A 144,179-nucleotide genomic window follows, 5' to 3' on the forward strand; every position below is an offset into this window, starting at 1 on the left:
CATATAGGAGTATTTGTTTTATTTTAACATTTTGTTTTTGCATAATGCACTATCTTTATAATACATTAATAAAAGAAGGAATGAGCTTAGAGTGTACCTGTAACCATGATTAAAAAGGTGCTATTCCACATATTCTTCTCAGTGCCATTTTATAGTTAGAGGCAGTATAAGCATCATAGCCACTACAGCCTGCTATATTGGTTATTGTGCCAGTCAGGTGCTAGCACCATCGCACGGTAAACAGTCAAATAGTTTGGCACGGACTTGGGTCCCACTGGTGTTAAGAAGGTTCTATAGTCAAATTAGTTTGAAAGAGCCAACCAAAGCATTTTGCCTTAGCAAGGACAGAATTGACACAGCTAATGAATATGAACAGCTTCCATTTTAGATATTTCAGAAATGGAGGCCTGATCACCAAAGGGACCCAGGTACAAAGGTTAAAAGTGTGAAACCATTTGGAAAGTGGGTTGTAGCGGTTATGGTGTCTAGATGGATCCTATTGCTTCATAAAGACCATACATGCTTAAAAAACAAAAATGAGAAGGAAAAAAAAAAAACACCAAAAAAAAAAAAATACACACAAACCTAAAAAGCTTATACATATGGTATTTTCTTTGGACCATATTCAGAGGTGTGGTCACTAATCAGCTGCAATATTGTTGTCCTAGTAGCAAAATAAAAAGGCAAAAGCTTATGTGATTCACTGTACAAGGAATTGTCTTGAAATAAAATTGAATTTTTTCTTTTGCCAATCTGTGATTAAAGTGAAATTTGAGAACTTTGTTGCAAATCAGCTATTGTTGACTAAATATTTTATACAATATTCACTAAAAAACACAAACTGTAATTCATATCTGTGTTTTTGAGAGGGAAGAATTAACAGTCATCTAAAATGTAGAGCTCAGAAAACATTGCAATTAATTATTCATCTACATAGATCAGCTCCTTTACAAAAAGGTACTATAAGAACTGCAGTGGATTAATTTAAAGGATCAAAATATTAATTTTGTTTGGCTTTACAAGTTCTCTAGCAGCATAAGAGGTGACATTTTTCTGCAGGGTTTAAAAGTCCCTGCCCTCTTACACAATATATGCAAAATAGAATAGAAAGGGAGCTATAGACATGATTAAACATGAATAAATTGGAATAATTGTTATTTGCCATGACTAAAAATAGTGAGTGGTCAAAAAAAGTAATTCCATCTGTTTGGACCACCTCCTCATAAAAAGGTATTTTATAATATTTTGGGTAAGAGAATAAACCCAGTGTGTAAGAAAACAGGGATTATGGTCCTCATTTAGGTTCAAACCTCAGTTTGTGGAATAAGCGCAGTGCTCCCGTTCAAAGTTCAATGACAAGGACTGGCTGCGGTTTTAGCCATCTCCTGGTCACTGCAGAAGCAGCAGATCCAAGGGAAAGACATAAGCGCATTTTAACGTATTATACCAATAATGCATAAAAATGTTATAAGTCTACACACAATATCCATGTAATGGCAAACACAACACATTTAAGCATTCACACCAGAACTATGGCATATAATATCAAACTGGACATGTCACCTTTGAATGTTGAAACAAACTCTTGATTTTTTTGAAACAAAAACAAACGCATAAATAATGTATTCTATGTTCAATCCTGAGCTCAGACTCTCCCACATCTTTGTTCTCATTCTGCAGCTGCCAGGGCATAGTAGTTTCAGTCAAAAAGGAATCAATATAAGGGGGAGGCATAAAATTATGCTACTATAGTGAAGGTGACTGCTTTACATACATTGGGCATTTTGAGAAGATGATGGTTCCATTTTACAGTAATCTGTGCTGCTCCATCAGGGGAGAAAATGTACATACTCCTGACCAGCAAGGGGGATAGGGGTGGAAATTATACGGCCTGCATTCAAGAGTCCACGTGACAACTGAAGCAATTTGCGCCGCATCTAATGGATTTTCACGCAGACTGCAAATCAGGCCATCAAGTAAGCTGGTTTGTTTGTACTCTTGATACAGCATTGGAGTCATTTGATGCAGTTAGGTGGAAAGGGTTAGAAGAAAACACTACAGCAGTACAGTGATACTCCAAAACAGGATTGAAAAACCATTAGCATATGCCATCCCTTGGCTAAAGTCCAGTTTGCTTTCCTTATGTTTTGATGAGCTTGAAGAAGTTGCAATTTAATTCAAAGTCTTCCAGTATTGTTTGTAAAGGAGAATGTAGAGAAAGGAACTAGATAGCAGTTGCAGGAATAGGGGGCTCCTCTTACATTTCAAAACTCTTATAAACAAGAGTACTATATAGTCTGTCAATTTGAAATGCATGTTTGACCATTTTCATCATGCCAAAGAGTCACTACTCCTTTAATTCTGTCACACATGGTCTGCTAGGCCTCATTTTCACTCAATACATTTCCCTTGCATTCCTCTTCAAGGATCTTAAGGGTTGTTGTCTGGGCAGGCATCTCTAAGAATTAGAATGAATGATCAGGGGTGACAGGAAGGAATAATTTAGGATAGAACTTAAATATCATAACGATTATGTGCACCAGGGTGACTCTGCCGGCTGTACTGGAAATGGTCAGTCAGCACACTGGTCCGGCCATACTGGTAGTCCCTGCCAGGAGAGAAGGAAGTAATTCCATTCTGGATCTTTTCAGAAGGTCCGCGAGGGTTGTCTATGCCCTGAAGATCATCTGCTACAAGTGGGAGTAGCTGCTTCTTTGATTCCTGGTTTGCATCATACTTAGCCTAATGAAAAGAACAATGAGAGATTGCAACATTCATAAATAGGTGTCGGGTAGGAGAATTTTAAGAAGTGAACTGCAGAAGAAAGGTAAAGTATAACTAAATAAATAAGAAAGCTCCGTTTAAGTTATGCACAATAGTGTGACTTACTACAGTCTACAATTAATAGAACACTGCTACTTAATTCCAGAGCAAAACAGTCACGAGTGAGAAATGAATTGCATTAAATTACATAGTAAACTCACAGCATTCATTCTATAGTTCAGGTTACACAGGTTTTTTTTAAACGGAATCAGCAATTCTTCCACAGAAGTACTGGATAATCACTCAAGGATTTCTTTCCTCGAAAAATTTAGTTTCAGTGAGAGAAAGAATGGGGCATTTCAAACAAAGTAAATTGTGCTTTATTAGTACAGGATAAATATATGTATACTAAATCATATCTACATATACACACACGTATATAGAAATACACAGGGGATGCGATTACATCTCCTTAATATTAATAGAACACAGTAATATAGTGATGTATACCAGAAGCTGTAATGTAATCTCCCGTAGATCTAAACAGAACACATGAGTACTTTATTATAAATGAAAAAGACAGGACTTCAAGGTCAGACCAGTTACCATTTAGAAAGAAGGTCCTAAAAATAACATGCTACTACAAAAGCAGAGCAATACTGTTACTGCACAAAACATACAATGAAAGTGCACTATATAGCTGTGACTTGCATAGACCACTACTTTTGCTTTAGGTGCCAGGTCTGTCTTTTAATAAAAAGCAGTTTAGGGCTGAAGGATGTAACATGGCACATCTCAGCACCACACACACACACACACACTTACAGTTACCTTTATACAATGGTACACAGATCAAAATACTCAGACATGTGTACACATACAGAAAACTAAAACCCCAGTTTCTCGGTTACACAGATAACGATATGTATACAGGCACGCATCAAATCAAACTAATGCACACATCTACATTTCCCAGGAATCCGTATAAACAGACAGAGTAGTCACAGCCACTGTACCAATTGCATGCAGAAAACACATTGGAACTCTGGGCTACTTGAATCCTGTGTTGTGCTCTGTGTATGTAAACTAGAGTATACTGCGTAAACAACCATTGCACAGGAAATGTCTAATATAGAATTTAAATGCTAGCAGCAGTACAGCAGAAGTGTGAACATGGTTTTATCCCATGAGCCTTTTGTGTGCTTGTTTCGAAGACTAGAATTTTTGTACACATAAATATATCCTATGCCATTTACATTCAACAAATCAAGTGATAGGAACCAAATTTGCATTCAGATCAACCTAACCTGTTTTGGAAGTTTTCTGCGATTCCTGACTATATGGTCCACTTATAATGGTGGTGCTCTCCAATTTATATAATCTGGAATATTGTTTGTGCAGACACTGATGACATAAATGGGTCCAAGGTACTTATTACTCAAGACCGTGTTACTGCAACACACCACTCCACCCTTATGCATGTACAAGAAATCTCCTAGTGCCGAGCAATGGTCAAAAACAATATTCATACAATGCAAACCAGGATTGTTTCATACCTCATCAAAGAAATATGTGGTCACTTGCTCGCTTTGGATTCTTTAGATCTCTAAAATCACCCCCCTTGGGAACCTACCGTCATTTAATTTCTTTAAAAACGAGTGAAAGGAACATCCTCCCTTTAATTTGACGTGAACTCCAGCAATGTAACTGTTCATGTAATGACATACTAACCTTATTGTACAAGAAGACTCCAAGGATTGCAGTTAACATTCCTAGAACATTGGTACCGGTCACTGGGTTGCGCAACATAAGGAGTGAGACTGTAATGACCATGATTCTCTTGGTGGCATTGGCTACAGAGTAACTAAGTGGACTGATGAGATTCAGGATACTGAAGGCAATAAGGTTTTGGGTAAAGTTACAAGTACCACTGATAATGAGGAGGAACAGTGTCCAGGACCAGTGAGATACGGAGCTCTAGAATAGAAGAGGGAAAAACAAGGTAAAGAATGAGGAAAATGGTGAAGGCACGCAGACACAATAAAGCCAAAGCTGAACATGCATTTTTGGATTAACAGCAAAAACATATGTGAGAAAGGCTCAACTTGATGGATGCAAGTCTCTTTTCAGCTATGTAACCAGTAATAAATGACAAAGGGTATTATTAGTATAAAATGGGGTTAATCTTCTCAAACTCCCTGCACTAATGAAAAGTCAAACACCAAATGGCAATCTAAGCACTGAAACTTGCTGTAGTTTGATAGAAAAGTTGAACTTGGCTTTTTTCATCCTAGATTACTTAGCAACGTATTTGGGTCCCCCAAGTGCCCGCAGTCCTCGTGGAATTCTGAAACATATACCTGCAGCAGGAAGTGGCAGGTATTGCACAGCTTATAAAGGACCTCACTTTGTTTTTAGTTTATGGGGTATGACGGGTATACTCAAGATGTATCTATTAAACTACACTTCAAGTCAACATATGATATTTCCAGTTCAAAATATATGCACACACACACACAGCACATTTTTATGTTCCATGAAGTGTCCCTTTAATTAGTAAAGATGTACTTCCTACAAACCCTGAATAAAGAACAATCATCAGTAAATCATTATTAAGTCAAAATAGGAAATAGTCTTTAGACAAACTGAAATTACATTAGCCCTAGTCAAATGGTCACTCTAATCATAAAACTACAGCCCACTGTAGTGATGATGATGCCAAGAGTACCCTGGCCTTTTCCCCTTGCACTGTGAAACCTTTTAGCAATGGTTTTCCTGTCCACCAGGGTATCGCGGGCTCTGGGTCTGCCCTGAAGCACGGCTAACAGACTTTTGCAGAGGAGCCTGCACCGGCCAATAGCGTCAGCTGATCGCTCTCAGCCAACGAATGCCATTCTGTGCATAGAAATATGCACAGAATTATCATTAGGCAGCCCAATAATCTTGTTCCGGGCTGGCTAATGACACCCCAATAACACTACCGGAGGTGGAGTTATACCTCCAACAGAATAAGGGTTAAACTCAGTAAATGCAGCTTTTCACAGCGACACAGCACATACAGACTCCAGAAGTCATAACCACTTCAAATCACTGAAGTGGTCATAGTGCTTGGAGTAATCCTTTAAAAAACCCAGAATGCTGCACTTAAAAACACTTGCAGAACTTTAGTGAGAAATGCAAAGTATTTTTGATTTGTCAGCAGGGCAAACCGAGGGTAGTGACCTCCAATTGTGTTAATGCAAATCATACATAGTGCATTAATAGGAAGTACCAACTTTTAAAGGTGTATTCCTGACAATAGCAGTAAAACCATTTTAGGTGACGGGCCCCCTGTTAGTAAGAGTAATTTTACTCGCCTTTATTACAGCGCCATGCAAGTCTTGTCGTAGCTGGCCGTACCCAGTTGGGTCTCCTTGATGGGATTATCAACATTTCCAATAAAAAAGCATTGGGAGGCTGTTGCACATGCACAGCAAATCGCCACACTGTACAAATCAGCATCTCCTCGTAGAAATGCATTGAATCAATACATCTCCTTGGGTAGCACTCAGTGTCTCCACCCAAAAAGCACCTCTAGTGGCCATATGAGTGACTGCCACTAAAGGTGTTACTAGGCAGTAATGTAAACTGCCTTTCCTCTGAAAGGTCATTGTTTACATTAAAAAGCATGCAGAGACAGGATATAGACATTAGCCTTTAGTGGTTATGGTGACTATACTATCCCTTTAAAGCTGTGCAGCTTTGACATATTGTCGTTAGACCACACTGGGGCAGTGACAGGGGTATGCAATACACCATAACCTTTGCAAGAAGCATAAGTTGTTACAGTGCTTAGAGCAACTTCGTCTGAACAGACATGTCTGAAGTGTCAGCAAGGGTCACTGAAGGCTACAAAATAAGCCAACAGCCAAATTATTGAAAGTAGAGCATACCAAGGGACATTTTTTTCCATTCTCTTAGCAAGCCCATTCCTGCCTTATTTCATTTTTCTGTGTACAGGATTCCTGTGAAACCAGAATGTGAGGAAGATTTTTGACCATGAAAGAAGCCATTTCTAGGCTCAGTCTACAAAACCTTCTTACCAAGTCACTCTCCACCAAGAAGGATGAAAGATCCAGCAGCACCCATGTCGGGATCATGAAAAAGACTGCATGACAGCCTAGGAGGTTTAGTAATCGCAAGTGGTGTATTCGAGAATCCCGCAATACCTGAACAGTGGAAACAAGAAGCATGCTATAGACTGGAGCACTTAAACAGAATCCACTCTATGTGATGGAACAATTTACAAGTTATTAGCGATCATGCATCGGTGTTGACAACTATAGGTATACGTAACAGCAACCCTTCAAATCAAAACCTTGGAATTCATCTCTGCAATTCAAAACCATATAAAATACCAGACAAATAATGACCTAGTAATATTGTAAAACGAAGTACTTTAGGGTGCTTGCTCATAATCTCAAAATATGGTTTTGCATTTAAAATATTATGCCTTGAGTACTAACTAGACACATATCACAGTTATTCACTAAAGTGTGCAGTACTGGGAATTCAAATGGAATATCACATTCCAAAATAATCAAATCAGAAAAATCTACCCAGGTCAGCTGTTTCCAGTTTGGCTACTTTGGTCTATAATTTGCTATTCACTTTGCTTTCCAGACTATTCAAACATTAGTAAATAACACTGTAGAATTGGTTTTTAATTACTCAGTTTAGGTAACAAATTTAACTACACAACCTGAAAGCTAACTAAAAGCGTTTATGTGTTGCACACCCCCACCTCCAAATTATTATTATTTTTTTAACATAAACAAAAAAGAAAGCAGTATTAAGGCAATATGAGTTTAATTTCACAATATCAGATTTGTGGGTTTATGAAAAGTGTCTGGCAAACATACGTGCATGATGAGAAGAAAATACCAGAGCACATGTGCGTTAAATATGGCAGGAAGATACTACCATCAGTCCCTGCAGGCAAAGCATGCGTTTTATACTTCGCTGCACACCTCACCTTGGCAAAGCTTTGATAAAGCTACTCAGGTAAGTGAACACACGTAACCTTCCCTAACTCAAAGGGTACAGAGTTTGCTTCTATTATAAGGAAATCCAACATAGGGATAGGGAAATCTATGCTTAATCAGAAACAGTTCTGACATAATGGGGATTTTGTACAAAGACAAATTTGGGGAAAGTGTTAAAAAAATAAAATAATGAAGCAATAAGCAAGTACCATCGATTTTAATATACAAACCCTGCGTTCAAACGCTTACTACTCTAGTACTTTGAGGTAACATTTATTTTGTTCTAGATTTTTTTTAAACGCCTAATTTCTATAGGAGCCACCTTTGCTGTTTATTTCACCAGCATATATCTGCGTTTTAATTTATTTCTGCTTGTATTAAAAAAAAAAAAAAAAAAAAAAAAAGTTTACAGATATAAATGTATAGGTTTATGGGTGTCTGAAATTACTGCTCTGAATATATTAATCAGCGTTCCTAAATGCAGATAAATTCCCTATATGGCCTGTGACATCATGCTCTAACCTTTTTTGAGAAGATATTCTGTAGAGAGAAGCAGAGTGTAGCAGCTAATGCACTGATGAGCCCCCATACGTCAAAGGAGATCTCAGTAACAGTGGCCAGCAGGACTCCTCCAATAATGGGAATGAGGGATAGGTACACCTGTAGAAAGGAGGGATGATCATAAAAATATACAACAGGCATTATGTCCTAGTTTAAGCCTTTCTTTGTCAAATAGGTAAGGAACACATCAAAATAGTGTCTACATGCTGTGCACTCAAATCATCAAGCCTATTCCCCAGTTTAAAGGGCATATTGGACATTTTCATCCCTTATTCAATCTAATTTCCAGTATTGTAATATAAAGAACCTACACAGATAAATACAGTGAATTCAGACAGTATTTAGACCCCTTCATTATTTTATATTTGTTTAAATTGCCTGAAAAATCACATTGTCATAAGTATTCATACTTGTACTTCAGTACTTGGTTGAAACATAGAATGTGATGGCAGATAAGAACCATTCTGCCCATCTAGTCTGCCCAATTTTCTAAATACTTTCATTAGTCCCTGGCCTTATCTTATAGTTAGGATAGCCTTATGCTTATCCCACGCATGCTTAAACTCCTTTCCGGTGTTAACCTCTGCCACTTCAGCTGGAAGGCTATTCCATGCATCTACTACCCTCTCAGTAAAGTAATACTTCCTGATATTTTTAAACCTTTGTCCCTCTAATTTAAGACTATGTCCTCTTGTTGTGGTAGTTTTTCTTCTTTTAAATATAGTCTCCTCCTTTACTGTGTTGATTCCCTTTATGTATTTAAATGTTTCTATCATATCCCCCCTGTCTAGTCTTTCCTCCTAGCTATACATGTTAAGATCCTTTAACCTCTTCAATCCATGAACCAGTTTTGTAGCCCTTCTCTGAACTCTCTCTAAGGTATCAATATCCTTCTGAAGATACGGTCTCCAGTACTGCGTACAATACTCCAAGTGAGGTCTCACCAGTGTTCTGTACAATGGCATGAGCACTTCCCTCTTTCTACTGCGAATACCTCTCCCTATACAACCAAGCATTCTGCTAGCATTTCCTGCTGCTCTATTACATTGTCTGCCTACCTTTAAGTCATCAGAAATAATCACCCCTAAATCCCTTTCATCAGATGTTGAGGTTAGGACTCTATCAAATATTCTGTACTCTGCCCTTGGGTTTTTACGTCCAAGATGCATTATAATGCACTTATCCACATTAAATGTCAGTTGCCACAACTCTGACCATTTTTCTAGTTTACCTAAATCATTTGCCATTTGGCTTATCCCTCCTGGAACATCAACCCTGTTACATATCTTAGTATCATCAGCAAAAAGACATACCTTACCATCAAGACCTTCTGCAATATCACTAATAAAAATATTAAAGAGAATGGGTCGAAATACAGATCCCTGTGGTACCCCACTGGTGACAAGCCCTGTAGCAGAGAATACAGTCTTAAAGGACCACTATAGTGCCAGGAAAACAAACTAGTTTTCCTGGCACTATAGGATCTTTAGGTCCGGCCGCCCCCCCTCAGGGTCCCACTCCCGCTGGGCTGAAGGGGTTAAACTTACCTTTCTTCAGCGCTGGGGAACTCTTCTCTCTCTGCCGACATCAGCCGTGCGTGCAAACAGTCCATTGGAAAGCATTACTCTATGCTTTCCTATGGACGTCCAGCATCTTCTTACTGATTTTCACAGTTTCTCTGAAACTGCTATGTTTACAGCTGCAGAGTTAACACTAGATGGACCTAGCACCCAGACCACTTAATTGAGCTGAAGTGGTCTGGGTGCCTATAGTGGTCCTTTAAATATTTTTGGGTATTATGCAACAAGATTTGCAGACCTGGATTTGGGATGTTTCTGCCATTCATCTTTGCAATACATCTAATTGGATGAAGACCGTCAGCAATTGTAAGGTTTCTCCAGAGATATTTGATTAGGTTCAAGTCCAGGCTCTGGCTGGGCCACTCAACTGCAGTTTTTCCTTAAAAGTAATTTTTTTGTTTATCTTGGCTATGAGCTTAAGGCCATTGTCCTGTTGGAAGGTGAACCGTAGGCCCAGTCTGAGTTCCTGAGTGCTCTGGACAAGATTTACATAAAAGGATTTAGCTGTATTCAGTTTTCCCTCAACAGTGACGAGACTCCCAATCCCTGTCTCTGTAAAAAGACCCACCAAGCATGATAGTACCACCACCATGCTTCATCGCTAGGATGGTATTGCACAGGTTAAGAGCAGTGCCTGGTTTCCTTCAGACATGATGCTTTGAACTGAGGCCAAACAGTCCAATCTTTGTTTCCTCAGACCAAAGAATGTAATTTCTCATAGTCTGAGAGCAGGCTTCCATGTGTATTCTAGTGTAGAGAGGTTTTTGGTCTGGCTACCCTGCCTTAAAGTCTAAATCAGTGGAGTGATGCAGTAATAGTTGTCCCAACCCCACACATGATCTCTGGATCCCTCCCAAAATGATCATAGTGTGCTTGGTCACCTCTGTTGCTCAGTTTTGCCTAGTGGCCAGCTGTAGGAAGCATCCAAGCTATTCAAAACTTCTTCCATTTAACATGAATATGAAGGCCACTGTGCTCTTGGGGACCTTTAACAAGGTATGACTTTTTTCTAGCCTTCCCCATATATGTACCCCAACACAATCCTGTTCTGAGCCCTGTAGACAGTTTACTTGACCTCATGGCTTGGTTTGTGCTCTGATATGCATTAAAAGCTGTGAGAGAAATTGGAGAACTATGGGTCCGTTAGATTGGCATGATATTTGCATACAAGTGGACTATCAAGGTAGGATGGAAGCTGGCATAGTAACAAATAAAGTTTCCAAAGAGAATTACAACGAGATCTGGGCCCCTTGGAATGGATACTTTAACACTCAAAATTAACCCCCCCCTCCCCCCTAAATGTCAATCTCACTAAGGCAAGGTAGTAACCACAAGAGGAAGTGTATGTAGAGTCTTTTGAATGTATTTCTTTGGTTTTTTTTTTTTTTTTTTTTTTTTCTTTTGCGGATTATGTAACTAGAAAGGATGGAAAAATGAGTGAAAAGGGAAAGTAAAGAGGGAAGTGTATGTATATACTGTATGTATAATAATTAACTTTTGATAGTACATCAAACTTGCTTCTTTTTATTTTTCTCTTTGTAAGCGTGTTAAATGGATATGTATGTAATTTTTTATCTAAAATGAAAAATAAAATATTAATAAATGTAAAAAAAAAAAGCTGTGAGAGACATTATATACACAGGTGTGTGGTTTTCAAAATCATGTCCAACTAAGTGAATTTGTCACAGGTGGACTCCAGCCTAAGTGAAGATATTTCTAAAAGATGAACACGACAGAAATGGGATTCATCTGAGCTTAGTAATTTCAATTGTCCTAACAAACAGTATTAATACTTATGTCAATGCAATATATCAGATGATTTTTGTACTAAATAAGAAATTTGCAGAATTTTTTAAATTCTGTTTTTTTTTTGCACTATAATTATGCGGTATAGAGAGCAGCTAAACAAAAAATAAACAATTGTAGCATAAAGAACATGTGAACATATATATAGCAATAAACATGTACATTTGTCTCCCCAGGTTTCTTCTTACCTTGGTGGTCTGTTTCTCTTTCATTATTATCCGTGACAGCAGCACCACCCATATTGGCATTGTAGCCTTAACTGGAATGTAAAAACATAAGTGCGTCACAAAGTATACACAAGAAGCCCAAATGACAAACCCAACCCATTCAGCTCAGTGCTACTGGGAAACCGTCATTAGCACTTTCCCCTCCATTCCCAACGATTACTTTGCCCATAGAAAAAACGCCTTTATTTGACATCAGACTTAAACTTTAGGAAACGGGCTTCTTATTCTAAACAAGGAGCAAAACATATTAAATAAATAAAAAAATACTGCTGTACTGATTCACCTGCTCAAAATCAGCAGAGTGGATAAGCATACCAATTAAGGTGTGCATATAAAATAGAGTAAGAATGATTGGCCCTACAGGAATATTAACTACTATTACGTAGAAATGAGAAAGAATTTTGAACACACAAGGATCAACCAGTTGAATGGTAAATAAAATAAAAAAAAAAAATTTAAAAAAAGTGTCTGAGCTCTTGAGTAGGTTTTGTAGCAAAATAAAGCTTATATAATAGGAACACTTTTCTACACATGACATGGTTTTGTTTTTACCCCAGCAAGTAACTTATGTCAAGCATGCAAATGTTGTTGGATGATTGACAAGTTACTTGCTGGGGTAAAAAGTTGTGCAAATTAGTTAATCATGTTTGTTAACATAATTAACTAAGAAGTTGGACATTTGTGCCAAATATGGTAGAGCTGAACATATGCCAAGCAAACAGACACATGATCATCTGACAAACTTTCCTTTAAATGTCAATCTCTAGAATGTACCGTAAATGAATTTCAGCAGAGCTCTCAACACCCTCTCTTCCTGTGTGTTCAACTCATCTTGTTGCAAATACCTGCCTGTTAGTTCACCAGTACAACACTGTGGAATTTGTTGGTGCTTTATAAAAAATAATAAACCTCTGAGTCCTCTTAAAAACTCATCCTATAAACCTCTAATGTCAATGACCATTTGTTTATCATGTATAACCATCACTAGGCCATCAAAGTCAAACGTAAAAAAAATTAAAATAAAGTTAACTCTTCTTAAGCAGGACCAATCAACTGTGCATAAAAAGGTTAATTGTTCTCATGCCAACACAAAATAGCATTGGAGTTCCAATGAATGCCTTACTCCACTCTTTTAAAAAAAAAATAAAAAATAAAAATATCAATTTAGAACTGACAGTAATTGATACACTTCTGCTTATTTAGCCTTTTTGTATGGGAAGCAAGATTATGTCCAGTGGCTACAGAAAATGATCAATGCAAAACCACAAGGCCCCAGACTCGAACCATTCAACTATATGACACGGTGTCAAACCTTTCTCCAAACCAAAAATGTTATCAGATCATAGATTTTTAAACTGGGTTTCCTTTCACTCTATGCAGGTATCCTTAGCATTTAACCACATCAACTGAAACTCAGACATGCTGATTTCAGAAGAGATGATTTCAATATTTTATCTGAAAATGCAAACATTCTATATTCTTTTCCCAGCTTCAAACATGACTCTAAATCTTTTATGCCATTAGGGATTATATGCTCTTCTAATCTAGAGATAGAGGCCCCTGCAAGCACTCATAGATCAAAATCTAGCAGCTCCACGGCCCACCAGGATCAGCTCCCCTGAACTAAGACCAGAAACAGCCCCAGCACCCAGATACCACCACCTGTCCTACAATACATTCATGCCAGAATAAGCTGATGCCTACATAAGGCACATCCCTAGCTGGCCCATCATGCATCCCGTGCCCCATGCCAGCAGCCCACTTCCCAGGTATCCCATGTCAGCAGCCCACCCCCCAGGTATCCCGTATCCCATGTCAGCAGCCCACCCCCCAGGTATCCCGTATCCCATGTCAGCAGCCCACCCCCCAGGTATCCCGTATCCCATGTCAGCAGCCCACCCCCCAGGTATCCCGTATCCCATGTCAGCAGCCCACCCCCCAGGTATCCCGTATCCCATGTCAGCAGCCCACCCCTCCAGGTACACCATGCCAGCAACCCACCCCCCAGGTATCCCATATTATCCAATGTCAGCAGTCCACCCCTCCAGGTATCCCATATTATCCAATGCCAGCAGCCCACCCCTCCAGGTATCCCATATTATCCAATGCCAGCAGCCCACCCTCCAGGTATCCAATGCCAGCAGCCCACCCCTCCAGGTATCCCATGCCAGCAGCCCACCCCTCCAGGTATCCCATGCCAGCAGCCCACCCCTCCAGGTATCCCATGCCAGCAGCCCACCCCTCCAGGTATCCCATGCCAGCAGCCCACCCCTCCAGGTATCCCATGCCAGCAGCCCACCCCTCCAGGTATCCCATGCCAGCAGCCCACCCCTCCAGGTATCCCATGCCAGCAGCCCACCCCTCCAGGTATCCCATGCCAGCAGCCCACCCCTCCAGGTATCCCATGCCAGCAGCCCACCCCTCCAGGTATCCCATGCCAGCAGCCCACCCCTCCAGGTATCCCATGCCAGCAGCCCACCCCTCCAGGTATCCCATGCCAGCAGCCCACCCCTCCAGGTATCCCATGCCAGCAGCCCACCCCTCCAGGTATCCCATGCCAGCAACCCACCCCTCCAGGTATCCCATGCCAGCAGCCCACCCCTCCAGGTATCCCATGCCAGCAGCCCACCCCTCCAGGTATCCCATGCCAGCAGCCCACCCCCCAGGTATCCCATATTATCCAATGTCAGCAGCCCACCCCCCAGGTATCCCGTATTATCCCATGCCAGCAGCCCACCCCCGGGTGCAGTGTCCGCTATACTCACCGGTATGTGCGTAGGACACGGGCACTTTCCAGATGCTGAAATGCGCAGACACGGAGGCAAAGTACTTGCCGAAGGCCAGCGGGATGATGTACCAGCGGTAATACCTGGCTGGCAGCTGGGTGTGCGGGACCCCCCAGGCCCGGAGCAGCGGGGGCAGGAAGCAGCAGATGGCCAGGATGTGGAAGAGGGAGACGGTGACCGGGTACGGGAAGCTGTTCAGGATGATTTTGTTCACCACGTTCCCCCCGGAGCTCACAGAATACCACAGCATGCACAGCATGGCCACCCGGGCCCCCTCCCTGACACCGACAGCAGGCACTGCTCCCCCGCCCCCAGGAACGGTCACCGCCGCCATGTCCCCCGTCTCTCCTGCTCCCACAGGGGGAAGCCGCTCTCCGCACCGGGATACTCACAACAGAGACGTGGAAGTGGGGACGTCAAGAGAATGGGAGGGGGATAGAGCATTTTCACAATCACGTAACTTCCGCTGGAATTACTCCATTAGCTGGAACGTCACTTCCGCTGAGCTTCAGTGCTGCAAAGTGTCTGTGGATGGACTCATTGATAGAATAGGCAGGGAAGACTATTTACACAGCTTGTACTTGTTATATGTAAAGTGTATCTGGCATGTCAAAAGGTAGATTAATATCCATCTGTGTTAACTTTTTATTTTTGTGTTTTGTTTTTTTTTTTGCACTTTATCCACTTTGATTCGCAGTGCTGTAGTGTCCGTTTTAGAATAAACAAAAATAGGGATTTTACAGATTAGAAATAAATTATACAAATTAAAATATTTAGAATACGGTATTAGGGTATTATAGTGCCCCCCACCCCACTGCACATCAAAGGTTAAAAACCCTTAAAGGGAAACTATAGTGCCAGGAAAACAAAGTTGTTTTACTGGCATTATAGCTCCCTGCAGTACCACCCGCCTTCTGCCACTTACCTGATTTCAGCAAAGATGTCCCTTGGTACTGGTTCAGGCTCTGCCTCTACTCCTTCTCCCCCGGCATTGGCTGAAGTCGGGGGCCTAATACACATGCGCCGCAATCGCATTATGACAACTTCGTAGGAAAACATTGAATCAATGCTTTCCTATGGGATTTTAGCTGACGCTGGATGCTCTCATGCATAGCTATCAATAGTCGCCTAGCGACCAGGAAGCGTCTTTTGTGGGTTTAGTGGATTTTTTTAATTTACACTTAAACTATAGGAAACTGGCTTCTTATCCTATACAAGAAGCAAAAAATAAACTAATAAAAAAAATAGTGCTGTCTGATAAACAGCCACAATAGATGGAGTTAACCCTACAAGATAATTATTGCAGTTTTACAATAACTGCAAAAAATACCAGTTTAACCCTGACACTGTGCCTATAGTTTCCCTTTAATTTTTTGTATATAGTAGTATATATAGTGATTAAAGAGTTTAAAGGGACACCATAGTCACCAAAACAACTTTAGCTTAATAAAGCAGTTTAGGTGTTTATTCTTTTAAACTATATTTTAATTTTGACTTGACAGTTTTGGAGGTTGGACAGTTTTACCAGATTGAAGTTCAGCCTCTCTCCAGCCTGAAGTTTCAGTACGGAGCCCCTGCCTCCAGTAAACTTTCCCTAGAGTATTGTACAATTTCCTCTTCTTTGCCTGGCTTTCTCCTCATGAACTGCCATAATTTTTGATTTCTGCTGGATGCTGGCTTCTGGATTTAGCAGAGCATTCTACGTGTACATAAAGCATCCCACTGGGCTTGAGCCTATCTACCAGTAACGGCAGTCCCTTCAGGGAGCCTTCCTGGTCACATGTAAGATGTAGGATGTGATTAGCTGAGTCTCTTACCCATAGGCGTACGCACGGGGTGTGCCGGGTGTGCCTGGGCACACCCTAATCCCCGCGGCATGCCTATGGTTTGAGTCCTGCAGGAACAGAGTTCCTGCACTTTTTTTTTTTAGCAGAAACGCCGTTCCTGCAGGCACTCAGCGCCCCCAAATACCCCCCTTCCTCCCCTCCGTGTTCCCCCTGTCAGAGGTGATGGTTATGGTTATTAACCATAGTAGTGTTGATATTGTATTGTATTATAGAGTTCACTCTCCACTGGACCACCAGGGATGGCACATGACAGCAAGGATCCCCCCTCCCTACATAAGGTAAGAAGGGAGGGGGGATATTTACTAATCTGCCCCACCTCCACAATCCCTCCAAGCATACAGCACACACACACATACAGCACTCACACACACAGCACCTACACACATACAGCACACACACACACAGCACACAAACAGAACCCACACACGTTCAGTACACATACAGCACCCTCACACACAGCACCCTCACAAACACACAACACCCTCACACACAGCACACTAACAGCACCCTCACAAACACATGACACCCACACACATCACACAAACAGCATCCTCACACACACAGTACACTAACACACACACAAACACCCTCACCCACATAGCACACTACCAGCACCCTCATACACATATCACACTAACAGCACCCTCACACACACACACAGCACCCTTACACACACAGCACATACACAGCAGTGTATGTATGTATGTATGTATGTATGTATGTGTGTGTGTGTTAGTGTACTGTGGCGTGTGTTTGTGCTTTAGTGTGCACACCCTAATGCAATAGGCTGCGCACGTCTATGTTCTTACCCTATAAGTTTCGCCAGTTTCACACTAGCTATATGATAATCCAAAGGAAACCCACAACTTTTATTCTCTGCAATTTTAAAGATCTTCAGGAAAAACAATCTGCTTACCCCTTTCACTAAACTATAATAACAGATACTACTGCTTCACTTAAAGAGTCTATCGATTGCCCTAAATCTTACGAAATTCTACTGGAATGCTGGAGCAGCATTACAGCAGTTTCCAGAACTTTAAAGATAGGCTCCAGAACTTAAAGGAAGTTGTAGACAAGGGAATGAGAAGTTTAATAATTATTAATAGACTAATTATTTTGTCACAGAAGCAGCAGTTGCCTATGCAAAATCAATTGCCATATCAGTGGCTGTCTGCAGAGCCTCTGGCTACATTCCTGGTGAGTAGATGCCTCATCAAAGAATTATTAAGGTTCTATTCCATTTTAAGGCAATCTTTTGTTTGAAAAATATTTTGATGAGACCATCAAAAAGCCAATAAAGGCGGAAATGCTCTTCTTTCTCAAGATAGAAGGGGAAGAATATCGGTGTCTAATGCCTGTAAAAAGCCCATGGTATGAGAGGAATTGACCACCTGTAGGAAACATCTAGTGTTATGCCCAACTTTGCGCTCTGATACAACCATGCTTGCTCGGCTGACACAAATTGCTGTAAAAGGGGATTCATTAATTTGGCCAGGAGCTTAGAATAAAGCTTTGTGTCCACTGTAAGCAGGAATATTGAATGAAAATTGTCTCACAACGTGGGTGGTTTCCCGGTTTCGATAATGTAATGAATTATGTTTGCTTACAACATCTCCTTGTGTATGAAACCAAAGTCTTCTATTTGGTTAAATAATTTGGCCAGATGGGGAGTCAAAAGGTTTGCAAACTTATGACATAACAGGGATGGACTGAGAGCCTTTATGGTCCCTTGTCATGTATTGGTGTTTTTGAAAAAATCCCTAAACACCAAAATATTTAATCTCCTGTGTTTAATAATTGCTTCAATAAACAACCCATAGACATTGTCCATTCTCACCAACTTCATGTCAGGCATTCATTTGTAGCTAGTTACAATAATGAAGAGATGAGGTAGCACTACTGAGTGAGCACAGGCAGCACATGGTGGAGAAATGATGGCTGTAGAAGAAGGGGAAGATTTGTCAAGGACAAAGAAAAAGTTAAACAGACTCGATGGATGGTGGAAGGAAGGATAATAATGGGATTTTATAGGACTTTTAAAATAATAAATAGAAGGCTAGTGAGTAAGGAGAAGTGAGTGGTGATGGAATGAAAGAGAGGAACAAGAATGCAGAAATGCTAGAAAAGGAAGTATTAGATTAATTAAGATGAATAAGCAGAAGATATAGTGAAAAAGAAAGGAGTACTGAAAGTGGAGAATCCTGCAGTGGAGTTGAACAGGCATATAGTAAGACATATGCCACATACTCTTATGTGGCAGCACATTAATATCTAAGACTCTAAGTGATTTGTTGTTTAACATTCTCACAATACTATAATTGCATTCCCCCTATACATTGTGTCGCCAGGATCCTTCTAACATGAATTGGTGATAATAGGCAATAGTTCGTTCAGTCAGACCTGCGAAAGGTGAATTATCAAGTGATACCTTACACCCAGCATTGAAGATAATGGGCAGTGCAAGATACAGATAAATTCCCAGATACTTGGGGATGGGGGTTAGAAAATTAGTTTTTCTTCCATGTGTACCAGTAAATTTAGGAATACAGGTATAAACCTTTAATGGGTTTCAACAGAAAGAGCTTAAAGCAGAAAGATTGCTTGAAAATACCTTTATAGGTTTTGCAAGTTAATGGCAAAATATAGCCAGGAAACAGCCTAAAGTGTTCCAAATGTAAGCTCTTAATTAAAGCTAGCAGTAATTCATACTTAAAGGGACAATCTAAGCACCACGCAGGGCGATGGCTGATGACATCACCGCTCTGTGCAGGAGCCCAATGGTTGGATTCTACCTCCGTCTGACCTAAGGTGTATAAATATGGCAGATCTAGTGTTCTGTGAAAATAGGAGTTAGATTTTAAAAAGAAATGACTTATCTTTTCTTTACATGCTGCACATGTTCTTATAATAATAATAATAATAATAATAAAAAAAATCTGGTGACAGTTGTCCTTTAACCCCTTAAGGACCAAACTTCTGGAATAAAAAGGAATAATGACGTGTCACACATGTCATGTGTCCTTAAGGGGTTAAGGGGTTAAGGTCAGATGATATAGCAATATTATTCAGTGTTAACCAACAGCCAACCTCGCAGTGCCATTTTTCATAACAGAAAGGTAACATCCTTTCAACAATGAGTAAGACAGCAACAGAAAAGAAGAATTGAAAAGAAGAGTTTTGCCACCACAGTGGAAGCTGTTAGTGGTGTACCCCAAGTTTGATTATCGTCCCTGAAACGTTTCCCACTGAAGCCATGTTTTCTTAAAGAAGGAAAGAGTATTTCTAACAAGAGCTGTAAGCTTATCCATTAGTAAGATGTATTTTATTGCAAATAACACTATCTCCAAATCCAGGGGTTTAATTCCAATTGTCCTCATAAGACCTATTATAAAAAATCCCGTATGCCCTCCCAGAATTTGACCACTTTGGCAGGCTGCAATTTTTTTGATTAGAGTGTTACTTTAAATCAGTAAGTTATTTAATGAAATACTCCTAACACCTAAAGCACTTTAGCTTGTTGAATTGTGTGTTCTGTTGAATATTTGTGTAGAGTGTGTCCTTTTTTTCATTTGACAAAAAGTGCAAGTTTTAATAGAAATTGACACTCTTCTAAACTGTTAAATCCCCCAGCTGTCAATCAGACAACTGGTCCTCTTACTTCCCGATTTGTTCATCTCAGTAGCTAAACTCTAAAGGCAGCATCTGCCCAGAGCACTTGCCTTTCAAAGACTTCTCATTGAGCTGCGTTGGGAAGTCTGTGAGTGGACAGCCACAGAAAGTCTGAGCGTGTTTAGAAGGGGAGGGCTTACCAAGGCTTTAGCAGACAAGAGATCTGCAGATTATGTAAGAATTTCTGTGTGTGTCTTTTGACAGTGTGTCTCTTTAAGTTGTAGGAATCCTGGTATGAGCTAATTGGAGGTACTGTTTTCCTCTGTTTAACAGGGATTCACCCCCACATAAAAACAATGTGAATTCACATTACTACTGTCCTACCTGTCCTGTTGGGTAACTGATGGCACAGATCACACCAGGCTCTTATATTTTGTACTTTTTTTTATATTTTAACATTCGAGTATGTGTCCCACCCCCAACCCCCATAAAACTAACCTTTATACCAGCACCAGGGCAATCTCCACAGAACAAACATGTATGCATCCTGTGAATTCATCTGTAATGATGACTTCAGTCCAATGTAATGTTCTACATAAAGAAACATTGTAGATAGCGTGAGTATGCGCGGCAGTTGTTGTGCTTCACCAACTGGATGCTTCCCACAGAGAAGTTTTCACAAGGAAGGTCTGGCTGGGAGTCTGACAGCCACTAGAGCCATAGGACAATTGTAACCATTGCATTGTCTCTAAAAAGAAAGTGCTTTAAATTGTCCAAAAAAGGGACAAGGTCTAATATTTACTTTTTTTTCTTCCTTCTATTATTTAGTTTGGTTTCTTATAGAGCATCCCTTTAACCTTTTTTAAAACCAGTATTGAGGTAGTAGCTTGGTATCCAATTGTGTCACGTAATAGGTAAAACCTAAGGTTCTATACTGTAAGGGTAAGTAATGCTTGGCTCTTACGCTAACATATTACCAATGGCCACTTTCGGAATCCTGCTGTACTATTGGTAATTGCATGTTTGTGTTGATATATTGCAATGATGTTCTTTAAAGGGACATGCATAACTTGACAACAATTTATTTTATTATTTTACCAAGCAAGAAAAATATTGAAAAGTATGTAATAAACATTTAGAAACTTACTACAAACTTGTTTAAATTGTTTTAAAGGCATGCCACTTAACAACAGTAGATTCTTCAGCCACCTTAGTTTCAGACTAGTCCACTAATAACAGAAACAGGGCAACGTGCAGCAGTAGGAGAGAGTGGCTGGAACCAGAACCTGCTCTCTACATGAATCACACTGCTTACAATCCCTCTATTCTCCCCCGTCAGGATGTTGCAAGATTAAGAGATCTTCCAGCTGCACATGTGTAAATCTGTCAGGCATGCGCAATGCAGTTTTCCAGCAGTCCTAGGGATAGGACACTGATTGGCTAAATTGGTACTCCCCACCCTTTTTAAATTTATTTATTTTTACCAGTTTTCCTATATTTCCTACATTACCAACTTCATAGTAGGTCAATTAAAATTATTTCAAATGGTCAAAGAAATTATGGACAACAGCATGAGCCTTTAACATACACCCCCAGGATTTGCGTCTTAAGAAGGGGGTGAACCTAAAGGGGCAGATCCATCAATACTACTGGCAGGAAAGCCTGGCATGAATAAACATTAGGCTGCCTGCCAATCAAGCAGGCCCGCCCACTGAGGGCAAGACATGGAGGTTGCACTGTTTCAGTGTCCTCTGCAGAGTCCTGGTGTAGCACATGCAAGTTCTGTGGTGTCCCCAATTCTACAGTCTAGTAACACCTCTAGTGGCAGTCACTCAGCACTGCACCTACTTTCAGTGCCGAGCATTCCCTATAGAGAGGCATGGATTCAATGCATCTCTATGAGGAGATGCTTATTGTCGCAGTATGCCATTTTGCCGCACATGCGCAATAGTCTCCAAACAGCCACACCAGCACTATATTGTTAGGAATACATTCCTTTAATGATCTAGTGCACGGGTCAGCAACCTTCTGCACTCCAGATGTTTTGACCTGCATGTCACATAATGCCCTTACATCCTTAATTCTTGGAAAAAAATAAGTTAGTGCACAATATTAAGAACCACTGTCAGTGTGTATATAATATATTATATATAAAATGTAAAAAAATACATTAAAGTGACTAAAGTGTTCATCATTTAGCAGACACGTGCCCAAAATATTAGAGCAAAATAGGTGTCTTTAAACAGTAATCAGAGGTTTTGTGATACCCCAAAAATTTTATAACACACAAGTATATTTGCACAATTTTAAAATCCAAACAGAGAATTTAGGAAGGAGACAAAAAAAATGGAGAAATCCTAGTGCAATATTGTAATAAATGTAATAAAATAATCTGTAAGTATAAAACACACAACATTAGAGTGGTTAAAGTGCCACTCTCAACTATAATGGAATACAATACAATGGATACACTTGTGACCAAAATTGTAGGTAATCAAACTTTATTCAAAGGGTAAATAAAAACTAATTAAGCAGCATCAAAAATCAGTGTCAACAATTAGTTCACCAGCCTTCTAACCCGCTCAGAGTTCATCTGGGGTATAGAGACTGTATGAGTGTCCCTCTTTTCTCCGAGGCGTGGTAGCTTGCGCCGATGTGTATTATCTGATCGCTTCCTGGTTCTGGTTCGTGCCGCGTTTCGCCCCTCCTCCTGGGGCTTTCTCAAACGTGAGAATAAGGGGAGATGTAATCCACAACCTCTGGATTGCCAAAGGTTATCTATGCCTGATTTATTGTTACATGTCCTTGTGTTTTACATTTTTTTGATTCTACCTTTAAAATATATTTTGATTTACACTGCCCAACCACATATCTGTTAAATCTGTTACTTAAGGCACATGTGGGGATGGAAAGAAGGAGATTGTTGGGTAGGATCTTCCATTAGGATATTTCTAATTATTTGTAATCCCCTTTCACACAGAGGATCCGGGACAGATCTGGAAACTAAACTCGGGAGTGGCACTGCTAGGTTTTGTGACATTCTAAATACCTGCACACATTTTCTGCTGTTGAAGTGACACCCTAATTCCCACCTGACAAATCAATTCAATGCCTCCTTTCCACTGTATGTGTAGTGGTGGTCCTTTTAGTAGCTTGGATGCAGGTATTTAGTGATAGAGTGGGGACGAACCTTAATTTTGTCCCTGATACCAGTCATAACAATAAAAAATATACACTACTGGCTTCCTCACTGCAGTGGATTTGTGATGAAGCAAGGGTGCATCATCAGTTTCCCTCGAATTTGATTGTTAACCCCTCATCAAAAAGCACTTCAAGTGATGCAAAATGGTAGACCATTGGGTAGTTTCTCCTATTAGGTAGAGGCCCACTGGACTCCCATATAAATTTATTTGTAATCCCCATCTCACCATTGGACCTCTAATGTTATTTTACCCCTCCAGCTTCCATACAGGAATCACATAGCCAGTTTATGAAGAGCCCACTCGACCTCCATCACAAATACTGGTAATACCATCCTACCACACAAGAGATTGATTGCATCAACTCTTGTTTATTGCATCAACACATATTATATAGGTTTTTTTTTTTTTTTTTTTAAATGTCTCATTTGATCTCACATATACAATATCTCATGAATTATAAAATAAATGACAGGATCGCTGGACCTAAACCACTTAATTGAGATTAAGTGGTTTGAGTGACTTTCATGGTAATTTTACCTTCATATTGCCACCATAGGGTGTGAGAAAGTAAGAAGGACCATGTGGTTGCATTATTGCCAGCTTACGTTATGTATGTTTAAATATTTACCTGATGGATGTTTGTGCAACTAGAGTGCAAATACTAAAGATTTATGAGGTTTTGCTGGAAAAGGAAGTTGATGAAATCTCCAACTGTGGCTTTAACTGTTCAGAGTTCTGTGAATTATTTGTATTTCATTAATAAAATATTTTAATGCTATACTTGATATGGAATTCTGATCAGTTCACATTTGTGTTTTTAAGCAGGCACTAATTCATCTGAATTGCTTGGTGAGGTGTATTTAGTACATTGTCTTTACAATTCTCATTTTTGGGGTTCTCCAGTAATAACTGACTGTATTATTTGCACAAAATAACCAAAGCCCACCTTTCATTAAACTTAAACATGCTAAATTACGAGGTCAATTGCTACGTAGCCCGCTGATTGTAAATGTTATTGCTGTAAATAAAAAAAAACACTCATAGCACATGTAACGGTGAGCTTTAGTGCGTGGATATTTGTATTTGTGAGTTTTATTATTGCACAGCTCTGTTATAAGTCTTAGAGGACAGTAAGATGAAGCATGCATTTCATTACTGTGATACTTGTAGACATCCGCACCAGTTATTTGGTTTGAAGCAACACCAGAAACTAATATTGGGGCAAGTGCCTTAAAAAGGGATATAGGAGGTCTCTGAAATACTACTTAACATGCACTGCATATGATCACAATATAATAAACCTCAGCCTGGGAAATAGGTTTGTCTCATGAAGCATTACAAATTATATGTCCATGACTCTATTATTTATTTTACACAAATCTGTGAGAATTGAGAGAGTGGTGAAAAGATAATTTAACTACACTGCAGTGAATCAAAATAGTCCTTGAAACCAAGACCGATTTGATGTAATTTCAATGGCAAGTATTTAGTGCCTCGCATTACAAAGAAGGTTTTAGGTCAGAAGGTGATCTGACCCCATTCCCTACTTCCTCTCTGCATAACATTACAAACAGTAGGAGTATCACAAAGTATTAGTTCTGTAACATTAGTCATTTATAGATTGAGAGAATGTATGAAATACTTTCAGGATATCCTGGCTCCATGGTAAGCTGCAACAGGTACACGGCCTACCCCATACAACAATGGTTGAGTACTTACCCTGGGAGGGTGTCAGGACACTGCTGGCACCATAACTAAAACAGCAGGCCACAGCGGTTATGGTGCTTGGAATATTCCTTTAAGACTGCTGTGTCACAGTGATATTGCTTTTGCATATTTCATAAGCATATTTCTTTTATGAAATAGGTTCATGCTGACTGGAATTTAACTGAAATTAGTAAGAGCCCCACACACACGAAATACATAGATGCCACCATCTCAAAATATGCAAAAAAAAACTAACAAAAAGCAACAGTGCTGCTTTTAATAAAACTCCCATGTCATAGGCATGTGTAAGCAGTGTCTGGGCAAATTTTAATACAGGGCTTCATTTATTTTATACCACCCATTTAGTTTCCTACCTGCAATTTTCATTTAATATCTACCTAAAGATCAACAAATGGGGATATAGTCTTGCACACACCCATTTATCACTAGAGTGGTAATTAGAATAAATAGGAAATATATATATATATATATATATATATTTTTTTTTTTTTTTTAGATTAATCGATTAAATATTGAGCTATTGAGGCAGTTTGAAGAGAATCCAGTGCAAGCCAGTACCACTACTCCATGAATGACTGATTCTGCAGTAAAGCTGTGGGTACATGGACAGCACACAACTGTCTTTTGACATACATTGTAGGAGAAGGGATTTCATCCTGGCACCACTAGCTTCTAAAAAGCACACATAAAACAACTCCCCCTAACTACATCAGGGTTACTATTGGAGTGAAATGCTCCATGCCAGGTGTGTTTTTGCTATTTTAGCTTAGAATGTTAAATCTGCTTTGAATTCCTGAGTCTACAAAGCTGGCAAGTGGTCATCTTTTACTGGCAGACTAGTAAACAATTTGAAAGGCCCCTAATAATCCTCTGGAAACAATAACCTGTCCTTTTTATTCCCACTGCCAAAGAATAGTTATCTACACTACTGGCTGCATCTCAGGCCAGTCTAACAGGGAGGAGATACAACTCCCCTTGAGGTTAGAACTATAGTTCTAACCTCAAGGGGAGTAGTATTTGTTATCTATGACACACACCATCTGCATTTTATAATGCTGTAGGTAAGGTACAAAATACAGGGCACTCAACAGTCTGGCTTTTGGTGGGACAGTATGGATTTAGTTCCGTGGTGTCCGGTATCTTGGGCTACCAGGGAATGCTCCACAGATGTCACAGTGAGTCATCAGAAGTGCTTGTCCAGTGCTGCAAGCCCTAACACCACGCAGAGAGAGCTTCCCTGTGAGCAGGCCGGACAGGACGCAGTCTGTCAGCCTAGTGTGCTTCCTGCTGACATGCCCACTTCAGTTAGCCCAATCCGTGTGTGTTTCTAGCAACATGAGTTGCATTACTGGTGATGCCCCAATTACATATGTCATAATGTTGGGAGATATGACCAACTGTCATTACCCAAACCAGTCCTGCAGCCCAATTGTCCAGATTTTGGCAATAATCCCACAGAACCAGAAAACATTTATAAAGTATGCCATTTCCTTTTTTTTTTGCTACTTTCAAAAAAATAAAAACTGTATTTGCAGTTTTACAGAATGCCTTTTCATTTATATCCACAGATGTGCAATAGTTTGGAGGGATCTCTCCACTAATGAAAACAAGTTTTCTATTTTATACGTAGAGCTGTACATATTTGAATTACTCTGCACTGGTGATGTAGGACATAAATAACTAAATACATGTAATTTTGCATATGTAGGCTTCTGCCCTATTTAGATTTGATTTACTCAACACATATGGCTCTTGCAGAACACCAAATTAAATAAGTTCAGATACTTACTCTAGATGATGTCCCATGAGATTCAATTCTTGCACCTTCGATAACAGCCGTGGCAATTAAAGCTGCTGTGCTATCCAAAAAATTGAAATGCAAATTGGTATCTTGCTGAACTCAGAATGTTTCCTTGTTACAAATGTTTGATCTTCAAGACATAACTAAAATTCAGCTTAAAGTAGGGAGTGGTAACCAAAGAACTGATCTTACAATACATTTTACTAAACCATTCATTTGTAGCAGGCTCCGACTGTACACAACATGAAGAGATAACACACAGGGCACCATAACAACTCCATCAAAGTGGCTATAGGTCAATTTGGTCCTAGACACCAGCGTAACCCAAGGGGTTAAACGATTAGTGAACAGTTTAACCCTGCAGTCTTCCACCCAGCTTCTGATCGCTCTGCCCCTGACTTACCATTACAGTTTGAAGCCCAGGAAGCCTCAGGTTGAGAGGGTCTGACAAAGTTCTATGACAGAACATATTGAGAATGCAGAAATATATAGGTAACTGAACTGGTTTTAGATCTGGGGAAGAGATTCAAAAAAATCTCCTTCTGCATTCAAACTTCACATAAGAATTGGCATTAGTGACCAGGAAATTTACCTTTCCCCTTTTACTTTATTAATAAAGTATGGATTCCTTTTAAAAAGAGGCTTGTCGACTTACTCTGTTTGTTGTTGGGAAATTACCAATCTTCTTTAAAGGGACACTATAGTTACCTGAACAACTTTAGCTTAATGAAGCAGTTTTGGTGTATAGAACATGCCCCTGCAGCCTCACTGCTCAATCCTCTGCCATTTAGGAGTTAAATCCCTTTGTTTATGAACCCTTGTCACACCTCCCTGCATGTGACTTGCACAGCCTTCCATAAACACTTCCTGTAAAGAGAGCCCTATTTAGGCTTTCTTTATTGCAAGTTCTGTTTAATTAAGATTTTCTTATCCCCTGCTATGTTAATAGCTTGCTAGACCCTGCAAGAGCCTCCTGTATGTGATTAAAGTTAAATTTAGAGATTGAGATACAATTATTTAAGGTAAATTACATCTGTTTGAAAGTGAAACCAGTTTTTTTTTTTTTATGCAGGCTCTGTCAATTATAGCCAGGGGAGGTGTGGCTAGGGCTGCATAAACAGAAACAAAGTGATTTAACTCCTAAATGACAGTTAATTGAGCAGTGAAATTGCAGGGGAATGATCTATACACTAAAACTGCTTTATTTAGCTAAAGTAATTTAGGTGACTATAGTGTTCCTTTAAGGTTGGTATATGTAAAATCCAGATGTATACAATTTAAAAAAAAAAAATAGTAATGAAAATTTCGATTTTTCTCATGCTGTACTAGGTGAATTTGTAAAACGACTGCCTCAGACAAACCACACACTTCTCGTCCGTCATTTAGCCTTAACCTACCCCTTTGGGCCTAGAATCAATGAGTACCTTAACCTATTGTATAAGATTAGATACATTTCTTAAATCTTTTATAGAGGTGTGCAGTTCTCTGGGGAAGATTTTAAACACTCGTCCAACTGCACTGCAATCATAAATTAAACAGATTTATTTGAAGGCTGACTCAACCGAATGTGTTTGCCATGTATGTTACACACCTGGGTCTGACTACATGAAAAACAGATGAACGATTTGGATTGAGTAACCTTGATTCTACCCCCAAGCCAGCTGGTTCAACAGTGCACATTCTGTAAAGAAACAAAACAAAAAAAGCAAAGGCTACACGGACTGGCAGGGGGTACCTAAGTCAGTGGTTCCCAACCCAGTCCTCAAGTACCCCCTGCCAGTCCATGATTTAGGGATTACCCTGTTGTGTCTTAAGTATTTTTTCTTCCTTTTTCTAAAAACACAGACTCAATTGGGTAATCCCTAAATCTTGGACTGTTAGGGGGGTACTTGAGGACTGGGTTGGGAACCACTGACTTAGGTCAAAATACTTTGGTGCTCAATAAAACCACTAACATCCCTTTCTCAACAGGACAATATAAAAAAATTCCCATTATAAAAATAGTATTGCCAAAGCAGAAACCTAGCTAAGAGATAAATGTAAGCAAATCTTAAAAGGCCACTAAAATCACCAAAACCACTTAATCTCAATGAAGTCAAACTGGGTGCAGTGGCCCTGTGCCTTTTACCCTGCAATAGCAACAGCTTGCTGAAGGGCTGTAAGAGGGAGTAACCCATTTTAACCGCAGGTTATAAATGCACGATTTCTATGAGAAATCTGCACTCCTAAGAAATATATTATGGAGTATCCCATGGCTGTCAGGGGAGGTTTGCTTCCACATTCCCTTAGCTCCCCTAAGCTAATGGAAGTGGCAAGCACCCTCTACTTGGTCTGAATCATCTTATAGAAACCTCAGTCCAGTGTCTTCAGCCCATCCATAGATGAGACGGGTGCACACACACAAGAGTACGATGAGGAAGGCATTAGTATCCCAAACATTAATATGTACTGGACTGGCTCAAGAATAAAGTTTTCCCTGTTTTCCACGCAATGATTAATCAGACAAGCAAGGGACCAAGAAATGGGCAACACACTGCATTAAGCAGCAAAACATTTTCACTCAGAAGTTTTAAAAAGCCATGTTCATAATTATGTTTTATCTTAAATTATTTAACTCAAGAGTGCCACCGTGTGGGGATACCAAAAGCATTATTTACAAGGCATACAGAGGAGGAAAAAGTTTAAAAGGGACACTTGACATTAAAATAACCAAGTGGTTCTGGAGTAAATCATGCTTCGGCAGTCTCAATTCTCTTCCTTTTAAGAGTTAAAAAAACAAAACACTGTTTATAGAGCCCTAGCTACACCTAAGGTTGGGACACCAACAGCCTCCCTACACTTCCTAAAAGGGTTTAAAATTATTTAACTTTCCTTACTGCACAGTGTGTAAAATACATTATTATATTCTGCTCTATTATTAGACTGCAATAGACTCCTGTGTGCAAATAGAGTGTAATTAGAAAAGCAAAGGATAAGAACGTCTAAAGTAAACACGTGCTCCAAGATCTGTGTGAAAGTGAAATCATTGCTTTAATTGAGGCTGTGAGTTACAGTGAGGGAAGTGTGGCAAGGACTGCACGGATAGAAACAAAAAAGTTATTTACTACAGTGGCTATGATGCCAGGAGTAAGCGGGCCATGTCCTGGTAAGAGCTGTCAGATGTCGTTCGTGCCACACACATTGACTAGAGCAAGCATGTCAAACTCAAAGACTAGCACATGCCACATGAACAAGGTTTAAGCTAATGTGTGCCGCCAAAAAAAAATAAACCCTTAAATTTTCATAGAAACATAGGTTTGTTTTGGAAAAGTACAGTATAAAAAACAAACGGGGGGGGGGGGGGGGGCTCTATGTTAAAAAAAAAAAAAAAAAACCATCCAACAAGCAGACTCCACTCACATTGCTGCTGCCAGTATGCGATGCCGGAGTCCAACCTATGGTATACCCCCAATAGCGCTGTCCGCATCCTGTGCCAAACAGATCCTCCTGCTACTCCTTGCAAACCTGTGAAGATGGAGCACGTTGACATCACGCCAGAATGTGACGTGGCGCGCCTCTGTGCACCTCCAGGTCCTCCACTGTCCAGCCGCGGCCATCGCAACACTGACCAACACACACATTCAAAACATTTTATTTATTGCTCCATACCTTTGTGAGCTGGTGTGGGCCTCTCCCTGACCTTCTTTATGGAGCTCAGTCTTCCTGCTCACTCACGTGAGCAGTTTAGTGATGCCTGGTGCTGGAATGACATATTCCGGCACCAGGCATCACTACAGAGGGCGCGCAAGGGAGCAAGAAGACTGAGCACCCTCGCTGCCACCAGAGACCTCTACTCTCCGGCTGGGTAATTCTGGCAGAGTAGGCACCTGCTCGCCCCACATTGCAGGTGCATACCTGCTTTAGTAAGCATGGCAAACTCATGGCTCCCCGGGCCACAAAAATATCCATTGTGGGCCGCAAGTTTGACATGCTTGGACTAGAGTGTCAGGAGATCACTCTCAGCCAACTCTTTAAGTGTGCATAGAAATATGCACAGAATGGACATGGGCCAGTCTAGAATTCTTATTCCAGGCTGGCTAAGGAAGCCCCAGAGATTACACCTTCAGCAGCAAAAGGGTTCATTTCTGAGGGGAAAAAAATCTGCACATAGACTCCAGTCACCCTGACCACTTCAAATCATTAAAGTGGTCATAATGCCTCTCCGTGATCAACTCCTGAATGGAGAGAACAAAGTACCAAAGACTGCCGGGGCATGATTAATACACCAAAAAAGCTCATTAAGCTAAAATTGTTCTGGTGCTTAGAGAGTGTCTCTCAAACTACAAAGCGAGGAATGTATCTGATCATAAGTTTGGCACTCACGTCTATGGAACTCTGGATAAGAAAACAATAGAAACCAACACAAAGCTTTTTAAAAGGAACACATCAAGTATCATTACAAAAAAAAGGCTGTATAGGCAAGAATGGTGTATGATGGGATACCTTGGCACTATAACCATTTCAGCCTGCTGTCGTAGTTATGGTGCTTGGAGTACACCTTTAAAGGGAGCATGGACATTATCACTACATCACAGAAACCAAAGGGACTGCACGCATAGCCTTTATGTTTTAAATCAGTCAGAAACCACCACTGCAGAATATCACTTTGTTACCTAGGCTAGTAGTGCTGAGATGTAGAAGGATTTGGCAATATCGAACGTTTGTTGATCTAAGAGTTAATGAAAATTCACCACCAAATCCCACTATACCACACTAGTCTAGAATTGCAATACATGCTTACTACCGCTAAAGCTTGTATGCATGAAATTCCTTATTATGGACATCTGAGGCAGAGGCTCTAGGTGCCAGGAAACCCCCTGGCTTTTGTCAAATAGCTTGAAAACAAATAGTTTGATAAAAAAAAATTAGTAAAAACTGCACCCTTACTATCCTTGCACAATAACTAATACACTGTGGTGACAACATTGCTTGGATTAACTCTTAAATGTGAGCTTCTGCAGGGACTTTGAAAATCACTAAACACAGATTTGCAATAAAAAATAAAAAAACAAAATCTAAGCTAAAATAGCCTGTTTGGAAAAACTTTTGTCATAGCTTGGACAGTTTTGCCTACATTTTGCAACTTTGTTTTCAATTCACTGCAATTCCTTGTTTAAATAAATAAATCACAGTGTTTACTATACCCTGAATGGTTATTTGTTCCAATGAAACCTTTTATTTGTTCCAATGAAATTAGAAATTCAACTCAGCTAGGTTTCCATAGCAATTGTGACTAAAATTGTAAAGTACATGATAAATCACAAACAATTCACACTAGTTCAATGAAGTATGAATGGTCCTCTATTTTAACCCTTCAATGTAAAACATGTTAAAGTTTATATTAAAGGGTTAAATGGAAACTGTCACGCTCAATCTTGCTTTCTGCTCCCACACCACAATCTCATTACAGAGGTGGGTATCAACCTTCGGTAATTCCCAACCTTCATGTCCTCCTGTGCTCTAACTTGATTTGCCCTGCTTGTGGACACTTTCCCAAGCAGAGCAAGACTTCTCCATGACACAGGCAGTCTGCCTTTGTTGTCAGCATCAGAATGGAGCGACATCACTCCATTCCTATACTCCCTGGCCATCACTAGAATTGTTGGCTATGAAGATGGCATAACAACCACAGCACATGCACTGTGGTTGCTATGGGTGGAGAGCACAGTGATTTCCTTTTCTGCTATCCATCACCCCTTTCCTGATTTTAAATAGGGTTTTCTACAAATGTATACTTTTGCTAACCTTATGAATAGATGGAATTTCAAACCATTTTAAGAGCTGAAGCAGTTTCACTTTAAATAAACCTCTAGAGCAGTGGTTTCCAACCCAGTCTTCAAGTGCCCCCTACCAGTCCAGGATTTAGGGATTACCCTGTTGTGTCTAAAGTGGTTTTTTTTTTTTTTCTTTCTTTCCTAAAAACACCTTTAAACTCTTAAGGACACATGATGTGTGACATGTCATGATTCCCTTTTATTCCAGAAGTTTGGTCCTTAAGGGGTTAAACACAACTGGGTAATCTCTGACTCATGGACTGTTAGGGAGTACTTGTGGACTGTGTTGGGAACCACTGCTCTAAAGGCTGTTTTCCATCCTTTGTAGAAACTGCAATGTTTACAGGAATACCCCTAGTGGCTGTCTTCCTAAGTGAAAACTCTGTCCTAGAACCAAAGGTTGCCGATCGTAGCATTTAAATGGAGGTGTGTGCAATATAAAAGTTATCTTTGGGCCTACAGTTTCCCTCTGACATGATGTAGTGGTTCCCATAAAATCAGTACTTAAAATGTTAATAGATTTTTCACTTACCTGAAGGCTCAATAATTACAATAGCATAGTAACTATAACCACAAACTCAATCCTACCATTGACATCCAAGTTACCCTATTTAGAATTATTTTTGTAAAATTTCAAAAGGAAGATCTTACCATAAGCAGGGTTATTAGATTCTGAAATAAACTTTAACTCACAAGTTGTAAACTTGGAATTAATAACATTAACAACCCCACTTATTACAGATTTATACAAGCATTGAGAATTCACAGGTACAGTTAGGCAGAATTGAAATGTTAAAAAAATGTAGTTTCCCAAGGAAAACAAAAACAGGTTGTTAGCTCTATCATGAAGTGTGTGTCATTGAGCGGTGAAGTTTAATTGCAAACATGATAAACCATGGAACTTATAAGATTCAAGGAATGAGGTGAACCAACCAATATTAGTGTAATGTAGCATTAAATGTACGGAGATCCATTTACTGAATTCTATCTTGAACCAAATCAAAAAGTCATAGAACACAAGGAGATATCATGTTAGCTCTCCCCAACAACCATTTGGTGAAAGACTGAGCACAAGATTCATCTAATCAACACTTAAAAAGTTAGGGGGAAGAACAATTACAAGGCTATGCACAAATTGTATTTTTTTTTTATTATGGTTTCCACATTTATATCACAAGTCGTCCACTGATAGGACCAAGTTAGCAAAGTTGCTTTCTTCTGCATATCATAAACACAGAAGTCTTACTGTACATTCAACTAAGGCTTTGTTTTTTGCAAAAAAGAAAAAAATTTAATCGCGTTTGATGGATATCCCATAAGGCAGATTACATCTAAAAAGGAATGGTAGCAAGTAGTTTTATTTTTAAGTTTTTTTTTTTTGCTTTCCCCCCAGCATCCAACCAGGCCCTTTCTGTATTCAGTGGATAATTTAGAAGCTGGTAGCACCATCTGTCTACTACTTTATTTAACCTATGGAATTGAATGAATGTCAGGTGTATTCATTATGGGATAAAACAAAGCATGTTTTATAAAAGGAGGGGGGAGGGGTCGAACACAGACTGTTGGATATAAATTGTGGGAATTCTCATTTTTACTGAAAAAAAAAAGGGGGGGGGGGGGGGGGTGGGGGTTATACATAAATTCAAAAATAAAATTGACACCTTAGCCTCGTGTGCTTTCATTTGCAACTGCTTGGAGAGAAGTTGGATATTTTAACCTAAAATGTGGATTGCTTTGGAATGTTCAGGCCTGCCGATAACTATTGGAGACTGAACAAAATCTAATTAAATAAAGAAAAAAATATACATATATAAAAACAAAAAAGGGAGAGGGGAGATCAAATTGAAAACTCACTTTCCCATTTCACAATTAAGGAACCAGTTACGATGCTAGGAATACTTAAGTTTTTGCAAGTCTGCTCTTCAGACGCTTTACTCAATTTTAATGGAAATAATAAAATCTGAAAAGGAAGAAAAGTTAACTCAAATAAATAAATGTATACTTCGCTATGGTAACTTCTCTTCTTTGACTTATTTAAATCCTCTTTCACATAAGCTTTTAGGTACCTGTCATACATATATATATATATAGAATAGATTTTTTTTTATTCCAGTCTATTTGCAGATACTGGAAAAACTCACTTTCTTGCAATTTCAGGGTTGGTTCAGACTTAACACTTTATTTTTATTTATTTTTCTTGTTTTTATTATAGCTCATTTGCTATAAGAGTTTTGAAAACTCCTAGTTTACCCCCTTGCACACCTTTCCAATGCATTTCTTTACTCCTTTCTGTCATCCTTTTATTGTGTTAAACTGGTAGCAGCATATTGCGCAAAAGAATGGGTGCAGCAAACATGGAGGGGAGGGGGGCACTGACGGGACATTCATTCCCAAGATTTAGTAGCCGCAAAACTCATCTCTGCTTTTCCAGGCTCTATTTACCACCCACCAACCCCCTTCCCCAGCAACAGAGGGGAGAGGGAAGGGGGAAGACTACTCATCTAAATCTTCTGTGTTGAGCTGTGGTCGTACGGCGACCCATGATTTTGCAGTGAAAACCGCAGATATGACAAAGCAGATTTGGGACAGGAGCTCAGTCTAGGCAGACATAAGGCAAGATGTTTAATCTACCACCATCACCATGAGGGTCCAAGGAGATGCCTTTCGTCCAATTATACCAGTTGCCATTTGTATCATGACAGCCATTGACACCAGGCCAATGTTGGTTGTGTATTCTGTCTAAGTCAACGCTAGTGACATCCCTGGTTCGTCCAGGCAGGTCACTAGGAAGAACAAGTGGGACTAAAACATGAGTCTTTCTTGCTTCCCTCTTAGTGCATTCCTCCTGTTTTAAATATTCAGACATGTAATAGTGAGCACTCTGCGTTTGCACACCAGAGGAAGACAACAAGCTGCTCTGCCGGTTGAGATAGGATTGGATAATCTCGTTTCGAGACAATTCCTTCCAGTTAGTCTGTTCAAAGGGATTTGGCAGGCCTAGTTTTGGATCCTGCTTGTCTGTCTCAGTTCTGTGCTGTTCTGAAGGGGCTGAACTCTCTGCTTGAGATGGGTCTTTGTTTGTAAGAGGTTTAATTTGCCCAGTCATAAAGTCGAATTTTAGCATACGCTCCCTTTTTACCCGTGCTGGTTTACTAGTCCCATCTGTCAAAAGTCCCTCCTGCTCACCCCGACCCCGAGATTTTTTCCTCTTCTGGCTGTCAGAACCAGATGCAGCATCATCACTGTCCATTTTGGAGGCCTCTGGCGAAAAACCAGTGCGCGGTGTTTGGGTGTCTATATTGGGCAGACAAGTACGAGCCCCATGGGGTGTGTGCTGTTGTGATGTCCGGGGTGTGTGCTGGCAATCAGCTGAGGATAATTGCTCTATCAACCTGTGTGGGGAGGAAACTGCCATCATGTCCCTTCTAGGGGACTCTAGTCTTTTTGCTATGGCAGGGGGTGTAGATGGGTGAGCAGGAGATTGGTAAGAGGGAGCAAGTGCAGCGTCTACACCCGGCAGCCTCTGTGAGGGGCTGGGCACAGAACCCTTTGGTGCATATGTGGTGTGCTGCCGTGCAACAAGTTCTGGCCTATTGCCACGAGGGCTGAAGGAGGCACAGCGAGGACTTCGTGGTTGATGAGAAGAGGCATCCTCCAAACCCCCACTGTGCTGCTGAAGCACTGCTGCTTTTAGCAAGGAAGAAGTGCTTGGGTGTTTAACAAGTCCGGGGGAGTTGGTGTGAGGCCGGACGGCATTCACTGGGATTTTGACCTGTTTGTCATTCTCAGCAGGGTCAATCCGATTTGTCTGTAAGCCTATATCGAATGGGCTAGGGAGACTCTCAGCAGGGCTGCCCCCAATTCCATTGGTTGGAGGGGACAGGGAGTTTTGCAAAAGCTCATGGCTGGCCTTAGCAACCTTACAAGCAGTCCCTTGGGTACCATCTCTAGTTTCCCCTTTCTTCTTTCGGTTGGCAAGCTTTTCAGCTTTTGGCGAATGTGCTCTCAGGATGTCATTCCTAGCTTTCAGCTCTTGGATGGGCTTCCCACTCAGTAGTGCTGTTGGCGCAGTCTCTGCTTTGCAATTGTGGGAGCCACCTCCATTAGCAGAACCAGGAGGATTAGCATTGCCCCTAGCAGATGGCTCACTCTGGGCTACAGGCTCTATCAGCTTTTGCCAGCTCCGAAGTAACTTCTTTGCACGCTTAGCAAGATCCTCGTTGCTGGTCTTCTTCCGAACATCATTGATCAGTTTTCCTAGTCGTGTTTCCTGTGGGAAGAAGAGAAGAAACAACGCAAAAGACATTGAGTAAGGAAAGGCCTTGCTGAAATGAATCCTTTATATCCATTGTACTTCATAAAAAGTAGAGGACATCTAAACAACTAATACCATCATCCGTGGTTCGTTATGTGTAATAAAAATGTCAAAACAGTTTATTTAAGGAACACTATAGGCACCAAAACAACTTTAGCTTATTAAAGCAGTGTTGGTGTATATATTATGTCCCTGCAGTCTCACTGCTCAATTATCTGCCATTTAGGTATTAATTCACTTTGTTTATGCAGCCCTGGTCACACCTCCCTGCATGTGACTTGCACAGTCTTCAGAGTCATCTAGTGTTAACACTTCCTTTATTGCAAATACTGTTTAATTTAGAATGTTTCATCTCCTGCTCTTTTAATAGTTTCCTAGACCCTGCAAGAGTACCCCCACCCCAGATGTGTGATTAAAGTTAAATTTACATGGAGAAAAAAAAAAAAAAAAAAAAAAACACTTTTAAAGTAAGTTACATCTGATTTAAAATGAAACCATTTTTTTTCATGCAGGCTGCGTCTGTCAGTGTCAGGGGAGATGTGACTAGGGGTTCATGGACAGACACAAAGTGATTTAATTCCTAAATGACAAAATAGAGCAGTGAAACTTCAAAGAAATGCTATATACACAAAAACAGCTTAATTAAGCTAAAGTTGTTTTGGGGACTTTAGTGTCTCTTTAAATAATTTTTACAAATTAAAACAATAAATAATCGGGACAGTAATTGCTGTACTATTTACACAAAGAATGAAGTGTATTTTATGGCACAAGACCTACCACATTTTTTTTTCAAACTAGTTAGAAGAGTGGTAATGTCAATACCTTAGAACTTCGGTCAGACCACCTCACCAGTAAGTGTCCTTATGCATTTAGACAGCTAAATATGTGTCTGCCTTCCTGCCTTCCTCAATTTACATCCTAGATTGTAAGCTCGTTTGAGCATGGACTTCCTATCAGTTGTAAAGTGCTGAGAAATAAGTAAAACTTTTTTAGTAGTCGTATTTATGTATTGCCAACATATAACAAAATGTTGCAAAAGATTTTTCTTTTTGCTGCAGTGCAAACCACTCAAGCACATTAGCTACCTCTACTTTTGTCATAAGGTTACAGGCCAATGCTTTGGGGTAAAACGATATAAGTGCATGTTATGCAAAATTTATACTATAGATAAAAATCTATATGTTGACTGTGCAAGTCAAACTGTTAAACACACAAGTGAAATAGTTTACTCAGCTAGAGCTATTTACAGCTGGAATAAAGTTATGACCTAAACTCTACAAACTGCACTGGGTAGAGGCCCCTAATTTCTTTGGTAGTACAAAACCCAAGCTCAGTTAAAGGAAAAGTATAGCATTAGGAATACAAACATGTATTCGACTCCTAATTTAGATTAAGACCCCATTTACCTCTTAGTGACAGCGGACGTACAGGGTACGTCAGACAAAAAAAAGTTTGTTAACTACCGCTGACCTCTGCAAATATGATCGCTTCCAGCCACTCTAAGGGTACTGCAGCAATGCCTCGATGTCGAGGCATCCTGCAATAACCCCCCTGACTGTCGGGTCGCCCAGACAGCCCCCCGAGCCATGTGATTGCTCTGAAAGAGCGGTCACATAGCCACAATAGGAGTCCAGGCATCTGCCTGCAGGAGGACTGCCTGAACTGACAGGCAGTCCCCCTGCTGGAGAAAAAAAGTAAAAAAAAATAAAAAAAAAATTCTCAGAGATAGATATAGAGATATATCTATCATATATAACATCCTATATATATATATATATATTTAATTAATACTTACATATATTAGTATAAAAATACACAGATTATAAAAAAAATAATTTTAATTAAAAAAAATTAATTATATGTCATTTTATTCTAACTGTATTTTGATATTTATATCAAAATACACGTAGAATGAAATTATATTAATATATAAAAAATACATAATATACAGATGTCCATTTACATAATTACATAACTAATTTCATAAATATACACGTAGATATATATATAAATATATATATATATTTTTTAATTCTACATGCATATTTATGTAATATTTTTACATAAGTAATTTTATTGATTGCAATTTGGGGGACCTGCCTGACAACCCTGGCTGAAAGTACAGATAATTTAATTTGCTAGCACTATATTTAACCTTGTAACTTTCCAAGACACCCTAAAACCTGTACATGGGGGTTACTGTTTTACTTGGTAGACTTTGCTGAACACAAATATTAGTATTTCAAAACAGTAAAACATATCACAGCAATGATATTGTCAGTGAAAGTGTTGTTTTCACTGATATTGTTGTGATACGTTTTACCGTTTTGAAAACACTAATATTAGTGTTCAGGGAAGTCTCCAGAGTATAATAGTACCCTCTCATGTACAGGTTTTATAGTGTTATTGAAAGTTAATCAAATAAGGCGTGGTTTTCCATTTTTTCACATTGAAATTTGCCAGATTAGTTATGTTGCCTTTGAGAGCATATGGAAGCCCAGGAATGAGAATTCACCCCCTGATGGCATACCATGTGCAAAAGAAGACAACCCAAGGTTTTGCAAATAGGGTATGTTCAGTCTTTTTTAGTAGCCACGGAGTCACAAACACTGGCCAAAGTTAGCGTTCATAATTGTTTTTTGCATTTTTAACACACAAACAAATATAAATGCTAACTTTGGCAAGTGTTTGTGTAAGTGGCTACTAAAAAAGACTGTACATACTCCATATTGAATACTCTGGGTTGTGCACTTTAAAAAAAATAATGTACATGTGAGGTGTGATTCAGAGATTTATGACAGATAGTGTTACAATGTCACTTGACAAATTTTAAAGATATATATTTCGAAACACCGATATCCTACGTGTACTTATAGCCCTATAACTTTCCAAAAAAAAGCTAAGAACATGTTAACATTGGGTATTTTTAAACTCCAAAATTTAGAAACTATTTAAGCACGGGTGTTTTTTGGCTACTGTAGAGGCGCAACAGATTTTGAGGGTCAAAGTTAGAAGAGGTGTCTTTTTTTTCTTTCATTTTCTCATCATGTTTTATTAAAAAAAATATTTATAGTAAATTATATGATATGATGATCACAAAATTGCTTCTGACTCCACAACTCTGCCCCACACACTGACAAAGATTAAGAAAACGGGAGGGTCTCCATAAAACACAAAACATTATAAAGAATGGAAGGCATGGTTATAGTGACAGATGAGAAGGGGCAAGTTACATTTAATAAAAGGGAAAGAGCAATGAAATATATATATATATATATATATATATATATATATATATATATATATATATATATATATATATATATATATATATATATATATATATATATATATATACTCCACTGATTATCCTGTTAATTAGTAGCAACCTGGAATTCTTTCATCAGTTCTGGAACAAACTGAGGTACCCAGAGTGTTCTCCATAAGATCAGTTATCAAAGCCATGCAGAGAGCACAGCAACATTAAAGATGGAGAATGGGAGACCAGGATGCAGTTTATGTGACTGAATCACAAACTATCAAAGCAAAACATATCACAAGTGCCAGCAACCTGCCCTGTTAATAGCTCCCGACTGATTCCTCTTCTGCAACTGTCATTAGTCTAATACTATCCTTACCTTTTTGTGTCATTTTACCCCACTCCCTCTAGCATGTGAGCTCATTAAGCAGGGCACTCAAGCTCTCTGTTCCTGTGTGTCCAGCTTGTCTGTTCGTCCACCCATTGTAAAGCGCTGCGGAATTTGATGGTGCTATATAAATAACATCATCATCATCATCATCATCATCATAATAGGACAGAGACACTCCTAGAAGAGGATTGTCAAAATGCTAGTAGGTTACAACTTTTGTGACCTACCGTATTGAGGTAGTATCCACACTGCTACACACATCAAATTAAGATTGGGTGGGCAAGTTTTGCCTGGCTCCTACATTTTGTGAAAGTTTGTGAATACCTTATAAAGGACAATGTAGATTAGATTCACCATCTTTAATAAATGCTGTTTAAAAAAAAAAAAAAAAAAAGTTGCACCATCTTTTACAGCAGCATGTGAACTTCCTTGCAAATCCAACTTTTTGGGTGATTAAACATAAAAAAACAAAAAACAAAGATAAAAAACAACACAAATATACTCTCCAAGATGCCCGAACTATCTTAAAGGACCACTATAGGCAGCCAGACCACTTCAGCTCAATTAAGTGGTCTGGGTGCCAGGTCCATCTAGTGTTAACCCTGCAGCTGTAAACATAGCAGTTTCAGAGAAACTGCTATGTTTACATTAGCGTTAATCCAGCCTCTAGTAGCCATCTCATTGACAGTCGCTAGAGGCGCTTCCGCGCTTAGTGAGAAGACGCCGACGTCCATAGGAAAGCATTGAGTAATGCTTTCCTATGGACTGATGGAATGTGCGCATTCAGCGCTGATGTCGGAAGAGGGAGGAGATTTCCCCAGCGCCGAAGAGACCGAAAAACCCTATAGTGCTATACTGGACCTTTAAATAAGATGATTGCAGCTTGAGGTAGATCCTTCCTTCTGTGTCCTGCACAGAACTATGGGGTATGCAATTTACCCCCTAGTTGAAGCTTCATTTACAACACAGGATGAATAAATCAGACAGCAGCCATGCATGTCAGTATCAACTTATACATAGTTGATCAATACTATTGTGAAATAGGCTGATCAGCACAGCTGTCAGCAGAGAACGAAATGTCTGCCGGCACCACTTTGACAAAATCACCACACTGCACCCATCAACATTTCCTGAGTCAATACATCTCTATAGTGAAAGTTTAGTGTCTCCATGCAGGCAGCCACTAGAGGTGGATTTAGGTAGCAATGCAAAAATTGTCTTTTCTGAGGCTTCAAGGATCGTCTATATGGCCTGAAACTACAACATTAAGATGCAGTGGTTCGGGGGCCTGTAAGTGTCCTTTTAACCCCTTAAGGACGCAGCCAAACGTACAAGTTGTGATCAAAACAAAACGTAAACAAAACCTGGCATTTGTGCTACATGTCTGTCCAACCGTAATTCACCTCATATTAAAATGCACCCACACTTGGAAACAGGGCTTTCATCAAATATTTAGGTATGGAACATCATTTTTTTTTTTTTTCCTCAATCGTCTTTTTATTGAACATTTTCTTATTTAGGGTACAGAGACAGAAAAGGGGAGGGGGACAAGTCCACATGCGGTTTGGTACATTAAGTTCCCATACACGTTCCCCAGGTCATGGGGTTACAATTTCAAATGTGCATTTTGTTCAGTACATCATTAGTGGATTAGGGTACACCAACTCTGCCAAAGGGCGCCACCCCACATCTCTAATCACGATCTGTTAGTTGTGTGGTTCTGGTGTTGCCGCCTTGACATTAGTGGGGCTCCGGTAGGTATGGAACATAATTTAATATGAATAAAATATAAAAATATGGGAGAAAATAAGATTTTTTAAAAATGTTCTTAGTTCTACGTGACATTTTAACTGTGAATGTCAAAATACTGTTTGCTTTTACTGCAATAAAATACACATTTGTATTCAGCGATGTCTCACGTGTAAAACAGTACCCCCTATGTACAGGTTTTTATAGTGTTTTGGGAAGTTACAGGGTCAAATATAACATGTTACATTTTCCAGTTTTTTCACATTGTAATTCACCAGACTGGTTACGTTGCCTTTGAGACTGTATGGTAGCCCAGGAATGAGAATTACCCCCATGATGGCATACCATTTGCAATAGTAGACAACCCAACGTATTGCAAATGGGGTATGTCCTAAACACTGGCCAAAGTTAGTGTTAATATTTGTTTGTGTGTGAAAAATGCAAAAAAAACTCAGTCACAAACACTGGCCAAAATTGGCGTTCAAATAAGTGGCTACTAAAAAGACTGGACATACCTCATATGTAATACCTTGGGTTGTCTACTTTTGCAAATGGTATGCCATCATGGGGGAAATTCTTATTCCTGGGTTACCATACGGTCTCAAAGGCAACGTAACCAATCTGGCGAATTTCAATGTGAAAAAACTGAAACGCAAGCCTTATATTTGACTCTGTAACTTTTGAAAACACCATAAAACCTGTACATGAGGGGTACTGTTATACTCATGAGGCTTTGCTGAACACAAATATTTGTGTTTCAAAACAGTAAAAGGTATTACAGCAATAATATCGTCAGTGTAAGTGCCGTTTGTGTGAAAAATGCAAAAAACATCACTTTCACTGACAATATCATCGTTGTAATACATTTTACGGTTTTGAAACACAAATATTTGTGTTCAGCGATGTCTCCTGAGTAAAACAGTACCCCCCATGTACAGGTTTTATGGTGGCTTGGAAAGTTATAGGGTTAAATATAGTGCTAGCAAATTATTAATTTTTAATTAATAAAAGGACCTAATTATGTAAAATTCTTACACACATAATATATATATATATATATATATATATATATATATATATATATATTCTAAGTATATTTTATTTGTAACTAATTTATTTTGTTTTTAACCTAAGGGGTTCAGAGGGGAGGAGAGGAGCAGAGACAGTGTCAGCCAGTGATTTGAGATCATTGGCTGACACACAGGATAAGTGATCCCAGCGAGCTGTCTCGGCGATCAAGCTGAGAAGATCGCGGTCACTGCCTGGGGGGCCAGGCATGTTCCCCGACCACAACCTGCACTGGAAAATGCTGCGGCTCCAAGTGTCAGCCAATTTTAAAATCGGCTGAGACATGGTAAATACCGATCGCAGTGACAGCCTGTCACTACGATCGGAGTCTGCCTGGGGGGCCAGGCATGCCCCTGACCACGATCTGCAGCGCGGTAATGCTGCCGGCCACGTGAGCGGCAAGGACGCCCAGGACGTTTTATGCCATCCTGCGGCGTTTAGAGCCACCCTCTTAAGGACGGCATAGAACGTCCTGCGTCCTTAAGGAGTTAATTGACTTATAACTGCAAATATTTAACAAATAATTGCAGTTATATCCCATCATCAGAATGCAAGTGTTACCTTGTTTAGAATGACCTGTTACACTGAATCCATATAGATAGAGATCTATATAAATATAAACAGATAGTACTCAATGCTTTCCTATGGACATCCAGCGTCTTCTCACTGATTTTCAGTGAGAATCGCGGAAGCGCCTGTCAGTGAGACAGCCACTAGAGGCTGGATTAACCCTCAGTGAAACATAGCAGTTTCTCTGAAATTGCCATGTTTACAGCTGCAGGGTTAAAACTAGAGGGACTTGGCACCCAGACCACTTCATTGAGCTGAAGTTGTTGGATGCTTATAGTGGTCCTTTAAACATCCTTACAATATAAAACAGTAAAACTAATTTTATGGGTAGCTTGTCATCAAAATTTGAGAGCAAGTTTATTTATTTATTTTTTTAAGTTGAAAAAAGTCAAAACCAACCTCCAGTGCCTCTTTGGTAATTGGATACCTCTCCAGACTGGAGATCACTTCAAGCACAGCCACCATGTTACGAATCTGTAGAAAGAGTAACAGGTTACAACATTAAACTGGATTATTACAGATTAGCATGTATGTGAAATTCAGAAATTCTCATCTAGCTAGTGGATTTTTAAAGAAATTTAGAAATCATTCATGAAACACTTTCAAAAGACTTCTGTTAGCATAACAATTAAGCTGTCCCTCTCCCCCCACATAAACTACCGGTAACCCCTTTCAAAGTGTTTTTTTGATACCGAATATTGACTGCACACCCCAAGCACCATAATCATGTATGCACATGACAGGTTATGGTACAATGATCTCACAATTTTCCCCCCTGCCCAGCAAAATAAAAAATAAAAATACCCACACACAACCTGACACCATATGTATTATTTTACACAACTCTAATGCAACAGCAATATGATGTAATTCACCAGGTAAAATATGAGCAGTAAAAATCTCTACCCTGGTCTACAGCATGAGTTAGCATTTATTGTTTTGTGTTTCATTGTAAGACATTGATGATTTATGGGGTTTCAAAAAGCACTACTTCTGGACAAATAATCATGATTTTGATAGACACATCTATCATCATCAGACCAATCAACGCATCAATCTCATTTAACCATGCAATACTACTTACACATTGTACTCAAAATAATGAGAACAGTGGAGAAACAGGTCTTTCTTGCACAAAGCAAGACACTCTCCTACTACAGATCAGCTGTATGAATCAACATCAGACTGCTATAAGCACCACCACTGCTACTTCTATGCACTTCTGAACAGAGTTATAGACTCAGTGGGTAGCTAGGACAAGGTTAAAAATCAGTACTCCATCCCTTACACTGTTTACAGTTCAGGGTTGCTCTCCCATCATGCCCTGGGTCAAAGCTCTATAAATAGTGAGCTGAATGCTATTCATAGGCTGGCTTGTCAGGAAAGCGATCAGGTTATAACTGATTAGCAGAAACAAGGGACACAGTTTCACAACTTCTTCAATTGCCTTTCTTGCAGAACAACAGAAATCAAACTTACTAACGAAGCATGGGACCATTATTATTTATACCAGTGAAAAGTATGGATGATAGGGGGGGAAAAAATAGCTTTATGTATTCATTGACCTTTTTTTTTTTTTTTTTAAAGAAATCAGGTGTGTTTAACAGGCTGGATGCAACTAAACCCCTATTTTTGCCTGGGTGAGTTATTTTTAAATAAAACACATTCTGTGAGCCTTGAAATTGAGGTATAATGAATGAGTGAGTGCGCTAAATCTTGTATTTTATATACGCACAAAGTACAGAGAATGATTATTATTTATAAAGCGCCAACAAGTTCTGTAGCGCTGTACAACAGGTGAACTAACACCTTTTTTTTTTTAACAAGGCAAGTTGGACGCACAGGAACTGAGGGATTGATGGCCCTGCTCAATGAGCTTACATGCTAGAGGGAGTGGGGTATAGTGACACAAAGGGTAAGGGTATGGTAGAAAAGTAGGTTGCTAGGATAGTATTCATTGAGGGCTTACTGTTTTGATGACGGTTGCAGGAGAGGAATTAGGGTGCGGGGAGGGAAAGCTGTTCACAGTTTAATTGACATGCTTTCCTAAAAAAGTAAGTTATCAAAGATTTTTTTAAAGGAGTGGATGAAAGTCTCACACAGAGGGGAAGGGCGTTCCATGGGAATGGTGCAGCCCTAGAGAAGTCTTTAAAGCCAGCATTAGGGGTAGGAGTATGAACAGAGGTTAGATGTAGGTCTCTGGCAGAGCGGAGGTGCATAGATGAGACATATTTGTGTATTAGTGAGGATAATTAGGTCGGAGCAGCATTGTGCAGAGATTTGTGAGCAAGATCAGGGACCTTATATTGAGTCCTAAATCTCACAGGAAGCCAATGTAGGGACTGACGAAGGGAACACCTAGGCAGCGAGCTTGAGAGGTAGAGCGGATGGTAGCACCATTGACAGACAAGGGAGTAGCAACACTTGATGGAGGAAAGACCAGAAGTTCTGATTTGGACAGATTCAGTTTGAGGAAACGAGCAGCTACCCAGTTGGAAATAGCAGAGAGGCAGCCAGAGACACAAGTCAAGAGGGGTGGTGAGATATCCAGGGAGGACAGGTAAATTTGCGCCATCTGCATAGAAAAGATACTGGAAGCTGAAGGAGCTAATGAGTTTACCAAGGGAGGCAGGGTAGATTGAGAACAAATCAAGGACAGACCCTTGGGAAACACCAACAGAGAGGGATTGGGCTGAAGGAGCACCAGGAGAGAGCGGTATCTCGTAGACAGATTACAGAGGATGAGAAGAAGCTGATGATCAACTGTCAAATGCAGCAGAAAGGTAGAGGAGAATTAGGATAGAGTAGTGGTCACAGAATTTTGCAGTGATACCATCATTGTATACTTTGGTCACAGCTGTTTCAACAGAGTGACGAGCGTGGAATCCAGATTGAAGCGGGTCAAGCACAGAGTTGGAATCGAGCAAGTCTGTCAATCTCGCATACACAATTCTCTCAAGGATCTTGGCGACAAACAAACGGTAGCAAGATAGGGCGGTTGTTGGAGAGGGAATTGTGGTCAGATTTTTCAGAATCGGGGTTACGATTGCACGTTTGAAGGGTAAATGAAGGGTGCTAGGAGAGATTGAAAATTTTAGTGAACTGCAGAGCAAGAGAAGGAGACAAAGTGCGGATGAGAGACAAGGGAATATGATTGAGGGAACAGGTGGTGGGGCGAGAGGAACAGAGCAGAAACCTCTTCTGCTGTAGCGGGTGCAAATGAGCATAGGACAGCTGAGGGAGTGTGGTTAGGTGAAAAGTTGGTAATGGATGGGGAGAGTTGAGCGATCTCCCGATTGTAGAAATCTTCTCAGTGAAGTGAGTTGCAAAGTTTGTGGTGGTCAAGTTGGTAGAAGGAGGAGGCACAACAGGGCGAAGAAGAGTTAAAAGCATGAAACTGTTGTTTGGGCTAATGGGAGAGTGTGGTTATGAGTGTATTGATGTAGTTTCCTTTTGAAGAGGAAAGTGCCAGACTGTAGGAGTGCAGCATACATTTATAGCGGAGGAAGTCAGATGCACTATAAAGCAACATTTTTGGAGGAATCAGATCAGCTTGCTGTGTTTAAGTGTAGTAGGTGCAATGATATCTAGTTGAGAGGAAAGAGTGGAGTTGTAGAGGGAGGTTGCAGTGTTAGGGCAGGTGAGATTTGTGATAGGTGAAAGGAGACTGGAGGTTGGTGGAGAATCACTGTAGGTCAAGAGAATTGAGGTTTCAGCAAGACTGATGTGGTGAACTGTGGGTACAGGGTATGTGGATGTCAATGGACAGCAGATGGTGGTCAGATAGAGGAAATGGAACATTTGAGAGATTAGAGGTGGTACAGAGATTGGTGAAGATAAGGTCAAGAGTGTTCCCACGTTGCTGAATTATACCACTGAGAGAGTCCAACAGAGGAGGTTACAAAGAGCAGACAAGAGGCATCAGGGCAGTTGGGGTTGTTGATTGGGATATTAAAATCCCCAAGAATTAGGGAAGGAGTGCTAGAGGACAGGAAATAGGGTAGCCAGGAAGAAAAGTGTTCAATGAATAGCCTATGATGACCAGGGGGTGGATAAATGATGGCAATTCTTGGAGGAGTGGGTTTAAATAGACTGACAGTGTGAACTTCAAAGGAAGTAAAGGATAGGACAGGGAGGATAGTATGAAAGGCACATTGAGGGGAGAGAAGGAGGACTACACCATCACCTTTACAGTTGATTTGGCCATTCAGCTGAACAGAGTTCTTAAGCAACACTTCCACAACAGCAATATAAAGTCCATCACTATTTCTGTTCAGGCAATAAATGGACCCAAAACTGGCCAAAATTGACATTACAAATGTGAAATCATAACTGCTTACCAGGAGCAGTCTGACAATATTGCACTTTGGGCACAGCACCAGGGGCATATTGCCACCATAACCAATACCGTGGGCTAAAGTGGCTATACTGCCTAGAGTGTAACTTTAAATTAAAGGGACAAAACAAGCTTTAGCTTAATGAAGCAGTTTTGATGTATAGATTATGCCTTTGAAGTTGCTCTACTCAATTCTCTGTCATTTAGGAATTAAATCACTTTTGCTTCTGTTTAGGCAGCACTAGCTACACTTTTCCTGGCTGTGATACACAGCCTGCAAAGGAAAAGATAAAGGGTTTCATTTCAAATCAGATGTTAACCTATTTGTTAAATAAGAAAATAACTTATTTAAAAGAACATACAATGTACAAACAGAATATACTATAAAGGAAGTGTCTAGTAAGACTGTGCGCATTACTTGCAGGGAGGTGTGACATACTGCATACACAAAGTGATTTAACTCCTGGATGGCAGATTTGAGCAGTGAGACTGCAGAGTCATGATGTATGCACCAATATGGCTTCATTAAGCGGAAGCTGGTTTGTCGACTATAGTGTTCTTTAAATGTCGGACATGGTACTGTAAAAAAGAAACAGCTGAACTATAACTCACAGAAATCAAAGTCATGACATGCACAGTATTTTTGAGGTGGAAACAAACGTGGAACAGTGCAGGTTGGGAAGAAATGGTGGACTTATAAATACTAAAGATATCAGATTAAAAAAAATAAACAACCAGCATAACTATGCCTGTAACACAAAATTTATATACTGCTCTAGCATCATTGCTAAAGGACAGGGAATTTTAAGATAATTACCCGGGCATCTGCCTATGGATTAATCCCCAAATGACCAGCCATACTCCAATATCACACCAGACAATGCGAATACGTCAGATATTTGAAAATATGTACAGAAATATGTACTGCAACTTTAAAACCAATAAAACGAAATCTATTCATTTGCTAGAACAATTTAGCGTTGTGTGACGAGTTTTTTTTTTCTTCTTCTTCAAAGGTGCAAACATGTATTCCTGACCCTATAATGTTTAACCCGCCATTTAGGTGGCTTGCCCTCCCCCCCACCCCTCCCCAATTAAAAAGTTTAAAACTCCCCTTATTGACCCGCCAGCGCTGGCTCTGCACCCTTTGTGACATGAAAAATGGGCAAATTTTGGCCAATCAAATGCTTTCGCTAAAATCAGCATGGGGCGGGACCACACAGTGTTTTGGCCAATCAGGACCTTCTCATAGAGATGCATTGAATCAATACATCTCTATGAGGAAAGTTCAGTGTCTGCATGCAGAGGGTGGAGACACTGAATATTTGGATGCATTTTTGGCAGCCATGACCCAGGAAGGAACTCCGTAACAGCCATTTGAGGAGTGGCCAGTGAAGTTATCACTAGGCTGTAATGTAAACACTGCATTTTCTCTGAAAAGACCGTGTTTACAGCAAAACACCTGAAGGTAATGATTCTACTCACCAGAACAAATTCAATAAGCTGTAGTTGTTCTGGTGACTATAGTGTCCCTTTAAGTATGCGAAGGTAGTGAAAGGAGCCGAACGATGCTTGCGTTCGTGCGGTTGAAAGGACTAAAAGTCAAATCAAAATCGGCATGGGGCGGGACCAAACAGTGTTTTGGCTAATCAGGACCTTCTCATAGAGATGCATTGAATCAATGCATCTCTATGAGGAAGATTCAGCGTCTCCATTCAGAGCGTAGGGGCGCTGAACGGCAGGGCTGCTTACTGTGCAGCCCTGAGCCAGGAAGCCCCTCCAGTGGCCAGCTAAGGAGTGGCCACTTGAAACAGTGGCCCTTGGGGCAATGTAAACACTGCCTTTTCTCTGACTAAGGTAGTGTTTACATGAAAATGCCTGAAGGGAGCTATTATACTCACCAGTAAGCTGTAGTTCTGGTGACTATAGTGTCCCTTTAAGGAACATTATTAAACAAAGAAAACACAAAAACACCATGCTCCAGCAGAAATCATTGCAGCTTCATTAGTATGAACAACCTTGGCATGATGAACTGCACCAGAGGGCAGAGCCAGAGCCAAAATCGTTTCAGACCCAAAAGGTCCTAACTTATAGGAATAAAACAAATTAGCCACTAACCCTTTCAGTTGAGCAGTGGTTTTGCTTTTGTTTCGTATTGGATGGCAAGCCAATTCTTAGCATTAATATTTATTTTTGGCAGAGTGCAAAAGGAACAAGGAATTTTTCTTGCATGGTCAGGTGCTAGTTCTGATCTGTCTTGAGTGCAGGTGGGCATAACTAGTTAGTTACATGGCAACCTATACTAGGACAGTGACAGCTAGAGCAGCCTGATATTGCCCCTCACTGTTAGGTTTATTGGACTTAGCAACTTCTCTCCAGCCAGTGGCAGCTCTCACACTACCTTGGTTGCCATGGTAACCAATAATGCTCCCATTGAAACTTGAGATGCTGCTGGTTAGAGATTTGAGTGAATCAAAGTCAATAGTAGAGACCAGCTGTAACTGGTATCCCTCTTTCGTGGTACATATAATCATTTCATATATACATTGTGCTAGAATGTTTGCTGGAAAATGTATGGATTGGGAGAAAAAACATTTAAAAATAGGTCTTTCCCACAGCTGTCAGTCAATTGATTGGCATACACTATACCAAAGAGGTGACTGGCAAGTGAGTAGAAAAGGCCTCCCACAGGCAGTCTTTCTATTCTCCACACACTGCAGGCGATTTAGTTGTTATGATAACCCCTTAACCAATGCAGACATCACTCTACTCTTGTCTGCATGCTGGCAACAAAGCCAGTGTGTTGGCAAGGCAGAAGAGGTTCGCCTTTCTTGAATAAGCGTCCCTAAGCTGGGCAAAAAAAAAAATAAAAAAAAAAATAAAGAAAAGCACTCCCTTAACTAATAAAATACATTACAGGTGCACTTTTAAATTGGTAAGAAACCCCTTCAGCTCTGGGCTCAGTTTTAAAGGAATTCTCCAAACACCATAACTACTACAGCCTGCTGTAGTAGCTACACCTCCCAGAGTAATTGGTCAAACCATTTTAGGGTGCACGCATCCATAGCCCTGCTTTCCACTGAGATAAGCTATATTAGAACTGCTTCAACTCAATGAAGACAACCTTTTGAGGCCAGATGTGGCTCTGGTACTATGGAGATCCAGGCAAGATTTTTTTTGGGGGGGGGGGGGGGGACAGAGCAGGGGCACAGCTCCTGGCAAATGAAGGTCCGGGAGCTTTAGAAAGAATATGATGGTGCCTGTAATAGAGAGATTCAGGTAAGGATAACTCCACTTCAGTTGCACCAACACAAAGCAAGTGTGGATGTCATCTTAGAGGGTCTTTGTAAAATAGTCAAAGAATGCCAAAGGTGACAAATCTGCCTTAAAGAAACAGTCTCCAAACACTACAGGAGATTTGTTTAAGAATCTGCCAGGTTGTTGTAGCTAGCAGGTCTCCTGTAAATAGCTCTAACTCATGTTACAGCACTACGACAGTTCTGCTGGTTAGAGAAGACTCAATGTAAATATACTTTTACTTGATTTCTCCATTCTAAAACAGCAGGGAGGATGAGGAGAGACCTGCAAATCACAACGTGTAGCATTCTTGTAGCTCGCCTGTGAAGGCAACTTTGGTCTTTATGCAAGGATTAAGAGGCTGTCACTCACGGTGTTAAAGAATGCCACATAATGCAACGTCTACAGCTCCGATAATGTCCCACAATTTGGAAGCTGTCTGACAACATATGCCAAGCACACTGCCGCTACCTATGCTGCATTTACAATGCAGAAATTTATACTTCCACATTATCAATGTCACATTTGTCCAACTTGGACAACAGTAATTGGCCGACTGTGCATGGCTAACCTGACCAAAATACCAACAACCTATCAATGCAGCCCAGGTTGGTCTAAACCACATTATTAGTCTCGGTCGGGACTGACCAATCAAGATCCCTTTGCCTGTCCCTATTCTACCTTTTACTTTTACTGACAATTGAAGAATGTTGGTTTGGCAGTAAATCAATTCAGGAACACTGTTCTGACTATTGGATGACCAGAAAAAAATAAAAATAAAAAAAACAACCACCCACCCATAAAACATGTTACATCTATAGCCATTTGAAATGACCTGTGATTACAAATACGTTGTTTATTGTCAATGTCTATGTTTGTTCAGAAAATATTAAATAAATAATCTACATATTTTCTCATCATATTAAAGCTTTTTTTTTTTTTTTTTAATTCTTTATTTTATTTGTGGATTTGCACATGCAAAAAAGGTACAGTAATCTTGTTATCCACTTTTTTTTTTAAATGGTAAGTATGTTAACAAAAACATGCATATTTAACTTTCATAGATAACTTTACAGCAGCAAAATAGCGTATATGCGGTTAGTTTGCATGAGTTAAAGGACCACTCTAGGCACCCAGACCACTTCAGCTTAATGAGGTGGTCTGGGTGCCAGGTCCTTCTAGGGTTAACCCATTTTTTCATAAACATAGCAGTTTCAGAGAAACTGCTATGTTTATGAATGGGTTAAGCCTTCCCCCTATGTCCTCTAGTGGCTGTCTCACTGACAGCCGCTAGAGGCGCTTGCGTGATTCTCACTGTGAAAATCACAGTGAGAGCACGCAAGCGTCCATAGGAAAGCATTATGAATGCTTTCCTATGTGACCGGCTGAATGCGCGCGCAGCTCTTGCCGCGCGTGCGCATTCAGCCGACGGGGAGGATCGGAGGAGGAGAGCAGGAGGAGATCTCTCCGCCCAGCGCTGGAAAAAGGTAAGATTTAACCCCTTTCCCCTTTCCAGAGCCGGGCGGGAGGGGGTCCCTGAGGGTGGGGGCACCCTCAGGGCACTCTAGTGCCAGGAAAACGAGTATGCTTTCCTGGCACTAGAGTGGTCCTTTAAGTTTTGCTATTGTGTTGTGGTATCTGAACTAATCCCTCTGGGGCTTAACTTGTTTTATATTCTTTAGTAAGGTTAATAAGGTAAATACAGTAAATAAGTAGACATAACATACCTAAATAGCTAAGTATTAACAGTGATAACATTTTTATTAAATTATATATGGGCTGGTTTTCTCACATGTACTGTGCCGTCTTAGTGTCTGACCCTCTGGGACTGTGGTTAGTGCCTCAGGAGGTTGACTGGTGGTTTCACAGGGCCGGCATTCGACATGTATATAGGGCTTGTTGGGGTGGGTGCTGGCGTTTTCTGGGGCTTTGGGTTAGTGTATAAGGAGGGTAGTTACAGGGTTCCAAGTTGTATGTGGCGTGTGGTGGGGCTTAAGGTGACCTGCGTTCTCGTGAGGTGGGCGCTCATGTATCGCTGCCAGCAGGGAGGTCATCCTCTACGGAGCCATCTCGTGTTTCATCTGGGGTTTACCCTTGAAAATAGTATTGTGGTAAATGTTTAGCTGTGGGTGTTGGCAAATTGGCATGTGCTGCTGGTGTAAGTACTGTCTGACCCTTAGTTGTTTTTAAGTGGTAACATTATCTATGCGGTAGTATAAATGTAAGAGAAGGGGAGTAGCTCACGTAAGGCTAGCCTGTGCTGTGTTCGGTCTGGTCCTAGCTAGGGAGGGTATGTAACTTGGTAGTGTCCAGTGCCTCTATGAGGCTTAATGTTAACAGTCTCTATGGATCAGTCCTCTGAGTCTGCAGTGGCCGTGTGGGGACCTCTGCGCGGTTCAAACGGGGTGATGTTGTCCACATCCCATTGCTGTCGTCGAGGGCTGCCTCTTCCTGGTTCCGCCTGTGTAGCGATGCCCCGCTGGGTTATGAACCGTTGGCCCTCTGCTGGTGAGTGTAGCTTGTGGACCGTTCCCTCCAAGGTGACTTGCAGGGAGCGTGGTGTGCCCCAGCGGCACGGTATCTTCTTCTGTCGTAGTACGCTGGTGACCTGGCGCATTGTTTGTCGCCATAGCATGGTGGTCCTGGAGAGATCGTTATAAAAAGTCAGAGTATGTTGTTCGAATGACAGAGAGGGTGTTTCCCTGACCGCCGACATTATTGCCGCTTTATCCAGCTGTGTGACGAGTTGCACTATAACGTCGCTGTGTGTTTGCTGGGGCTGTCTGCCCTGCCTGCTTGTTCTGTATATGTTGTCCACCAGGATGCTTCTGGCTTGCTTGTGGGGAAGAATATGCTGCAGTAGGCGTCTCACGAATTGTGGCAGTTCTGACCTCTCCACCGTGGTAGGGATGCCTCTGATTTTAATATTTCTGCTGCGACTGCGATCTTCACATTCAGCCAGTTTTTGTGTTAACGTAGCTTGGGAGTCTGTTAGTTTTTTCTGTTCTGCGGTGAGTGAGGCCTGCTCAGCCTGGAGGTGTGTGGATGTCTCCTCTGTGGCTTTAATACGCCCGGTGAGCGTAAGCATGTCCTCTCGCAGGATCGCGAAATCTGCCTGGAATATCTTGCGTATGTCCCGGAGCAGTGTTTTAATGTCACCCTTTGTAGCTGGGATGTTGTTCTCCTCGTCGGAGGATTCGTTATGTAGGCCCCCGGCCGGGGTGATCTCATCTAGCGTGTCCAGAGAGGGTTCCTCATCGGACGACGAGATCCCTGTTTGCTGGTCCGCCATTTTGGGCGCCATGCGCTGGAGGCCTCCCTGCATATAATCGCCGATATTTCGGGATCCTGAGGCCAGGGCTGTTTTATTCTTCTTGGCCCGTTTCCCCATTATGTTGTGGGGGTGTATAGTCGAAAACCGGTGGTGTGACACCCGGTTCGCTGCGGTTATTGGGCTTAGTGGCACGGAGCTTCAGCTCTGCACGTCTGCTTGGTTTGCTGGTCGGCTCCGCCCCCCCCCATATTAAAGCTTTTTTTTTTTTTTTTAATTCTTTATTTTATTTGTGCATAAAGATAACAGACATGTTTGCACTGCCACGACAGCTGGTGCAAGCAGATACATAGACATTTTATATCACAGGTATGGCATGAGAAAAACTTTGCACTTTTTTGTTATGAAAATCAGGATATGAACAAGTTGAGTATTAAACGATATGTGTAACCAAGCTGATCGAAGTTCCGCTTATAGGCGTTAAGACTAACATATAAAGGGTTAAGGGTAAGTCGAGTGTAGTGTACCACGCTTTCATGTTAAATGTACATTTATTGTACATTTTGCTTGTCTATAGGTCTTCTCTTGGAGTTGATCTAGGCATGAATATTTGCATATTATTACAGTTGCTTAAGCATGTTATAGACGTTTACAATATCCCACTGAGTTAAGACCAGACGTTAGTATACTCAAGGGCTAGTGGCTTGCTTGTGTTAATGCTTTATACTATGCTAGTCAATTTTAAACTTTGTGTCTCATTAATGCTTAGACCTAGGCAACAAAGGTTTAGACCTAAGATGACACATCAGCGTGTTAAATTATGTTTAAAGATATAAAACAAAAAGAGTAAGCAGAAGGTGCTTTCTGTACCGGTCGCTGTTCCCAGTTACGGCGGGTCACAGCAAGACTGGGTACCATGGAGGTCATAAGCACAGGGCTGTCCGGAGTGCAGGTAAACGTGCAACGAGAGTCCACCAATTGTAAGCCCAGTTGGGTGTGGGTCGGTGTTGGTCAGGCAGTCCTCTTTAGCCAATTCCCACTCTGTAAGGGGGCCACTGGGTGTTCTGAGAAGGCGTCCACAGAGGTGGGTAAGGGTGATGTGGGAGCTGTAGTGGGAGTCTTGCCGGATATGGGTCTGGCACACAGGACACCCAGTTCTGGGTCGGATCAGTGACCGACTTCGTGAGGCTGCATGCTCGGGCCCCCTGTCTTGAGGTCATGGCTCTGTGAGAAACTTGGCAGCCGGAGCTCCCGTTGCGACCTCGCCGCTTCTGTTGGTCAGGTATCTTGGGGGCTGCGGCCTTGCCTGGAGTAGAGCGCCTCTTCCCTCCCTGCGCGTCTCGATGCTTGCGTTCCGGCTGCCGGTGCCGTAGTATTTTTCCCGTGTTCCTATGGGGACGACTCTGCTTGCCTTTTTTTGTGGTGGTGTGCTGGGCTGCCGGGTGTGCGTGCAGCTTTTCGTATAAGTTGTGCCAAAATCGGGCAAACGCAGCGTCCACGCGCTGCATTATGTCGTTGTGAGTCCCCCTTGCAGGTGCACCGTTTAGTGCACCTAATTTAGATGCCGCCGCCATTTTGGTTGCACCATGTGTTCGGCTGCCCGTGTGCTGCGGTGTGCCAAGCTGTGATGTCAGCCCTCGATTGCCCCTCATGTCGCTTTGTGCGGACCGAGATGACCCCCATCGGTCCATAGGGGGGGGGGGGGGGTAGGAGATGTCGGCCTCGAGGAACCAGTGTCCAGGTCAGTCAGCCCGGAGAGCGCCCGCCTCCCCGAAGCTCGATCTCCGGCAGGCCTCAGGGCTTGTTGTCGGGTCCCGGGGGGGTTACAGGCTTGTTTTTTGTGTTGGGTGAGTCCCCCGGGTATCCCCTTCATGATGGCTTCCCTCCAGTGGGCGATTGTGCCGTTTTTGTCGGGGTTTTACCCCTAAAAGAGTAGATTAGAGCGGGAGCTGAGGTTCAGCACAACCGCTCTGTCTGGATGCCAGGCTCCGCGCCCCCATATTAAAGCTTTTTTAAATGGAGACTTCCGTAAAAAGAAACATTACAGCATTATGAATACTTTATTTTTAAATGGTGGAATGTTCTATAGTTTACCGTATACTCGAGTATAAGCCGACCCGAATATAAGCAGAGGCACCTAATTTTACCACAAAAAAATGGGAAACGTATTAACTCGAGTAAAAGCCTAGGGTCAGAAATGCAGCAGCTACTGGTATCAAAATGCAATGCAAATCTTCAGATTATCCCATGACTAATGGGAGTTACAGTCCCATTACAGACTGTGCACTTATTTGCTAAAACCTGATCTAAGAAAACACATTTAAAGCAAAAGGAAAATAGTCTTTGCTGATTTTTTCTCCCCCCCCCCCCACCTTCTTAGTGGTCCCTTTCCACCTTCTCCCCGCCCCACCCCTCCATAGTGGTCCCTTTCCCCCTTCTCCCCGCCCCCCCTCCTTGACCGATATTGATTTTTTTTAGAGTTGATAATCTGAACTTTCAGGCAGATAACTTGCCGATATTCTGTACATTTACCATTTTGAAAAAAATTAACTATTTTACGGTAAATGCACAAAATATACATGCCACATGTAGTGGATGCAGTGTGTTTAGACAGGGGAGCTGTGTGCGCGCGCGCATATAATGCAGAGTGCGCATATAATGCAGAGTGTGTGTGCGTGCGTGTATATAATGCAGAGTGTGTGCGCGGTCTGCGTGGTGCGCGGTGCGTAGCCATGGTAACCCGGTCACCGAAATCTAGCGCCCCCCCGCTAAAAAAATTGCTGAAAAAGTCGGCTTACACTCTAGTATATATGGTACTTAGATTTCTGGGTTCCTGAAAAATAAACCCCTTACCAGTAATCCAGTAGTAAGACTTGTTGAAGCTCCTGTAATTACTGATCACCCAACAAATGCAATTTTTCTCATAATTAGAAGGAAGGGCACATGCATGCACGGCAAACTGCCACCAATGCTTCTCTATGAGAAGCTTTTTATGTGCGCCTACCTAGAAATCTTAAAAAAAAAAAAAAAAAAAAAGTGATTTCTTTTAAAGAGATACTGGCTGTAGGACAGTCATATCAGACACTGGTCTTATTAACATGCAAGATAGGGACTGGAGACATCAATATTAAGTCCTGGTAGGTGCTCACATAAACAGCAGTTAATACTATCTTCAAAAATCTCAGTACAATCAAATTCTTGGAATTAATGTATTGGTCACTTGACAAAGGTCTCATTGTGAGATGAAACATAATTTGTTCTAAGATCTTTAAAAAAGCTGCTCCAAACAGTGGCGTACTAAGGGGGGGCAGGTTCACCAGGAGGGGGCACGGCGGCTTGCTCGATATGCCGCCAGGTGAGATGCCCCTCCTGCACCCATCGCAGACACTGGTCTGCAGCTCCACAATGTGCAGAGCTGCAGACCATGTGTCTCGCGAGCCCTGATCAATCAGAGCGTTGCCACGGGTTACTACGGCAACGCTCTGATTGTGTCTCGCGTGATTCATGGTCTGCAGTTCTGCACCAGGGAGCCAAGGTATTTAGTCCCCGTCTCCCACTATACAAGCACACGCACTGCATTCACTATACAAACACACTGCATTCATACAAACACACACACTTATACATGTGTGTTAGTATGTGTATCTGGGTCAGTGTGTGTATGTGTCAGTGTGTCTGTATGTGTGCCTGTGTCTGTGTATATGAGAGTATATGTGCACACATCTCAGCATTTCGCCTACACAACACACAAATACAACCCTGCATCCAAATGTCAACATTACATAAAAACACACCACCATATTCAAAAACCACACTACAGAAATATGCACACTTGCATTCAAATGTCAATACGTGCAAACACACGTACATTCACTCTCACATACTCCATACCAAAAACATGCTTACATTCAAATACACAAACACTGCTTGGTGCTAAATAAATGTAAAAAAAATTGCAGGTGTTTAAAAAATTTTTAGCTATGGAGGGGGTGCCAAATATCGGATCCGCCCCGGGTGCCAAATGCTCCATGTACACCCCTGGCTCCAAGTAAGTTGGGTTAAGGCGGTTACCTGGCATTCGGGCAATAGAATGTGCAACAGGAGCTTGCACACTATACAAGGAATGATGTGATGAGCCAGAATCCACTAGCCGTTCACATAAAAGGCAATGATTTCACGATTAACAGAACACAGGAATTAATACTTCTAGACAGCTGTAGCTCCGCCCAGTGTCTAGACTTGTCTGGTGTAGGAAATAAACAGGGACAAAGAAGTCCCTACTTTGTCTCAGTATCTCTCGACACGGTTGTAATTTCAGTGAATTTCCAACAGTCAATATTTGTAAAGATTCTACCCGAAATATACATTTTTCAGAAGGGGGTGGTGGCAGTTCTGCTCTAAGTGTTACTCACCAATGTAAGTCTGGAAGATCCATGGCACAATTGAGCCCTGGGTAGAATTATGCATTTTATGTTTAGCAATTGTGATCATTGCAGTCTAGGGCTAAGGTTTTCTTGTCAATCAAAACACAAGTATAGCTTGTCACAAACTGTATCAGCCAATAATTACACTATTTACAATATGCTAATGCAACCTATGATGATTTGAAAAGTTTCCATAATTAGAAAATACATTAAAACAAAACACTTTAAAATCAGCATTTCAGAAAACATAATGAGATGGTACATCAATGATGACATGAAGGTACTTTTAGCTACCTATGTACTAATAGACACTGCACATGGCCATGGATACCAAGTATCAATCTTCAAAAATACAGGTAATTCCTTGGAAATGCTGGTAACTGGGTGTAAACATCACTAAGCTCCTTTTGCATCTGGGTACAGACAGCATGCTTAACTCTCTGACTGGTGGTATATCCAGCAATCAGTGACTCCCCATTCATAAAACAGTCTTAATTTTTTTTTCTTTTATTTTTTAAAAAGCCATATCCAGGCCAGTGTGAATGGGAGTCACTGATTGGCTGAGAGAGTTAGCTGACCACTCTCAGTCAATCTGCGGAGTCTTTGATGGTCATTCAGAAGCTAGTTCGAGAACAGTTTAACCCTCTAAAGCAATAGCGCGCCTGGGGGCCTCCTGGCACCATAACTTTATTTATATGACATTGTTATGGTGACTGAGCTGTCCCTTTAAATTCACATTAGATATCCTGATAATGGCAATTATATTAATAGCCAGAAATTGGAAATCAACTAGAGTTTGCACAATGGCAGATTTTGAGACCCAGGTATCACTCTTGTTCAGACAGGGATAGGGTAAAAAAAAAAGCAAAAAATAATGAAGGCCTGTGAATTGTGGGACGCCTACCTCCAATCTTGAGATGTGAGGATCCTGAATAAAGCCAAAATGTGATATGCAAGTTTATGAAATAGTTGAAAAGTAAAACCGTATATACAGCAACGATTGTTCAAAATGAACATTGGAAGAAACTTTTTCACCTGCTTATACAAATGTAAACGCATGATCAAAGAAAAAAAAATTAAGAAATTTATATATATATACATATATATATAACACACACACACACACACACCTGTAGTTGTGGGAGGGGCTTTGATACCCTTTAACCCCTTAAGGACCAAACTTCTGGAATAAAAGGGAATCGTGACATGTCACACATGTCATGTGTCCTTAAGGGGTTAAAAGGGCTGCCAATCCTCTCCCAGTTTACCATTGTTGGTCTGGCGAGTTGAAAAAAAAAAAAAGTAGCCATTTTGCGGTCTCTAACCAGTTTTCCTAGTCCCTGGCTCCTGTCTCTGTTCTGCTTAGCTGACTGCTCAAACGCTACAAGCCCGCTGCCTCCTCCAGCTTGCTCAGAGACTGGTGTCGGTGCGGATCGTTGTCAACCGTAAGTCAGACCCTTACCGCCAGGCCGCGGTCGCACTCTTCAGCGTCATCACGGTTTGGGTCTATTCCTATTCAATTTGTATATTCTATAGGCGTTTGGCACTGTTCAAATTACCGCACGTACAAAATTAGTTTGCTCCCATGGGTACAGGCTTTTAGTTCTTTCAACCACACGAACGCAAGCATCGTTCGGCTCCTTTCACTACCTTCGCATACTTAAAGGGACACTATAGTCACCAGAACAACTACAGCTTTTTGCATTTGTTCTGGTGAGTAGAATCATTACCTTCAGGCGTTTTGCTGTAAACACGGTCTTTTCAGAGAAAATGCAGTGTTCACAATACAGCCTAGTGATAACTTCACTGGCCACTCCTTAGATGGCTGTTAGAGATCCTTCCTGGGTCATGGCTGCCTAAAATGCATCCAAACATTCAGTGTCTCCTCCCTCTGCATATAGACACTGAACTTTCCTCATAGAGATTCATTGATTCAATTAATCTCTATGAGGAGATGCTGATTGGCCAGGGCTGTGTTTAAATCATGCTGGCTCTGGCCCTGATCTGCCTCCTTGTTAGTCTCAGCCAATCCTATGGGGAAGCATTGTGATTGGATCAGGCTACCACTTTTGATGTCAGCAGACAGCTCGTTATTCTGAGACAAACACCATGCAGAGGTGCAGCTTCAGGCTTGAATACAGTAAGATTTTGCTATATTTATGGAGGCGTGAGGGGCCCAGGGGGTGCTACATTGTGGTTTTAAACACTATAGGGTCAGGAATACATGTTTGTGTTCCTGATCCTATAGTGATCCTTTAATCGTTCACCATGATTCATACGAACATTTTCGTGATTTGTATTTTGAAATGTGCGAACAACTAGGTAAAGGCAGAGACAGTTCGCACAATTCTACCCCAGGTGTTACCAATTCTTCTCTTACACAAATGAAGACGAATTGTATGTATATGTCACGTTGAGTCACGGTGTCCCCTACTGGTTACAAATGATATTACGGGTTTACAAATAACGGCATATGATTATTTCTATTTTTAGATTTGTTATTTCTGGTATATCACCCTGCCATTGAGTTGACATTGTACGTCGTGATGTTCTTCCCACAGGTCCGTTCGGGAAGATTAGTCAGGAATTGTTCCTGCTTTGACAAACTTGTCCTTTTTAGGCTGGTAATTTGGTTGAAGTTTGGCTTATTTAAATAATTCCTTCTGACTTTACATTTAGCATCTCAAATTCCTTTAGGTCTCTGTTAGACCGGACTGTAGCATTTACAAAGGTTCTTCCATTAGTGTCAGTTTTGGACAATTTCACTCCTCGCACCTAGATTTTAGGTTAGGTTAATTTATTATTACTTGGGCCCACGACCTGGCCACACTCACATATATATCAATATGCTCAGATACTTATTACATCTTCTCTATAGGTCACAGCTCGTATCTACTGCCACCCTCTTTACCCTAATTCTGCAAAAAATCATCATTTCTGATTCGGACTCTCTCGTATGACATTTACAATTCCTTCACCTTACTCCTGTTAGCAGATAGTACTGGCCATCAGGGATTTAGGTGTCCAAATAGGTTATGTTTTATGGTCTTAAGCCATAGGCTAGTGATCATGCAAGGCCAACACCCATCCTCATACTCCGAGGTATACGTCCATCGGCCCAAAGCAAAGTTATTCACCTCACATGGTTGCATAGAGAGGGCATCACATAACATATCACTCCCATACCATCTTATGCTTTAATTATCACGATATGCCAACGCCACGCCGTTCGGTGCCCTCAAATCCCCTCGGGTCAACGCTTAGTTAGAGCCTCTCATGCAGCTTGGCAACTAGCAGGGCCTTACCTGTCACCGTGTGTTAGTATAATTTTTTTTGCCATGGGGGGGGGGGGGGGGGGGGAGAAGAGAAGAGAGAGAGAATTTTATTTTTTATTTCCCAGTATGTCTCAAGTTCCTGAAGTACCAGAAAATCTGTTCCTTCCTAGCATCCCTGTAGGTCCTGTACCCCTGCCCACGGAGCTGATGTGACTAGTCCATCTTCACTTAGATCATGGACTATTCCACGCCTCACAGCAGAGCTCCATAGAATATTTATTCCTTTCCCAGGTACTGTCAGGAAAGCGGAGTTAATCAATCAGACTGCTCAATACTAAAACAACTCAGATGCAGGGGAAGGGCCTAGTGGGACTCAGATGCCGGCTCTCCATGCTATGATGACCTCGTTGATGTCTTCTATTGGAACTTTAAGTGTTAGACTGGAGAAATTATAAGCAGTCTGTTCCTCCAATGTGCCTGCTATTCCTGATTCTGCAGTATCAGCTGTCACGCCCGGTAACTCTCTTGCCACATTTAAGGTCCCCAAGAGCATCAACCCATCTGTGGTCCCTGTAGCAGAGGGCATTGGGCTGTCTGCAAAAGTGTGTTATAATATGCTTTCTTTAATTTTCTGCTTTGTGTGTTCCTATTGTATGCAGCATTCGTATGATTGTTCGGTAAAATCACTCAGTTCATCATACAAATGAAACTACCGAACAATCAGAGCACCCCAGGGATAAGTGTGCCTCTCGTTGACTCCTTAATTCCCTGTAACCACAAGCTAATTGGCAATTGACTAAACCCTCTGTGTGGGCTTGCTGGGTGGCCGCTGTTCGGCATACGAACACGTGGTGGCGGCTATTTTACATATGAATGTTCAGCGGTGTTTTGTCATCGAGTGCCTGGAACCCAAATCGGACACTTGATTACCTGAACACCGCTAAGACCTCCAGAACTACCGAACGAAACCATGAATCAGTCCATCATCCGTTTAAATGAATCTCCCGAACAAGGGGATTCACCCGAAACCCAGCTCAGCACTGGATGGCAGGGTTATTCGTGCTTTTTATGTACCGAACAAATACCGACCACAAGGCCCAAACCTATGGAACTGCTTTCGGCTACTGCCTCGTGTGCGGTCGGTCAAATCTCTACTTCCACCTAACTTCCGAACCCCTGGTTCGATCTGGGTGATTTTTGAATATGTTGCTCACCCAGATCAGAGCTATCAGGTGATATAAAATGTATCACTGTATCTTGCATATTTGGGGTACATCTGAAAACCGGGTAAAATCCTATACTGTATAAGTGGATTGTGTGTCATACTAAGGGGAGGAGATGTATGGGAGGTAACATATACATGATTGGTTACTGTACTAATTATTGTGGGTGTCTCCCTTGCATGGGAGAAATGCTTAAAAGAAAGTTGTGTGGATTAAAAGTTTAGTTCTGCTCCTGATGCTGTGTGTCGTCCAGTCATTAGGAAACGTTATGGGATCTTCTTGGATTATTTTAATTGCTGTGGATACTATTCTCCTGTGTTTTATTACTTTTTCCTGAGCCTCCCTTGGATTACTAGAGGATATAGGCTGTGAGAGACCAGCTTTCCGCTACAGTCCCGGCTAATCTTAAAAAAAAAAAAAAAAAAAAAAAAAGGACCTTTGCATATGGGGACATTTCAGTGGTGCTGAGGGCAAGGGATCCTAGGCTGAACAACAAACTGTCTATACCTGAATTTGTGTTAGGTTTTGGGATTTATAGGGATGTGTATTACTCTGTATATCCAGAGAAAAGGGAAGAGTTGGACTTATAGATACACAAACTGGTGGATCTGGGGCACAAATACGGTGGGACAGCCTTCTATGAATGCCACCATTCCTTTTCTACAAAAGTGGCTGCAGCTCTATTTAACTGCAGCATAAATGAGAGTAAGTTAAATATGGAGTTATTCTGCAGGCATTTTTCTGGCCTCAGGACTCCGGCTTGTGCAGTTTGTGCATCCACAGCACATAGTACCAACCTACGTCCTAATACAGCGGAAGTTGAGCAGGGCCACTCAGGCCCTAACTCTGCAAGATTAATCAGAGGTTTGAAGGATAAGCCGGGTTGGGACATCGTCTTTCTGGGCAAATCCCAAATAGCAAAGTTTTAATGCGAGCACTTGTGGTTTTTAGTTCCTGTAGATTGTTACACGTTTGTGCTCAAAACACTTTGTTAACTTTCTCACCGAAGGATTGTCTTAGCGGTTTCACACGGGTATCATGCACTTGCCATCTGGTACACTGGAATGCAATAATCTACAAACAGCAATGACAGATCCAGAGTTAATGAGTGATCTTCTAAAAAAATTGAATTAGAACAGGGTTTTATGTTAGGTCCATTTGTTCCCCCACCTTTCACTTCATGGAGAACTAATCCTATTGGGGCACTCACGGGTTAAACTTCACATAAACCCAGACTGATCATAGATTTATCAGCATCACATTCCTCCACTATCCCCAGTTTCATTTCCCTCATACCCTCTGCAATATGCCACTATTGACAATGCCATCTGGGCCATTTTGACTGCAGAGACAGGGGCATGGCTGATTAAAACGAACATTGTGAACGCTTTCAAGTTACTTCCCATTCACCCCTCACTTTGGCATCTGCACGGCATTAAGTGGCAGGATTTATATTATTTCTTCTCTCGGCTCTAAGAGCAGCCCCAAAATATTTGATATTTTCGCTGAAACCTTGTGTTGGTTGCTACTTAATGTGTGCAGAAGTCTAATTCACTATTTAGATGACTTTCTTACAATTGAAAACAACTCACTACTCCCTAGCAGCCTCAAACACATGTTGGCTTTTTGAGTCCCTGGGTATACCCGGTCTGCCGTAAAAAAAAACGGTAGGTCCGGACACGGTTATGCATTTTCTGGGATTCAACTAGACTATTCACGTGCAGGCAAGTCTTCCTCAGGATAAGATACAGTGCACTCTAGCGAGTATTGAGCTGTACTTACAGCTAGGTTCTTGTAACAGGAAAGAACTTCAATCTCTGCTTGGGTCGCTCAAGTTTACCATGAAGATCATTCCCCAGGGTAGATCTTTCATTTCCCGCCTACTTTCTTTGTTTCCAGGCCTCACCTCAGACCAATCACTTTGGACATTCACGTAACAGCTGACTTATGTGGTACATTTTTCTCACATCTTGGAATGGGCAAGCAATGTTTATTCCCCCTCTTTCCGACAATTCACCTACACTCTGGACAGATGCTGCGGCCAACACGGGCTTTGCAGCCATCTGTGGCAATAAATGGCTTTGGGGTCTATGGCCCAGAGAAGTTAAATCTCTACACCTAGCTTATCCACTACATCGGCCATGTTTGAATTTTACCTAATCGTGGCCACTGCTATTGCCTGGGGGCAATAGTGGGCTGGTCACTCAGATGTTTTTCTGACAACCTAGCCACTTGCCACATTGTTAATAAAGTCCGGTCATCATCTTTGGCAATTATGAAGTTTTTAAGGAAACTCACATTGGTAGCGGCCACCTGCCAATTTTTCATCACCTGCATTCACGTTCCAGGTGTCGCAAATATCAGCTGATCACTTGTCTCGGTTTCGATTTCTGGCCTTCCTCCAAATTTTGCACACAGCTTCCCGGCTGGCTACCCCAGCCCCTTCATTCCAAGACATGCTCCTGGATTAGATGTCTTATTGATTCTTGCACGTAAATCTTTCCCACCTTGCACTTTCAGTTAATTATATGAAAATCTATGATAGGGCCTTTCACATTTTCACCAAGTTCACAGCGGAATTTCAAGTTCAGGACATGTTTGCTTTGGAAACTATATTGGGGTTTACTTATTTTTGCCGCCTTAACTTAAAATGATCTTTTAACACTATCAAACTTTAACAGGCATCCAACACCAAATGTTATTACAACATCCTAATAAAAACAGGATTCCTTTCATCATACCAGATAAAGACTTTACTAAAAGTCTTTTTGGTCTCTTTACCAAAAAAACAGATGCTGTACACATCTACCCCCTCAAAGACTACCTATCCACAATAAAATATTCCTATCATTATCCAACTTGTTAGATACAGCACCATTCGAACATATAACCAATATGGTAATTAAGACAGCCATCTAGCCTTTTATGGATTTTTACATCCAAAAGGAATTCACCACCAGTAATGTAACGGCCACATACTACATTCATTAACCCCGTAAGGACCAAACTTCTGGAATAAAATGGAATCATGACATGTCATGTGTCCTTAAGGGGTTAAATAACCGATATCAACAAATCCTTAGACCATTACATTCTGTCACTTCATCACTCTAAAACTAGCCAGATAGGACGCAAGGTTGACATACCTCTTTTCCCTAGCTGTAATAAATGGTGCCGTTATGATTTTGGACACCTATTTCGGCACTTTCCATAAACAACCACACCAGCCTCTATTAGAACTGCATGGTTCCATTCTCACTACTACTAAATGTCCATATGCGGTTGACTAGACTTGGCCTAAATGTGAATCATTACTCAGGACACTGCTTTCGCATAGGGGAGGCATCATCTGCTTCCTCCAACCCATTCCAGCTCATATAATCAAAACTATGGGACGCTGGAAATCTTCTGCTTACACTCTATACATACCAAAACCCAGTTAGAGAGTTACGGCAAGCTTTTCGTGATAATTGAGGTTTGTATTATGAATACATTTTTGAATGGTACACTTCTTTTTGCCCGCTTTATTACAGGCCTACTGCATTGTTCCTGCACACCACAACCAACTGGTGTTAGTTAAATATGTTATTGTTCATGAATTATATATAACCTTACCATCACGGTAATATTGCCCCGACCACAAATATATATATATATATATATATATATATATATATATATATATATATATATATATATATATATATATATATATATATATGCCATTTACATAGTTACATAGCTGAAAAGAGACTTGCGTCCATCAAGTTCAGCCTGCCTCACATTTGTTTTTTGCTGTTGATCCAAAATAAGGCAAAAAAAAAAACCAGTTTGAAACACAATTTTGCAACAAGCTAGGAAAAAAAATCCTTCTTGACCCCAGAATGGCAGTCAGATTTATCCTTGGATCAAGCAGTTATTACACTACATTGAAAGATTATATCCTTGAATATTCTGTTTTTGCAAGTATGCATCTAGTAGCTGTTTGAACATCTGTATGGACTCTGATAAAACCACTTCTTCAGGCAGAGAATTCCACATCCTGATTGTTCTTACAGTAAAAAAAAAAAACCTTTCCTTTGCCTTAGACGAAATCTTTCTTCCAGTCTAAACGCATGGCCTCGTGTCCTATGTCCGGTTTGTGAATAGATTTCCACACAATGGTTTGTATTGGCCTTGAATATATTTGTATAATGTTATCATATCCCCTCTCAGGCGATGTTTTTCTAAACTAAATAGGTTTAAATTTGTTAACCTTTCTTCATAGCTGATATGTTCCATTCCTTTTATTAATTTTGTAGCCCGCCTCTGCACGTTTTCTAGTGCCATAATATCCTTCTTTAGAACAGGTGCCCAAAATTGCACAGCATATTCAGTATGTGGTCTTACCAGTGATTTATAAAGAGGCAAAATGATATTCTCGTCCCGAGAATGAATGCCCTTTTTCATGCATGACAATACCCTACTGGCCTTGAGAAAGGTCCCAGAGAGGACCGATACGTTGATCTGCTCGTTTACTATATGGAATAAAAGAACCTTATAGAAGAAAGACAGTGAGTGCAGCCCATATGTTTAATATACATACACACACACACACATAATATATATATATATATATATATACACACACACACACACACACCACTCAAATACAAACCACAAGCAAATGGTTATCTTTTTGTTTTCTGTCACCAACCTTGTTTTAATAGATGTATGAATAATGTGTATTATGTTGGCTTCTGTTATATTATGTATACAGCATTAGATTTAGGTTTATCACTACTGATGACAGGGTTAACCAATCCATTGTAACATGATTAAGTTTTTATCTATTTCTATACAACACAAAATTCCATATTGAAAAAAAGGCATGGAGTTTACTGCCAACGTCACCCAGAATGAAGATTTGCACTGAGGGTAAAATCAGGATACACAGACCCACAATTTTACCAGCTCTGTGCTATAGGAGAGTGCAAAAAAAAAAAAATCTTGAGTTTCTCTCAATAGCCATTTTTCCCACAAAAGACACCTTACTTGGCGTGTGTTTTTTTTTTTTTTTTTTAAACAATCCATATTTTTAGCCAACTGATCTAAATTGGTATGTGGCAAAACTCATACTGGAGACCAATAGTATTTAATCAATACTTTGACCGCCCTAGAAACTTCAAATTTAGTGGCACCAAGCAAACTGATTATCTATGTACCTAATCAGGAATTCAACTGATGATTCAAGGGTGACCATTAACTCTGTATTGAACCCTGTGATGAACCATGATCTAGCCAGCAATAAAATGAAAAAACTGGACTATGATATAGAAGTACAGAGTGATACATCATCTTTTAATGCTATCACACAAGATGGAGTGCTGTACACCAGTGAAATTAATTTGCTGACAGCAGAGGATGTAATCCTCTTTAAGGTGTGCACCCTCTAAACTACTCTTTAAAACACTCTGTAAGCTCCTGCTGTAGTGACCAAAAACTGTTGTACCCTGTATCATTACAGCTGTTCAGATGTCCAAAAGGCAACGCTAGTATAATCAGTCTAAGAATAACAGTTTATAAAGAAAAAGGGACGCAGCTTCATGACAAGGTTTAAATAGACCATGAGAGATTCCTTTAAATGTATACTTTTGCAAATAGCAAGACTGAAGACATATGCCCAAACAGCGCTTAATATTTCAAGTCCTACGCTACTAGACAGGCCTTAAAAGTTACTCTGCAACCGCAAGCCAGGATAATCATTCTATAGCATACTCACTAGGTATGTATATGAATTCACCGGGGATAAAAATCACTGGTCAATGGCTAGTAGAAATTTTGAGCCCTGTGCCCAAAACATTAAAAAAAAAAGTATATATATATATTCTGTTCCTTTTTCCCAACCAGCAGTTTTTCCACTTTGTTGATCATATACATACAAAAAGCCGTTCATACCTTGCAGTTTAGCTACTACTAAGCACCATGGCCATTTGACTGATTCGAATTGGTCATGGTGCTTGAAGTCCCTTTGAAAAGCCTTTCTATTTGATATAAATATGCTAGGAATACCGATGCTGTGCCAATCAAATAGTCTCCACGAGACATACATTTAAATAACAGAGCTTGGCTGTTATGGAGGTGAAAGCACCTCTACTGGCCTTCAGGAAAATTGAGTAGAGATGTATTTAACCTTTCCATGTAAGCATTGCAGTTTCTATACACACACAAAAATTACAGGACCACTTCATTGCTGGCGACAGATGACCAAAACGTGGGTTCCTATTACGGGCCGCCCAAGTCCTCCCCCTAGCCTCCATGGTCACTTCTGCTTTTATAAGTGTTCATGGAGAAATCAACCTGTATGCACAGCAATTTTCTATTAAAATCGTTGTCTATATAGAAATATCTCCACCTTTTTGTGACTATCTAGTTGTACCACCAGCGCACGTTACTTAGGCAACTTATAACTGTTCCAGTCTTCCTAATGTTTAAACAAATTATGTCTGTCATCACATGGTGCGCTGGCGGCAGGTGGAGAGGTATTCTTCACTTGCACGCCTGCTAGTTGAACTGGTTTGGACTATATGTGCGCTGCTTTTGTACCCTCTTTCTGACCATTGTTCCTTGATTCCTCCTCCTTCCCTCCCTCATTATGAAAAACAAAAAGTCCTTTAATGCTTGCCTATGAGAAGCATTTGATTGGACTGCGACGAGGGAAATGGTGACGGGGTGTTCGAGGATAACTTTACCCAGTGCTGGATTCCAAGTACCACTAAAGACACACAGATCACTACATCAAAAGGAAGTGGTATGGGTGCAGTGGTCCTGTCATTTTAACCCTGCAATGTAGAGTAACTTCGGCTGCACTAAGCGAGTAAAAAAATAAATAAATAAATAAAACGATCACGTGATGCGGATTAGATTCAATGCTTTCCTATGAGAAGTATTGAATGCACATCAGGTCCCCATTGCTCCTCTAAGGGGGGGCATTGTATTACACGAATGATGAAGAGGGCTATGCCTTCATTTTGGGAGACAACTTGGGACTCACAGCCCCAAGTGCTCCTATCACAACTAGGACTACTACTGCCTTCACTTTCCACATCCTTTCTAGTTCTTTTAGTCCTTGGTATTTCTCCACCTTCTCATGTTCCTTCTTCCTGACGTTATAGTCACTTGGTATTGCCACATCCACCACAAGTGCAGTCTTTCGTTCCTTATCTACCACCATTATGTCTGGTTGGTTGGCCGGCACTTGCTTGTCTGTCTAGATCTTTAAGTCTCACAGGATCTTAGACTTGTCATTCTCAACTACCCTTGGTGGGATCTCCAATCCATATTCTGTTTAGATGTTTCGGTACACAATCCTAGCAACTTGGTTGTATCTATCCGTGTATGATGTTCCTGCCAACATCTTGCATCCGGCTACTAGGTGCTGGACTGTCTCAGAGGCCCCTCTGCACAGTCTGCACCTTGGGTCTTGCCTGGTGTGGTAGACTCCAGCTTCTATTGATCTGGTGCCGAGTGCCTGTTCCTTTGCTGCTAGGATGAGTGCCGTCTTTCAGTTCTGCCTTTACCAACCACTGTTAGGAATTTTGTCATGTGAGCCACATCCACCATCTGCAGGTGGTACAGGGTGTCTTGCTAAGGAACCTCTTTTTCTGAATCCTCCATCTGTGGAAGTCTTTTTATATTTAAGAAACAAAGCAAACAATGACAATACATGATAAATGGCAATGTGCAGAAATCACTTGACTCAAATGTCACATTTTCATGAACCATACAGAAAAAGAAGGAAAAATAAAAAGGGGGGAATGGGGGATACCACCCGCTGTGATGACTAGAACAGGGTTGCCATGATATAGACTTGTATTCTGACCGATGTACACACAAACTAGAAGTCCCACATCTTTTTTTTTGCTTTTTTAAATAAAAAGGGCATTGCGGACCATTGCTTTCAGCATGTCCATTTGTCAATGGTCAATTACCTTAAAAATGACCCCCCCCCAAATTAAAAGGGTCAAATACTGGATCAACAGGTGTCATCCCTCCTCCCCCCAGTTGAGTCTCATGAAAGAAATTACATTAATATGGCTGAAACTTTTGATCATTATTAAATAGACACTATAGCAGGCATATTCAACCTTTGGCACTCCAGGTGTTTTGGACTATATCTCGCATAATGCTGGCAAAGCATCATGGGAGGTGTAATCCAAAACATCTGGAGTGCCGAAGGTTGCCTATGATTGCTATAGTGTCTGTAACTCTTTAATAAAGTACAAAAGTGTCAGCCATATTAATGTAGTTTCTCTTTAACAAGACTCAAATGAGTCTTTCACTCGTAAGTGTGGATAACGAGATCTAAATGTTAATTACTTGTATTTGTACCCCAAAGTGGCAGCACATGGAAGTAGCAGCCAAATATTTGGTTTAACCTTATATGATTCTTAGCACGTAACTGTAGTAAAGACCCCAGAACAGCATGGTAAACGTTATTGGATGAAGAGGATTTGTGCAAAGCCACTACAGAAGCTACGCTTGTAGTTTTTACCTTCACAGACAAAGTAAATGCTATGAATACAGAAATGAAATGTGTGTTGGCATGCTAACAATTTATATGCACTAAAAAAAGATTAAATGGTTTTCACATGTATTCTATAAACCTCTAAGAACATACACAACCAGAGAGTCAGACACACACAGTAAAAATAGGTTTTGGCCAAAATATGCATGTGGCATCTGAATACCACACACTCAAATGGAAAGTATATCTCCTCCTCGGATAGAACTGAAACACAGCAGTCTGTAGCTTTGTTGACTGCTGCAAACAGACATTTCTACAAAACTGTGAACCAGGCTGTGTATATGCGGGTAGCAGCAACTGTATGGCTGTTCTTTATTGAGTTGTTCTACTAATCCTACAGCCAGAAAGAAAGGCTCCTGATTGCTGGAGCCTCCGTCGGGTGAGGGAGGGATCTGTTGTTGGAAACTGCTTCTCAGCTATGCTACTAGAGAAGTTTAAAGCAGGGATGTGGAGTCAGTAGGTTTTTTTCAGTTTCTATACAAATGTGTGATACAGGGAGGTTTTTTTTCCTGAGTTAATGCAAGTTTAAAATTTTAAACCAACGTAAGTCAAACTGGCAAAATCTTCCAATTCAGCAATATTCTCAAATTGGTTATTTTGTCCCCTAAAACTTGAAATGGATTTAAAATTCCAGACATTTCACTTTTTTTAATTACTCTTGTAAGATCTTTGTTACCAGTGGAACTGGCTGCAACATCCTTACTTTTATTTCCTACACTACATGAGATTTATTTATGACGTCTTAAGTTGTTAAAGCCATGAGCTCATAATGACACCATCAGGTCAAAATATAAATGTATAGGACTTTCTATACGTCTTCTCCATCCAATCTGAATCTTCTGCACTCACCAACAAAACAAAAAGAACCAAGTTACACGATATATTATCCAATGGAGCCGATTAAAGTTTGTTTGTGCAGACTTGGGAAAATAAAGCAGTACATATGATGCTGCATGTTTTAATCTACATCATTCTGTAGATGCCCGCTCTGAGTACAGGAAGGGCATTGCAGCTTAAGATAAAAATCAGGTTTCGGAACAATTGACCTGGTCTCAGATTGCAAGACACAAGAGAAAGAAAAAAAAGAACATAAGAAAAGTTTATCAAGTACATCTACAAAACAAGTTTTACTAAAACAAGAAATAAAAGGGAAACTATAGTGCAAGGAAAACAACTAACTATAGCCCCCTATCGTGCACCCCTATATCAAGTCTCGGCATACGCTACTCCCCTGACATTGATTTTGGGGGGGGGGGGGGGAGAGAGACCTAATGTGCATGCGCGGATGGAGGAGCAGCAAAAAGGTAGATAAATAAAGGGTTCTTAACCCTTTATTCGCCGGTAACAGGGCCACAAAGGAGGGGGGTGGCAGAGGGAGCTATAGAGCCAGGAATACAGCTTTGTATTCCTGGCACTTATAGTATCCCTTTCACCCACAAAAGGTAATTATTGCAGTTTATATTATAATATATATATATATATATATATATAAAAACCAACGCAATAGTTACATTTGCAGTGATAAGAAACCAAGGAATATCCACCCATACCATTTCAATGAGCTGAAGTGGTCTGAGTGCATAGAGTGCATCTTTAAGGCCAGAGAAGATAAATTAAAAGCATTGCTGACTCCGAGGATGTTTCCAGTTTGGCTAATCTCACCATAAGTTGTAAATTTACCCTGTAGAGTTTATCAAAAAGCACAAAGGCCAGCTTTGACTTGGTCACTGAATCAATTACAGTCTATCAATTTATAGAATATTTGCACGATAGAACCTTGTTTTCCCTGTATGATACCTTAAGATATTCTCTTTTAAATATAAGAATAAAAACAAGTTTTAAATCTCATTTTTTTTAATGTATTTTTTCTTCATCTATATATCTGAAGGCAATGTTCTAGTTTTATCTAAATACTTATTACCAAGGGTTACTCCCTTAACCCCTTAAGGACCAAACTTCTGGAATAAAAGGGAATTATGACATGTCATGTGTCCTTAAGGGGTTAAAAAGCCTGCATCATAGAGCTCACTTTTCTCTCCACATTGACTTGGTCACTCATAACAACTCCAGCTGCTTAAAGGGACACTCCACTACCCCCCCCCCCCCCCGCCCGCCTGCAATGAAAAAGTTGTGTGTGTAAAATTACATTATATATACACACATACACACTCCTGTTCAGCAGATACACTCCCAATGAAAACATGCACTTGTGCATTTTTTATTTGAGGTAGTTCTTACCTTCTTCCCTAGGCCAGATTATCTGTGGCTGTTCAATTACAGACTTCCTAATACAGCTCAATAAGAAGTCATTGCAAGGCAGGTGCAATTGCTACATCTTGGGTTAGCTCAACTAAGCTAATCAACCAGGAAGTAACAAGACATGTTAACTGACTGACAGCCAGGGCATGTAACAAGGTTTAAATGGGAAACGGTCACCATTTAGCTGTCCCTGTACAAGCTTATTAAAGAGGTGGGTGTTACACTTCTGTATCACTCACCTAAGGTACACTCACACTTCTCTTGTGCTCACAGTTGACATGCTCTATTTTGGGACACTTCCCAAAGCAGGGCAATACTTCTCCATGATGCTGACTTTGTTCCCAGTGTGCTAGCATCTGAACAGAGTGACATCACTCTGATTCTATTGCCCTAGTCCTTCTGCTATAGATGGAGAGCAGAGAAACCTCCTCTCTTCTGGTATCCCTGTATCTCAAATTCCTCAGCATGAATTTATGTCAGGAAACAGAATCAGATAGAAGAAAAAAAACTATTTTTAAGTGATAATGAAGCTTAATGAAGCAGTTTTGGATGTATAGATCATGCCCCTGCAGTTTCACTGCTAAATTCTCTGGCATTTAGGAGTTATTATAGCCATTTATATAGCGCCAACAGATTCCTAAGAGCTTTACAATATTATTAGAGGGGGGATTTAACTATAACTAGGACAAGAACAAGAAAACTTACAGGAACGATAGGTTGAAGAGGGCCCTGCTCAAACAAGCTTACAATCGATAGGAGGTGGGGTATAAAAACATATCAGGACAGGAGTTAAGAAACTTGATTCAGTTTATGCAATTGTAGTCATTGTCCCTTTAAACAAATATGCAGGGATAGCATACAAAAGAGTGTAGAAAGGTTTCTCTTTGAAAACCTACGATAGAAGAAATCCTGTCACTAACCAACAGTCAAACTACACTAATGATACCCATTCCATTGGCTTGTTCATGCACAGACAGTTTTTGCACATTTATAGCTGGGGAGCTACAATGGCAACCACAGACCAATATAGTGTACGGCTATGTCAATATTAAACTGTGTTTTATCCGCTAATCTGTAAATATCTAAACAAAATTAGCCTGAAATGGCTGACGTGGAAAGATTAATCCTTTCCCAACAACCAGTGCTTATATGAAACGGTTACCTAGCTATAGGTTTCCAACTTTCATACTCTGAGAATTTGCGTAACACTTTTGTTTAAATGCTTGGTTCAACAAACAACTGAAATATAATATAACATATCATAAATTGTATATCATAGATTTTATGTTTACAACCAAGACATTTAAATTTTTACCAGAATGTGCTAGACAAGGTGTCCCTAGTTGAAAACCAAGACAAACCATTTAAAAGACAGTATTTCTCCTTTATGAAAGAGTGAATGTATCTTGATCAAACAGTTGCCAAGCTGATGGAATTGAAGGTTTAATCATAATATGTCTGCATGCAAACCATGGATGAATACCAATTGTATATGTACATACGCACAGGTGTCTTGCCCCTATAAAATGCACGGAAGACGTCATCATAAAAGTGGTCCAAACCCTTTCTGAATGTACAAGTTGGATATCTACAGAGTAATACAGGAAACATCTATTAAAGTATTTATAAGCACTAAAAAGGTGGCAAAAAGTTGATTTCTAGTTGCCAAATGGCACAGAGAACACTGTCTCCGCGTACACAAACACACAAGTGAACACGGTCAGTGTGGGGTGTATATGACAAAGTCAGTTTGAAATGCACAATGGGTAACTTTAGAGCTATTATACACGGTGAGTGAGGGCCTCATGTTTCATGAGTTAGTATTTCTTCTACCATTCAACCTGTATCTCCAATCAGCCATCTCTACAGGAAGAGACACAAAGTGTTATAGGCATACAGCTGGTACAAACCACCATTGCTCTGTGCCCTCCACACAGGTCACATCTCCTCCGGCTCCCAACAACCACAGATTAAATTGTATTTATTTTATCAGACTAGCTGCTCGCCAAGGACAGTCAGCCACGTCCAGCCTGTAGGAAGGCCTGATCCCCGGCCTCGCTTACACAGCCGGCCCCAGCAGCGGTGGGGGAGGGGCAGCTGGTCGGGGTGGGCTGTGAGCACACCACTTTCAGGCAGTTTGCGGCTGTAGCTCGGGCCCAGGGAGAGCCTGCCAATACTGGCTACCAGGGCTTCATACCAACCGTCACCAACCCCCAGCACTCCTAGTCAGCAACACTCGCACAGCAGACAACACCCCCCCCACGTCTGGTCCCAGAGAGCCCCCTACCTTTTCCCCGGCCCGGTCCCAGGACAGACCCCCCCCCTACCCGGTCCCAGAGAGCCCCCTAGCTCCCCTCAGCCGGGTCCCAGGACAGACCTCGGCTCTCTCTCTCACACCTGTTCCTCTTCCTGTCCGGCAGCTCACACTCAGAGAGCACCCCCCCCCCCCGGGTCAGTACGTGGCCCCCGGACACCCAGTGTGAGCCGCCGGTTTCAGTCCATAGCGGTTACCGAGGGTCCGACTTTACCCTGTGCCCAGCCAGGCCCTCCCGGCATACCGAGCCCGGGGTATCCGGCACAGCAGCACGCCGCCCGGAGCCCTCACCGGACACATGGCCCCTCACTCTCGCCCTCTCGGTGCCGGTCTGGGCCCGCTAGCCGCCCTCCCTCCCCCCAGTCCCCGGTGACTCACGTTGCTTTGCGGATCGATGGCCTGTAGCAGCCTCTCCCTGATCTCCCGCGGGGTTACCGGAGCCGCTGTCATTGCCTCTCGTCCAGGAATCACTGCGGAGGTCGGCGCGGCATGTTCCCGGGTGGGGAGGGACGCGGTGGCCCGAGTACCGGGGCAGGAGGACACCGGAGACTCCCAGGCGCGTCTCTCCTGCTGGAGTCGAGCGACCGGGAGCCCCGAGGCACGACGGGAAATCCGTCGCCGCACGCTTTGTGACGCCACTCTGCCTGCGTCCTGCGTCACGATCCCTCTGGGCAGCACGCACGCAGCGTCCGCGAGCTCTGGCCCCGCCCCCTTTCCAGGAAATGTCAGGAACAGCGTGCACTTGTCAAAGCCGTGTCCTGTGTAGGACGGGCAGCATGGGCTGGGAACCACGCTGTCTGTGATACCTATATTGCTGGCTGTAGCTGCATTCAGGGCTAAAAGGCCCAGGAACTAAACACTGGGCCTAGTGAGAGTAGCTCCATTTACATTTCAATTGTTACAGTACTTTCTGTGGCACACAGCAATCCTATCCCTCATCCAAAGAGCTGCCAGATGTGCCATTTGAGGCTGTGATGATGCCCATTTTGTTTGGAGGTTTTACACAATTGCCACCACACACAAACACTACATACAGACTGAGAACTATTTAGCAAAAATAAAAAATACTGTTCAAACACTGGCGACGGCAACCATTTCCTAAAGGGACACTATAGTCACCTAACATATATTTAGGTTAATGGAGTAGGTTTGGTGTATAGATCATGCCCCTGAAGTGTCACTACTCAATTCTCTACCATTGAGTAGTTAAATCACTGTTTATGCAACCATAGGCACACCTCTCTACCTGTGACAGCCTGCATGAAAACAAAACATACAGACGCTAACTTGCTTTAGAAGTTTTTATCCCCCTGCTCTGTAAATTTAACTTTAATCACACATAGGAGGCTCCTGCACACTGTAGCAAGATCGTAACAGTACAAGAGATAAGACATTCTAAATTAAACAGAATTTGCAATAGAGTGTAAACATTAGATCTCACTTTACAGGAAGTGTAAGTCACATGCATGGAGGCGTGACTAAGGTTGTATTGAAGTGTTTTATCTCCTAAATGACAGAGAATTGAGTTGTGACACTGCAAGAGCATGATCTATACACCAAAACTGCTTCATTAAGCTAAAGTTGTTTTGGAGGCTATAGTGTCTCTTTGATAAATGTAAAAAAAAAAACAAAGAAATAAGTCTGCACGTGACCTATTACAAAGCATAGCCTGGAGCTGCTGTTTCAATAGCACCTATGCCAATACTGATCTGCTAACACAGAATTGAATTAGTGTAATATCTGAATCAGTATCTTTAAGAGGGAGGGGGTGCATTTATAGAAATGTAGCTTAGCTTGTCTTATTTTAAGGAGTGGGGATTTATAATTAAGAGCATGCCGTCAGAAAATTGATGGTTTAGACAAAACGTTTGTTAGTATATAGAAGAATTTATATAGTAACATTTCCCAGTCATGGTATTTACAAAATATCTAGAATTCATACAGTAGTTTAATTTTTACTCTCATTTTCATTGAAACAATTGTTCATCAGTAAGGATAACCTCATATTGTGGCCTGGTAGTAGATCCTATGGGCAGGTGTGAGGAGTACATAACTATTGGAAACATCTGAAGTGCAGTAGGAGTAAATGGCAAATTATGCCTACTGCTAAACTTTCACATAAATATTAAGGAAAATCAATGTTTTGGGAAACTTGGCCTCTAATAACAATATGGAAGAGGCAGAACTGGAATTCCTCCTTGTGCAATATAAATTAATAGAAGGGCTTGGGGTAGGGATTAGCTGACTCTCAGCCAATTCCCCAGTATTGTGCGAGTATAGATCTGCCTCTGTCGTTTGGTCATTGCGTGCCAGGGACTAAGAATCTCTGGTAGACTTTGAGGAAACAGTTTATTAATAATGCCAGCACCTATGGATTCCACGCAATATCACCACTTAAATCCATTAAAGTGGTTACAGTGCCTACAGTGTTTCTTAATCAATATTGTTCAATTTGCTACTTTGTCTCAAACAATATGTCTCTTAATTTTTCAATTTATAACAAACTGACCCTCTCTAAAAACATGAGATTATATTATTAAGAAATGTTAAATGTGCACCCTTCCACTTTTCACACCCAAGTATTCAAAAAAAAAATAATACCACAGTATGGATTAAAAACATATATACTTTACAGAATATTATTCTTACAGCATGGCTGCTTTTGATGAATTAGTTAACAAATTACAAGCTATAGTTAAGAATATATAATTATGGCATTTAGGATGTTAGGCGCAGGGGTAGGCAACCTTTGGCACTCCAGATGTGAACTGCTGTAAGAGCATTACAGGAGATGTAGTATACATCTGGAGTTCCAAAGACTTCCTACCCCAATTTGGACAGATGTTGAGCACAGGCCTGGCCCAGAAAAAAATAAAAAAAAATCTTGAAACTTGTACATTTTACACACTGTTACAACATTTATGCATAATGGACAGATGATAGACAGAAAACAAAAAAAAGACACACACAGGAAAAACTTATTTCCAGCATGCCTAAAGGTTAAAGGTCATAGTAACTTACACATTAGAGATATATTTTACATCTTAAAAGCTTGTATTTTATTTATTCCACAGCAATGTGTACAGGGAATAATTATATAAATCTAAAATTGTTTAGAATATGCTTTGGTGGGCAAGTGGGCAGTTCTTCATGTTGTACCTGCAAACACCTAAGCGGCTGTTTGCCTTTCAGAATTGGTGATTTAGTTATGAAAAGTCTGGTATCAATGTAACTAATTTCCCTTCTAAAAGCAAAAGTGGTCATGGTGGTTGGAGTAACCATTTAATCGGTCATAGTGGTTGGAATTTTTATGTGCAGCGTTTTTGCTTGAAATATGCACTTTTCTGCCAGGGGCTAGCTGCACCCCTAGTACATGTGACTTAGGCAGCCTGGAACTCTGTTCTGGCCTGCCTGTCAATTCTGTGCACAAATGACGTCTTTCGTCAGTGTGCAGTGCACGCTTACGGCACACGTGAGTTTCTTACCCTCACAGGACACTTGAATGTATCCCTCCTAATTTATCTTAGCCCTCCTTGGTAGTTTTTATATGCCCTCCATCTACTGTCCACCCCAATTACCTCCCTCCCCAAACTGGCTCAGAGGTTGCACGTCACTGTGAGGCGGTATTTATGTTTTAAAGATATAAACATATTTCAACATAACTCACTGTACCATAACTACTGGAATGTAAAAGAGATAAGATAGCTCATTCAAGATATACAAACATGCGCAAGCATATTAATGCAGGTTTACAAGTAAAACAAACAGGTGACATCATTTTGTTGATGTGTTATAGTGACTCACCTGTGTTCAAGCAGAGTGTAAATGGGATTTTATTTGTGAGGTCTGATAATTTTGGAAGAATAATACGATTGAATGGGAGAGCAGGAATTTGCACAATTTGGCAATGCGAGTCAGGCCGGTTGTGCATGTCCTAATATGGTACATGTAAACAGAGACGCATTCAATCCATAATGGCAAATGTAACAGTAAAACTGCCATGTCCTAAGGTGACAAATATTGTGGAATATTTATTGCTATGCGTAGTCAGAACTTTTTGAGAACTACATTGACTGAGAAAGCCATTATCCACCATGCGATAGCAAAAAAACAAACAAGAAGTCCGAATGCGCAGCAAGAGCCGCGCGCGCATTCAATCAGTTTATAGGAAAGCATTTCTCAATGCTTTCCTATGGACGGCAGCGTCTTCTTACTGTGAAAATCTCAGTGAGAAGTGCGGAAGCGACTCTAGCGGCTGTCAGGGAGACAGCCACTAGAGGCTGGATTAACCCTAATGTAAACATAGCAGTTTCTCTGAAACTGCTATGTTTACAGCTGCAGGGTTAACCCTAGATGGACCTGGCACCCAGACCACTTCATTGAGCTGAAGTGGTCTGGGTGCCTATAGTGGTCCTTTAACACAACATTAGGTATAAATAAAATGGGGGAGGAGGAGCAAAGAACAAAAAATCATGCACAGGTTTGCATCTAATAATCTTATCACAAAGTGCAACTCAAGTATAAAAACAAAGTAGATTCATGCATCGGCCCTAATTATTAAATGCTTCATATGTCTAGGATCTAAATTAATTTTTGGTAGTCAACACTAACCCTATACCAACCTTACCTGAAAAATTATATTTTACACAAGCTCTAATTGTACACCTGTGCTAACTTTAACCTTACTCTAATACTCCCTCACCCTACACCTAATTCAGAGGGTTTTGCTCTGCTGTCAGCAGTGGGATTTCCCAGGTCACACAGTGTGATTGCAGCATGTGAGTGACCTTTCAGACACTAGGGGTCTCCCTCAGACTGGGGGAAAGCTAATAACCACTACGACTGACCAAGATCACTTAGCCCGGGGATATAAATGCATTGAAATGGTTGTATGCAGTGCTCACTTTGCTCATCTGTCAGTCTGGTGCCACTAAATGTGACCCAGCTGTCAAAAGGGAGCCCTGGCTACATGGGTCTCCCCTGTCTGAGCAGGGTTTTAACCCTGCAAACACCAACATAAAAGGAGGGTTCATGCCAGAGTAACAGTGTTAAAGCCCAATATTTTTAGGATGGCATGGAATATCCAAACATCCTTAACCCCTTAAGGACACATGACATGTGTGACATGTCATGATTCCCTTTTATTCCAGAAGTTTGGTCCTTAAGGGGTTAAGGGATTAATCAAATGTGCATATCTATACTAAACCAACAATAACATGTATATACATCTTTTTAGCTCACATTTAATGCGGATATATTTCCAGCACTGTGCTAGTTTGTCCACCTTATTGGCAAACTAATAATGAATGAAACCTGTGTTGGTTCTCCCAGGTATTCATCAGGCACTCGTGCTCTCTCGCTATATATATTATAAAATATATAAAAAAACAATCGGGTTATGGTGGGTGGAAAAAAATTGGGATTGAAAACGCCTTCCACCTAAAGTCTGTGGACAGTTAATAAAATGTTAAACAAAAATCTGCACACCAGTCAAGCCATAAGACTTGCTTTTCCCACAAAAATCCCAAATGTGCAGTGATGTTACTACCGCAAAGGAGTCTGGGTGCGCATATGCAACTTAGTTTAACAAAGAATCACATTTTTGTCTCATTCCATTTCAAACATGGATTCCTTTGAGTCTGTGTTTGCTGTATACAACAGCCTTGAAACAACTTAGGGAAAGATTAAAAAGCCAGTGAACCACTCATGGACTGCTGTTTCATTGTTAATGCACATCAGCAGCATGAGGTTGGTTACTGGTTTGCTTATTGAGGCTTGGTAGTGCTTGGGAAAAAAGAAAAAAAAAAACTCAGTGGGTTAATGCATCATTAGTAGAATCTGTTCAACCCTTGGTTCGCAGGTTCAAATCCCAGCATGTTTGACTCAGCTCTTCATCCTTCTGAGGTAGATAAAATGAGTACCATTAAATTGGGTAATAGTAACAAACCCTGGATGTTTGGAGTATTGTACGCAGTACTGGAGACCATATCTTCAGAAGGATATTGATATTCTAGAAAGAGTTCAGAGAAGGGCTACTAAACTGGTTCATGGATTGCATGGAGAGAATAAAAAATGAAAATACCATTCACTCTCCGTTATTTATTATATACAAAACGAATGTATTATGAACAAAAACAAGGTTTTGGTAGAAAAAGAAAAATTCATATAAATAATCCACTGAACAAAAAATACATTTATTAGACGCTGCATTATTTCCTTAGACCTAAAAACCTACCTTTTATTAACTGCAGAACTGTCCTCTGCATCTAATGAAGATTCACTGCCTTTTTGCCCAGCAGTTCCATGTTAGTGCTGGGTACTGTCCAATCAAATGCTTCTCAAAAAGAAGCATTGATGACAAATATCTAGTCCAAAGCTTCTCATAAAGATGGGTGGTTTATTGAGATGGGCACTCGTATCCCTACAAAATAAATCATACTTTAGGACCGCATTACTTCAAATGCCATTTTTTTTTTACTATTCATTTTTCTGTGTCCATTAAAATGGTGGCTTGCTATAAACAGCTATTCTGGACTGAATTATTATCGGGCTCAGTCAAAATCTGGATGAAGCTGGAGTTATATCCACATACGTTGTTTAACCCCTTAAGGACACATGACATGTCATGATTCCCTTTTATTCCAGAAGTTTGGTCCTTAAGGGGTTAAAGAGTGGTTGCCTCACTCACTACACTATTACAGCAGATGTATATTTTAACTCCCACCAGCCTTAGCCAGGATCACATGGAACATGATAGAAGTTGTAGTGTAGCAAGAACAGGCAATTTCGTACACTCATTTTGACAGGACACAAATTCCCAACAAGTGGCTTGTGTTCTTCTCTGCAGCTCAGAAGAGCAAAGATTTAAATCATAACAGATATAGAAGTTTTTCTTGATCAGTGAGGTGGAGAGTTAAAACTCAAAATTGACAGGAATTCAAATTGAATAAAAATTTAGGCCAAATTGAAAACATTTTCCAAGTCAATTATGTTTTTTATATATATATATATATATATATATATATATTTTGGCCTTTATTATAAATTCACACTTTAGTAAATGACTGTGTGTTAAACTCAACCACGGGTAGCCTGTCCAAAGAATCTAGGGCTAGTATGCGGAGTGAGATGTAAAAGATACACAAAACGGATATTGCCACCCAGGAAGAGACTATTCCAGTGGGCTGAGTGACAGCCCAGGCACACAGAGATAAAATAATAATTTAAAAAATTGCTTTGCATCATAACCCTTGCAGTTGGATTAACTAGTGCTTATGGTGACCTTTTGCTATACTCTATCCTCAAGGGTCACCTGTAAGTTTTCAGAGGTTATCACCCAGACTTAACCCTTAGGTTTCAGTGCAATCTGCAATGTATCAGTATTTCTGCTACAACATGTTAACACATTGAGTATAACTAATATATATATATATATATATTTTTTTTTTAAATCAATTGCAAGGTAAGTGCTAGCATCCTTCATGACATATCAGACATCCCCATTAATATAGAAAAAGGAAATTATAAATACAGGGGTTCCTCGTTTTGCGACGGCTCATACTTACCACCAGCTCTCTCGTGGGGTGGTAATTGCGAGCCGTCGTGGGAGTTAGAGGGATTCCCTGCTCTGTTGCATTTGTCAATGTTCGGGGAAATATCCCCGAACATAGAGAAGCGCATCAGAGCAGGGAATCCCTTAACTCCTTACTTACCGACCAATTCGTTCTACAACCGGGTTTTAGTAAAGGGAACCCAGTCGGTGAGGAGTACCTGTACATCGGTAGTAGGGGTTTTACATTTGGTTCAGCATTTACTAGTTTGTTATGTAGTATCCACAGTCAAATGTGTTTATTGATTTTCTTTCCAATCAACATTCACAATCTCCTAACCAATTACCTTCCTAATATTTTATACTACTAAAGATCTAAGTTGGTATCTCAAATAAAATTTGGCAAAACATTTTATTTTTAACATTATTACACTGCAATTGTTTTATACACATATATATATCATTTCTTGTTTGATATCAATACTACAAACTGCCACATTAGAATATTCTAATGCAAGACTGTTCCACACTTGGTTTGGACATATTGGAAAAGTTATCAAGTGTGTGCTCGGCCTGAAACACAACCCTAGTGCCTCAGTATAGAACCAATGTGGTTTATTCACTAAATACAGAGGTGAGCAAAAAGAGGACTTAGCAAAGTGTTGAAGATTATCCAAAAAATATATTCTTGATTGGTATATTTCGACTTTAATTTTACTAGTTTTTCTTTTTGCCGATTAATCCAAATACAGCTCACTGTTCAGTTAATAATAAGCAAACTGATTTCCTCTTAGGGTTGAGGAGAAAAGTGTCTTGGGGAAAATGTTGATGAAACAATAAAGGAATTCAAGTAAAGAGCAGGCAAAGAAAGAGTGTATTGGTCTGTAGTGTTTAAAACGATCATCCAGAATTTACAGTTTGTACAATTGGATCTTATAGGAAACTAAGGTAATTGGCCCTTTGTAAACCTGTAAGTTTTACCTTTAGTAATGAGAAGCTCCTCTTTGCCCTGTAAGGAACAAGTCCCAGTAACTCTTGTTAGAGTTCAGAACAAATAACATTGCTTTCACACTATTTGATGTAAAATTAATTTTCAGTGAATGGACAGACTCACCATTGTTAATAAAACACACTTTGCATTAAACTATACACGAGATTTGGATTTCAGGTAACATACAAACATGTTGGGCTATCACCATGTCCCCAAATACAATGATGCAATGCAACATATTCTACTAAAATGGCATTGGGAAAGGAAGAATAAAATGCAAAGATAAAAACAGGATGCTTCTTGTGAATATTACTCTTTGTAATTGTTTAACTAATGTACAGACTTTACTCAATGACTCATGTGTTGGGATTGGAATGGAAGGATTAAGTTGGTTTACCTATGCTCTAGTGTGGTGTGCAAAAGCTAAATTTGTGGTCCTGTTGCTGTCAAGCTATAATTCCAAATCGGTAAAAAAAAATAAAAAAATTTAAATGATGGGAGTTGTAATCCAAAGAGAGTCAGACTTAAAAGTTCTACTTTGCACTAGCTAGCTGTATACTAAAATGTATTTGTATTGAGAGGTGTTACTTTCTGTGTTCATTTATAATTGGAGAGATAGTTGGTTATGCCAAGTCTACTTAATCTCTTTGCCATTAATGAGATCAGAAAGCGGATATATACATATATTTTCGAACAGGATGTTCTCTTAGAACTGGGTAGAGGAAGCAGGAGGGACTTGAGACTTTGGGTATTACACGGTGGTCCAGTACGAAACCAACAACACTTTCATGATCCAAATAACCTGTAGACAAGAAAAAGTTCAGATAAGTACTTTTTACTAAGTACATAATTTTACTGTTGCTCAGTGCAATAATCACAAATTATTTAATAATTTAAGTTGCCAAATGATTGTATGATACTATTGATATGACTGAACTTGGAAGCACAACTGTGTTTTGTTTCTATAGTAAAAAACAACCTACATTGCACTGCTGTAATGTCTGCTGGATGCAAATAAACATGCGTGAAAAAAGGAGGTCAGATTGGTGGTGGTTCACATTTTAATAGCAGTTCTTAGATATCCAGACCAGTGTCCAGAATGGAAGGACTTTTAGTAGTCAAAACCACAAACACTGAGCGCAAAGAGGACATTTGCAGTTTTTCTGCAGATAATGCACAACAGGCCAATCTGAACAAAAATGACTAAATGAGGAGGGTGCCAGTTCAGAACTGGATATACACAAGGAATAATTTGACACAGCCCATTCTCCACCTCAGCCAGTTTTGAACTCTGCAACATGACTCTCTTATGTCTGCAGGAGACATCCCCATCCACATTAAAAGGCAACTATACTACACAGCTGCAAGAAATTGTCTCCTACAAGTCGTAGAAACACCTTTTGGAAATGGTGCCCCCTTTTTTTGGAGTGGTTCTGAAGGTAACTTGACCATAGCCATACTGCAATCTCTTTGCTCTAAGCTGCTCCAGCAATGCTGCGGTCCTTAAAAAAAGCTATGCACTAGGGATTGACTGATTATTGGTCTGGCCGTTATTATTGGGCAATATTCAGTATTTCGGTCGATATCGGTATCGGCCTATAGTGATACAGATATTGCCGATAATGCAGACCAGGACTGCCCCTGTCTAAATCTCGCGAGTCCCATGGCAACGCTCCACGCAGCATGCTGGCCGCGAGATTTAGACAGGGGAGCTGAAGGGAAGGTAAGTAAGAGCTTGCTGCGGGCCCCCACTGCACAGTTCATGCCACCGGACCACCAGGGAATGCCATATCCCCCCTCCCTGGCCAAGTAAGAAGCAGGGAGGGGGGACTAGAAAAAATTTAAAATTAAATAAAATAAAGATGCCCCCCCCCCATTTTACACACACACACACACACACACCATTTGCTACACACACACACACACCATTTGCTACACACACACACACTGCATTCGCTACACACACACACACTGCATTCGCTACACACACACACACTGCATCCGCTATACACACACACACACACTGCATCCGCTATACACACACACACACACACACACACTGCATCCGCTATACACACACACACACACACACACACTGCATCCGCTATACACACACACACACACACACACACACTGCATCCGCTATACACACACACACACACTGCATCCGCTATACACACACACACACTGCATCCGCTATACACACACACACACACTGCATCCGCTATACACACACACACACTGCATCCGCTATACACACACACACACACACACTGCATCCGCTATACACACACACACACTGCATCCGCTATACACACACACACACTGCATCCGCTATACACATACACACACACTGCATCCGCTATACACATACACACACACTGCATCCGCTATACACATACACACACACTGCATCCGCTATACACATACACACACACTGCATCCGCTATACACATACACACACACTGCATCCGCTATACACATACACACACACTGCATCCGCTATACACATACACACACACTGCATCCGCTATACACATACACACACACTGCATCCGCTATACACATACACACACACTGCATCCGTTATACACATACACACACACTGCATCCGCTATACACATACACACACACTGCATCCGCTATACACATACACACACACTGCATCCGCTATACACATACACACACACTGCATCCGCTATACACACACACACACACTGCATCCGCTATACACACACACACACACTGCATCCGCTATACACACACACACACTGCATCCGCTATACACACACACACACTGCATCCGCTATACACACACACACACTGCATCCGCTATACACACACACACACTGCATCCGCTATACACACACACACACTGCATCCGCTATACACATACACACACACTGCATCCGCTATACACATACACACACACTGCATCCGCTATACACATACACACACACTGCATCCGCTATACACATACACACACACTGCATCCGCTATACACATACACACACACTGCATCCGCTATACACATACACACACACTGCATCCGCTATACACATACACACACACTGCATCCGCTATACACATACACACACACTGCATCCGTTATACACATACACACACACTGCATCCGCTATACACATACACACACACTGCATCCGCTATACACATACACACACACTGCATCCGCTATACACATACACACACACTGCATCCGCTATACACATACACACACACTGCATCCGCTATACACATACACACACACTGCATCCGCTATACACATACACACACACTGCATCCGCTATACACATACACACACTGCATCCGCTATACACATACACACACTGCATCCGCTATACACATACACACACTGCATCCGCTATACACATACACACACTGCATCCGCTATACACATACACACACTGCATCCGCTATACACATACACACACTGCATCCGCTATACACATACACACTGCATCCAATAATCAAATACTCTCACTGCATCCACTACACACACATATAGTCTTGAAAACAAAGAATTCTGATAAAAAAAAAAAAAAAAAAGATTTGCAAAAAAATAAACATGTTCAGTTAACAGTAGATTTGTGTAGAAATAGTTTATTTTTTCAAAATGGTAAATGTACAGAATATCGGTAAGTTATCGGCTATCAGCCTGAAAGTTCACAGATTATCGGTATCGGCTCTTTAAAAAAAAAAAATCAATATCGGTCGATCCCTAAAACCGCAGAATCTTTCATGGAACTTATGTTTGTTAACAATGGCTAGTTTGGGAGAGTTTTCCCAAAATAACAAATAGTTAACACAAGTTATGGGTGATTTTCAATATTTTCTTCTGTTGTATCATTTCCAAAAAGGTGTCAGTTTCCCTTTAGACATAGTACATGGACGGGACAAAGCCAAGTGTTAGAATGTAAATACAACCGACCAGTCTTCATGCACAGCATTACATGTATGTATTTCTGTATGTACGTACGTATGTGGAGATATAGAAATATAATTTGCTTATACTCACACGACCATGCAAAACATCATGAAAATATTCCATAAAGCAATGAAAATTCTGAAGTATCGAAGGCTGAGGAGAAACTCGCGGATATTGTCACCTGAAGAAACAAAAAAGGAAAGGAAAACTAAGTGCATTTTATTTCTGACATTTAGCTCACCTGTGAGGAAATATGGTAATTAAATATTACCCTGTCAGTCAATGTTAAACGCTCTGTCCTTTGCAGCTAGTAATGTAGGTAAAGCATACAGAGAAGCTCATGGTTTGCCTGGTTTGAATTTATGATGTAGTTGACTAACTCTGTAATTTATTTCAAAGCATGTGGACATCCAGCGTTAAACTCCGGTAGTGCCTTTAGTTGCTGTCTGGGAGACAGCCACCAATGGTGGAGTTAACCCTGCAATGTAATTAATGCAGTTTCACAGAGGGACTGAATCCAGACCACTTCAATGAGATGGTGCCTATAGAGTCGCTTAACACAAGTTATAGGTGATTTGTTCTATTCAATGACGTTTGAAGTGACAGTTTCCCTATAAAAGCATAATATATAAGAATAGACAAGGCAAAGCATAAGAGAAAGGAACTACAACTCCAATGCTGAATTGCCAGATAGAGCTTTTTACACCCCTGACCCTGATATAAGTATATATTTTTCTATAAATAGCTATGACAATGTATAGTTGCAAATAAAGAAGGCACTATGCCTTTTTTCCCACAGGAGGTGCAATTGAATACTCTAGTCTACATGGTTATTAGCATTTATATAGCGCTTTACCAGTATAGAATGGGGGGGATATTTGACAAGTAATTGACATACAGAATATAACAGACAATGGGTGAAGAAGGTCCTGCTCAAACATGCTCACAATGAGGAAGAGGTTAAAAAACAAGAGATGTAAAAGCATGTTGGAGGGGAGCAAATATATATGGATAAGATGCCTGTGTTGAAATAAGCTAGTAAAAGTGGTGTGCTGAAAAGACAAACAGTAGATGGAGAAGGAGGACAGATATGTCGTTTGAAGTAGCTAATGAGAAGAAAATTGAGACTGGAGAGAGGTAGAGAAGCAATGCAGATCTAAGAAACTTGGATTTCGAATAGTCCAAGATGAGCTAGATTTATGATGTTCATATTGACAGTACAGGTTAACAGTGTTTCCCAACCCAGTCCTCAAGGCACACCTACCAGTACAGGATTTAAGGATTACCCAGTTTTTCTAAAAACACCTTAGACAAAACTGGGTAATCCTTAAATCCTGGACTGGTAGGTGTGCCTTGAGGACTGGGTTGGGAAACACTGGGTTAGAAGATGGCTGCTGGCTATGTTGTGTAGGAGAGTTAGCCCAATGAGTAAAGCCAAAAGGAGGAGGTGAGAGAAATCTAGAGGCTACTGAATTGTTGTGTTGGTTAATGGGGATTCTGAAATCATCAAAAATGAGGGAAGGAAAAGTAGAGGGAGAGCCTGGGGGACAATAGATAACAGTAACGTAGACTTAGAGGATTGCAGAGACAGATGGAGTGGACTTCAAAAGAGTAAAAGAAGAGAGAAGAACAAGGGGGCAAAGGTGGAAAGAAACAATGAGGGGAGAGCATAAACCATACACCAACACACACAGCATCACAAGGCCTAGGAGAATGAGATTAGTGCAATGCACCATAGGATAGAGTGCCAAGGATAGCAGTGTCAGAAGGTGAGAGCTAGGTTTCAGTCTGTGCCAAAAGGAGATTGTGAATGGCAATAACAGACAAGTTAATTTAATTCTAAATTATTTATGTGGCAACATAGTTTTAAAAGTCAAACAGCATAGAAGTTGTATTCATCTTCAAAGATACTTTCTGCCCGTAATGTGTTTTATAAGGCAATCTGACAAACTCTGCTTAAAATTTCATCTTTATTTCTAGTCCTAAATAACTTTAGAAAAAGCTGTTACTACCAGTAGATTACCATGCATAACAAAGTAAGCAAGTGACCATGTCTAAATTCATCCTGACAGCCGAGTAGGGATGGGATATTTCAACAATAGGATTACTCTAAGCATGCTAACGACTTATCGTGGAACATCGCCTTAATGCACTATCAACAGTCTATATGCAAAGAGATATAGCAGAGAAGGATCACTAAAAAGCCCATTCTGTAAGTGTACCTGTCAAATAAGAACTATAATATATTATATTTAGAAGAAAACTGCAGTACATTCAGAAAGTATTCAGCCCTTCATTTTTTTTACGTTGCAGCCTCATGCTACTATTAAAGGGATACTATAGTGCCAGGAATACTAAGCCATATTCCTGGCACTATAGCTCTCTCTGCCAAATCCCTTCCCCACTGCGTCGGTGAATAAAGGTTTAAAAGCCCTTTATTTACTTAACTGATTCCAGCGCCGGTGTCCCTCGGCACTGGGTCATGGCTCCACCTCCTCCAGCGTTGCTTGTTGAGGGGGTGCTAATGCGCATGTTCGGCGAGTGATGCGCGCGCATTATACGATAATCACAGGAAAGCATTGAAACTACAGGAAAATAGCTGATGCTGGATGTCCTCGTGCACAGCGTGATGATGTCCAGCGTCAGTTACCAGACCAAAAGTCTGTTAACATTCAGGAAGCGACTAGTGGCTGTCATTGCAGCACTAAGTGCAGTAAGGACATTGTACACAGACCACTTTAATGAGCTGAAGTGGTATGGGAGCCTATAGTGTCCCCTTAAATAGTTTTTTTCCTTTTCACATCAATCTCCACTCAAGAAAAGGCAAAAAATCTGATTTTTGAAGTTCTTGTATGGAGTGTGCAGCCACAGACATCTTTAGTAACGTCTATAGACTCACTCTGTGATACAGCCAGTTCAGCAGCTTTATAAATGCACAGGCTCTAATCCTTCACTCACAAATTATACTAAGTAAGCAATGTAGTAAGCGAATACCATTAGATTAAACTGCAGAGCACTTAAGAATAAACTAGAATTCCTTATGGAATATCCAGAATGTGAAATATCACCAAACTTCAACTGTAGTATAACTCTATAGTGGTTTTGAGTTGAACTGTACATGAATTATAGTAGTATTGCACATTAGGGACAATCCATGAAGATTCTAGTTCAATAATTAAGTGATCAACATTTTATGCTTAGGCAATTCACAAGTTATTTTTCACTATGTTAAAAAAAGAAAAAATTACACAAAAGTGGTGTAGCAGCTGTGTTTTATTGTTTTAACACAATAAAAGGAAACGCAGAGCACCACAACCACTACACACCTTCCCGTCAGATCAGTTACCTGCCTCGGGCCCTTTACATGCTGGGGTGACGAACGGCATGTGCCTGCTCTGAGATGGTTAGAAGTGACTGCGGTGTGAGGCGCAGAGGAAGTTTGCTTGGATCACTATGCACTGATTTCCCAGCTCCCTTGCATCTGTTACTGTTGCTGGAGCCAGGTGTTATCATATGTCCGATAACGTACTGTGTACTGAACTGGTGTTCAGGCAACATCAGAGTTTTAGACTGGTGGGAAAGTATTCTTAATTCCATTCTACTCCCTACCCCATTCTACCACCTTTTTTGTTCTCTTCTCCTCTGATGCTCCCTTAAGCCAACAGGCAATAGTGGCCCTAGATGCTGCATTACCCTTTGTTTGTCCTTTGGAATTGATAAAAAGGTAAGTTTGAACAGCCCTTTTAACATTCAAGGAGTGAAGTTTGAATTTCTTCGGTGAAGATGGATTTGAATAAAATGAATGTAGGATAATTGTCTGGTCAATGTTCTCCTTGCTTAAGACTTTGGGGAGAAAAGAAGGTTCCAAATGCAGGATCACTTTGTCTTGATGGAAAAATGGTGTATTCCTCATCGTTTCAATAAAGCTTGACTCTCCCCCACTCTCTTGGCTCAACGGATTGCAAATAAGAAGGCGACTTTAACTGATAAGAACTAGTGGTAACTCTTGATAATGCCAACTAAAGTTGGAAAAATACTTTTTTGTGGAGGGCATAAATGTCGAACGGCATTAACTAATTTCATTATGAGGATGTGAGAAGCGAGATCTTGAAGCAGAATATGACAGAGTCCTGATATGTGCACTTTAAGAGTGGAGACGCGTCAACCTTTTTTGAAACCAGATTTTAAGAAATACAGAATGGTAGGAATCAAACCATTATAAACCTTTTATACCTCTGTACTGCACCACAGGAGGAATTTATTCTACATCTGCAAATAAATATCAAATGCGGATTTTCTTGTTTAATTAATAATTACTATAATTCTTCCTTAGAAAAGGTTTTTTTCTTTCTAGAATCACCATTGCAGAAACCATGCCATGATCTTGAACATTAGCAGCATTTCTAGTGGAATATCCTTGTTGTCCAATAGCTGAGGACCTTTGGGAAGCTGCCAGACCCAGTCTTCTCCCATTTGTAGGAGTTCCGAGAACCAGCATCTGTTTGTCCAATAGGGGATTATGGCTACTATCCGAGCTCTTTTGTGGCAGATCTTTCTGAGGCAAATCGGGATGACTGCAATCGGTGGAAACACATATCCCAGTCTGAAATTCCATGTTATGGAGATAGAATCCAGAGAGTCTGGAAAATCTTATTTATGTAGGGACGCAAATCTTTAGTTTCCAGTTTCATCTGCTGGCCATCCAATCTTTTTCTGGCACGAAAATCTCTATGATCATGTTGATTACTGCTGAGGGACAACTGTCCATTTTCCTCTGCTCAAATCAACTTCCAGAAAGTTGTCTATTCCTCTGAAATGAATGTCTGTAATGTCCAAGATATTTCTTCCTGCCCAGAGAAAGATTTGTTTTTCTTCTTGGACCTCCTTGTCTGTTTATTTATGCTACTGTTGTGAGGTCAGTGAATCTCAGAAATTTGTACAGATTTGTGATGTATTTCTTATCAGAAGTTCTCTGAAGTTTGATGCTTTTCAGCATTTTCTGGAATTCCATTTTCCTTTTCCCATGTGAGAGTCCATATGGGCACCCCATCACAGGTTTAAGCCATCTGTTGTGATTGAGATCCAGTGTTTCAGTGTGCTGGATAGGCATGCTGTAATGAAACTGGACTCCTTCCACAAGTTTAGAAGTAACAGCATCTAGTGATATTGTCATGCTTGTGTCCAGATTTTCTTCATCTTTTGACCAAGCTTGTAAACTTTCTCCTTGCAGTGGTCTTATTCTTGCTATTGCCCATTGTAAAATATTCTATATTTTGGAACGGTTTCTTACATACATTTAACACTGAGGTGTGGTTGATCTTGAGTGACATGAACAGATTACAATAAGTGTTGCAAGCTCTTCTCTGTTTCTGAGTGTCCATGGAACATGGGATGACCCAATAGGGAATTGCCAATAAGCATACTGTATCAAAAGCATTGACTTGTAATGCCTACACAGCCATTTTGGTGGTATATATGTAGAATGTATTATTTGTGTAAGGGAGTTTCTAGGAGAATGAGACACAGACACAGAACATCAAGGGCAGAGTGTCTTCCCACTCTGAATATCCAGCATGTACCATCTGCTGTTGACCTATTTAACATGACATTATAAGTACTGACTTTGTATTTTCAAAACAAGAAGAATAAATCTCTTAATATGAAAAGCCAGGAAAGTCTGATTGTGTCATATTTTTAAGTGACACAGAAGAAATATCATATGCATGATACAAGGCAAGCCACCCAACAATAAGAAAGAAGAATTGAATAAGTATCAAGCAGAATAATAATTTTAAGAATCCACCTTTTTCTACATATTGGATTTTACAGGTGGTATAGTCGAGGTTAGTAGACCCAGAATGCTCATAGCGCTTCTTTCTTTCTTAAACTTTGTTTCTGACATTGTAGATATTTCTTCATTTCTCTTATTTCCATTACCAGAAATGTAATTCTGGATGCAGGGAGAGCTCAGATTTTTTTCCCCAGTTATGATCCAGCCATGAGCCTTGAGAGTATGGATTGTTAGTTGCATGTTCCTGTACAGCTATCTTTTGAGTTTGCTGTTAAGAGTCAATCGCCTAGATATAGGATTAGGATCAACCGCCTGTTGCCTCTGTTAGGCGACAAATGGTAGTAGGATTTTCGTAAATATTCTTGGCAGACAAAATGGTAGTGCCTTGAATTGGTAGTGTAGAATCATGCAACCTGACATAAATCTCAGGAATTTTCTCCATAGAGGCCATAATGTTTCCTTGTTGTACAATATTTCCGAATTCTTCTTTGACTGGTACATTTTCTATAACTCCCTTTCTTAGGAGCTTGAAAGTATTTGAAAGGAGTGCTTGTTTTCTTGGGCTGCTGGTGTTTCTGTAAATCTTATTTTCTAGCCATTCCTGATGGTTTCTAAAATCCATAGATTGTGTGTTTCTTTCCATCTGTTAAAAAAAGTTTGTAATCTGCCCCCCACTTTTCCAGTGGCATTATTATTTCCTCCTCTTTTCGCTTCTGCCTGATATGCCGGAGTTCTAGATTTGGACTGTTTACAAAAGGGGCAAGATCTTTCTTCCTTATAGAAGTAATTTTGAATTATTCACGGTAGAGTAGTTTCTTGTTCCATCTCATTTTTTCCCCCTGAGGTAAAGTCTTATTTGTGTCTGATATTTGTATAATTCAGTCATTCAAAGCAGATCCGAAAGCCTTGTCTCTCTCAAATGGGAGTTCGCATAGTGCACTTTTGAAGACTAAATCTGCCAGCCAGGATTCTAGTCAGTTTGTTCACTGGCTACTTACGGGAGGTCCATGGTTCTTGCTCCTAGTTTAATGGAGACTTCCATCATTTCGGTTAAGAACGTTAGCCAGTTTGACATTTCATAGCAGATATACTGGGCCTTCCTTAGACTCCCCTGTTAAAGGAGCTATAGGGTCAGGAACACAAACATATTTCTGACCCTAGTGTTAAAACCACCATCTAGCTCCCCTGACCCCCTCTTGCCTCTCTAAATTTAGTAAAATCTTACTTGTATTCAAGTCTGCAGCTGCTACCTCTGCCCCTGTTTGCCTGTGAAACTGTCTGCTGCCTGCGGACCTCATCAGAAGCGGTAGTCTGAGACAATCACAATGCTTCCCCAAAGGATTGGCTGAGACTGTCAAGGAGGCAGATTAGGGGATGAGACAGCACAAGTCAAACACAGCCCTGACCAGCAATAAACTGTAGTTGTTCTGGTGATTATAGTGTCCCTTTAAATGAGTCCTTAGTGCTTGAAGCCATGCATTTATTTCCCCATTAACTGCTTCTAATGTCAGTAGAGCTTTGCTCTAGAAAGCTGCTGTCTGGAAGATTCTTCTACATGAGTTTTTTTCTACACGTTTATCCATTATTTCTTTTAGGGCCGCTACTTCTCAATTGTGCTATAGGTACCTTTAGAAGATGTTCCATGTGTCAATTTCAAGAGAGTCTTAATTTGCATAGTAATAAATGCATGTTTCTCTGGAAGTTTCCATTCTCTTATCTCCAAGTATTTTCCCTTCATTGGAAAACCCCTTTACCTCATCAACTGAATATTCTGCAATTTAAATGTTTTAGAGACCTACTTAAACCCGTTTCTTCATCCGAATCTTTGCTTACAGAGTCTGAGACAACTGAGCTCATTGAACACTCCCCAGAGAACAATTCAGAGGAAAAAGGAGACCTGTTGGCATTTTAATCTCTAACAGTACTTCTGAATTCAGTAGAACGTTGTGTTGCTCTCTCTTCAAATTCAGCAAAGGTCTGATGTAAATTATCTTGGAACCAAGCTAGGAATGAATACATTTCTTTTTGCTTAGATTTTTCAAGCAATTCCTTTGAGCATGGATTACAATATTTATTTTTGCAACCGTAGTGGTATTGCAACGTCTGCACATACTAAATGTTTAGACTTCTGTGTGGCTTTTGTTAGGATGTGGTGGACCTGCACCAATATTTTCTCGTATCTCTGGGGGCACTGTGCTGAAATTCAAATTTGTCTTTGTTTGTGCATGTGCAGTAGAGCAACAGATCCACAGTGGAACATATGCCTGCCTGGTCGGAGGACTGCACCCTGGAGCTGAGGCTATTACCTGGATAGCTCAGTTAACTCCTTCAGCAACCCGTGCTATGCTGCTTGCTCCTGGAAGACAAAATGGCTACTTGTCCATCCCGCCTCCGGGAGGCTTGAGTAAGAACTGACAGGCTTTCTCAGACTAAAGTATTTAAGTGGTTTTGAGAAGGGATGTGACTTATTTTTAAACATTTAATTCTGCAGGTTACCTGTCCCCATGAATGAAGAACATCACTTTTGGTACGGTCGTTAAATGTAGGGGGAAAAAGAAGAGAATTTGAGGACAGGAAGAAGAGCCGCACTAAAATCATTTGCTTGGAAAAAAAGAGGTATTTCATTTTAAGATGATATATCAAATAATGAAGTTAGGGACATAACATACTGCATATATATTTTGTAAATTCTTTATTTTTTTAGTGCATTGCTTTAATTTTTTAGTGCATTGTTTTTTAGTGCATTGCAAACAAGTATACTCAGACATTGACCAAAAGATGGAGATGGCATGAGCCTTGAGTACTGCACTGTTTCTAGTAAATAGGAGAAAATATCAGGAACACAGTGCTTTGTTGAAGAATCAGGGAGGGAAATAAACATGCTATGGCATAGTACTGTGGAGAGATGCCGGTTATAGGAGAACCACTGGCTCTTAAGCATGCAGGGAATGGAGGTGGTTCTCCACAGGATGGCATGTCGGCTCTCAGCCAACCGTCATTTCTAGCAGTCGGGATTCCCACACAACTGGTAACATGAGTGATAGGCCACCGACCTGCAGGTTGTTGCAGTGTTGTGTGGGATCAGTGCGAGTTGCAGCAAAGGTGAGGGCCTGAGTGATGGGGTGCCTCCTCCGCGGCACCAAGCTATTTCTCCTCTTAAACGGGTGTAGAAGAAGTAGAGGTGAACGCTGCCTGGGATCCCCACCCAGTAGAGGCTATTCCTTTCTCTGTTTTCCATTCAGAGGCGACTTCTGGGAAGCCTCACCTCGCTGCTGTAATGTCGCCCAGAAGCACCGGTGTAACCGCGGCTGGTTCCCTTATTTAGCACTATAACGTCTTTAAACATAGAACTTAGCAGGGCTAACCATACAAATATCTTAGCCATAGTTGTATATAGTTAGTAAGAGATCCTCTATTTAAAATATATCAATAATTGAGAATACAATATAAATTAAGGATTGTCTTGGAAGCAATAAAGTTTTGTCTTTTTAGATATTTATTATGTGGAGAGAGAGAGAGACATAAACTCTGCTATAACTTATTGTAATGGATTTTATAAGATTAAACTAAATGCTTGCAAATATCAATAATAGATTAACATACCCTCCTGAACATGTCATCATGTCAGCCTTTCTGTCATTTTAAGATGGAGCAGCATCTGTCCCTTAACATTTAAAAGTACACCTATTTATACCTTAGGTGTCTTCATTTTAGGGTCACCGTAGTTCATATATGAAAAAGTAACCTTTTACTTTTATTCATTTTAGGACCTCCCTTAACTTGGCTAAAATACAAGGCCATAACTAAAGGGTGTACACATCATGGAAATTTTCCTGACTTAGGTCAAGATGGTATCTTAAAGTCTGAACATCTTTATCTGCTTTGGGTTACCACAGTATATTATGTACTGAAAGAGTCGCAGCGTAGCCTTGAAGCTTGTTTATGCATTATTGTTATTGTATTTCATCTGGGACAAAATGGCGTAAACATATTATGCACTGACGGCAAGTAAGCGGTTATTGCTTAAAGAAACATGTATGGAAAAACAATACGTTCCATTTCTAACACCATGTCAGTTTGCAATATCTCCTAAAGACAAAGTACACAGTTTGAGGAACAATATTTGCATTTGCCCATAACACAGGAATATCTCCTACAGTCGCTGAAGGCAAAGATCTGTGGAGCTGTAATGTTTGGTCGTGCAGCTTTGTCTGGTAACGGCTGATATCAGACAGTAGAAGCAGCTGAGCAAATCGGCAGCTTGCCAGTAGGGACCGGATGACCCCCGCCGGTCCAGAGAGGGGGAAGGTAGGAGTGCTACAGGGCGAGTATTGGAGTAAGAGAAGCGGCCGCCTCCTCCCAACTCCAGTTCAAGTAGGCCGCGATGCAGCACGTCTGGCTCCCAGCAGTGACAGACTCGGTTGGAGTCTCAAGTGGATCGTCGGTGCACTCCCGACGTGGGTAGTGCCCCAGGGTGAGTTCTTGGCTTGAAGGCCGGTGTTATAACCACGATTTTAGGGATACAGATGGGAGTTCAAGCTGCACCCATCCGACCAGCTCAAAGGTCAGGCTCCGCCCCAGACTGCATATATTTAATAGAGACTTCCAAGAGGTGACTGACCCCTATTTTTAAGTTATGGATACCATTATTTACTTATAAGTAGAATTACATCCAACACAATTATCTATTGAAGTTATCTCAACCAGAACAACATGCAGGGTTATACACCAATGTAAAAAATCAAACAGGGTTATTTACAAATGTGAGAGTACAAAGTGAATTTCAAATTTGACAATAAAATAACTAGAAAAAAAATTGTCATCAAAATGTCAGTCTGCAAAAAAAGTCAGCTATGCTTCCAGATCAGCTAATCTGGCCTAAAATGTTAAAATGTAAAATTTACTACTAATTCTAACATTAGTGTATTCTATCTACAAGGAGATTATTTAAAATGAGCATTTGATATTATTAATATATGTTTATCATTTTCAAAATGTTACTGTTGTAACCAATGTAGTAGAATTCCTAATATAGATAAAGAAAAATTAGTGTTAGGAATACAAAACTGCCACCATGTAACAGTCATGCAAAGATTACTTAAAGCGGCACTGTCATGTCGAGCTTACCTTTCTTTAATCGACTCATTTTCTCTCCCTCTCTCAGGATCTCTTCTTCATTTCTTCCTGTCTGCTCTAGTTTTCTTTAAAACATAAGACAAAGTAGGGACTATTTGTCTTATGGAGGTTTCCTATGCCTGACCATTTCTGACCAGCGGAAGAGCAAAGTGTGCTCCATTTCCGGTGGTCAGAGAAATTTTCCCACAATTCTTAGCTTTCCTCCCTCTTCCCGCGATGCTTCCTTTCACTTTTCCCGAACGTCCTGTCACTTAGACAGGACTCCGGCGAAACTACCGAAATTGCGTCCTAACGGAATGAGAACAGTTTGTTCATTCATGTTTGGACGCAATTCGGGACTTTGTTCGTATTGGAATTTCATTTGAATGAATGAAACTCCGATCCTATTCGTGCCATGGCTGCATCTTGCAGCCGCTTAGTAGATAACTCCCTAATTCCCACGGTACTAGGGAGCTATCTACCAAAAGGCTGAATTTCAGCCAAATTTACTAATACTAAGAAAAGATTACTTAGTATTAGTAAATAATCTGCCCCTACTCACTATACCGCGAATAGAGGCATGTCTAGTAAACAGTAAGCAGCCTGTGGTAGCTATTAAACTGAAGGGGGGGGGGATCTAGAGTCCCTCCCCGGCCCACAACCCTTAGCGGCAGGTGGGGGCCATAAATAACCATAATGAGGGACGACGACCTTATGTCCTCCCACACGGCCCCCACCCCTGAGTGGCGGCCATAAATAACAATGAGGGAGTGACGCAATCTATTGTCCTCCCCCACTTGGCCCCCCCTGTCACCTACCCCTAAATAATGTATCTCTCCCCCCCCCCTCCCAAAAGGTGACTAGGGGTCCCCAAGCCCCAAGTTTCCCCCCCCCCTTTCCCCCACCCACATAGAAAATTAATAAGCCCCTACCTACCCCCCTCACCCTAAAAATAGTGAGATGGAGTAAAAGAACTAAGTGCCTGTAAAAAAATAAAAAAAATAAAACTTACCATTTGATGTCTTCTTTTTTCTAAAATCTTAATTTTCAGCCCCAAAAAAGACCAAATAAAAACCATAATACCCGTTGAACTTGTAAAAAATAAAATAAAAAACCTGAGCGCAAAAAAAATAAAAATCTGATGAAAAAGAAAGCCTGATGCTAAAAAAAAACAAGCACTCTTCACCCATGGAGGGCACGGCACAAACTGAGCTCGGCAGGGCGAGGAAAGGCTTATAAAGCCTTCCCACGCCCTCCAATTAGGCTCAGAGTGCTATGATTGGCTGGTTTAACCCATCCAATCAGAGTGCTCTGACAGTTAAATGAAGAGACTGACAGGTAAGTCTCTACATTTACCTGTCACAGCACTCTGATTGGTTGGCTTGAAATCCAGCCAATCAGAATACTCTGTCATTTTACACAGCGTGGGAAAATTCCAAAGAACTTTCCCACACTGTGTAAAATGACTTGCACTCTGGTTGCATTCCAAGCCAACCAATCAGAGTTCTTTGAGTCAAATTGCAGGGTGTGGGAAGGCTTTATAATTCGGCATGACAGTGCCGCTTTAAGATATACGTATTATAATGGCTATGGAGATAATGCATGTAAATGTAATATGCAAAGAAACAAAAAACAGGGACCTGCCAGTGTATAAGGATTTTCTGTCGACGTAAATAACGTAATTCTTTTTTGTTTTTAATGAATTAAACAACTTGGTACAGGTGCTCTCATTGAAAGTTGTGATACCCATGTACAAAGTTATTTAGAACTTGTATACTGTGTGTGCACATTCCATTTCAAACATTTGTTCAAATCTCTGCAACTAAAATTGAAAGAGTGAAGTAAAACAGCAACCACATAGCATTAAAACCTATACAAATAACTTAAGTAGTTATGGAACTATAACTAAATTAGCCAATGATATCGCCAGTCACTATAAAAATAAATTAAGACATTATATCCTGTTAATCCAGTTGAATGTAATTTTCACACCAAATATCTGTGTTGGGACATACCTGTAGTGGCCTCTGCAGGATCATCTCCAAATCCCTGTGATTCCTTCCTCTTGCTTTAGAATAAAAAGTAAAAAAAAGAATGTCGGGTAGTGTGAACATAAATACAATCTATTGCAAGCAGTTCAGGATCAAAAAAACACTACTATAGGCACAAGACCACTTCATCTAAATGAAGTGGTTTGGGTGCAGTGGTCCTGCACTTTTAGCCATGCAATGTAGAACATTATTGTTTAGTAGGTAGGGCAATGTTTTAATTGCAGGGGTAACACACCTCTTATAGCCGTCTTCCTGGCAGTCACTAGAGATGGTTCCGCTAAATAACAGACACTGTTATTCAATCAAGTGTTGCTCATATAGTGTATTTGATTGGTGCATTCAGCACATGCGCACTACTCTACTACTCTAAGTATTGTATTGCTGAGATCACCAATATTGATGATCTCAGCCAAATAAGCAGTGCAGCAGAAGTAAGATCAGCACACTGTGCGATATAAAGTGAGTGGATCTTTGAATATGCTTTTTCTAACCCTTGCTGGGAGGGATTGGGGGGAGAGGAGAGTGTGAATATCTAAATAGTGAGGAAAACACTAGAGCATTAGGAATACATGTTGGTATTCATAACGCGATATTGTACCTTTAATGGTATTGCTGCTATAACAATCATTTGTATGAACTTGCCAAAGGTTCAGGAATTTAGAGGTTTACAAACTGGTCAGTTACATACTCTAGAAGGCAAACAAAAACTAGTTCAAAGCCATTGCCACAGTAGGTGTGATCACAGCTTTTAACAAGTTCAATGAATAATTGAAAGATTATTGCCTAATGCATGTGTTTCACTTCTGAGAAGCATTCACATATACATTGACAGGTGGACATTGCCCAACTCATCTCCTTCTCTCAAAAGCAGTTTAAAGGAACACTATAGTCACCTAAATTACTTTAGCTAAATAAAGCAGTTTTAGTGTATAGATCATTCCCTTGCTATTTCACTGCTCAATTCACTGTCATTTAGGAGTTAAATCACTTTGTTTCTGTTTATGCAGCCCTGGCCACACCTCCCCTGGCTATGATTGACAGAACCTGCATGAAAAAAACAACTGGTTTCACTTTCAAACAGATGTAATTTACCTTAAATAATTGTATCTCAATCTCTAAATTGAACCTTAATCACATACAAGAGGCTCTTGCAGGGTCTAGCAAGCTATTAACATAGCAGGGGATAAGAAAATCTTAATTAAACAGAACTTGCAATAAAGAAAGCCTAAATAGGGCTCTTTTTACAGGAAGTGTTTATGGAAGGCAGTGCAAGTCACATGCAGGGAGGTGTGACTAGGGTTCATAAACAAAGGGATTTAAATCCTAAATGGAAGAGGATTGAGCAGTGAGGCTGCAGGGGAATGTTCAATACACCAAAACTGCTTCATTAAGCTAAAGTTGTTCAGGTGACTATAGGGTCCCTTTAACATAATTTTCGGTTTACAAATGAAAATCCATTGAAAATAATGCCTCGGTTTACAATTTTGCTTTCGCAATACAAAGCAAGTTTCACCAGGATGCATAGCACCTGGGAGGTTTCGATTTTTCTCATGCTGTACTAAGTGAACTGTACTATAGTGTTCCTTTAACCGAGTCGTTTGTAAACAGAGATCCCACTGTAATTTAATATTACAGGTTAAATATATGCATGTTTTCATTGGGATGGACAGAAACTTATTTAGACAGTGAAGTGTCCCTTTAACATGGCTGTTTACAATAGCAGTCAAAAAATAATTTGATCAGTGACTTTATGCACTATTTAAAGGAATACTCCAAGCACCATAAGCACTACAGCACACTAGAGCGGTTATGGTGCCAGGAATGCCCTGGCACCTCCCTAGTGTAAGAAGTAAAGCGGTCTTAGAACTGTGGAAACGCTGGCACCGCTTCCTAGGTGACATTGAAGTGGGATTGGTGACAGTGGAGTGGGGAAAGCTTTCTATCTGAGTTAAGCCTACCAGTGCAGGTTATGGCTAATTGGCCAATACTGAACAGCTGGTATGCTCAGCCAATGAGCTAGCCCTACAATGCAGGAGAGCTAACAAAAGCTCCCGGCTCTCCCTATGAAATAGTGGAGGTGGAGGTGGAGGTGGAGAGTGGCACATGGCAGATCCAAACCGGTGTAAAATGGGCATGGCACTCCTGACAACAAAAACCATTAGTGTGCTTGAAGCGTTCTTTTAAGTCAGCAGAGACTGTAGATATTAATCAACACAAATGGGTTTTGTGTTTTTGTACCTTTATGATTACCACTACACCAAATATCTCTATTAGGATTATTCACTAAAGTGAGAATGAGAATTTAAAGTGAATTCAATGTAAATGCTTTCAGCTTGCCTACTCTGGCCTGAAATTTACTTTAAATTCTCACTCTAGTAATAATAAAAAGTATCAAGTGCAAGCAGCATTTCACCACTTTTTTGTATTTACATCAAACATAACTTATGTGAATATGAATACTTACAGTTTAAAATTTAGAACTGCACCTGCATTCACCAGCAGTGTCCTGTTATGTGTGCAGAAAGAATAAGCAGAATTAATATATATTTCTAAAGAAATTACATTTACTTTACACTTGACTATTTTAAAGCTAGCTCTCTTTTAGAATAAAAGGAAGACACATAATATATATGATACACACACATATCTATCTCCATCTATATATAGTTAATACAATGTTAAAAAAAAAATCTGCACACTAGTCAAGCCATAAGACTTTCTTTTCACACAGCAATCACACATTTGCAGTGATGTTACTACCGCAAAGGATTCTGGGTGGGCATATGCAAATTAGTTCAACAAAAATTAAAATTTTTGCATATACATACATACCTATATATATATATATATATATATATATATATATACACACACACACACACACACACACACACATACATTGTGGGACAAAATTCAGAATAGGGTTTGAGGAGTCAATAATTTTCTTTTACATTTTTTTAAATAAACAAATTTCAATGATTTTATTGTGCTCCATTTCCCAGCTCGCAAAGTTGGGCTCTTTTCAATTGCATTGTTCATAACATTAATGTTCAAGACTCTAAGCCAGGCTTCCCCAAACTCCAGCCCTCCAGATGTGGCTGAACTACAGCTCCCATGATTCTATGAATGAAATAGATAGGCTGAGAATCATGGGAGTTGTAGTTCAGCAACAACTGGAGGGCCGGAGTTTGGGGAAGCCTGCCCTCAGATAGCAGGGAAGCTTGTTTTGCTTTTCTAGATGATCAAGCAACAAGAGAACGAAGATAAGTGAGCAGCAGAAGACAGTGTTTTTATGTAGACCCAGCTCATGTATTCAGTTATTTTTTTTAAAGATATTTTGTTTAACTACTTCGGTTAATAAACATCGATGTTTAAGCAAATACAAGAATATGTATACTATATATGTTATTGTTTTAGTTAAATAAAACTAATCAAAAGGGACACTAGAGACACCAGAATGACAGCTTATTGTATATGTTCTGGTGAGTATAATCATTCAGGGCTTCAGGGCTGTGTTTGGCGTGTGCTAGCTCTGCCCCTTATCTGCCTCCTTGACAGTCTGAGCCAATTCAATGCTTTCCTATGGGAAATTATTGTGATTGGCTCAGATCAACATTTCTGATGATGTCAGCCAAATAGGCAGATCAGGGGTACCAGCAGCAGACTGGAATACATGTATTATTTTACTCTATTTAGGGGGCAAAGGGACGACAGGAGGGCTAGATGGTGTTTTAACACATATTTGTGTTTCTGACCCTATAGTGTTCCTTTAAATAGTTCTCCAAATATGAGTGATTAACCTATTAAACTAAAATCTATAACAGTTTTATCTGAATATGAAAAATGTATCTGGTTGCAAACATTAAAGATTATAACTACTGGCGGGGCGTTTCCTGGACTCAAAACTGATCAGACGCATGTGTTAGTAGCTCCGTATCTAGAGGGCTATTAATGAGCAATTACAGCCCAATCTAATAGAAATCTCCTGGCAATGTCACAGCCTAAGGGGAAAAGAACCAAAGAGAGGGGGTAAAAAGCTAATTTCTTAGCTCCAAAGCCTTTGCAACAGCCAAAACAGGCCCAAGATGGTGTAGACGATGAGCACGAGCTTACCTTACAGTGTGCAGAACAAGACACCACCCTGACTCACAGCTCACTGAAAAGCCTCCTAGATGAGATGTCCAAGAAAATCTAAATTGGATACAGCCATGAAAGCTCTACGCAAAGATCTACATGATCTGGGCAGCCGTACATCACATGTGGAGGATCACTTAGCGCAACTGGCGGAGGCGCAAAATGATATTGCAAGCACAGTAGAAGGCTTCAACTCCAGACTGGATGAACAAGATGTAAAGCTGGGGGACATGGAGGATCATGCCCGCCGCAATAACCTGCACATTCGGGGCATCACCAAAAGTGTGGGCACAGCTGATCTGACAGCCCATGTCATGGGCATACTAAGAGAGCTAGTACCGGACTTATCCCACGACTTGTTCCTCCTTGATAGAATCCACTGCACCGCCAAACCATAATTCCTACCACCGGACACACTGGGCGATGTGCTGATCAGGATGCACTACTTGCACGCCAAAGAGACGGTTATCACCGCAAACAGAAAGCGCAAAGATCTGCCTGCTGCTTACAGAGGGACGACCATCTTCGCGGATGTCTTGGCATATACCGTGAAGCGCGGGCGGGAATTCAAAGCGATCACAACGCAGCTGAGAGAGCACATCTTCCCTACAGATGGGGGTATCCCACCAAACTCCTGGTATCCAGAGAAGGAAAAACCATCATCATTGGAACACCGGAGGACGGAAACTGCATACTTAGATCTTGGGATGTTGCACTGCTTGATCAACCCAGCTCAGAGAGAGACAAGACCAGGGTGTCACCGGAGTGGAAGAAGGCGAGGAAAAGATAAGACATTCGGACTAAGAATGTATACACCCTAGTACTTCTCGTTTCCACACTCCTGGATGTCCAACACTTACCACGTCAGGGTAACGTAACCATATGAGAGGGTCAAGGGGCATATGGGGAAAGAGAGACCAAATATCAGCTGATCAGAGGTCCAAGTGGGGCCTAAGCCTATAGTTTGAATTCACAGACCAAATTATATATATATATATATATATATATATATATATATATATATATATATATATACACACACACACACACACACACACACACACACATACATATACACATACACACGCCCGTTGGTATGGGGAACATGGTCACTGGTTAAAAACACCACCGCAAGCTATCCACAAGCCCCAAAGTTAATTTTCCCAAAGTGTGCTTCAATTAAGAAAGTTACCAACAGAGGCATTCAAATTGAGATAAGGGGGGGGGGTGTAGAGGCACTATTTTCCGTGGTGCCGTAAGTACTAGGAGGTTGCATAATGTGCGGGTACTCACGTACAAGTGCTTAAACTTTTCTAAGAACTATACTGAGAAGATGTTAATTTGTCAACAATTCTGAAGTTCCTAACAGAGCTGGAACACCTAGATGTAAATTATGTAAAGCCATCGAGGGAGGGAGCTACCGGAGGACGTGAGGCACTAAGCCTCTACACCCACGGCAGGACTATGCAGTGCCAAGCCATTGTACTGGCATGTGTTCTTGTATATACTTTATTTCTTGTTATTCATTTTGTTTTTGGGCCTAGCCTAATGCTTTATGTTTCTTATAATGTTATATTCAGAGTAGTGGGGTTGGTGGGTGACCCAACGCTGCCTCTAACACAGACAAAACTTCTACCACTAAAGAGAAATCAGAAACACTATTCCGCTGACCCAGAGAGGATGACATTAAGAGTACTGAGGGTTCCACAGCTCTGCTTGTTCAGGCTGGGGAGAGCTGTGACCCTCACAATAATGACCTACTTTACACTATCCACCGAATTTCAACCCAGATAACCACTGTGAAGATATGTACGGGGATTTAATGTCCCAGTGAAAAGTGATCTTCTCAACCGAGAAACCAAAACCTTCAGTGCAGACACACTGTGTTTACAAGAAACTCACTTTAGACACAATGACCACCCCAAAATACTTGCCACAGACTTCCCACATCAATTTCATGCTACCTCTCCCACCAAGTCCAGAGGGGCATCCATTTTATTAAGGTCACATGACATGTGTGACATGTCATGATTCCCTTTTATTCCAGAAGTTTGGTCCTTAAGGGGTTAAGCAGAAACATCACGTTTACGTTGCAGTCCGAGGAAACATGCCATACACTATAGCGAACGTATACTCACCAAATACTAACCAACGAAATTTCTTACACAAAATCCTACAATGGGTAGCTAGCGTCCAAAAAGACATTACAGTACATTGTGGGGATTTCAACCATGTTTTTGATTCAAAATTGGACACGACACTTTCCCAACAGAGCCGCAGGCATCGCCATCTGAAATGGCAATGCTAGGCCATTGTAAAACTCCTCCACACTTACCACCTCTACGGCGCAAGGAGGACCACACACCCCACAGAGAAGGCATACACACACTATTCCACAGTCCATAACTCATACTCAAAGATAGATGGGTTCCTCCTTTCAGGATCCAACTTGTCTCGTGCAAAATACAACAAATCACATGGTCCGATCATGCACCGGTGACCTTAGAATTAAAAACTATGTATGACTTTAAAGGACCACTATAGGCACCCAGACCACTTCAGCTCAATGAAGTGTTCTGGGTGCTAGGTCCCTCTAGTTTTAACCTTTGCTTCTGAAAATATAGCAGTTTCAGAGAAACTGCTATGTTTACACTGAGGGTTAATATAGCCTCTAGTGGCTGTCTCACTGACAGCCACTAGAGGCCGCTTCCGCGATTCTCACTGTGAGGGAGCCCGGCGCTGGAGAAAGGAAAGTGGCTGAAGGGAGGGGGGCATTAGGGTGGGGGGGACCTAAGGACTACATAGTGCCAGGAAAACGAGTTTGTTTTCCTGTCACTATAGTGGTCCTATAACCCCTTAAGGACCAAACTTCTGAAATAAAAGGGAATCATAACATGTCACAGGTCCTTAAAGGACCACTCTAGTGCCAGGAAAGCATACTCGTTTTCCTGGCACTAGAGTGCCCTGAGGGTGCCCCCACCCTCAGGGACCCCCTCCCGCCCGGCTCTGGAAAGGGGAACGGGGTAAAAACTTACCTTTTTCCAGCGCTGGGTGGGGAGCTCTCCTCCTCCTCTCCGCCTCCGTTTCTCCCCGTCGGCTGAATGCGCACGCGCGGCAAGAGCTACGCGCGCATTCAGCCGGTCACATAGGAAAGCATTCATAATGCTTTCCTATGGGCGCTTGCGTGCTCTCACTGTGATTTTCACAGTGAGAATCACGCAAGCGCCTCTAGCGGCTGTCAGTGAGACAGCCACTAGAGGAAATAGGGGAAGGCTTAACTAATTGATAAACATAGCAGTTTCTCTGAAACTGCTATGTTTATAAAACAATTAGTTAACCCTAGCTGGACCTGGCACCCAGACCACTTCATTAAGCTGAAGTGGTCTGGGTGCCTAGAGTGGTCCTTTAAGGGGTTAAACATCGCAGACTTTGTAACAACACTATCCAATGACCTCAAGGCCCATTTTGATTCTAATGACACAGGGGAGGTGACAAACACGGCAGTGTGGCTAGCCCACAAGACGGTAGTGAGGGTTTTACTGATCCGAAGGGCGGCTTACTTGAAAAAGATTACCCACACTAAGCTCAGAGCTTGGCAACAGGAACTTTACGATTTAAACAGACAAAACCAGAACAACCCATCTCCCAAAGTGAGGGACCGCATTACACAATTAACCAGACTCGTACACCAGCAAGTAATTGAACAGCTAGGCACATACATGCAGAAACTCAAAATTACCCATTACTTACAGGGCAATAAGGCGAGTAAGCTCTTGGCGTGCCGTCTAAAAATGAGACAAGCAAATCAAAAGATCTCCTACCTAATGGACCATAAGGGTACAAAAGTCATAACGCCTAAGGGAATTAGTGAGGTCTTTGCCAAATATTATTCTAATCTGTACACCTTACAAGATGACACACTAACTAGCCAACCAACAGATATGGGTATTAACGACTACTTAGACGGGGTAAAGTTACCAAGGCTCACACAACGCCAGCAGGAAGACCTCCCCAAACCGATAGAGGACCAAGAACTACTAGCCATTATTAAAGCCGGACAGCTTAGATAACTTATACTATAAAAAAATTCAGCTAGACTTTGACGTCGTAGCTGGTTAAAACATTCAACGACGCGGTTCTCAATGGAATATTCCACAAGGAAATACTACTAGCGCACATTGCAACACTGCCAAAACCGAATAAACCCCTGAACTCTCCACAGAATTTTCGCCCCATCTCGCTCTTAAATACTGATGCGAAAATATTCGCTAAACTATACGCGAATAGACTGGGGACTATACTGCCACATATTGGACACAACTGTGACGAAAGCCACTTCACCACTGGGCTTTGGAGAGGACTACCTTTTACCCTATGACTATGGCCCCTTTAATTTAATTTGGCTGAGAGGCCCTAATTGTGCCTATTGGGACTTTAAACATTGATTCTTCGAACTCCCGAACACTCGAAGTGGCCGCCATTCGAACACGTGGTGGCGGCCATCTTGTTCGCATGGGCTAAAACCGTGAATACTTCAGGGGGACTTAGCCGCGAATGACCTGGAACTATTTTCGGCATGAAAACCTTGCAGTTCCTGGTCGGTCCTCCAGCGGAACTTAGCTGTGATTCTATGGAACAGTTTTGGGCATGAAATCCTGCGTTCGCCTGGGCAAAACTATGACATAGAATTTCTGAACCCCTGATCTGATCTGGGTGATTTATGGGGGTGTTATGTTTTGGGGTACTTATGGGACTTTATAAAAATGTGTGTTTTTTTTCTGCCTGTGGATAATTAAGATAATGCATTAACTACCTTAATTATATCACAGGCAGAGGGGAGGGATTGTTTACTGTATGTGGGAGTGTCGTACTTTTAATTACGGTTTTCATTGTTTTACGTCCCTTGTGTCCCTGTCCTCCATCAGGTCCAAGCGGTGTGCCTCTGGCCTGAAAAACTGTATACAAATCCATCCTGTACCATTTAACTCCGAGACCTTCTTACCCTCAACCCGCAGCCTCGTCTCGTGTTGTAGGGAACTGCTATATCACTACAAGGGATTGCTATGATCATCATACTCCCTTAGATAATCACTAGCTCCTCTTGCTGTTCCTGCTACGCTCTCTGAAGGAAGAGAGGTTCACCCACTGGAGCCTGGAGTCTTGTCGTAGGTCCAGGGTGGGTAGGAGACGGCGAGACCCCAACCAAGCTGCAGCGGATCGTAGGATCTGAGGTGCGTATGGTGTCTGGTGCGGTGCTGATGGTCCTTGGTGAGCACTAGGAGCATCGACTGACGGAGGGTCCGTCACAATAACGATCAGGTGGGCTTTGTAAATGGCAGACAGGGGTCGGACAACACAAGAAAGGTCATCGACCTCCTGCATTGGTGGGGACTGTTGCAGCATCGGTGGGGGACTGTTTGTCTCTCTCGATGCTGAAAAAGCCTTTGACCGACTGCATTGGGGTTTCTTGAAGGCAGTGCTGTCTAGATTTGGCATCCCTGGGGGGTTTGTGTCAGTGATAGAGGCATTGTACAGTTCACCTTCAGCACATGTACTTAATTCAGGGTTTTTGTCCGAGCCATTCCGGCTCACTAACGGCACGAGCCAGGGTTGTCCCCTCTCCCCCCTGCTATACGTATTGGCATTAGAGCCCTACGCAATCAAAATCCGGGAAACACCTCGATTCATGGCATTCAAGAGTGAGAGAGATAGTATAAGGCCAACCTGTTCGCAGACGATGTACTGATAACACTCACACAGCCACAGGTCTCTGCCAAACCTTCTACAGGAAATACAATTATATGGGGAACAATCCTATTTCAAATTAAATGTCACGAAAAACACAGGCAACGGAGGTGGGAGAACCCAGCCACATTATTGACCAGTTGAAAACCGATTTCCCGTTGGACTGGAGAGAGGATTATCTCATCTTCCTGGGACTGCGAATACCCAAGGATCCGATGGGTCTCCGAGACCTTAACTATAGGAAATTATTGAATGAGATTGAGGATACCCTAAAGGCAGGCTTCCTTAAACTCCGGCCCTTCAGATGTTGCTGAACTACAACTCCCATGATTCTATGAATGAAATAGATAGGCTGAGAATCATGGGAGTTGTAGTTCAGCAACAACTGGAGGGCCGGAGTTTGAGGAAGCCTGCCCTAAGGAGATGAGGTGGCTTCCAGCAGTGAAGATGGTGTTGCTACCAAAATTCCACTATCTAATTAGAACACTACAGATCTATTGTCAGGGACCAGGAACCAGACAGAGACGGAAGTAGATGCAAACACACCTTTATTAATAAATAACAAATAAATAACGAAAGCAAAGTCCAGGAATCAAGCAGGGGTCAGTCACCAGAGCGGGTAGTCAGACAAGCCAGGATCAGGAGCACGGAGAGCAGCGGAGTCAGGAACAAGGCCGGAGTCAGGAACCAGGAACAAACAGGAAACACAGGAACAAGGAGACTTCTGGGAAACAGGAAACCACGCAAGGGCAAGGAGGTTCTGGGATTTGCTGCTTAAATAGGCAGAACTGATTAGCAGCAGGGTTGATTACTACTCTCAGGTGAGTAACCGTGGTAACAAGCAGAAGGATCTCATAGTAATTGCAGCTGAAAACTCATTCACTGAAACAGAAAGGGTTGCTGTTTAAAACAGCAAAGAAACCCTGACAGTACCTCCCCCTCAACGACTCCCCCCATCTCTGCTGGTGGGTCCGGGCTTCATGGGGAAGCGGGCGTGATAGGAACGAAGGAGGGATGGTGCATGGACATCAGAGGCTGGAACCCAGGAGCGTTCCTCTGGACCGTATCCTTTCCAGTGCACCAAGTATTGGATCTGTCCTCTGAAGACCCGTGAGTCAATGATGCTGCGAATTTCATATTCCTCATGATTGTCAACCAGAACAGGACGTGGACGTGGCACTGAGGTGCTGTAGCGATTACAAACCAACGGTTTCAAGAGGGAAACATGGAAAACATTTGAGATGCGCATGTTAGCAGGAAGGTCAAGTGCGTACGCTACAGGGTTAACCCTTCGAAGTATACGAAATGGCCCAACGTATCGGGGGGCCAGTTTTTGTGAGGGAACACGGAGGCGTAGGTTGCGGGAAGACAGCCAGACCCTCTCTCCGACCCGATAGGTAGGTGCAGGAAGGCGTCTGCGGTCGGCCTGGAGTTTGTAGTTCTGCATTGCGCGTTGCAAAGAATTCTGAACCTGCACCCAAGTGGAACGGAGTTCCCTGAGATGTTCCTCCAATGCCGGTATCCCCTGTGGCAAGAACGTATCAGGCAACATGGATGGTTGAAACCCATAGTTTGCCAGGAATGGGGATAGCCGGGAAGAGGCATTAATCGCACTATTGTGGGCAAACTCCGCCCAGGGTAGCAGATCAGACCAGTTGTTCTGGTGGTCAGAAATGTAGCAACGCAGAAACTGTTCCAGTGTTTGGTTGGCTCGTTCCGCTGCACCATTGGATTGCGGTTGGTAGGCCGAGGAGAAGGAAAGCTGAATTCCCATTTGTGTACAAAAGGCTCTCCAAAATCTGGACACGAACTGGCTACCCCTATCTGAGACTATCACTTTGGGTAACCCATGCAAACGAAAGACCTCCCGAGCAAAAATTGTTGCAAGTTCCTGGGAAGTAGGTAGTTTTTTCAAGGGAATGCAATGCGACATCTTCGAGAATCGGTCAACAACCATGAGAACGACTGTATTGCCACGGGAGACCGGAAGATCTACGATAAAATCCATGGACAAGTGGGTCCAGGGTCGTTCACCATTAGGTATGGTTTGCAGGAGACCCATTGGAGGGCGTCGTGGGGTTTTATTTTGAGCGCACACAGGACAGGCAGCTACAAAAGCGGTGACATCCGAACGGAGACTAGGCCACCAAAATTGCCGGGAGACAGACCAGATTAACTGTTTTTTGCCTGGATGTCCAGCTGCTTTGGGGTCATGGTATGTACTCAATAGTTTCGTACGGAGGTTAATAGGTACAAAACAACGGCCATTAGGTTTCTCTGGAGGAGTATTAATTTGTGCAGCCAGAATCTCCTCGCCTAGGGGTGAGGTGAGGTTAGTACGGATGGTTGCCAGTATATGGTCCGGAGGAATCACAGGAGTTATCTCCTCTCTAGATGGAGGGGAGAACTGTCGAGACAAGGCATCAGCCCGAATGTTTTTAGTACCGGGCAAGTAAGAAACCACATAATTGAATCTTGATAGGAAGAGAGCCCATCTAGCTTGCCGGGGGGAAAGCCGCTTAGCTTCGGAAAGATATGTAAGATTCTTGTGGTCTGTGAGAATGAGGATTGGCACTGAAGTACCCTCAAGAAGGTGCCTCCATTCTTTGAGAGCTAAAATTATGGCTGGAAGTTCTCGATCACCAATCTGGTAATTGCATTCCGCTGGGTTCAATTTCTTCGAGAAATACCCGCACGGATGCCTGGAGCTCTCAGGGTTAGGACGTTGAGACAGGAGGGCGCCTACTCCTGTCTCAGACGCATCGACTTCAAGAATGAATGGTAAGGCAGGGTTAGGGTGTGCCAGTATATGAGCAGCAGCAAAGGCGACTTTGAGAGACTCAAAGGCAGTAATGGCTTCTTGTGACCAATGCTGTGGATCAGCATCTCTCCTGTTCATGTCCGTGAGAGGTTTAACCAAGGAAGAAAAGTTGCGTATGAACTTCCGATAATAATTGGCGAAGCCCAGAAAACGTTGTATAGAGCGAAGACCAGTAGGTCGAGGCCATTTTAGTACAGCCGAAAGTTTCTCAGGATCCATAGAGAATCCAGCATCTGAGATAACATATCCCAAGAATGTGACCTGTTTGCAGTTAAATTCACATTTCTCCAATTTGCAGAACAGATTATTCTCTCTAAGTCTCTGTAGAACACGAGAAACGTCTGCGTGATGGTTCTCGAGAGATGTGGAATGGATAAGAATATCATCAAGATAAACCACCACACATTGCTGCAGCATATCTCGCAGGACGTCATTTATAAATTCTTGGAAAACCGCCGGAGCATTGCAAAGACCAAAGGGCATTACTAGGTATTCGTAATGGCCGCTCCTGGTGTTAAATGCGGTTTTCCATTCGTGGTCCTCTTTTATCCGGACGAGATTATATGCCCCTCTCAGATCAAGTTTGGTGAAGACCGTTGCTCCCTTGAGGCGGTCAAATAACTCCGTGATTAATGGAATGGGGTAGACATTCTTAATAGTAATGCGATTGAGACCCCTATAGTCGATACAGGGTCTCAACTCGCCATCTTTTTTTTTTTTACAAAGAAAAAGCCGGCCCCGGCAGGAGAAGATGACTTCCGAATAAAACCCTTAGACAGTGCATCGGTAACATACTCCTCCATGGCTCGATTCTCTGCTACAGACAGTGGGTAAATCCGGCCACGGGGAGGATTGGCACCAGGTTGGAGTTCGATACCACAGTCATACGGACGGTGTGGTGGCAGAACGCTGGCTTGACCTTTGTCAAATACATCTTGGAATTCTTGGTACTCAGCGGGTAAGGAAGAGGCAGAACATGTGCCCAAAACTTTGACCGGTTTCTGGAGACAGGAAAATGTGCATTGCTGGGACCATGATAATATCTCAGCTTTGCGCCAATCAATTGTGGGGTTATGCTTCTGTAACCAAGGGTATCCCAAAACAACCTGGTAATATGGAGAGGAAATGACCTGGAATTGGATCGTCTCATGATGTAGAGCCCCTACAGCCAGAGATATGGGCACTGTTTCTTGGGTCACGTGGGTTGGCTGTATTGGTCTGCCATCGATGGCTTCGAAGGCTAGTGGAAAATTGCGAGACTGTAAGGGTATGGAGTGCTTTGATGCAAATGCACAATCTATAAACAAGCCTGCGGCCCCAGAATCAAGAAATGCCCGGGTTTTAATGGATGAATCAGACCAGGAGAGGATAATAGACACCAAGGGTTTGCCCACACATATCTCTGGGTCTGCAGAAAGACCACCCAAGATCTGCCCCTGACAGTATCTTGGGTGCGGGCCCTTTGCCGGACGAATCGGGCAAGACTTTAACATGTGACCGTGGTGTCCGCAGTATAGGCACAGACCCTCCCTCCTCCTAAAGGCTCTCTCCTCGACCGAGAGGCGTGAGAAGCCTAACCGCCTTGGCTCCACACAGACAGAGGACTCAGGATCAGGAGGCATGGGAGGTGAGGGAGGTTCGGGTGGGCAAGAAAAGCTTGGTGCCAAATCTACAAGAGGCCTCCGCAGGCGCTCCCTGGATGAGGATCTCTCTCGGAGTCTGATGTCAATGAGGGTGACAAATGATATCAGTTCCTCGAGATCTTTAGGTAATTCTCTGGCTGCAATCTCATTTTTAAACACATCGGAGAGACCCTGTGCAAAGGCAGCCACGAGAGTCTCGTTGTTCCAGCCACCTTCTGCTGCCATGGTACGGAATTCACTGGCATACTCGACAATAGTTTTTGTGCCCTGAGCATTAGACATGAGTAGTTTGGCAGTAGGGGTGGAGCGAGCTGGAATATCAAAAACCCTTTTGAAGGACGCAACTAATTCAGGGTAATTGTAAATAATAGGCTTCTCTGCCTCCCAGAGAGGTTTTGCCCAAGCTAGGGCCTTTTCAGACAGCAAAGAAATCATGAAGTGAACTTTGTCACTGTCTTTAGGAAATGCCTGGGGCAGGATTTCAAGGTATCCTTTAACCTGATTTATAAATTCTCTGCACGGAGCTGGGTTGCCCCCAAAATACTGAGGGAGCGGGACAGACCCAGTCATTCCTCTAGCCGCTACAGGTTTGGAGGCTACAACCGGTGCTAGAACAGGAAGTGAGGCAGAGGCGGCCACAATTGCAGGCTGGCTGGGTACTGGATCCAGATGGGCATACTGGTCCAAATGGTGGTTCTGCTGGTCCCACCGGGTAAGTAGGTTAGGTATAGGTGTCTTGCCTGTACCATCTGTATTCATGGCCCTTGCGTAATGTCAGGGACCAGGAACCAGACAGAGACGGAACTAGATGCAAACACACCTTTATTAATAAATAACAAATAAATAACAAAAGCAAAGTCCAGGAATCAAGCAGGGGTCAGTCACCAGAGCGGGTAGTCAGACAAGCCAGGATCAGGAACACGGAGAGCAGCGGAGTCAGGAACAAGGCCGGAGTCAGGAACCAGGAACAAACAGGAAACACAGGAACAAGGAGACTTCTGGGAAACAGGAAACCACGCAAGGGCAAGGAGGTTCTGAGATTTGCTGCTTAAATAGGCAGAACTGATTAGCAGCAGGGTTGATTACTACTCTCAGGTGAGTAACCGTGGTAACAAGCAGAAGGATCTCATAGTAATTGCAGCTGAAAACTCATTCACGGAAACAGAAAGGGTTGCTGTTTAAAACAGCAAAGAAACCCTGACATCTATGTACCCAACACATGCTTGCGAAAGCTTTCAACAAACCTACACTAAATTTGTCTGGGCCAACCACAAGATTACGGTAGCAACACAAATACTGAGTAGGTCACAAGAAAACTGGGGGCTGGGACTACCAGACATGCCTAACACTACAGAGTTACTCATGAAAACATGGGATGCAGCAAAACCGCAAATATGATATAAGAAAACCTGGACATTGGCAACACCCATCTATAGCCTCCACATAGCCAACCCCACACTACCCTACCGACCATGGATAAGGGGAGGGTGTACACTGGTCAGACATATTTACCACCACGGTGCCCTAATGCTGTTCCCAGTCCTAAAGAGGAAATATGGTCTACCAAATCATGCACTGTTCTCCTATTTACAGCTGAAAGCAATCTTGGTGCATTCGACTGAATGCATGGAAAGACTATGTGAGTCCATGGTTACACCCAAAAAAAAAACACTCGTTTGTGTATGCGCTATTAAACAATCCAATACTCACCCCGACAGCCAAATTCATAGAGGCATGGCAAACTGATTTAGGCAAACTCTTTACCAAAGACCAATGGCTACAAGCATTCATAGCTCACAGGTAGATCCAGATGTGCGTCACATCCTGGTGCTTATGCGTAAAATCCATTATAGGTGGTACCTGGTACTAACTAGATTGGCGAGCATATATCCTAATACTTCAAAGCAATGCTGGAGGTGTGGGGCAGACGAGGGCACGATGTAGCACATATGGTGGACTTGCCCGAATCTCAGGGGATACTGGAGGGAGGTAGAGAGGATTATCACTGAGGCCTTGCACATCACGACCAAATTGCAACCTGAATATGGATTACTGTTTATGACACTTGATTCCTACATGAAGCCCCAAGCTTGCCTTCTGTTTCATATACTGATCGCGGCAAATCTTCTGATTGCTAGGCAATGGAAACAGGTTCAGGTACCAGAGAGAGCGAGGTGGATACAACAAATCTCAATGTACCTAGACTATGAAACCAAGATCAACATACACTTCAATCCAGCGAAACACAGGAATTGGTGGGAAGCAAATCTTAGACAATGGTTGGGTGACAGGGAGAGGGGAAATCAAGAATAAAAGCTGATGGGAAATCGGTGCACGGCAGCACGCAAAAAAAAAAAAACATCTATTTGCCATCAAGGAAAATAGGGATACTTAGGGCTTGATTGAGGGTTGTCAATCAGGTGATCTACTTTCAGACAAATGTACCCCCCCACCCATGAGCAGCGTGTGGGGGCCCTAAATTATAACGAGGGGGGGAACCTATTGTCCTCACCCCCAGCCCCCACCCCTGAACAGCGATTGAGGGCCCTAAATAAAAATAGGGGGGAGATGCGCAGGTGGGGGCCCTAAATAACAATTAAGGGGGAACCTATTGTCCTCCTTCCCAGCCCCCACCCCTGAGAAGCAGGTGGGGGCCCTAAATGAAAATGTAAACCCCCCCCCCCCAAGCGCCTAGTCACCCCCCCTTATTGTTATTTAGGGCCCCCACCTGCCGTTCAGGGGTGGGGGGCTGACAATAGGTCACCCCTTATTGTTATTTAGGGCCCCCACCCGCCACTCAGGGGTGGGGGCAAGACAATAGGTCCCCCCCTTATAATAATTTAGGGCCCCCACCCGCGCTCATGGGTGGGTGCTGGGGGGGGGAGGACAATAGGTTTCAACATTGTCATTTAGGGCCCACACCCGCTGGGAGGGGGTGCAATAGGTCCCCCTTCAGTTTAATAGCCCCCATTCGCGCTGCACGTGTGGGGGAACACTAGAGTTTTGGGTGTTTAGTAGTTGTTTTTTTGTTTTTAACAGTGAGCAGCCAATGGCTGCTCACTGTTTAGTAGACATGTCCCTACTCGCTGTATAGCAAGTAGGGGCAGAAATTACTAATACTAAGTAATCTTTACTTAGTATTAGTAAATTTGTCTGAAAGACCAATTTAGGTCTTTCAGCCTTTTGGTAGATAGCTCTCTAATACCGGCACAAATAGGATCGGAGTTTCATCCATTCGAATGACAATCCCCATAGGAAAGGATTGAGTCAATGCTTTCCTATAGGGAGGGCCTAATGCGCTTAGGTGCAAGCCTGCATGCGCATTTGGTTCCCCCCTCGGATCACGTCTGAAGAGGCGGCGTGCCAAAGGATAGCGGTGCTGGACTCAGGTGAGTAAAGATTTTTTTTAACCCTTTAAATGCAGAGGAAATACATATTTGTATTCCGAACAATAAAGAATCCCTTTAAGTTAGATTGCCATTTTGGAGTCAAAAAAGATTTTCCTCCTGTCTGTGGCGCAACTGGAAATATCTCAATTTTGTGGAAGGTTGAGACTGATAAACTGGAGTACCTAGCTTACCTAATAGAGGGGTATTCAAGCTTCAGCACTCAAGATGTTGTTAACTGCATCTCCCATAATGCCCTTACAGCTTGAATGCTGACAAAGGATCCCAAGATGTAGACCACAACATCTGAGTGCCAAAGGTTGCCTGCCTCTGACCTAGTTACCACATACAGAACAATGCTTCTGTACTACAACATCCAAACCCTGCTTGTACTGGAGTTGCTAGGCTTGGGGTGTGTGTGCCCTGTTTCTCCCAGGACCAGCTAACCTGTATGTTGACGACTTATGACCATGTACCATATGTGCCATCAGTTACGGTTTTTGACTTTTGGAGGTCCAATCTTATGTTTACTAACATACCCTGTAGCACCACAACAGGAGGGTTACAGGTAAATAACATCTTTGGGCGCAATGTTTACGCTAGAGCAGGCATAGGCAACCTTAGGCACTCCAGATGTTTTTGGACTACACCTCCCATGATGCATTGCCAGCATTGTTGGTGTAAGAGCATTATGGGGGATGTAGTCCACAACATCTCGAGTGCCAACGGTTGCATATCCCTGCTCTAGAGTCTAGACATATCTGCCATAACAGCTGCTGTGGACTCCCACTCCAGAGACACTCAGCCAGCCCTCTGAGTGCCTTTAGTTACAAGGACCATAACATGACAGTATGACGTCAGCTCAAACCCCTCAGACGTCATAAAACTAATTCTCACAGCACCCCCTTCTAAATCTGTCCACACGTTTTCTTATCCTCACCCAAACAGTAACAGGTCCCCGATCATGGTACTGACAGAACCGCCACCTCACCGGCTGCGCTGACACTTCCTGCTTCCGGGTGGCAGCGCTCGGAGCCAGCCAATCAGCGAGGCGAGGCGGGGGCAGGTGACAAAACATTGCGGCGATGGGTGTGTGAAGCTAGCTGGTGGGTCACGTGACGCGTGCGGACAATGTGTGCGCCTCGCACGAGACATTGCAGGAATCGCGTACGAATGTAAACATCAAGGCGCCGTTACCAAGCTAGCCACTAGAGGGCAGTGTAGCGCCAAACTCTCTCTATATAATGACCATATAATGCCCGAGATAGCCAGCTAAAATAGCATAAAGAGGGGTACAGCAACCCTGTGCCTGGCTGCTAAGGTGTACCAGAATTATATGGATTAGCCTGTGAACTACTGTATAGTTAAAACACTGCCAGTCATATAGTATCAAACATAGTATAGTAACTGACTATGGGATGTAAAATGAAAAGGGAAGAGGGTAAACATGCCCATTATAATGCTATTCAGCAGAGTCCTCCTACCACCTGAGAGAAAACAAATTAGTAGAAACAAGCCGGAAAAAACGTGATCTCATTATATTGGAGGTCCTGTATGTTGACTGTATAAAGTACACCTAAGTTTTGTGAACAGTGCTCTCATTATTATTATTATTATTATTATTATTATTAAGTACCTCATGCATAATGTATAACGCATTGCTACAGGCTCTAGCACGCTAAATGAGGCACAACAGCTAATGATATGCGAGGCTATACTGTTAAATGTTATTTCTTCAGGTTTAAGAAAACCCCACATCCTAGTCCCCCCCCTGCCTCGGCCCACTCGGTGGCACAGATACTACTACTGTATATTGTTTAGTTAGCATCTCCCTTTTAATATTATTTTAGATTTAAACACAGTTGGTTTCTATGCAGATCTGCAGTGATAAAACATCTTAAAAAGTCTAAGCCAACATATATGCCCTATCCGGCAAGCTCAGTGACTCGCTGCCCCCCTGTGGTAAAGTTTAAGCAGTGTAGAGAAATCTATATGATGTTATTCTACATAGCCTGTAACTTAATAATCTCATAATAACTACTTAAAGGACCACTCTAGTGCCAGGAAAGCATACTCGTTTTCCTGGCACTAGAGTGCCCTGAGGGTGCCCCCACCCTCAGGGACCCCCTCCCGCCCGGCTCTGGAAAGGGGAAAGGGGTAAAAACTTACCTTTTTCCAGCGCTGGGCGGAGAGATCTCCTCCTGCTCTCCTCCTCCGATCCTCCTCTTCTCCTCCCCGTCGGCTGAATGCGCACGCGCGGCAAGAGCTGCGCGCGCATTCAGCCGGTCACATAGGAAAGCATTCACAATGCTTTCCTATGGACGCTTGCGTGCTCTCACTGTGAAAATCACAGTGAGAAGCACGCAAGCGCCTCTAGCGGCTGTCAATGAGACAGCCACTAGAGGACATAGGGGGAAGGCTTAACCCATTCATAAACATAGCAGTTTCTCTGAAACTGCTATGTTTATGAAAAAATGGGTTAACCCTAGCTGGACCTGGCACCCAGACCACCTCATTAAGCTGAAGTGGTCTGGGTGCCTAGAGTGGTCCTTTAACTAAGCATGCATAACTCAGCTATCACAGTTTTATTCCCTTGTACCAAGCCTGTTATTTCTTACAAAAAATGTAAATGTGCTGTTTAAACTACCAGGACATTGTTTGATTGTATGACACTGAAAAGCATGTACATGCTGTTGTGGCGCTACAAGCATGTTGTAATTACACGCACAAGAAAAATAAAGAATTATAAAAAAAAAAATAAAAAAAAAAAGCACTACATTTTCCAGGCCATAAATCCAGTCCATCATTCCCCAACTGGCATTATTTCATCTATATTTGAAGCTCATGATTTCTCAGTTATTTGCTGTGTAGCCAAAAAATAATATGCTGGGGGAAAAAACAGAAAATACGAATGCTTTACAGATAGTAAAGCACTAAACAAAGAAGGGGACTATCACTTAAAGGGATACTATAGTCACCAGAATAATTACAGCTTATTGTATTTGTTCTAGTTAGTAGAATCATTCCCATAAGGCTTTTTGCAGTAAACATGTTTTTTTCAGAGAAAATGCAGTGTTTACATTACAGCCTAGGGATACCTCCACAGGCCACTCTGTGGTGGAATCTCTGTAAAAATAAATTTAGTAGGCCGAGATTACCACGTGGCATGTGTACGTGCATATGCTGACGTATCGATCAGTTGGTTGCACGAGGCAAGATACGATCAGTAGTGTACGGAGCATGTGCAAGAATACAGGATGTAGTATTCCCCCTCCTCCATTGTGCTGGACAGGCCATGCGGTCAAACAGGAAGTTAATTCTTATTTGTGTTGATTGGTCAAGAGAATGTGCGGGTGGAGCTTAATATAGGAGGAGTTATGTGCCTATATAAGGAGCCTGCACTATTGTCCGGGGCTCAGAACTTGCTGTATTTTGGTGACATTAGTCCCTCTGAGTCCCGATCGGTGATCCAATAAAGAATCTCTTCCTTCCTGAAGAAACCTGTGTCCATCTCTCTGTGCTTTGCTTCCGTCAGTTTCTCCGGTATCATTTGGTGCATTGGCCGGGAAGCTCATCGTTCAACGGTAGCTGAGAGGCAGAGGCGTGAGACGGTCTATCTTTGCCCACGTTCTCTACGGCTGCACCCCTGAACTTCTGCGTGGACCTCCCTTCGTCTCGGCGCCACTGGTCTGTTGTCCAGGAGATCATCGGCCTCTACGTGAGAAGTGCTGGGGTGTCCCCGTCGATGAGTGTGAACTCAGGTTCAGGAACGAGGAGGTAAGACAACTGCTGTTTTAGACGGCAGGACCCACTAGGGGTATACCGATTGTGCGGTAGGCCCAAAGGGGTTTGAATCTGTGTATCTGCCCCCTCTGTCGGAGGGAAGGAGCGAAGGCGCACCGCTCGATCGAACGCTCTTTAGTCAGACCGTTTGATTTTGTTAGTCAGGCGGGGCTCTGGTGTAAATAGCCCTAGCCGGACACCGGTGTCTTGTCTAGACTAGCGTTCTAGGGTGTATATTTTGTTCGCTAGGTCGGAGGGACCGGGAGACTAAGCGGCGTCTGTGTAAATTCGGTTCGCTAGCTCTCAACCTATCTGGGCTAAGTGGGAAGGCGTGTAAATTTGGAACCCACTAGACTTTTGATAGTGCGACTAAGAGGCGTCTGTGTAAATTCGGTCCTCTAGCTCGCTATATATGGTGATTGGGCAGTGTGGCTAACCAAAACGTATGTAGATTGTTTTTAGGTAGTCCATTCAAGGTACTGGCCAATAGTTTAGTTGGGAATTGTAAATGTGATAAAGATTGTTTAGTAAAGTGTATATCTTGTTAGATAGCGCGAGCTCAGCCGTCTAGCGAGAGTGTTAATAGTGTGTTGCTGTATCATAGTGCACGGTACCATAACCCTGTATATTTACTGACACTGTATATAAGTACTAATCATTGTCGTCCATTGCATGTTTAACACCATAACCACTAATAATTGTATTGTGACCTTAACTTGTGCTTTGACCTATGCTAACCGTACTGTAACCGCTATTTGTAAAAGACGATGTTACTGGGGTGTGTTATAGACGGGTAATTCGTATATAGAGAATTATAGCGTGGGTGACTGTATAGTTACGCCAAAGGGCATAATATTGATTATTTAGTGACTGGTGTAACAGCTGTGTGTGTACGGGAATTCCCTGAGTGTTTATTGTTATTGTGTACGTTTCACTTGGTAACCGTACCACGTGGTGCTGTTGCCAGAGGAAACGGGTGTGACTGTTGAATAAGTACGCGTGTATAGTATTCGTTGTCGACGACGTTCCATTGTTAAGTATGGGTGCGTCGCAGTCAACGATTCCGGATCCCTTAGGTTGTATGGTGAAGAATTTTAAAAAGGGATTCAAAACTTGTGATTTTGGGGTTAAAATGTCTCCTGTACGTTTGGTCACTTTGTGTACTAGGGAGTGGCCTACTTTGGTTGCGGCATGGCCGCCACGTGGCAGTTTGGATCCAACTCTGGTACAGCGCTTACACGTGGCTGTATCGGGTAGGCCTGAACTTTACGGCCAGTTTCCTTATATTGATTGTTGGAGACAGGCCGTAAATGACTCGCCAAAATGGCTCCAGACATGCCACGAGGAGCAGTGTCGCCTCATGGTAGCTAGGACTTGTTTGTCCACTAGGACTGGTGTTAGGCCCATTTTGGACACGCCCCCTGAGTCCGAGATCCCTTTGCCGCCCCCTTACTTTCCGTTAAGAGGAAGTGACGCAAATGCAGGAAGTCCTGCAACCCTCCCCTCATTGCCCTCATCCACTTCCGCTTCCTCCTCCAGTACAGGATCCACCCCCCCTCGTACTAAATCTCCCCTTCCGGAATCAGAACCAACCCCCATTAAAAACGAATATCCTGATTTGGCGCCACTTCAGACTTCCGGTCAAGCTTCATCTAGCTCGGCTCGAAGTGTTTTATTTACAACCTTTTTCCAAAACCAAGCTCCCACATCCCCATACCCTATTTCTCCCCGACTGGAACCTATGACTGACGCCCCTCCACGTAGCCCCATACAGACCCGACAGTTGACCGGTGCCCAACAATTAAAACACTATCAGATGCCTCTTCGTCTGAATCCTGGGTCAGCCTATATCGATGCCGCAGGCCAAATGGCACATGCTGACCCGGTCTTTGTATATGTCCCGTTCACGACAACCGATCTCTTAAATTGGAAGACCCACAATTCCTCGTATACTGAGAAACCACAAGCTATGACTGATCTGTTCACCTCAATAGTACAGACACATAACCCGACATGGGCTGATTGCCAGCAGTTATTAATGACTTTATTCAACAATGAGGAAAGGACAAGAATTAATCAAGCGGCCATTAAAGCACTAGAGGATAAAGCCCGTACTTTAAACCAAGCCAATCCATCAGCATGGGCCGCAACACATTATCCCAACACCGATCCCGATTGGAATGTAAATGGTGCTGATATGGTTCAACTCAGAGCCTATAGAGACGCTATAATTGCTGGCATGAAAGCCGGAGGAAAGAAAGCCATAAATATGTCGAAGACAGTTGAGGTGATTCAGAAAAGTGATGAAGCGCCCAGTGTCTTTTATGACCGATTATTGGAGGCATACCGCTTGTATACCCCCTTTAATCCGGAAGACACAGACAATTCCCGAATGGTGAACTCCGCCTTTGTCAGCCAAGCTTATGGAGATATTAAGCGCAAGCTACAAAAGTTAGAAGGGTTTGCAGGTATGTCCATCACCCAACTAATGGAGGTAGCGAATAAGGTATACATGAATAGGGAAACAGAAAGTAAGAAAGAGGAAGAGCGCAAGATGCGTAGAAAGGCAGACATGCTAGCGGTAGCGATCGCAGGCGTAGATAGACGGGGCCCAGATAGAGGCGATAGTAGATGGAATGAGGAACCTCTAAGTAGAAATCAGTGCGCATACTGTAGGGAAGAAGGGCATTGGAGAAATGAGTGTCCTCGAAGAGAACAGTGTGAGAAAGACAGACCTAGGATAGGTTATGGAAACTTTAGAGGCAGAGCGAGAGGTAGAGGAGGCCCCGGAGGGAGTAATGGTAATAGAGGGAGCAATGGGAACAGAGGAAGTGTTAGGGAAGACAGGTATTTTCCAGCAGCGCAAAGGTCCCGCGATAGAGAAGGTAGGGACTTTGTAGGATTGAATACAAAAAAAAACCACTATTTAACAGATCAGTGCCAAATTAGTGAAGGTGCGTAGCGCTAAAAAGTGGATTACTTACTCCCAGCTTATTGGGGATATAGTAGTTGTGAATGGCTGTATAAGAACAAAAGGGAAAAGTATATAGTGCAACACTGTTGAATTAAAAAATGGAAATATATATTCCAAATTGGAAGCACTCACGTGGTTTAGAGCCTATTATGGATTGGCTCTAATCACTTGCGCCGTTGTGCACTTAAGGTGGCACACACCTTCTAGGTCCACGTGTAAGATGTTCCTCAGAAGCATGTAAAACAAAGGGGTGGGGGGAGACAGGGAGAATTGCCCTGGTGCAGAAATCCTTAATCAGGTAGGGTATAGTATAAACACATACAGATGGCTTCTCACCTTAAAGAGAGCCTATCACTTGGCTCTGAGTGTATAAGCAGATGAGTCCAATTCTAGGGTGACTCTACCCTTCTTTAAGCAGGATAAAATGGTCCACCAAAGTGCAGATTCAATAAAATTTATATTTATTCCATTAGTATAAAACTTTAAAAAATAAATTGCAATACATACACAGTGGTGTTAAGTCCAAAGTCCAAAACGCGTTTCGCCGATTCTGTTCGGCTTTTTCAATTGGTGATTTACTTCCTGCTTTCTAATACATATATACCCCTGTCTGAACATTTAATTGGTTGCAGGAGATCGTGATACAGCCAATCACGAGTGCTCCTGTTGAAGATGGGTGTGTAGTTCCAATATGCCAGTAATCTATCCCTTATACGTGACGTCATCACGCACGCACACGCGTGCGCGTGTCGTCACTTCCGGGAACCTGAAAGTTGTGTATATACTTCTATAGTCCTTTTTAATCCGATCCCATTGAATCCAGAACAAAGATCTTTCTTTGTATCTTGCCTCTATACTTCATAATGCTTCGTTTTCTTGCATCAGTATGGCGGATGGTTGTGTCGTTAGTGTCTTTACTCGTTCAATCATCGTTATATCGATGTCCATGTCTCCATTTTGATTATGGGCAAAGTCCTGGCATCATTTAGTCATTTATAATGTGTAGTTCCTAAAGCCATATGCTCGTTATCAGAGCAAAACAGATATAATAACATAAAAAAAGGAGGTATTAGTATAGGCACTATTCCACTAATATGCTCTTATAAAAACATATATAAGTAACCAAAGTGGTGATGTGCAGAAATAATATCTATAATTAAAAGCATAATTGATATTCGTAAGTTCCTATACAAGCCAGACCATACCAATACAAGTGTTGGTCCACCCATTATTAGAATCCAAAATAGATCTAGACCCAAAGGTGATTGAATGAGCCACTGTTAAAATTAGAAAGTTATTAAAATAAATATAGATATTAATAGAAAAATTAGTTCAATAAAAAATTGTTAAAAATTGTAAAAAATCTATATATTACTTATAAGAAGTGGCATAATTCAAAATCGTCATTGAGTCCATGTGGTTGCATGGTATTGAGGTTAAAAATCCACTGCATCTCTGTTTGTCCAATCAATTTTATAGGGTCCCCTCCTCTCCAATTACCGATCACTTTCTGGATTCCCATAAATTCCAGTAGTGATGGGTCACTATTGTGTTTATTCTTGAAGTGTAGGGACACACTATGTTTTAGGAAGCCATTTCTGATATTTCTAATGTGCTCCTGAATTCTTGTGTTGAGTGTCCTCATCGTCCTTCCTATATAGGTCAACCCACATGGACAGCTGATCATGTATATTACTTTAGTGGATTGGCAGGTGATTACTTGTTTAATTTTAAAATTTCTATTTACATCTTGTGGGTGATGGAACTCTTTTATCACTCTTCTTCTACTCCTCGAGTTTTTACATGCTCCACACATGCCACAACCGTAAAAGCCATTAGATTCTTTAAAAAACTGACTTGTAGATTTTTTGGGGGGTATGTGATTCTTTACCAGAGTACTTTTCAAGTTTTGCACACCTCTATACACTATATTAGGTTTGTCCGGCAATATAGAATTGAGGACAGGGTCATTTTTCAGTATTGGCCAATATCTCTGAATGATCTTTTTCAAAAGTCTACTGCTGTGGTTAAAGTCGCAAATAAACTTCAGATTTTGTGATTCTACATTGTCGATTTTCTCTTTATATTTAATCAGTTCATTTCTATCCTTTCCTTCGACCTCTTTGAAAGCTTTACTTAAAAGATCGTCATCATAGCCTTTTTCCCTGAAATCGTTTATTATCTTCTCTGATTGCTCTCGGAATTTATGTTGTTCTGTGCAATTTCTTCTTATCCTTAATAGTTGTGCTTTTGGGGCGTTTAACAGCCACGGGGAGAAATGACAACTCTTCTCCCCTATGTAGCTGTTAACATCGACCTTTTTAAAAAATGTACTTGTCTTTAAAACATTCTTTTCAACATATATATTGAGGTCTAAAAATTCTACAGAGTTTTTGCTAAAATGGCTCGTAAGTTTAATGCCCCAATCGTTGGTGTTTAAATGAGTTAAAAATACATTCAGTGACTCCTCGTTCCCTTCCCAAATAAAAAATATATCGTCAATGTAACGGCGATAGGACACGAGGTTCGCATCCCATCTATGGTCTCCATAAATAAATTGTTGTTCCCAATGGGACATAAAGAGATTTGCGTAACTGGGTGCGAACCTCGTGCCCATCGCCGTTCCACAAGTCTGCAAATAAAATTGTTCTCCGTACCAAAAATAATTATTATTTAAAATCCAATATATTCCTTCTATTATAAAATCTACTTGTTGGGGTGGGAACTTGTTGGAAAGTTCTAAAAAGTGACGTATTGCTTCGCATCCTCTTGTATGGGAAATTATAGTATACAGTGAACCCACATCCGCTGTTACAAGGTAGTAGTTGTCCTTCCATACAATATTTTGAATTATCTGTAGGACATTAATGGTGTCTTTGAGGTAGCTTCGGCACGTACACACTATGGGCTGAAGACATTTATCGATATACTGGGATAACTTGCTAGAAATAGATCCTATACCGGAGACAATGGGTCTCCCGGGAGGGTTACTCTTATTTTTGTGCAATTTTGGCAAATAATAAAAAACAGGGATTTTAGGATATTGCATATTTAAAAACTTATATTCTTTTTGGTTCAGAACTTCTGTCACTTTTCCTTTTTCAATAAGTGCATTGTAACTAGACTTGATGTCTTTCGTGGGGTCCTTACTCAAGACTCGATATGTCTGGTCATCATTCAATAACCTAAGTATTTCCTTATTGTAATCGTCAGCATTTAGGATGGCTATGCCTCCCCCCTTATCCGCTGGTTTAATCACCAAAGTTTGGTCTTCTCTTAACTCTTTTAGAGCCTGTCTCTCATGAAAGCTAAGGTTATGGTACTTATTTTTAGGTTTTTTTATTTTGTCCATATCTCTTAGGACCATCTTCTCAAAAGTTGTCATCTCGTCAGAGATGCAACTTCGAGGGAAAAAGGTAGAATTTTCTCTCAGATTAGTGTGGATTATGTCGTTATTTTGGTCGGTTGTTAAATTGTGGGTCACCGTCTGTTTTAGAAAGAATTTTTTTAAACAAAGTTTTCTCTTAAATCTATTTAGATCCAAATAGACACTGAATTTGTTAATCGGCTTTGTGGGGGCAAATTTTAATCCCTTCGCCAATAGACTGATCTGGGATTTCGTTAGTTCTTTTTTGGAAAGATTGAAGATTCCGTTCGATTTGGGTGCCTCTCTCTCCTTTCTTTTCTGTATGAGTGTTCCTCCCCTAGTTCCCCTTCTTCTATACTGCGTCTTCGCTTTGCTAGTGATGTTTGATAAATGGGGGATTCCTTGCGTCTCCCTCTTGTTTGTCTGTGCCAAAAATCCTCCTCTGTAGGAGCTGTTGTGAGTGGTTGGAATCTATTCTGTATTGGGATGTCATCATTATTCTGGGGGGATCTACATGGCATTGTGGGTTCATTAGGTGGTGTGGTTGTGGCGGGTCTTAACCCTCTTGGTCTCTCCCTTATTGGTGATCTGGGTTGTTTCCTTCTAACTACCTTCTCCCACCCTCCCCTACTACGTGTCGGTGTATAGTGGGTTCTACGTGATGTTTGTATGTAGTGGTTCCTTTGTGGTGATCGTGTATGATAGTTCCTCCTTGGTGATCGTTCCCTAGGGTGATAATGGTCAGAAGTCCTTCTTATTTGGTTTGTACCCCTTCCTCTGTCATTCATATAGGGCTCATACTTATTCATTCTTTTCCCTTCATTATATTGGGTATTGAAATGGAATGGTTCCTTTCCTTTAGTGTACGTCCTGACCTGATTCTTTGCATAATCGTCTTTATCACGTAAATACTTCTTTTTCTTAATCTCAATTACATTTTTCTCCGTTCTTTCTAAATTTATCTGAATATCATTCATTGTACAGGTGTATTGTTCAGTAGTCATATTTTCAATTAGAAAGTTTTTAATTTCATTTATCTCCACATCGAGTTTATGTAGAGAATTCCCCCGTCTTTTAATTATCAAATTCATCATCCCGAAGGAGAAACTTTCCAAGAGGTCAGTCCATTCTTGTATAAAGTCTTCCTCATCTTGATCGAATGAGGGACTTTTCGTGAATCTCAGGCCTCTTGGAGTAATTTTCTCCCTGGTATATTTATCCAATGTTGCAACTTCCCATTTAATTTTTATTTCTTTGGTCAGTAATTTTTCCAATTTGTAACATGAATTACGTAATCTTATTTTTAATTCTTGTTCATTATTTCCTCTTGGTGTTGTGGGATTATTAAATAGAGCGTCTATGTTTTGGCCATATTTAGACCTTTTCTCAAACAGAGACATATTGGGTTTAGCAGCACACACAGAGATAGAGAGTGATATAGGACAATAAATATACAAAGTGTTCTGTGTTATAAGGCGCTTAAAATAGTGAAATTTAAAGTGCTCTCAGTTATAGCAGCTTTCACACAAAAATAGGAACTCTCTATTCCTATTACATTGAATACAAAAAAAAACCACTATTTAACAGATCAGTGCCAAATTAGTGAAGGTGCGTAGCGCTAAAAAGTGGATTACTTACTCCCAGCTTATTGGGGATATAGTAGTTGTGAATGGCTGTATAAGAACAAAAGGGAAAAGTATATAGTGCAACACTGTTGAATTAAAAAATGGAAATATATATTCCAAATTGGAAGCACTCACGTGGTTTAGAGCCTATTATGGATTGGCTCTAATCACTTGCGCCGTTGTGCACTTAAGGTGGCACACACCTTCTAGGTCCACGTGTAAGATGTTCCTCAGAAGCATGTAAAACAAAGGGGTGGGGGGAGACAGGGAGAATTGCCCTGGTGCAGAAATCCTTAATCAGGTAGGGTATAGTATAAACACATACAGATGGCTTCTCACCTTAAAGAGAGCCTATCACTTGGCTCTGAGTGTATAAGCAGATGAGTCCAATTCTAGGGTGACTCTACCCTTCTTTAAGCAGGATAAAATGGTCCACCAAAGTGCAGATTCAATAAAATTTATATTTATTCCATTAGTATAAAACTTTAAAAAATAAATTGCAATACATACACAGTGGTGTTAAGTCCAAAGTCCAAAACGCGTTTCGCCGATTCTGTTCGGCTTTTTCAATTGGTGATTTACTTCCTGCTTTCTAATACATATATACCCCTGTCTGAACATTTAATTGGTTGCAGGAGATCGTGATACAGCCAATCACGAGTGCTCCTGTTGAAGATGGGTGTGTAGTTCCAATATGCCAGTAATCTATCCCTTATACGTGACGTCATCACGCACGCACACGCGTGCGCGTGTCGTCACTTCCGGGAACCTGAAAGTTGTGTATATACTTCTATAGTCCTTTTTAATCCGATCCCATTGAATCCAGAACAAAGATCTTTCTTTGTATCTTGCCTCTATACTTCATAATGCTTCGTTTTCTTGCATCAGTATGGCGGATGGTTGTGTCGTTAGTGTCTTTACTCGTTCAATCATCGTTATATCGATGTCCATGTCTCCACATCGATATAACGATGATTGAACGAGTAAAGACACTAACGACACAACCATCCGCCATACTGATGCAAGAAAACGAAGCATTATGAAGTATAGAGGCAAGATACAAAGAAAGATCTTTGTTCTGGATTCAATGGGATCGGATTAAAAAGGACTATAGAAGTATATACACAACTTTCAGGTTCCCGGAAGTGACGACACGCGCACGCGTGTGCGTGCGTGATGACGTCACGTATAAGGGATAGATTACTGGCATATTGGAACTACACACCCATCTTCAACAGGAGCACTCGTGATTGGCTGTATCACGATCTCCTGCAACCAATTAAATGTTCAGACAGGGGTATATATGTATTAGAAAGCAGGAAGTAAATCACCAATTGAAAAAGCCGAACAGAATCGGCGAAACGCGTTTTGGACTTTGGACTTAACACCACTGTGTATGTATTGCAATTTATTTTTTAAAGTTTTATACTAATGGAATAAATATAAATTTTATTGAATCTGCACTTTGGTGGACCATTTTATCCTGCTTAAAGAAGGGTAGAGTCACCCTAGAATTGGACTCATCTGCTTATACACTCAGAGCCAAGTGATAGGCTCTCTTTAAGGTGAGAAGCCATCTGTATGTGTTTATACTATACCCTACCTGATTAAGGATTTCTGCACCAGGGCAATTCTCCCTGTCTCCCCCCACCCCTTTGTTTTACATGCTTCTGAGGAACATCTTACACGTGGACCTAGAAGGTGTGTGCCACCTTAAGTGCACAACGGCGCAAGTGATTAGAGCCAATCCATAATAGGCTCTAAACCACGTGAGTGCTTCCAATTTGGAATATATATTTCCATTTTTTAATTCAACAGTGTTGCACTATATACTTTTCCCTTTTGTTCTTATACAGCCATTCACAACTACTATATCCCCAATAAGCTGGGAGTAAGTAATCCACTTTTTAGCGCTACGCACCTTCACTAATTTGGCACTGATCTGTTAAATAGTGGTTTTTTTTTTTGTATTCAATGTAATAGGAATAGAGAGTTCCTATTTTTGTGTGAAAGCTGCTATAACTGAGAGCACTTTAAATTTCACTATTTTAAGCGCCTTATAACACAGAACACTTTGTATATTTATTGTCCTATATCACTCTCTATCTCTGTGTGTGCTGCTAAACCCAATATGTCTCTGTTTGAGAAAAGGTCTAAATATGGCCAAAACATAGACGCTCTATTTAATAATCCCACAACACCAAGAGGAAATAATGAACAAGAATTAAAAATAAGATTACGTAATTCATGTTACAAATTGGAAAAATTACTGACCAAAGAAATAAAAATTAAATGGGAAGTTGCAACATTGGATAAATATACCAGGGAGAAAATTACTCCAAGAGGCCTGAGATTCACGAAAAGTCCCTCATTCGATCAAGATGAGGAAGACTTTATACAAGAATGGACTGACCTCTTGGAAAGTTTCTCCTTCGGGATGATGAATTTGATAATTAAAAGACGGGGGAATTCTCTACATAAACTCGATGTGGAGATAAATGAAATTAAAAACTTTCTAATTGAAAATATGACTACTGAACAATACACCTGTACAATGAATGATATTCAGATAAATTTAGAAAGAACGGAGAAAAATGTAATTGAGATTAAGAAAAAGAAGTATTTACGTGATAAAGACGATTATGCAAAGAATCAGGTCAGGACGTACACTAAAGGAAAGGAACCATTCCATTTCAATACCCAATATAATGAAGGGAAAAGAATGAATAAGTATGAGCCCTATATGAATGACAGAGGAAGGGGTACAAACCAAATAAGAAGGACTTCTGACCATTATCACCCTAGGGAACGATCACCAAGGAGGAACTATCATACACGATCACCACAAAGGAACCACTACATACAAACATCACGTAGAACCCACTATACACCGACACGTAGTAGGGGAGGGTGGGAGAAGGTAGTTAGAAGGAAACAACCCAGATCACCAATAAGGGAGAGACCAAGAGGGTTAAGACCCGCCACAACCACACCACCTAATGAACCCACAATGCCATGTAGATCCCCCCAGAATAATGATGACATCCCAATACAGAATAGATTCCAACCACTCACAACAGCTCCTACAGAGGAGGATTTTTGGCACAGACAAACAAGAGGGAGACGCAAGGAATCCCCCATTTATCAAACATCACTAGCAAAGCGAAGACGCAGTATAGAAGAAGGGGAACTAGGGGAGGAACACTCATACAGAAAAGAAAGGAGAGAGAGGCACCCAAATCGAACGGAATCTTCAATCTTTCCAAAAAAGAACTAACGAAATCCCAGATCAGTCTATTGGCGAAGGGATTAAAATTTGCCCCCACAAAGCCGATTAACAAATTCAGTGTCTATTTGGATCTAAATAGATTTAAGAGAAAACTTTGTTTAAAAAAATTCTTTCTAAAACAGACGGTGACCCACAATTTAACAACCGACCAAAATAACGACATAATCCACACTAATCTGAGAGAAAATTCTACCTTTTTCCCTCGAAGTTGCATCTCTGACGAGATGACAACTTTTGAGAAGATGGTCCTAAGAGATATGGACAAAATAAAAAAACCTAAAAATAAGTACCATAACCTTAGCTTTCATGAGAGACAGGCTCTAAAAGAGTTAAGAGAAGACCAAACTTTGGTGATTAAACCAGCGGATAAGGGGGGAGGCATAGCCATCCTAAATGCTGACGATTACAATAAGGAAATACTTAGGTTATTGAATGATGACCAGACATATCGAGTCTTGAGTAAGGACCCCACGAAAGACATCAAGTCTAGTTACAATGCACTTATTGAAAAAGGAAAAGTGACAGAAGTTCTGAACCAAAAAGAATATAAGTTTTTAAATATGCAATATCCTAAAATCCCTGTTTTTTATTATTTGCCAAAATTGCACAAAAATAAGAGTAACCCTCCCGGGAGACCCATTGTCTCCGGTATAGGATCTATTTCTAGCAAGTTATCCCAGTATATCGATAAATGTCTTCAGCCCATAGTGTGTACGTGCCGAAGCTACCTCAAAGACACCATTAATGTCCTACAGATAATTCAAAATATTGTATGGAAGGACAACTACTACCTTGTAACAGCGGATGTGGGTTCACTGTATACTATAATTTCCCATACAAGAGGATGCGAAGCAATACGTCACTTTTTAGAACTTTCCAACAAGTTCCCACCCCAACAAGTAGATTTTATAATAGAAGGAATATATTGGATTTTAAATAATAATTATTTTTGGTACGGAGAACAATTTTATTTGCAGACTTGTGGAACGGCGATGGGCACGAGGTTCGCACCCAGTTACGCAAATCTCTTTATGTCCCATTGGGAACAACAATTTATTTATGGAGACCATAGATGGGATGCGAACCTCGTGTCCTATCGCCGTTACATTGACGATATATTTTTTATTTGGGAAGGGAACGAGGAGTCACTGAATGTATTTTTAACTCATTTAAACACCAACGATTGGGGCATTAAACTTACGAGCCATTTTAGCAAAAACTCTGTAGAATTTTTAGACCTCAATATATATGTTGAAAAGAATGTTTTAAAGACAAGTACATTTTTTAAAAAGGTCGATGTTAACAGCTACATAGGGGAGAAGAGTTGTCATTTCTCCCCGTGGCTGTTAAACGCCCCAAAAGCACAACTATTAAGGATAAGAAGAAATTGCACAGAACAACATAAATTCCGAGAGCAATCAGAGAAGATAATAAACGATTTCAGGGAAAAAGGCTATGATGACGATCTTTTAAGTAAAGCTTTCAAAGAGGTCGAAGGAAAGGATAGAAATGAACTGATTAAATATAAAGAGAAAATCGACAATGTAGAATCACAAAATCTGAAGTTTATTTGCGACTTTAACCACAGCAGTAGACATTTGAAAAAGATCATTCAGAGATATTGGCCAATACTGAAAAATGACCCTGTCCTCAATTCTATATTGCCGGACAAACCTAATATAGTGTATAGAGGTGTGCAAAACTTGAAAAGTACTCTGGTAAAGAATCACATACCCCCCAAAAAATCTACAAGTCAGTTTTTTAAAGAATCTAATGGCTTTTACGGTTGTGGCATGTGTGGAGCATGTAAAAACTCGAGGAGTAGAAGAAGAGTGATAAAAGAGTTCCATCACCCACAAGATGTAAATAGAAATTTTAAAATTAAACAAGTAATCACCTGCCAATCCACTAAAGTAATATACATGATCAGCTGTCCATGTGGGTTGACCTATATAGGAAGGACGATGAGGACACTCAACACAAGAATTCAGGAGCACATTAGAAATATCAGAAATGGCTTCCTAAAACATAGTGTGTCCCTACACTTCAAGAATAAACACAATAGTGACCCATCACTACTGGAATTTATGGGAATCCAGAAAGTGATCGGTAATTGGAGAGGAGGGGACCCTATAAAATTGATTGGACAAACAGAGATGCAGTGGATTTTTAACCTCAATACCATGCAACCACATGGACTCAATGACGATTTTGAATTATGCCACTTCTTATAAGTAATATATAGATTTTTTACAATTTTTAACAATTTTTTATTGAACTAATTTTTCTATTAATATCTATATTTATTTTAATAACTTTCTAATTTTAACAGTGGCTCATTCAATCACCTTTGGGTCTAGATCTATTTTGGATTCTAATAATGGGTGGACCAACACTTGTATTGGTATGGTCTGGCTTGTATAGGAACTTACGAATATCAATTATGCTTTTAATTATAGATATTATTTCTGCACATCACCACTTTGGTTACTTATATATGTTTTTATAAGAGCATATTAGTGGAATAGTGCCTATACTAATACCTCCTTTTTTTATGTTATTATATCTGTTTTGCTCTGATAACGAGCATATGGCTTTAGGAACTACACATTATAAATGACTAAATGATGCCAGGACTTTGCCCATAATCAAAATGGAGACATGGACATCGATATAACGATGATTGAACGAGTAAAGACACTAACGACACAACCATCCGCCATACTGATGCAAGAAAACGAAGCATTATGAAGTATAGAGGCAAGATACAAAGAAAGATCTTTGTTCTGGATTCAATGGGATCGGATTAAAAAGGACTATAGAAGTATATACACAACTTTCAGGTTCCCGGAAGTGACGACACGCGCACGCGTGTGCGTGCGTGATGACGTCACGTATAAGGGATAGATTACTGGCATATTGGAACTACACACCCATCTTCAACAGGAGCACTCGTGATTGGCTGTATCACGATCTCCTGCAACCAATTAAATGTTCAGACAGGGGTATATATGTATTAGAAAGCAGGAAGTAAATCACCAATTGAAAAAGCCGAACAGAATCGGCGAAACGCGTTTTGGACTTTGGACTTAACACCACTGTGTATGTATTGCAATTTATTTTTTAAAGTTTTATACTAATGGAATAAATATAAATTTTATTGAATCTGCACTTTGGTGGACCATTTTATCCTGCTTAAAGAAGGGTAGAGTCACCCTAGAATTGGACTCATCTGCTTATACACTCAGAGCCAAGTGATAGGCTCTCTTTAAGGTGAGAAGCCATCTGTATGTGTTTATACTATACCCTACCTGATTAAGGATTTCTGCACCAGGGCAATTCTCCCTGTCTCCCCCCACCCCTTTGTTTTACATGCTTCTGAGGAACATCTTACACGTGGACCTAGAAGGTGTGTGCCACCTTAAGTGCACAACGGCGCAAGTGATTAGAGCCAATCCATAATAGGCTCTAAACCACGTGAGTGCTTCCAATTTGGAATATATATTTCCATTTTTTAATTCAACAGTGTTGCACTATATACTTTTCCCTTTTGTTCTTATACAGCCATTCACAACTACTATATCCCCAATAAGCTGGGAGTAAGTAATCCACTTTTTAGCGCTACGCACCTTCACTAATTTGGCACTGATCTGTTAAATAGTGGTTTTTTTTTGTATTCAATGTAATAGGAATAGAGAGTTCCTATTTTTGTGTGAAAGCTGCTATAACTGAGAGCACTTTAAATTTCACTATTTTAAGCGCCTTATAACACAGAACACTTTGTAGGATTGGCTGACACGGTCATGGAGGACTATTGATACCGACCGGGCTCCATCCCCCTTGGTCGAGCGGAGCCTATGGTCGATGTATCAATAGGGGGAAAAAGGAGTGCGTTCATGATCGACACTGGTGCTGAACATTCAGTGGTGACTAATCTAGTTGCTCCTCCATCTGGAAGGACTATTACTGTAATAGGAGCAACTGGAAGAAGTGCTGAAAAACCGGTTCTTAAAAGTCGACTCTGTACATTGGGAGGCCACGTAGTAAAACATCAATTCCTTTATATGCCTGAATGTCCAGTCCAATTGCTGGGACGTGATATGCTATCAAAATTACAAGCGCAGATTACGTTCCTACCAAATGGAACAACATCCTTAAAGTTTAATGGACCTTCAGGTATCATGACATTATCCGTACCAAAGGAAGAAGAGTGGGGACTTTATACAGCGTTGACTAGCCAAAACCCTAGGAGTGATGAGACATTATTCAACATACCAGGAGTTTGGGCAGAGAACAACCCACCAGGACTGGCCCGCAATATTCCACCTATAAAAATTTAACTAAAACTTGGGGTTTATCCAGTGAGCCTAAGACAATACCACATCCCGCAGAAGGCTAAGAAGAACATCCAATCCTATCTGGATAAGTTCATACGGTATGGTATCCTAAAATTCTGTACTTCCCCCTGGAACACCCCATTGCTGCCTGTTCAAAAGCCCGGTACAGATGAGTATCGACCTGTGCAGGACTTGAGAGCAGTCAATGATGCGGTTGTTAGTATACATCCAGTTGTACCCAATCCATATAACCTGCTTGCTTTAATTCCGGGCGGGGCTACTTACTTTACAGTCTTAGACCTCAAAGATGCCTTCTTTTGCCTCCGAATTGCCGCAGAAAGTCAATGTATCTTCGCTTTCCAATGGGAAAACGCTGTAACGGGCTCAAAACGCCAAATGACCTGGACAAGACTGCCCCAAGGGTTTAAAAATTCACCTACCCTATTTGGTTCAGCTTTAAGTCAAGATCTACTGGATTTCGAGTCCATCCCAGGAGAGTGTGTATTGTTACAATATGTAGATGACTTGTTGATAGCAGCAGTTACAAAAGAAATATGTCAGCAAGCGACGCACGATCTACTACACATTCTCTGGAAGGCAGGATACAAGGTGTCTAGAAAGAAGGCTCAGTTGTGTTTGCCAACTGTCAAATATCTGGGATTCCATATCTCTGAAGGTCAAAGAATTATGGGGCCAGAGAGAAAAGAAGCTGTCTGCCAAATACCAATACCCAAGAATAGAAGACAAGTGCGAGAATTCTTGGGGGCAGCAGGCTTCTGTAGGATATGGATTCCCAGCTACGCGATACTGGCAAAACCTCTGTATGCAGCTATCAAAGGTACAGAGCACGACCCCTTCTTATGGACTCAAGAACAACAAACGGCATTTGAAGATGTGAAGAAGGCTTTGATGAGTGCCCCAGCATTAGGTCTACCTGATCACACACGACCATTCTACCTGTATGTACATGAGCAAAGAAGAATGGCTGTGGGAGTATTGACACAGTACTTGGGATCATGGCAAAGACCTGTTGCCTACATGTCTAAGCAATTGGATGCAGTGGCCAGCGGACTTCCACCTTGTCTAAGAGCCGTAGCTGCAGCCGCCCTGCTAGTAGCTGAAGCCGATAAACTCACTCTGGGTCAAGAACTTTATGTACGAGTCCCACATGCAGTACAGACGTTGTTGGATTACAAAGGAAATCATTGGTTTAGTAACAGCCGTATGACCAAGTATCAAGCAATGTTGTGTGAAAACCCAAGAGTGCATTTAGAGACTGTAAATACCTTAAATCCAGCTACCCTTTTGCCACAATCTACTGAAAGTCAACATGATTGTTTGGAAGTAATGGATGAAGTATTCTCAAGTAGACCAGATCTTCGTGATTTTCCCATCCAGAACCCCGATGTTCAATATTATACCGACGGCAGTAGTTATGTGAAAGAAGGGATCCGCTATGCAGGATATGCAGTGACAACAATAGACAAGGTGATAGAAGCTCGGCCACTGGCGAAAGGAACATCAGCACAAAAGGCATAATTGATAGCACTGACACGAGCGTTACAATTGGCTGAAGGTTTAAGAGTGAACATCTACACGGACTCCAAATATGCGTTTTTAACCACTCATGCCCACGGAGCTTTGTATAAAGAAAGAGGACTACTGAATTCAGAAGGCAAAGAAATCAAGTATGCAGCTGAAATCCTACAACTATTGGAAGCAGTGTGGGAGCCGAAAGAAGTCGGTATCATACATTGTCGAGCGCATCTGAGAGGAGATGGTGATGTAACCAAGGGAAATCGGATGGCAGATAGTGCAGCTAAGCGTGCTGCTGAATCAGGAAGACAGGAGTATGTGGGGCATATAGCTGCTCTTATACCAACTCCACTGTCCCAATGGACTCCAGTTTATACAGCTCAAGAAGAGGAGTGGTTAAAGACTGAACCAGGAAAGTATTTGGAGAACAAGTGGTATCAGCTAGAAGATGGAAGAATAGTTATACCCGCATCACTAGCGGTAGAAATTGTCCAAAACTATCATAACGGGACACATTCTGGGAGAGACAGTACAGAAGAATCTCTCAGGAAACATTTCTACATACCAAGATTGTCCAACTTGACTCAGGCCATTGTACGAAGATGTGTAACGTGTGCTAAAAATAATGCAAGACAAGGACCAGTAAAGCCACCAGGAGTGCAGTTTATGGGGGGACTCCCCATGTCCGATTTACAAATTGACTTTACAGTGATGCCTAAATCGGGTGGACATCGTTACCTGCTGGTAATTGTGTGCACCTATTCAGGCTGGGTAGAAGCATGTCCTACTCGCACAGAGAAAGCAGGAGAAGTTGTGAGATTCCTGCTACGAGAAATAATACCCCGATATGGACTACCCTGTTCTATAGGATCGGACAATGGTCCAGCTTTTGTTCATCAGTGCCTACAACAACTGACTCATATGCTTGGTATAAAGTGGAGGCTTCATACAGCATATAGACCCCAGAGCTCTGGTAAGGTAGAGAGAATGAATAGAACTATTAAGAACCAGTTGGCTAAAATGTGTCAGGAAACCCAACTTAAGTGGAACGTTCTCTTACCCATAGCTCTATTGCGAATCCGCAGTACCCCTACCAGAAGGATGGGCCTCTCTCCTTTTGAAATCATGTATGGGCGACCACCTCCCGTACTTGGTAACTTAAGGGGGGATTTGAGTCAGTTGGGAGAAGGAATTACCCGGCAGCAGGTTGTAGAGTTGGGTAAGACTATGGAGGAGGTACAGAAATGGGTACAAGATAGATTACCTGTGAATATTTATCCCCCTGTTCATAGTTATCATCCAGGAGATCAAGTGTGGATTAAAGAGTGGAATAATGTACCGTTAGGGCCCAAGTGGAGAGGTCCTTATGTTGTTCTTTTGTCTACCCCTACAGCGATAAAAGTAGCCGAAGTGACTCCGTGGATACATCACTCCAGGGTTAAACCAGCAGCAGTCGATTCTTGGCAAGTTACAGCAGATCCAGAGGATCAGGGGCGGACTGACCAGTCGGGCACTTCGGACATGGTCCGAGGGCCTGGCTGGGAGGGGGGCCCGCCGCCAGAGCCGCCATCAGGGGGTCCGGCGGCAGGGCCGGATTGCCCCACCGCGGCCTCGGCATCTGTGCATGTAAGTGCCACCGGGTGGCCGGTCCGGTGGCACACTGAAGGGGCCAGGTACATGCTGGAGCCGCCGGGCCGGGTGGCAGCCTCGCCGGTCCGGCGGCACTCCTGTCAGGCTGTCAGTAACGCTGAGGACGGAAGGAGGGGAGGAGCATGTCTCTCTCACATGCTCCTTTGCGGTTCCCACAATTCCCAGCACAGGATGTGGGAACCGCAAAGGAGCATGTGAGAGAGACATGCTCCTCCCCTCCTTCCGTCCTCAGCGTTACTGACAGCCTGACAGGAGTGCCGCCGGACCGGCGAGGCTGCCACCCGGCCCGGCGGCTCCAGCATGTACCCGGCCCCTTCAGTCTTCTCTTGGTAAATGGGAGGGGGAAAAATAAAACAGAGAGGGGGAAAAGATAGAGGCAGGGGAAGAAACAGACAGTGGGAAAATAGAGAGACAGGGGGAGGGGAAGGAAAGAGACGGGGGGGGGGGAGAGAGTGACACAGGGAAAGGAGGGAGAAATAGACAGGGGGGGAGAGTGAGACACAGGGGGAGAAAGAAGGGGAATAGAGAGATGGTGGAGGGGGGAGAAAGAGACAGAGGGGAAGAGAGATGTGGGGTAGGGAGAGACACAGGGAAAGGGGGAGAAAGAGACAGAGGGGACGAGAGATGTGGGGTAGAGAGAGAGACACAGGGAAAGGGGGGAGAAAGAGACAGGGGACGAGAGATGTGGGGTAGAGAGAGACACAGGGAAAGGGGGGAGAAAAAGACAGGGGATGAGAGATGTGGGGTAGAGAGAGACACAGGGAAAGGGGGGAGAAAGAGACAGGGGACGAGAGATGTGGGGTAGAGAGAGACACAGGGAAAGGGGGGAGAAAGAGACAGGGGACGAGAGATGTGGGGTAGAGAGAGACACAGGGAAAGGGGGGAGAAAGAGACAGGGGACGAGAGATGTGGGGTAGAGAGAGACACAGGGAAAGGGGGGAGAAAGAGACAGGGGACGAGAGATGTGGGGTAGAGAGAGACACAGGGAAAGGGGGAGAAAGAGACAGAGGGGACGAGAGATGTGGGGTAGAGAGAGACACAGGGAAAGGGGGAGAAAGAGAGAGGGGATGAGAGATGTGGGGTAGAGAGAGACACAGGGAAAGGGGGGAGAAAGAGACAGGGGACGAGAGATGTGGGGTAGAGAGAGACACAGGGAAAGGAGGGAGAGAGACAGGGGGGAAGAGTGAGACACAGGGGGAGAAAGAAGGGGAATAGAGAGATGGTGGAGGGGGGAGAAAGAGACAGAGGGGACGAGAGATGTGGGGTAGAGAGAGACACAGGGAAAGGGGGGGAGAAAGAGACAGAGGGGACGAGAGATGTGGGGTAGAGAGAGACACAGGGAAAGGGAGGAGAAAGAGACAGAGGGGACTAGAGATGTGGG

General features: G+C 41.6%; 3 protein-coding genes across 8 annotated transcripts; all 3 read right to left on the bottom strand.

The window, feature by feature from the left end:
* Positions 1-1,002: 1,002 nt before the first annotated feature.
* Positions 1,003-15,188, bottom strand: SLC35E1 (solute carrier family 35 member E1). The gene is made up of 6 exons (XM_063457318.1): positions 14,727-15,188; positions 11,923-11,993; positions 8,310-8,447; positions 6,846-6,971; positions 4,495-4,740; positions 1,003-2,742 (listed from the first exon to the last, which is right to left on the bottom strand). Exons 1-6 carry the CDS (start codon positions 15,079-15,081, stop codon positions 2,515-2,517), a joined length of 1,164 nt encoding a protein of 387 aa, XP_063313388.1. The 5' UTR covers positions 15,082-15,188; the 3' UTR covers positions 1,003-2,514.
* An 18,824-nt stretch (positions 15,189-34,012) lies between these two features.
* On the bottom strand, positions 34,013-83,681 carry MED26 (mediator complex subunit 26). 6 transcript variants are annotated; one of them, XM_063455418.1, is made up of 4 exons: positions 77,444-77,504; positions 76,254-76,339; positions 44,500-44,574; positions 34,013-37,018 (listed from the first exon to the last, which is right to left on the bottom strand). In XM_063455418.1, exons 2-4 carry the CDS (start codon positions 76,296-76,298, stop codon positions 35,342-35,344), a joined length of 1,797 nt encoding a protein of 598 aa, XP_063311488.1. In that variant the 5' UTR covers positions 76,299-76,339; positions 77,444-77,504; the 3' UTR covers positions 34,013-35,341. The 6 variants fall into 6 exon arrangements, with proteins under 6 accessions (XP_063311488.1, XP_063311489.1, XP_063311487.1 ...); XM_063455419.1 differs by lacking the exons at positions 76,254-76,339; positions 77,444-77,504 and adding an exon at positions 83,301-83,681; XM_063455417.1 differs by lacking the exon at positions 76,254-76,339 and having other exon boundaries at positions 77,444-77,716.
* Positions 83,682-86,323: 2,642 nt separating this feature from the next.
* On the bottom strand, positions 86,324-121,270 carry SMIM7 (small integral membrane protein 7). Its single transcript, XM_063457319.1, has 5 exons — positions 121,178-121,270; positions 104,973-105,014; positions 102,473-102,525; positions 89,642-89,732; positions 86,324-86,407 (listed from the first exon to the last, which is right to left on the bottom strand). Exons 1-5 carry the CDS (start codon positions 121,201-121,203, stop codon positions 86,392-86,394), a joined length of 228 nt encoding a protein of 75 aa, XP_063313389.1. The 5' UTR covers positions 121,204-121,270; the 3' UTR covers positions 86,324-86,391.
* Positions 121,271-144,179: the final 22,909 nt, after the last annotated feature.

This window comes from Pelobates fuscus, chromosome 5, assembly GCF_036172605.1.
Source record: "Pelobates fuscus isolate aPelFus1 chromosome 5, aPelFus1.pri, whole genome shotgun sequence".
Classification (NCBI taxonomy): domain Eukaryota; kingdom Metazoa; phylum Chordata; class Amphibia; order Anura; family Pelobatidae; genus Pelobates; species Pelobates fuscus.

Bases quoted from the DNA above. Each gene is read 5' to 3' on its own strand.
- SLC35E1 (XM_063457318.1), bottom strand. From the start codon at position 15,081: ATGGCGGCGGTGACCGTTCCTGGGGGCGGGGGAGCAGTGCCTGCTGTC. The intron at 11,994-14,726 runs GTGAGTATAGCG...TTTACATTCCAG, and splicing joins CGTGTCCTACGCACATACCG to TTAAGGCTACAATGCCAATA. The intron at 8,448-11,922 runs GTAAGAAGAAAC...TCCTTTCTACAG, and splicing joins AAGAGAAACAGACCACCAAG to GTGTACCTATCCCTCATTCC.
- MED26 (XM_063455417.1), bottom strand. From the start codon at position 77,515: ATGACAGCGGCTCCGGTAACCCCGCGGGAGATCAGGGAGAGGCTGCTA. The intron at 44,575-77,443 runs GTGAGTCACCGG...CTCTTTCTACAG, and splicing joins CCATCGATCCGCAAAGCAAC to ATTCGTAACATGGTGGCTGT. The intron at 37,019-44,499 runs GTTGGTTTTGAC...TTCTTCCCACAG, and splicing joins TTACCAAAGAGGCACTGGAG to GAAACACGACTAGGAAAACT.
- SMIM7 (XM_063457319.1), bottom strand. From the start codon at position 121,203: ATGATCGGGGACCTGTTACTGTTTGG. The intron at 105,015-121,177 runs GTGAGGATAAGA...CACACATAACAG, and splicing joins GGGGACCTGTTACTGTTTGG to GACACTGCTGGTGAATGCAG. The intron at 89,733-102,472 runs GTATGTCCCAAC...TTGTTTCTTCAG, and splicing joins TCCTGCAGAGGCCACTACAG to GTGACAATATCCGCGAGTTT.